Source organism: Ursus americanus, chromosome 13 (assembly GCF_024610735.1).
Source record: "Ursus americanus isolate L20-20 chromosome 13, mUrsAme1.1.p, whole genome shotgun sequence".
NCBI classification, from domain to species: Eukaryota; Metazoa; Chordata; class Mammalia; order Carnivora; family Ursidae; genus Ursus; species Ursus americanus.
Window position 1 is genome coordinate 43766515 of NC_142139.1, and position 129164 is coordinate 43895678.

General features: G+C 38.4%; 2 protein-coding genes across 3 annotated transcripts; one reads left to right on the forward strand and one right to left on the reverse strand.

Annotated features, from left to right (window-relative positions):
- Nucleotides 1-9573: 9573 nt before the first annotated feature.
- On the forward strand, nucleotides 9574-55239 carry GUCY1B1 (guanylate cyclase 1 soluble subunit beta 1). Of its 2 annotated transcripts, XM_045798764.2 has the most exons (14): nucleotides 9574-9731; nucleotides 10389-10462; nucleotides 26256-26356; nucleotides 27908-28026; nucleotides 38778-38975; nucleotides 42286-42516; nucleotides 43750-43866; nucleotides 44839-44972; nucleotides 47312-47509; nucleotides 50215-50452; nucleotides 51479-51619; nucleotides 52164-52318; nucleotides 52660-52786; nucleotides 54032-55239. In XM_045798764.2, the coding sequence occupies exons 1-14, from the start codon at nucleotides 9729-9731 to the stop codon at nucleotides 54053-54055; spliced, it is 1860 nt and encodes a 619-aa protein (XP_045654720.1). In that variant the 5' UTR covers nucleotides 9574-9728; the 3' UTR covers nucleotides 54056-55239. The 2 variants fall into 2 exon arrangements, with proteins under 2 accessions (XP_045654720.1, XP_045654721.1); XM_045798765.2 differs by lacking the exons at nucleotides 9574-9731; nucleotides 10389-10462 and adding an exon at nucleotides 24615-24850.
- A 21359-nt stretch (nucleotides 55240-76598) lies between these two features.
- Nucleotides 76599-106872, reverse strand: ASIC5 (acid sensing ion channel subunit family member 5). Its single transcript, XM_045798610.2, has 10 exons — nucleotides 106833-106872; nucleotides 103911-104217; nucleotides 94996-95233; nucleotides 92982-93107; nucleotides 90488-90637; nucleotides 89173-89320; nucleotides 86607-86663; nucleotides 84247-84415; nucleotides 78340-78431; nucleotides 76599-76814 (listed from the first exon to the last, which is right to left on the reverse strand). The coding sequence occupies exons 1-10, from the start codon at nucleotides 106870-106872 to the stop codon at nucleotides 76624-76626; spliced, it is 1518 nt and encodes a 505-aa protein (XP_045654566.2). The 3' UTR covers nucleotides 76599-76623.
- Between the last annotated feature and the right edge of the window lie 22292 nt (nucleotides 106873-129164).

A 129164-nucleotide genomic window follows, 5' to 3' on the forward strand; every position in this document is an offset into this window, starting at 1 on the left:
TGGCCTGATTATTTCCATAAGTCTTGAAAGAACCATATAGATCCTTTAAAAACTACTTTACCAGAACGTTTCATTAGGAATCTCTAGATTGAACTTTTAACAGCCTCTGAAGCCCAGAACCCAAGCCAAATGCTTGCCATCAGACTAGGCCTGCAGTACCTATAGATTTGGGAGAATTCCTTTCTTCTCGAGGTCCTCGAAGTATTGTTTCCTGCACCTGCACCTTCTTTACCCACCTGGCAAGGCTCTGGGAATTCTGTAAGCCAGGTACCAAGCTCTTATTTCCAAGGGGCGTTATTGGCTCCATAAAGCCAACCTGAGTTGCTCAAAGCTGGTCATAGCTGAGCGTATGCATGCCTCTCTCAAATATCACATTCCAGTCAAAGCTTTGGTAATATAACCAATGTGATCAGTGGTGTCCTAAGAAATACAGATTCTTATTGAACTTTTGCAAAAAAATATTTAGCCATAAAAATTTAAGAATACTACCTGAGAGTTTTTGAGTTCTGGAGGGTTCAGGTAGGGAGCAACATAAATATTTCAATTTATTCACAAAGGTATATTTTATCAAATCACTTCAGTTTGCTTAAAAGAAAAAGTTTTCTTAAATCAAGAAAAACAAGGCATTTTAAAAAGTCAGCAATGCTACAAACACAAAGTTATAAAATTTATAATTATCCTCCTTAGTTTATTCAAGTCCCATGATATTAATTCTTGTTCTGCTTGAATTCAGTTTTTCTAGTCAACCCAGAAATGTTCCCCTAGTTCAGTTTTATGATCTTAAGGCTATCAGAAACCTGTACTCAGAGTTCTTTCCATGAGTCTCCCTGAAGTTAAAACACATCTGAAGAAAGGTTTTACGAGCATCTGAGTAACAGTGTCACTGTCTGTAAATGAGAAAAGAATGAAAAATAGCCGTGCTAATAGAGCTGATTTGAGTTCATTACAATGCAATTGATAAGAAGATCTGGTTATTTTGACATACACACCACTTCAAGATAAATAACATACATGGTAGGTATCATCAGCTTTCTAGGACTTTTGGACCATTTTTGGAAAACTTCTTTTAATAACGTATCTCTAGAGATAGAATCTAAGAGGGTTTAATATCACTTATTCTTCCCATGTAAATTAACATATGAAGTAAGACTAATTAGTTTAATTTCTCACAACGTTATTGTTTGGAAATGTTTCAGGGGCCCACTGGAAAATTTCAGTTAGATTGTGGTCCAAAGTCCTCATTTTAGAATTTGATTTTGGGGAGTATGTCAAAAAATATCAAAAGGTTTGAATATTTCACTTAATATGAACAGAAATCATCATGAAACAATACTGAGTCATACATTTAATCAAAGTGACAAAGATATCAAGGGCAAATGCAGAAGTTTACATAATTGTGAGCAAAATTTAGCTCTTTTAATATTAACACTCAGTTTTCCTATGTAATCAAGGGCATTCATAAAACAATAAACTATATATAATGAACATAGCAAATTATTTTGGCAAAACACGGAATCCTTTTTTTTTGAGGTAGATAACTTAAAAGGTAAATAAAAACTTCTGTTTATATTTTCTTATTAAGAGCAAACCAATATTCAATAAATCTTTATCCTTTTAACAAAAAGAACACCAATATTTTGCACTAGTGTACTTTAAAAAAAAAAAAGATTTGTTTGTTTATTTTAGAGAAGGGGGAGCAGAGGGACAGGGAGAGAGAAACCCAAGCCGACTTGGGGCTGAGCACACAGCCCCATGTGGGGCTTGATCGCAGGACCCTGAGATCATAACCTGAGCCAAAACCACGAGTCGGATGCTTAACTGACTGCGCCACCCGGGCACCCCTGCACTAGTGTACTTTTGATATTAAAACTCATTTGCTTACTTAAATTTATCTTAATCTTAGCAATAATTGACCACACATGTAACTGGTCTCTAAAGATTCCCTCTCCACAAACCTGCAACCTGTCTACATTCAGACTTTGTCCTCAGTCTTCCCTCCCCAAATAACCAGCCTCGCTTTAGGACAAAACAGCTTTCTTTTCCCCCAAACAAAACTATATTCTTATTCTTCATACTTTTTTCACGAAAATCACAAATCTCACTTTCCTTGCATGGAAAAGTTGTTTCCCTTATCATTTCCAGGGTCTTCATTACATTGATTAGATTTTGTAATGCTTAGAAGCCTTAATTTCTTGTGAAAGCTAAGTAGCGAGCAATTGTGAACTGTCACACAAGAGTTTTGTTGTTGTTGTTTTTTAAGATCTTATTCATTCATTTGAGAGATAGAGATAGAGAATGGGTATGAGCCAGGGAAGGGGCAGAGAAGCAGACACTTAACCAACTGAGCCACCCAGGGATCCCACAAGAGTTCTTTAGACTGGCAGATCTGTTCCTGTATTTCATAATTTTTAGAGACTTTTTCTTTTTTTTTTTTTTTTAAGATTTTATTTATTTATTCGACAGAGATAGAGACAGCCAGCGAGAGAGGGAACACAAGCAGGGGGAGTGGGAGAGGAAGAAGCAGGCTCATAGTCGAAGAGCCTGATGTGGGGCTTGATCCCATAACGCCGGGATCACGCCCTGAGCCGAAGGCAGACGCTTAACCGCTGTGCCACCCAGGCGCCCCCCTGTAGTTTGTATTTTAAAAAGGCCTCTTCCTCTTGTTTTTTTTTTCTTTTTCTTTCTCTTTTTTCAGTCTCAGGCAACTGTGGGCTGTGCTTACATTTCAAAGATATAGTAAGATTTATAATTTGAAGGGACAGAGAAAGAATGTAATAAAAAATTTTTTTCCTTAGAGTTTCAGGGTAATTGCTACTTTAAATTTACCTTTTTTTAAAAGTACAGAACAATTTTGCTCCAATATCCTGATCTTTTATAACATCCACGAACTTTTTGGTAGGGGTAGGTAAGCTTTAGTGATTGGTAGAGATAGATGGGTTTGGACTTGCTTCTGGAGCGGCAGTCCTGGTTTTGCAGAAATTTGTAAGACAAAAACAGTTGTTTCTAATTCCCCAAAGAACCAGGTTACAGCTTAAATATCAAGGGACAAAATTTGCTTCTTTATATCAGGGAGAATTTTTAAATAAAATAAGAGCGAAAAGATCTATGCCTTTGCAAAGTCTGTGTAATGCATTTTAACAGAAGGCTTTTTTTTGTCTAGGTACATAATTCAATCTTGGCTTCTATCAGCTCCTGAATATTGGCCTTCCACTGATCATTCGTAGAAGGGCCTATGAAAAAATTTGGTCATGTTGTTCCCTCTCTGAAGGGAAGGTTGTGAATATAGCCAAATAATCTTTCTAAATTTGGTAGACTCTTTTGAAAGTAAGGTAAATGGCCTTTATAATTTAAAAGATCTGCTGCTGTCCAGGGGACACAAATTCTTTTGCAGCGGCGGGGGGGGGGGGGAGTCTAGGATACACCTATAAAGTGATGAGGGAACAGAGGGCAAGCTGAGGACAAAGCAGAAACTGATGCCCTGCAAACCACCCCCCCCCCCACCATGGGATGTATGTGACATTCCTCAGGCACTCCTGCCCTAAGGGACAAAAGAAATAGTTAACCTATAGATACCACAATCCTGCAAGACTTAAGTCTCCCTCAGTTTACAAATGTTTTAGCAGTTTACAAGAACGAAGGGTTTCTATCAATAACCTAGCTTCCGGAAGGGAATGTAGATACAATTAAATGTCCTTGTAATCTTCAGGCTCCAGAAGTTCCCAACCATCTTAATGTTAATGCCTTGCTAGAGGGAAAAACAACCTTAACTTGACAATGGCAAGGCCTCCAGTATCTTGTGAGTCTTCTTTAACATATGAAAGTATTTCCTCAACCTCCCTTTCTCCTCACCTCCCCCAACCCCATGGTATATAACAGCCACCCCTCACAACCCCAGGGCAGCAGCTCTTTCTGCCCACGGGTCCTGTCCCCGTGCTTTAATAAACCACCAATTTTGCACCAAAGACGCCTCAAGAATTCTTTCTTGGTCGTCGGCTCCGGACTCCACCCCACTGAACCTCACTTGTATTCCGTGACCTCATCATAAAGGATATTGCATAGTAATAATGTCTGAAATTGGCAGAGCCTGATTACGAGAGCCCTGGAAGGTAGACACAAAGCAAGCCCTATGGCCAGTTTGGGTGCTTTTGTTAAACTCATTTCTGGCTTTCAACATTTACATGAATAACCTGTATACTTTATACCTAGAGATTAGGCCTGAGTGATCTCTGTAAATCTTCTAGGGAAATGAGGCTGGATTTTAAGAAGGGGATTTTACATTGGATGAAGACATTTATTTTTGACCTAAGTCTGATTTCTGTTCTTTTATCTTGTCAAGGAAGTCCCTAAGGCTAGTCATTACATTAATAAGATAACAAGGATGGTGTCTCTCTGGTCTCCCATGAAAACATGAGGCATCTCCACTCACAGGCCCTCTAATCTGGGATACCGGGCTGGTGCTAGTGAGATGAAACTTTCCAGCACCAACAAACAGTGAGACGACAAAAGTTCCCATGGGCTCCTACCTCTCATGAGAAAGTCCCCTAAGAGCTGGCACAGCAGGACACAGAGACCCAAAACCCCAGTCTATGGGACTCACCACCAAACTGCACCTTAATAAGTGCACCCCCGGAACGAGGAGCCCAAAGAGAATAGTCTCACACTGGTCACAAAACCAAGGTTTTAGGACACAGAACAAGATGAAAGAAAAATTCCTATGCGGACTATGTCCATTAACAGCTTTATCTAAGCCTTTTGTCTCTTGGAGCTACATTCATACCTCGGAGAGCTGTGCCATGGGGTCGGGACCGTGTTCTACAGCGCACCTGATGGCATGGAAGTTTTCCTGAAGATAGTGGATGGCCCAGTGTCCATCCGACCCATCTGTGACCGACTCACCCTATTATGGGAGGCTTCGAGTTCGGTGGCTGAACGCTCTAACAGCTTTTACATGCTCGAGTCCTGCATGGTGTCCATGGGCAACAACCTTGACCTCATGCACACACATTCCAAGTCTGTTTGACAAGCAATATGAAAGACAGAGACAAAAGAAAACAAAGATGATCTCTGGAAGGGAAGGGATCAGTAACCAAAGAGTTGCTAAGCCCGAGAAACTACTTCCACAAATATTTTCTCCTGATAATCTAAATTTAGGAAGAGAGAAAAACGACTGCCACCCCTCTTGATCCATCGGACTTCGCAGATGGATTCCGGGGGGGTGGGGTTGAGATGGTTAAGAAATCCTACCTTGCGCCGGCAGTCTGTCAGATTTCCCAGGACCTCTCAGCGGCAGCTCTGTCCAGGGCAAGCTGTGTCCCACCAGTGAAACTATCCTGCCCACTATGCCAACTGTCTCAGAGCAGGAATTCTTGGTCCCTTCAAGTGTTCTTCTACCTAGATTAACAGAGATTCACCGGAGATAATAAAATGTAATTGTGTACGACAGGGCAATCCACGCAGATGCAGAACTCACAAAGACAGTCAGGCGAAATGAAGTATATATGTCATCCTGAACTAAGGAAAAGGGGGTAGGAGTCAGGGACTTTAAAGTAAAGTAGTAAAAAACAAACACAGGCGCCAAATGGTCTCGCTTCGACAGTTCCCAAACGAGTGCTCAATATGTAATTTTATTGCAGTTTCAATGTCCCCCCCAGAAGTGTAGAATTTTTCTGTGCCACGGAGTCCGCCACCTGGGTCCTCTCCATCCCCCAGGGAAAGATGAGGTAAGACATCTTCTCCCCTACTCCAAACCACCCTTACCTAGAACAATCCTTTTCTTTTGCTAATAACCTTCTTGCCCCCAAACATTCTTGTGTAAAAACCTTCCACTTTGAACAACTCTTTGGAGTCCGTCTCTACTTGCTAGAGAGGGTGCTGCCTGATTCATGAATTATTTAATAACGGTGATTAGATCTTCACATTTACTTGGTTTAATTTTGTGGGTTTTTTTTTTAAAGATTTTATTTATTTATTTGACAGAGAGAGAGACAGCCAACGAGCGAGGGAACACAAGCAGGGGGAGTGGGAGAGGAAGAAGCAGGCTCCCAGCAGAGGAGCCTGATGTGAGGCTCGATCCCAGGACTCTGGGATCACACCCTGGGCTGAAGGCAGACGGCTCAACCACTGAGCCACCCAGGCGCCCCTAATTTTGTGTTTTAACAGAAGAAATGCAATTCACAGGGCGATAAGAAGAGCAGACGTTTCATAACTAGATGTTTGTCCTGCCATACAGATGAGTTGCTCAGATAAAATTTATCTCTACTGGTCACCCTTATTCTGAACACACACACACACACACACAAACCCTCAATCTGGATTCTCTTACGTAGTTAAGGGAGGGGTAAAATTTCTTTTCAGCTTGCAGGGTCTCAAACTCCTTGGCTCAAAATAGCCTGCATACCGAGGGCACCCCGCTGGCTCAGTGCGAATTCGAGGTCCACTTTGGAGGTAGAGTTTACTTAAAAAATAAATAAAATAATAATTATTAAAAAAACCAAACAACCTTTAAAAAAATAGTCTGCATACCCAAGTGGCCCATCTTAGGATGGCCTAGCCTTTGGTCCCTGATGAGGTCGTGGAATATACATGAGGTTCAGTGGGGTGTAGCCCAGAGCAAACGACCAAGAAAGAATTCTTGAGGCGTCTTTGGTGCAAAATTGGTGGTTTATTAAAGCACAGGGACAGGACCCGTGGGCAGAAAGACCTGCTGCACCGGGTTGTGAGTGCTGGCTGATTATATACTATGGGGTTGGGGGAGATAACAAAAAAGGGAGGTTGAGGGAGTACTTTCATATGTTAAAGAAGAGTCACAAGATACCAGAGGCCTTGCCATTGTCAAGCTAAGGTAGTTTTTCCCTCTAGCAAGGCATTAACATTAAGATGGTTGGGAACTTCTGGAGCCTGCAGATTACAAGGACATTTAATTGTATCTACATTCCCTTCCGGAAGCTAGGTTATTGGTAGAAATGCTTCGTTCTTGTAAACTGCTAAAACATTTGTAAACTGAGGGAGACTTAAGTCTTGCAGGATTGTGGTATCCATATGTTAACTATTTCTTTGTCCTTTAGGGCAGCCAGGGGTGCCTGAGGAATGTCAGGTACATCCCATGGGGGGGGGGTCAGGGTGTCAGTTTCTGCTTTGTCCTCAGCTTGCCTTCTGTTCCCTCATCAGTCCCTACAAAGGTAATATGCTCCTTTGTCATAGGAATGCTGGGGGTGACAAGGGGGTAGGGTGTTGCAGAAGCAGAGTGACCTCCTTTGGGGATCCTCCATGGCTGGTGGGCACCCCCTTCTCCTGGAACACCATGCCCTTTGTAGTGTCTTCTGGGCCAAACAAAAGCTGGCAAAGGTTTAGTGAACATAACTTCTTTTGGATTCAGAGTGAATATAAAACAATTAGACAACAAAATGGCAAAATATATTTGTAAGTACAAATAGGTGTTGGACGGAAGGACAATCAATGCAAAAAATTACCAGACAGAAGAGCAATGATGGGGGAATGTTTGACCTTCAGAGAGAGAAAGAACAAAAGTTGACAGGGACGCTCATTCTTCCTTTCTCTCATATCTCTCTCCAGGTGGACTTTTCTTTTTTCATAATTAGAGAGCAGTTCCTCTCTTTATCTTCTGCCTATGAAAAGTCTAAGGTAGAGGACATCAAGCACTCTCCATACTGAGACGCAACAGTGATCTACTGCTGGTCAAAAGAAGACAGGTCAAGATATGATAAAAATTCTTATTTTTTTAAAGATTTTTATTCATTTATTTGACAGAGAAAGAGCGCGCACGCAAGTAGGCAGAGTGGCAGGCAGACAGAGAGGGAGAAGCAGGCTCCCACTGAGCAGAGAGCCTGATGGGGAGCTCGATCCCAGGACCCCGGGATCATGACCTGAGCAGAAGGCAGATGTTTAACTGACTGAGCCGCCCAGGTGTCCCTGATAAAAATTCTTTTTAACAAGTTAAAAATTATTACATCTTCATAGAAAAATATCAAAAGCTACAGCGGGTCATAATTCAAAATGCAAAAGTCTTGGTCTCTCCAGCCACGGGTTCAAATTATAGACAATAGACATATCAAAACTTTCCTATGCCTCTCCCCAAAGGTTATACTTACAGCAATGTGTGAGTGTGGCCTTATTACCCAAATAGCATGTTATCCTATACAACCCTCCAAAAATTACATTCATGTGTCATTTGTTTATTTAATAACATATTTTTCTGTATTGTTATGTATCTATCTTTTTCAGAGTTTGTGTAGAGTAATAGGCTATTTGAATAGTTAAAATTAATAATTAATAAATAATGGTTCAGTATTTAATTTATTGTGTAAAGTGTTCTATTGTATGAATCTAATTTGATCATTTCATCATTGATAAAATCAGTGTTTTTATAAGTTATTTGTTGTTTTGTTTATTTTCTATATAATTATTTCTTTATCAATTACACTCCAACATAGATCTCCAGGTACGAATGCCAGTACAGTGTCTTGCTTTGACATTTTCTCTACCATATTGAAATTGTTCTCACAGTAAACTGTTCACATTACATAATAGTATCCTGGCTTCTCAGGTCCACTTGAGACTGGTGACCTAGAAGCAATGCTTGCTTTCCCTTCCTCACTTCGGACCTAACACTAGTTAAGCCTATTCACGTGCCTCAGGCAGAGTTTTCATCAACAGAAAGTTCCTGTTCCTCTCATCTTTTCCTTGCGTTGGGGCTCAGAGCACTAACGAACCTAAGTGACTGGTAGAATGCAGACTGGGAGATGGATAATTTAAAGGTTGCTCATTTTGTACGTTTTTTTCCCCCCCAGTTTATCTGTTACCTCTGAGGCAGAGGACCAGAAGTCAGTTCTGGACAGTTAAAAACTCCCCGGACTCATGGCTCTTGTCTATGGCGTAGGGTCAGGCGTCCCACCAGGATCAAGCACAGAACACTGGATTTTGCAGGGAAGTTTAGTAATGGGCAAAGCTGGGTTTGGCAGGATGCTCACCAAACTGTATTACTATGCTCACCAAACTGAATGCTTCAGCTGGCTCACTCAACTAGTCTCATTAACTACAAGTAATATGTGTTCCACTCAGTATTATTAGCTTTCAGTTTGCCAAAAGCTGTTGAGGAATCAAGCCACAAAGGAAATGTTTATCTGCAAAGAGGACGATGAACATGAGGATGCTGACCATGAGGGCATATTCCTTTTTAGGGCTTGTCTGTTGCCACACACGCGCGCGCGCGCGCGCTCACGCGCTCTCACACACACACACACACTCTCTCTCTCTCTCTCTCTCTCCTTAGTTTTGCTACCCCTGAAGGCAGACCTTTGGGTGAGAATACATTGGGTGGGACCACAACAGCCGCATTCTTCCTCCCCCCGAATTCATGCAAGAAGCAAGACCGGGGCTTCTCCGCCGTCATGTAATGGCCTCAAATGAAAGCCTCGTCACCGGGGCGGGGGCTGGAAAGCACTGGAGCGCAGCAGCGCGGAGAGCATCCGAATTCCCTCCTCTGTCGCTGACTGGTTGAAAACTGGGAGGCAACGACCAGCCTCCAGCGGCTCGACTCTCCATTGGCTGCGAGAAGGTGGCAATCAGGGGGAGCCGAGGCTGCAGCGCCGCTTCCAGCTCTATGCTGCCGCCGCGGTCCTGTTGCGCTGTAGCTGCTGCAGCCGCCACCCGGGTCCCTTCGGCTGTGCCTCTGCGTGGGGGCTGCCTCCTCGGCTCCGGTCGCAGACACCATGGTGAGTGCCTCCAGCCGGATCCGGCTACGAACCTCACGCCTTGCCCCGCCTGGCCTGGCTGCTCAAGGGAACCAACCGGCCGCGTCCCCCGAGCTTGGCGCGGGGGCGGGGGCAGAGCACCGCCGGTTGCGGGAGCAGTCTCGCTGTTTTGCCTGTGACCTGGGCAGCGGTGGTGGGAATGCTGGGGTCGGTGACTTTGCTTCTTAGGGGAGGGTCTGCCACTCCGCGTCGCGCCGCGACTTACCGGGCTCGGGCAGGGGACTTGCGGCTAAGGCGCGGGGGCTTTTCGGCTCAGGCGGACCCCACTGGTGTGGGTGGCTGAGGGCCGGGGGCGGGGGAGGTGCCGGGTTCGCGTCCCCTTCGCCACACTTTCCCGGATGCCCAGCCTGCCTCGGAGCGGTGACAGGTGAGCGGAGGGGTAAGAAGGTGGCATGGCGATGGGGCGGACGGTGGCGGAGAGGATCTGCCTTTTATTGGGGTGGACGTGGCGCGCCTCTGATGCCTCTCTTTAGCGCCGAGTACCCCGAACAGAGCGGAGCCAGGGGGCAGAGGACAAGGTTAAACCAGAGCTGTGGCAGCTGATGCTGCAGCCTTGCCCTCGAGCTCCTTCCCACCTACCGCTGGTCCCTGACGCTCAGGTTTCCCCCGTCCCTGCAGTACGGATTTGTGAATCACGCGCTGGAGCTGCTGGTGATCCGCAATTACGGGCCGGAGGTGTGGGAAGACATCAAGTAAGTGACTGGCCCCTCTAGCTTGGGCCCCGCTCTGGCAACGCGCGCGCGCGTGTACGTGTGTGTGTGTGTGTGTGTGTGTGCGCGCGCGCGCGCGGGGAGGGGGTAGGGGGCGTCCCGGGGCGGCCCCCCGCGCTGTCCCCCGCGCCTCACTGCATCCTCCGCTTCCTGCCTGGGTCGCGGGCGCGCATCCTAGGAGATGCCTCCGCCCGGCGCTCCCGGCTGCAGCTGCGCTCCCACGCTCCCGAGCAGGGACCCGGAGAGGAGGGGCGGCCGGGGCGGAGCTGCGAGGGCGAAAGCCAGGGGAAGGAGCCCCTGGGGTCACCGTGGCCTCCCGACCCGGCCTGAGCGTGGGAACGCTCTGCCAGCGCCCGGGCGGCTCCGAGCCTCCGCAAGCCGGGCGACTCCCACGCGGAGAGGGGCCTCGGGGACCACTAAGGCCTCCGCGACGTTCAAAGAGCCTGAGGCCTTAGAAACAAACAGGAAACCTTGGCTCGTTTAGAATTTACACACCTCGCAGATCCATAAAATAGTTAAGCCTTCTTAGTGTGCTGAAACTCACTTCTCTTGAGATGATTTTTTGAGCAACTGAATCAAGTGCATTTACTCGTTTGAAATAAAGTAAAATTGGAATTGTTTTTTCTTTCATTTTCTCAAAATCTACCCCTCCCCTCTTTTTGGCTTCCGCTGTGGTGAAGGCTGCCTTGTAGGAGGGCATCCTAGTTTCAGTCTAGCTCTGGCAGTACTCTGGGTGTGGACGGAAATACCACAGCCACCTGAGATTTTAAGCCTGTTGTAACGATGGGTCATCTCCGGCACGTTGAACATTTCGATCGAACAAAATTCTCTTTTTCTTCTCCTTTGCTCTGGTGAAATTTGCATTTAGCAAATGAGCACAACCAATTAGCTACACCGAAACCATATATATAGGGGTTTTCATACTGGAACAGCACTCTGGCACATTGAAATGGAGGTAGAGGGAGTGATTACCTGGGTGGGCAGAGGAGAACACATTGTTATTCTTTACTTTCATTTCCTGACCTCTTTGATGTCATTTTGTTATAGCAAGTAGGTAGTGTGTTCATGCTATTTTTTTTTCTAAATACATTGCAATTGTTAGCAATCAATTCTAACAAGTCTTATTATGCAGTTACATGAAAATATCTGTTTCCATGGGAATGGCGGGGGTTAAATCTTAGGCACTAGAATGCGACTTTTCCCTTCCTTGGGTCTGTACCTTTGAGCCTGGTTTCATGTTCCACGAGCCATTTATGTCACCCACGGGGCATATCCACATACTATAAAGAGAAGTGGAGATTTGGAAATTATGGATGAATCAAATGAGTATTTAGGCACTAAAGCTTACTTTGGGATTTGAATCTGTCTACTTTATTAATACCTTCATAATTTTTATTTTGCTTGTTAGAGTTACAGAGAAGGCAGACGTCAAAAGTAAGATTTTAGACAGCCTAATTTAAGTATAGGATTATCTTTAAGCCACTTTGCGAATGTATGAAAGTATCATGCATATCACCCACATGTTTTCTCATCCATAATATAGAAATCTCCAAATTTCTGGGTGAATATGCTATGACAATGTATTTGCAATTTTGAGAGCACAGTAAAAGATAGCTATTATGGCTAAATAGTTATTATGTATTTTAACCAGATTTAGAGTGTATGGCCTACCCATTATCAACTTAAATCACTGTTAAATACAAAGATGAAAAATTATACTTTATAGAGAAATGTATCAGAAATTTTCAAAAATTAAATTATCAAGTGATTTGTTTGTATTGGCCGCATTTTCCCCAGAGAAGGTCAGAATATCGAAAAATACTCAAGTTCCACTGGTGTGAGAACTTAACTCTGTCAAAGTAGGCTAAGAATATTGTTACATTCTACTTTAAAAAACAGTGTATTTTTAATTAAACATCAATATCTTTTTACTCACTAATGTATCTCCAAGTATTTCTGAACAGTATTCTTAATCTGTTCAATTGTTAATAACTTAAATCATTCAAAATCTTTTTTTCTGGTAAAATGAAACAAATTGTGTGGGTCTTTTTATATGTACCCCTGCAACAATTATGTACCCCTGCAAGGGGAATACTACTAGTTAAACTAGTGTTGTAATGCAGGTGTACACTTTGATCCTTTTTTGTCTGAGCCTCCCACAATTGTGTTGGAGCCCTTATTGTCTTGTGTACCGTTTAGGATCTGGAATAGAGAGCATTGTTCAGTTTTCTGTGTTGAGAGGGATTAAAGCAGCTCATTGGTTTCCAACCCAGTCGGTACCCCTGAGGGGTTGACTTTACACTCCTTGGAAGAGCATTTGCTTAACACAGCAAAGAGAGTCTCACTGCCTAGGGGCAGGAGAGGAGAATTTGGAGGAGCTTAATTTGGACGTGCTCTTTGGAAGATTCTGATGCCTCCTCTCAATTTTGTCCTCTATTCCAGGAAGGAAGGATCACTGCAACCAGTGGTTCAATATACAATATACATTCTGTTTTAACTTTTTATGAAAAACTAAATGTGTGATTTGTTGTTGTTGTTGTCTCAGTAAGTACCAAATATCTCTATTTTCCTTTTTGGTCTGTGAGAAACTATATAAATTGATATTTATAAAACTTCATATAACACTTTTTTTTTGGTTTAGTAGGAAATGGCCATCCGTTCTTCATGAGAAAGCATGCCAAACATTTAATGACAAATAAAACCCTAAGTAACAGATTCCAGACAGCAAATTCTAAGTGGTAGGAGCCAAAAATGCTTCATTGTAAACTCTGTATCCACTTACACTCCTACTAATCGTATAACCATTTCACAGAGGCTTTAAATTCTTCCTTTTAAGAAAAAAAATCGTCTAGACTAAGGGTCAGCAAACATTCTCTTAAAGGGCCAGATAGTAAATAATCCAGGTGCTGCAGGCCAAAAGTCAAAATTGAGGATATTATCTAGGTACGGATGTAACTGTTAAAATGTGACTATCTAAAATGTAAAGATGATTCTTTGCTCTCAGACCAGACAATCTGGGCAGCGGACTGGATTTAACCCGTGGGCTGCAGTTTGCTGACCTCTAATCTAGACCATCAGTACATATGAAAAAGAAAAAGAGACCTCTGAATCTACTTTAAATCTTGTTTTGTTGGTTTCTTTTCAACTTCCAGATGGTCCTTTCTAGAAGCCGTGGTTGCAAGGTGATGAGAAAAAAAAATCAATCATCATTTCAGAGAAAACACGAAGTCAGGATATAGATATTAGAAAAGCACCTAATCACTTGATTTAATTATATCTGTTATTCTTCCATCATCCTGGAGAAACTAATCATTGCATCAAATTAATGGGTTCAATTTTAGATTGGTTTAACTTCACTGAAACATAAAAATGGATTTAAAAAACTGAAAAAATCTGAGATGATTAAAGGTTTATCAAAAACAAACAAAATATCTTCCTAAAAACTAATTATTTTGCCTCGAGTGGAGCAGGCCAAGGAACAAATTAAAAATAGATTTGAAACTCCATAGTGCTATACAGTACATGGCTTAGCCCTTCTCTGTCTTACTAAAAAGTGTGAGATAAATATTTGGATTAAAATTTTATTTTATCTTATTTTATTTTTTTTTAAAGATTTTATTTATTTATTTGACAGAGAGACAGCCAGCGAGAGAGGGAACGCAAGCAGGGGGAATGGGAGAGGAAGAAGCAGGCTCATAGCGGAGGAGCCTGATGTGGGGCTCGATCCTATAACGCCGGGATCACGCCCCGAGCCGAAGGCAGACGCTTAACCGCTGTGCCACCCAGGTGCCCCATGGATTAAAATTTTAGTAAGAGATTTGAAAATGATGTGATCACACTGTTAGTTGGTACATGTTGGAGCAAATTCCTCTAGGAGGCTGTCAATCATCTTCTTTGAATAAAGAATTCATGTATGTTTAGTATGATTTTTATCTGAGTTACCCACAGCAGGACAGCATACTTTTTCATTCATTGATTTATTCCTTTTTTCATTCTCTTGTTAAGCTTATTTTTAATGAGCATAGTGTAGTGTTTAAGGCACTGAGGGTAGAAAAGTAAGATATACTCCTTGCTTCTAAATAAAATTTTATCATACTACTAAAGCTTTTCAGAGTTATCAGGATATTTTTGTCTTATTTTTTCTTGATTTTTCTGCCTGTAACTCAAGCATAGAAACATGCTGATCTTCCAGTTTTGAAATTAGTGTATCTAGTTGAATTTGCTAATCCCAAATTAATCGTTACTGTTCATATAGGCAAGTGCTTTGCTATAAGCTAGTTATATGACTTTCCCAAGTTGCCTAAACTTTCTAAGCCTTTCCAAGTAAGGAAAACATACTACCTATTGTATAGAGATGTTGTAATATGTTGAAAAATGTCTGAAAATGCTTAACATGGTTTTTGAAAACTAACTGCTTAATAAATGGTAGCTATTATTAATTTCACTCTAGAACCAAAATTTTTGGACTTTTCTCTGCTCCAGCTCACCTGAAAGATATGAAGTTCTCCTTTAAGCAAAAGTAGCTCATTGAGGTCTACATAGACTAAATGTTCCCTCATCACTCTAGGATAAGTAGTAACTTCCTTGTCATTTTCACTTGTTTTTCTCTTTTGTCCATTCTGTGCAACTGGTACCAGTTCTTTGAATTTGAAGTGCCGTTTAGACTCTCCTCTTCTTTCATTCTGGCTCCTAGCACTTTCCGTTGTGCTGCTCTAACAGCACCATGACTGGGTTCTCTGTGTCTGACTTGTCCCACCACCCTCTCCATTCTGCAGATTATGGGAAGATTGTTCCTTTCATGATGCTGGTTCCATTTTGGAATCAATCTTACATTTTTCTAGTCCCCCCTCCCCTAATCCCTATTTATTGTTTGACTATGTAGCATATACTCCTCATATATATTTTATTAAAAAAAATTAAAACAAGCAAAATAAAGCACTGTGTTTGCCACATTTTATTTTATTTTTTAAAAGATTTCATTTATTTATTTGACAGGGAGAGAGAGATAGAACACAACCAGGGGGAGCAGCAGGCAGAAGGTGAGGGAGAAGCAGGATCCCCACTGAGCATGGACCCTGATGGGGGCTCCATCCCAGGACTCTGGGATCATGACCTGAGCCAAAGGTAGACGCTTAACTGACTGAGCCACCCAGGTGCCCCTATGTTTTGCCATATTTTAATCAGGTTTTCATATTCATGAGGCCATACAATTAAATTTCTATACCTTTCTGTACCCTTATTCAAGTAGGTTTCTGTATATTACTGGTACTCTATATTATAAAAACTGTTTAAAATTTCCAAAGTCCTTTCCTCTATGCAATTTCAGTTGAGTGCAACAATACCCATTTGAAGTTGGAAAGACTTTTCCAGCTTAATTTTTTTCTGCTTTATTGAGTTGTAATTGACACTTAACATTGTGCAAGTTTAAGACATCTGATGTGTTGATTAGATACATTTATTAAGTGTGAAATGATTGCCACCATAGTATTAGCTACCACTTCCATCACACAGTTACCATTTCTTTTTTGTGGTAAGAGCATTTAAGATCTACTCTCTAAGCAACATTTAAGTATATGATAAAATGTTATTAGTTATAGTCAACTTGTTAATCTTCTAACTGGCTGTCTTACCCTTTGCACAACAGCTCGCCATTATCCATACCCCCACCCCCTGGTAACCGCCACTTTACTGCTCTTCTCTGAGTTTGTCCTTTGTAGATTCCACATATAAGTGAGTGCAATATTGTTTGTTGTTTGGTTGTTTTTAGTGATAAAGCTGAGTTTCCAAGAGGTTAAAGGACTGTCCTAGGGGATTATATACAGGAAGCTAAAAGGTCGGGACTCCAACCCTGCTCTTCTGGTGCCAGAAGAGAGAATGCTCCTCTTAAGATAGAAATAGGAGGGGCGCCTGGGTGGCTCAGTCGTTAAGCATCTGCCTTCAGCTCAGGGCGTGATCCCAGAGTCCTGGGATCGAGCCCCACATCGGGCTCCCTGCTCCGCTGGGAGGGAGCCTGCTTCTTCCTCTCCCACTCCCCCTGCTTGTGCTCCCTCTCTCGCTGGCTGTCTCTCTCTCTCTCTGTCAAATAAATAAATAAAATCTTAAAAAAAAAAAGAAAGAAAGAGGAGCTAATATCATATACATATAAAAATGGGACCATATTAATTGTCATACCCAGAAACTTCCTCAGTCCAAATAAAAAAACAATAACATATAGATAAAAATAGGTAAATTAGATCATTGTTAGGATTGAGATCTTTTTCTGTAGGAAGACCTGCAAGTTAGCCTGAAAGATAGAGGTAGGCACAGGACATTGGTTGATAAGCTCACTAGCATTTGAAGTCATTCTTACAGGCAGAAGTAGATGTCCATGTGTAAACCCCTTCACATACCTGCGGGTAAGCTCTTCACATAGGACTCTTCCGGAACCTGGACCATGTCTGGTGAGCAACATGATGTGTAGGCAATAGGACAGGTCATAGCCTTATCTCAGGGTTTTTCTTTGATGATTTGAAGTATTCCCCTGAAATCAGGCTAGGTGTTTGACGTGCAATACTTGCAAATACTTTCTTCAATTTTTGAGAATTGAAAAAAAGAATCATAGAAACATTATTTAATTAGGTATTTCACAGGAGCTTTGCACATTAACATCAGAGCCAGAGGAAAAATTAGAAAATCTGTACTCTCCCTTTTGACCTACCTACCCAGACATAGCTAGACATTTCTACCGTTCACAAGGAACAGCATCCTTTCCACTCTCTCGCTCTCTGCAGGAGAAGGGACTTGAGCACATGTTTCTCTTCAGTGTGCTGGAAAGCAATAGTCATGAGTCGATAGTGTGTAGACGTTAACAGGAAAACACACTTTAAGAAATCTGTGTAACTGGCCCAGTTCAGAGGGTGACAACTCAGAAGACATGAGTACTTACAGCTTTTCCATCTGCTGCTTTGCTTCATTGTTCATTAAAGAGGAAACAGTTGGAAAATGGTGTTTTCGTGTCCAGTAAAATGGAGCACCTTTTTTCTGTCAAAAGATATTGAGGTTAAGAAGTCTCTATTCCAGGTAAAAGGCAAATATTCTGAAGTATTTTTTGTACCTCTTTGTTCCTGTGGTTTGAGATCCATTGCATATTCTATCTACTTGCCATTCAGTGTCGAATGAGGAAGTACTGAACTGTTGCTTTATTAAAATTCTTTGTGATCAATTTTCAAATCACTCAAACGTGGGAACCTTTCAGTCGACATACCGGCTTTCTCTCAGCACCCCCAGCCTCATAGGCCAGTTTTCAGTTCCCGAAGATTGAATTTTATGTGTGAGGACAACACCTGTGCTTAGGAGATTCTCCTCTTCACTCTCCCCATGCCCTACCCAGAACAGAAATGTGTCTCAGCTTGGAGATGGCAAAACAAATGTGACTTCTTCAGGGAAGTCTTCTGTCACCTCCCAAACTGCTTTTTCTTCATGGTACATATCAGGGTTTATACTTATGTATTTCTATTATGGATTCATGTTTGTTTTGTCTTAGTAGATTTTTTTCTTCTTCTCTCTCTCTCTTTCCCCCGTGTGTGTGCGTGTGTGTGTGTGTGTGTGTATGTAAAATCCTTTACGTTTTTAATTTCCAGAGAGTAGAACACAGGCATATTCACAGATTTCTTTTTCTGTAACCAGAATTTATTATGTCAGAATGATGACATTTATAACCGCTATTTAATACAATATAAGCTCTGTTGAAATGGGCTTTTTGTTTTGTTTTGTTTTAATATCAGCAAAGGCAGAAGATAGAGCAGTATATTATAGTGTCTCCTTTTGGAAGAGTCAGAGTTCTTCTGCGTCATCTCCCTGTGTGGATGGATATAATAAAAGATTGAAAACACTACTGTTGATTTACCAGTTTCATATACCAAAAACCAGCTACTGGATTGGGTTCAGGACAAGACCAAATCCCTTGGCAAGTGTCTAAAAGCTGCATAGATACGGTGCTGTTTAGAGTCAGTGCAATAAACTGTAGATAAATGTTTGTTATACTGAAATTAAATGTACAAACCAGATGAGAATGCTCAGCCTGTCATTCAGTTCTGCCCGTACCAGCTCGTGTGTACCGCACACTTATCATAGGGTTCCGCAGTCCCAGTCTCCACTATTGAAAAAGGCTTTATACTCATTGTCTCACCTAATCCTCACAACCACCAGAGAAAATAAGAGTGGTTCATTGTCCTCCTTTTATACGTAAGGGAACTGAGGCTTCAAGACTTTAAAACCCTGTCTCAGATCACTCAGCTGTTACACATCACAGGAGGGATTTGAACAGAGGTAGGCGTGCAACGATCATATTATGTGCTTTCCTCCAGAGAGAAGGACCTATGCATGACCTTCTTTGCAAAGGCAGCCAGTTTAGCATGGGCCTGGGCAACATGTATGCGGATCAGTATGACTCATTTTTGTTTCTGTTTCCCTGGGCTTTTCAAGCACTTATTCGGGTGATTTTGGCTCTGACGTTTTTGGAGGCGGTTTTATTCACCAGCTAGCACATCTACTAAAGAAAACCAGAACCTCAGAAATTTTAAGCAACCTATTTATTTTTAGAAGAGCTGTGACTCAGTGTGCTCACAAGGTGAGTTCATGATGGCGTGCACACGCCAAGATCTAAGTGAATTCATTTGTCTGATGAAGCTACTGAAAATGGCCCGTAGGAGAGGTTTATGGATGTGTCTTCAGAATTCGGGCCGTTACTAATGAGACTCTTGTGGCAGCCTGTACAAAGAAAAAAAATGCCGTTATGTATCAAGAGTGATGTCACTTTGCCTCAATCTGTGTCACTCTTGACAGCATTTACTGTTACTGTTTACAGTAGTTGGGTGAGTGAACACTTTGACTTACGGAGGGACCTTTATTAACTGAAAGAGGCTGCAAGCAGGAAGCCGTCGCTGCATTTAAAGGGCCCGTCTCTCCCCTTGTCTCTCTCCGGGGCAGCTGCCTCAAAGCAGAGTTTCTTCTTTGCAGATTCAGACTTAGTGGGAATCCACAACTGAAAATCGAGGGGTCAGTAATACTTCACGACCACTCAAAAAAAAAAAAAACAACCCAATGTGAATTTTTAACTTTGTAGATATTATATATAGTTATCTGTGTTTTATAAGTGGGGGATTTTAATTTTAGTACTGGTTGGACACAACTCAACATTGATGATGTCCTTACAGGGCACTGAAATAGACCATCTTGGGGCTTATTGTCAAGAAGACATCTACATTCTGTGTTTTAATTAACCATGTTCTGCGATAATGGTTTTTAAAGATAATTGGTCAGGTTGATTGTTTGATGTGTGCTGACCTTTTCCTTCTGAGATCAAACCCTATATTGAGACTTTATTTTTAAGATGCCTGTTTTCAGGGGTTTACATCACAGAACACCTGCTTTCACACCTCTATGAGAAACCTCTTTACTTAAAAGTCAGGTCCTTCTAGTATACCAAACTTATCTGAAAAGTGTAGAACAGCAGGAACTCAGTGTCAGAGTATGAATTCAGTTTTTGTACATTCACATTTCACAGTTAAGGATTATGTCCTTAGTATGGAATTATGAAAAATGCTGCCTGGATATTTATGACAAATTGAGTACCTAGTCTTTAAAAATTAAATAGTAGTTGGAAAACTAACTGCTCACTTTTGCCAATAATATTTGATTGTTTGATTTTTTAGTAGGGAGTTTAGAAACATGTGAGGGAAATGGGTTTAATTAATACATTTGCTTCTTTTAAAACATTCATACATTTATGGAGCACGTGTTCTGTTCGAGCACTTGGGTTAGATGCCAATGATTAAAAAAGCAAAGGCAAAAGCCAAAACCACAGAACACCACAGTAAAAATACGTAGTACTCTTGGGGAAAAGTAATGAGTGTAAATAAATGATCAATTTAAATTTCAGCAAATAGCCATCATTAAAAGTTAAGTAGGAAATTGCTACTTGGAAAATTTTTCATGTACACCTACTTAATTTTTAAACACTTACTGTGGCTACAAATACAAGGAATATGATGATTTCTTATTCCATCTCCAAGTGAGAGCTTGGTCTTTATTTTTAAGTCCTTAGGGGAGATAGCATTTATGAATTCTTGGCTGTGTGAATTAAGAGAAATTACCATCAAATCAAAAAAATAAGAGCATCTGTAGTTGGACTCTTTGGATGCTGAATAAAAACTCCCAATATTTGATTGTCATTCTTTTCCTTCTCTTCCTCCACTTGCCATTTTGTCTTCTTCCTCTTGCCCCTCCTCCTTCCCCTTCTTCAACAACTAGAATATTGACAGTTGGCTGTATTGGGCAGTAAGTGGGTGGGAAACACTATTCTAAGCCCTTTATGTAGACTTATTCTGCCAACCAACAGGACTCCAGGTAAGCACTGCTGTTCCTCTATTTTACAGATGAAGAAACTGAAACACTGAGAGGTGAACCTGCCCGAGGTTAGTGCAAGCCCGTAGGAAAGTAGCTTAGCTGCTGCTTCTGCATTCTGTGTGAGAAAACACTATGACTTATGATACAGATGAAACCAGATGGGTTTCACTCTATCTAGGTTTACTTGTTAACCAAAGAAAGTGCCTTTTTCCCTCCACTTCATCCAACCTCATTTAAGCCACTTTAAAAATAAATCTTTCAATATGTCTTACCATCTGCTGACTTCTTTTATTGAATAATGCACCAAGTAGAAAAATGTAATGCTTAGCCCAAATACAGTTATTGAGTATATAGATAAAGATAACACAAACTACTGGAAGTGATACTGTTTGGAAAGAGGGGAAGACTGTATTCTTTTGGGGTTATCCAAGAGATATTTAAAATACTAAGAAACAGCAGGATATAATAACGCGAACTCGGATATAGGATGATAATAGCTCTGGTTGCCATTTTGATAGATGAACACTATTGAATATATTTTAATCCAGTTTACTTCTGGTTTCATATGATATTTGCTGTATCTGAAAGTTACTGGAAAAAAAAAGTATGTCCAAAATCTTTCATTTTTGAGAAAATTTAAAACTGTTTCCCATAGCAACCTGTGGCTTTTCTCACACATAAACTAAATATAATTTAAATAATAGGGAATTACATACTTGCTTGGCGTATGCAACAATTTAAACAAAGTTAATGCTCAGAAAATATATCCTGAAAGATGTGTGAGTCTAGAAAATTTGGTTAGTGTCGTTGGCTGAATTTGGATAATTTAAGCACAAAAGAAACTGCCAAGAAGATAAACCTTAAATATTGTTAGAAATGTTCCGTCTGTATATTTGACACATCCTTTATGTTTGCTTTTAAGAAAAGAGCTGGAAACTTATGGAGCATTATGAGGTGAGCTAATATTAGCTGAATTATAAAAATCATTTATGTAATCTGAATATTAGCTTACTCCCCAGCTTTTCTTTGCTGGTCACCCTTTGTGGTTTTAAGTAGCTAGTGAGAAAAAAACATCTCCAAGAGGAGCAAGGGAAGAGTGTAATGTCAGAAGGGGGCCCATTGACGCTTCCCTCAAAAAATAGTGACAGGTATATCTTTAAGATGTATCTGAGAGATGGTTATTATCATAGCTCTGTACCTTCTGGAGGCTAAACCATTTGACAGCATAAAGCCTGAACAAATATAAATTTGTCCAGAAGTTAGAACAGTAGTATTGAGAATTGAGACACATTGAGAAAGTATTTCTAGGACCTTCCTTGACCATATTGCCTGAAATTAATTCTTTTGCATACTACTCCTTTCGCACTCTAAATTCTCCTTTCCCCTGAAGAGGGAAAAAGATGAAGAATGACTTACGGGAGAAAGGAAAATGACTCCAGAAAGATCAGGTCGTGGAGATCAATTGTACCTCCAAAAATCTTGCTGGGAAATTAATTTTTCCAAGGAAGCCTCTTATAATCACTATATTTGATATTGCATCCTTCCCCTTCTTCCTATGTCCCTATTCTTATCCCTTTATCTTCATCTACTTTATTTTGTAACATTCATCACCTCATGATAGGTTATAAAATTTGAGTATATATTTATTGTTCATTGTTTCTACCAGTTAAAATGTAAGCTCTTTGAGAGCAGGGATCTTTATTTCCTTCCCTGATATATTAAAAGTACTTAGAAAAGTGCCTGGGGCATAACAGGTGCTCAAATATTTGTGGCAAAATACCCCTTGCTGGGGTGAGGTCGGGGGAGAGTAATTAAAGGGTCAGTCAAAATTCCAAAAGATTTCCAAGATAAATGTAAATAAGGAATCCTAAGTATTTTAAATAATTCATTAGAATTTAGTGTGACATTTTTCAAAGAAGATGAAATCCTTCCATGTACTACTGTTTAATTTATATTTCAGCCTCCCTCCAGGGAGCATGTTGGGCTGATCATTTCAGGAAGTAAAGCTTAAAAGATAAGGGAGCTTATTTTATTAAAACAAGAGAAGGGAAAAAAGGAATGCATTGACTCATGGTTAGGGGATTTCTAGGGAAATGGCCATTCTTCTAGTTTATGGAGAGGGATTGAATATTCGGTTTGTACCTCATTCATTTAACTATTGTTACGGATTGGTGAGTGTTTCTGAGGAACTGAGTTTATTATAGAAATTTATGTCATCTGACTTATCCCAGTGGGAAGAAAGAGAATAGGGCACAGTGAGAACATAAAGTAATTTATACTTTTTTATATAGTTAATTAAAATGTATCTATTTTATTGGAATACCCTAAATTAGAGGCTTCAAAATCCTAATATGTTGACCAATGCTATTTTGTAATAAAATGTTAGTTGGCAAAATGAGAAAAATTAGGTTATCCATATCCTTCAAATCAGCAATCCCATTTCTAAAAATGTATTCCATTTTTACATAGAAGTACAATTATTAGCTACTAAGATACTCATCACAACATTGCTTATATTTGAAAAAAATCAAAGCAATCTAAATGTTTATTAAAACTTCAATATGTCTATACAATGCAATTTTAGGCAAAGTACAGAAATGTATTTATTCACATGAAGAGATATCCACCAAGTACTAAGTTAAAAAAGGAGATTTTAAGGCAGTATCTATCTGGAGTGAGTCATGCATACAAGTATATTCAAGCATGCACAACTCAAATATATTAGCACTGGTTTTTGGGATAGTGGAGGATTCTTCGAAAGGTTTCCCTGCCTATATTTTATGTTTTTACACAATTAGAAATTAGAATGTGTAAGACACATAATAGCATTTATCAAGAGGTAAGTCAGTGTTTGTACATTATGTCTTCATAATTTGGGGCTGTTTCACTGACCTCTGGTATTAAAAAGACTTGAGGTTTGGAACGTGTGTTCCCGTCCTTTCATAGCTGTGTATGTACCACAAAAGGAAGACTGCCACATCTTCTCTACAGCTCTTTAATTTTTTGAATACGTAGCCATGGGAAGCACTATGGTCATTAGTAATATATATATATAGACACACATACACTCTCAACAGCTTAGAACATACTTTCGCACACTGAGTCTCTTAACAATGTGGTAACTGGGTTATATTATTGCTCTTGTTTTTAAAAAGTGGGGATTTAGGGGCAGCTGGGTGGCTCAGTCGTTAAGTGTCTGCCTTCGGCTCAGGGCGTGATCCCAGCGTTCTGACATCGAGCCCCACATCAGGCCCCTCCACTGGGAGCCTGCTTCTTCCTCTCCCACTCCCCCTGATTGTGTTCCCTCTTTCGCTGGCTGTCTCTGTCAAATAAATAAAATAAAATCTTTAAAAAAAAAAGTGGGGATTAAATGCTCACGTGCTTTGTGTGAGTTGTCCAAGTTCATTCAGCTGGTACATTCTGGGCTCTGAAATTCAGAGCTCGGGGCCTACCATAATCACCCTCTTTTTTTTCCCCATGCAATGTTATACACAACTGCAGGCAAATAAACGGTATGTTCTTAAGAACACAGGGTACTTTTTAAGAATATCTCCATCCCCCCGGACCTAACACATGCCACCATTTGGAGTTTATCCCTTGAGCAGATGCTGGTATTCTAGCCACAGACAGCAGCTGCGAAACACAGCTTCTGAGAGAGAGAGGGACCTGGCCTGCCCCGGCAGCATTTCATAAGTTCTATTCAAGCTACCGTGTTGCAAGTTCACCTGATGATAGTGGCTGCTTGGTCTTGCATTCTCCTGGCAGCCTGCGGGGATTTAGATGAATCGGATTGAGAGATTTCCAAGCTCCACCTATTTTTGTGAATTTAACACTGGAAAAGATATCTGCAAACTTGTCAGTTCTCTTCTACAGCTGGCAATATTTTGAATAATAGATTTCTCCTTCGGACACTTGTTTGAGAAAAATAATCCAAATCTTACCAAGATAAATATATTTATATGATCATGACAGCTACGAAAAATGGTAAGTATAACTTCCTTTCATGAATACTGTATATATATTTTGAGCTACTGTATTTAGTTAACTAAGGATATGTTAGGAGATTTTATCAGTCCACTTGGCACCTCAAACCTAGTATATTTAAAACATAACTCTTTTATTTTTAAGTAGGCTCCATGCCAAGCATGGAGCTTGAACGTGGGGCTTGAACTCATGACCCTGAGATCAAGACCTGAGTTGAAATCAAGAGTTGAACGCTTACCCAACTGAGTCACCCAGGCACCCTTGGTCTAACCCACTCCTGCTCCACTCCACTTCCAACAGCCTTTCCCAGTTCAGCCATTGGTGACAACATCCTTCCAGTTGCTCACGCCAAACCCTCAGTGTCATCTGTGTGTGTGCTGTCCTTCTCTCACACCCTGTATCCAACCCATCAGCAAATCATGTTGAATTTGCCTTCAGAAGATATTCGGTTTGGACAACTTCTCCCTCTTTGCACTGCTTCCACTCTGAATCAAGTTATCAGCCTTTCTCACCTGAGTGTTGGTAGTAGTCTCCCCACTGGTCTCCTTGCTCTGTCCTACACCCTTCTGGTCCAGTCTCAATGCAACAACAGGATGGATTCCTTTAACCTAAGTCAGTTCCTCTTGCTGCTCATGTCACAAAGGCGAAAACCATCCATCTCTTTGAAGTAAACGCCACAGTCACCCCAATGTCCACCCAGGCCCCTTGTTACCACTCTGACCCATTCCCTTACAGCTACTCTGCCCCCACCGCTATTTGAGCTGGCCTCTGCTGGTCCTCCAATGCCCAGGCCCTCTTCCCCACATTGCTCATGGCTCACTCGCAGCGCTTCCTTCAGACTCTACTCAATGGCCAGTATCTCAGGGAGGCTTCTTGGCTTTTGTACTCAAGCTTCCTACCCCACTACCTGTCTTTATTTGTCTTCAAACTACTTACCATTATATGTTACTTATTAGTTTTATGCCTGGTCTGTCTCCCCTCCTAGAACGCATATGTCGCAAGAGGTCAGGTTTTTTTTGTTTATCTTGCTAAAGGCTCAATACCTAATGCCTGGAACCATGCCTGGCACATATAGGGACTCAACCAATATTTGCTGACTATTTGTTAAACCAAAAGTTATTTCTTGATTATAGGTAATATCAGGCATTGTATCGGGCATTAGAGTACTATATAAATGCTAGTCTTGCTAAACTGTGCTTAAATATGTCATTTTAATTTGGGGAGGGGAATGTGAAATGATTTCTTCTTAATCATTAGACTTTTAGGCACATGGCATCAATTTAAACAAATTTGCCGAAAACATCTCATTTCAGGTGTAAAACCACTGTTTATACAATAGTTTTAGCTATAGTAGCTATTCTTTTATTTCAACATTTGCCCCCTGTCTCTTGTTTTTGTTTTCCAGAAAAGAAGCACAGTTAGATGAAGAAGGACAATTTCTTGTCAGAATAATATACGATGATTCTAAAACTTACGACTTGGTTGCTGCTGCAAGCAAAGTCCTCAGTAAGTTGAATGTGACTTTCCTTCTTTGGCTAAGTTACACATAGAAGCCCAAAGGAATACATGAACCAAGATCCTGTTGTAGAGTTACGTGGGTTGTACACTGCACAATGGTGGAGGGAAGGCTCAGGCTTTCCAGAGTCCTAGTTTTCATTTACAAGCTCTTTAGAGAGTGGAGGAGCTCTCTGCATCCCCTCACAGAAAACCATGTGTTGGGGTGGAAAACAATTATTGGAATGTAATAATAACTTCAGTTATGTTGTCAGCAACACAGTAATTACAGAAGTGTAGTATGCAGAAAATATTGTCCCCTAATCTCTCTTGCAATCTCGTATTCCATTAACTATTGGTAAAAGAAACAAGAAACTGAGATCTACATCAGGGAAAGCTCAAGCAAAGGAGGCAAAGTTCTAAAACTGCTTCATGGAATAATGAGCTGTTCTCAAAGTTATTCTCATGTGCTTAATTTACATCAAGGCTATTGTTTGGATAGAATAGGAAGATGCTTTTTAGCTTTGCCACTGATAACTAGAAGAGCAAATATTTATTGCAGAATACAATGGATTACAAAAATGAAAACAATGAATAACAAGGAATTACAAAGAAAGTATGATAGATTGTTAATAATAAAAATATTCGACCTCATTAGTAATCAAAACTGAAACATATGAAATTTGAAAGCACGGTGGCTTTCAGGTGTGTTCGCCACCAAAACATACATTGGTAATTTTTAAAAATTAAGCATCTAGTGTAGTCAGAACTAGAGTCAAAGAGGAAATTGCACACATTGTTAATCTGATGGTAAATTAAGACAACATTGTAGAGAATAATTTTGCATCATTAGTCAAAGCCTTTAAAAATATGTACAAACATTTTTCCTTAGGAATTTTTCCTAAGGAATTATTAGATCTATTTGCATTAAGATTCATGTATATTTTCATTTTGGAATAACTTGTATTATCAAAATTGAAAAAGTCTACATTTTTGATAAGAGTGGATTGATTAAATAAATTGTTGTGTCCCTAAATTAAAGAGATGGCAATTAAAATTGATATACAGGAAAAAAATATTTCCTAAAGATTTTAGGAAATATTAATTATTGAACATTAAGAAAAAAAGTAGGATATTGGGGTACAGATTATATGTAACCAACTTACTAAGTATGCATATTTACATGACAAAAACCATTTTTCACCAGAATACTGTCATGTGCATTCTTGATAATTTTTTTTCTGTGTTTTTCAGAAAAAAAATCAGCTAATACATTAAATATAGGTTTAAAAAAGTTCAAAATTAAGTAGTTTGTTGTGCTAGCTGAGAAACTGATTGTTTTGCACGTAGGTACATATCTACGCTACTGACATGTCAATGTTTTGTCTTCATAGATTTCATTGTATTGTTCAGGCCAGAATTTTTTCTTGTGATCGATGACTACTTGCACAAAAATTGAGGATATTTTAGTTTTTAATTATGCACCTCTTTTCATTCTTCCCATTTACAATATTCTAGCTGTAATATGTTTTATTGTTGTTGTTCTCCCAAACCTATAAATAGATCTCAATGCTGGGGAAATCCTCCAAATGTTCGGAAAGATGTTTTTTGTCTTTTGTCAAGAGTCTGGTTATGATACAATCTTGCGTGTCCTGGGATCTAATGTCAGAGAATTTCTACAGGTAAGCAATTTGAAGTCCATAGTTAAAGGTTCTGAGTTCGTGATTCTTAAACCGAGGCTCCAGAAGACTTTTGCTCAGCCAGCTCGTGTCTTGCTGCTGAAATGAAATCACAGTGACTTCTTCTAACTCAAATAAAATAATGGTTATTGGGTGGTCTTGAATACATTTTAGCATTTGTATGTTATATTTTTTTCTTTAACTTTTGGTTGCCGACCTGCAATATTCAAGGTGTAAATTCACGTTCTCTGAAAATCTCAACATGGCCCTATTGTGATCTGTTCAACTGCCCCATTTTTAATGGTTTATATGTGCTAGGAGTTGTGGTTTTATTTTAGATATATGATGTGGTCTTATTTTCTCTTTTAAGGTATTCTTCGTTTGTATAGTGTAATTCAATAGTACATCAGTATCGGTGACGTTCTCCATGGGCTCCAAGTTTAGGAGAAAGCACGGTGGCTTTCAGGTGTGTTCGCCACCAAAACAAATTTGAGAAGCATTGCTCCCAGTTACATATTAATTAAGCTACTGTAGAAAAGAAAATAGGAGAGCACTCTCAAAGTCAGTTTCAGGTGAACGAAAGAAAGAATGTCCCCAAAGACCTTTGTCTTCTATGCTTGTTTAAATTAGCTTTAAGTTTTTACTAGTAAATTACACATTAGATGGTAGACTATTTTTGGATTGACTGACCTATTTTAAGCACAGGCCTTTGTAAGACCCTCTTCTTGAAATGTGTTAAGGTTGAAAATTATGTGGTTGTTTGTAAAGGATTATTTCTAAACCAGCTGCTGAAGGCGGCCAGATCTTGCTGGAAAATGATGTCAGCGCAATACTAGCTGAACCGAAGCCCAGTTTTGAGGGAATGTAAACTACGTTCAATCCAGCTGCATTATTGATTTAACAGCCAAAATAAGAACTGTAGTGTTTAATCAAAATGTCTGTTGTTTACATAGTGACATTTTTCTTATAAACTTAAAACAGCATTAAATCAAAATGGAAACTGGTTTGCAGTGCCCTGCCATGGGTTTATGGAACTACTGGTGTCAAAAAAAAAAAAAAAAAAGTTGCCAATTCCAAATGAAGTAGCTGCCAGGAGATTTTTAAATTAAGCTTTACAGGCTGTATTTAAATGAGTTATTTCAAAGGGATTAAAGTTTGATATTTAAAGTTTATTGGGATTTTGGATTTTTGAATACATATTCTGTTTTTTAATACTCTTGTTGACTCCTGTCACCTTATCGGCAAACTTGCAATTTGCAGTTCCTCTGTCTTTAACTTTTGTTCTCAATGGCCACATCTACATAACAAAACAACTATCCACACGATTTTACAAAAAAATTTTTTACTTTCCTCGCTGTGACCATCTGCTAAATTTGTAAAGGCACAGTAAGAGAGCAAGCAGCCTCTTGGTGGGTCTCCCTAGGGTCTAGAGCTGCACCATCCACCAGGATAGCCACTAGCCACGTGTGGCTACTAAGTATTTGAAATGTGATGTACTATGGGTAAAATACAGAACAGATTTCAAAGGCAGCACAAAAAGAACACAAAATTGCTGATAAATATTTTAAGCAAATTACATGTTGAGATAATATTTTGGATACATTGAGTTCTATAAAAATAAATCATGAACATTAATTTCACCTGTTTCTTTTTTTAACCACAGCTACTAGAAACTTAAACATTTCTTACGTGCCTAGTATTTGCGCCTTGCTCTAGTGGCTTTTATTGCCTTCTGTTTCCATTGGACAACATTACTTTAAGTAGCCCTAAGTCCTTTTTCCTCAAAGTCAATATGCAACTTTAGTTAATACATCTTTAAATTACATATGATTTTACTTTTCTTTCAGTATGAGTGTGAATAACGAAGAAACTAGAAAGTTAGAATACTGTGGCATTTTCATCAATATTGGTTTTTTTTAATCTAATTCTTTTTTCCTCGTTTTTCAAATTGTATATTTTACCAGCAAATTGAATGGATAAAATACTCTAGGTATTTGTCTTATGATTAGCCTATTTATATAGAAATTAAATGAATATTTTTTCCTGTATAAGTGATTACAAAATAAACCAACTGATTTTCATAAATTATCTTAAGATCTTCATTCCCATATAAAAATTTATATTTTTCATTATATAAATTAATAAAACATTATTTTTCGTAGACTTTAATCCTTCACTAAAGAGTAAGATAAACTGGGTCTCATTTTAAAGAGAGTTTAAAAACTTTCCTTTTTCACCCCCTGATTTTAATTAATTGTCAAAGCTGTAGAGTCTATTTCCTAATTACTGTATTTTGAGGATTCTACCACTTTTCTTCATTTCCTCTACACTTTTGTGGGAGCTATCATTCTTTAGAGATTGGATGGTTTTCCAGCCTCCCTTTAAGCCTCTTCCAATCTCTTCTCCATTCCATAACTCTACTGTTTTTTTCTGAAATGCAAATATATCTCGTTATATTATTTTCTTGCTTAAACCCTTCGATAATTCCCAGTTACTCACTGGAAAAGGTAGAAAGTAGTCAAAATGATTGAAACTACTTACATCCCCTATCCATCTTACCTCTTCCTCTCCCACAGCCCGGCCAAACAGAACTTCTTTCAGGACCTTTGTTTTTATCTTGTTCTCTCTATCCTCTGAGCTTTGCACCTGCTCTTCCCTTTGTCTTTAACACTGTTACTGCTACTTTCACCTAAATAATTCCTGTTCATCCCGTTGGTCAAATTATTTCTTCCAGTAGGACACCACTCCTCTCTCCAGTCTCTGCCCTTTCTGAGTCAGGGTTATTGGCATTTCCCATGTTTTCACAGTACACTCTACTTCCCCAGCCCTCGGATTTCTCACACTCTATTATCACTTCCTGTTTGCTGGGCTGGAATGTAAACTTCATGGAGCCAGAAACCATGTATAATCTCTTAATGATGATATCTCTACAGATGCAATCTGTATCTGGGAATGAATAAATATAGTTTTTGAAGATTGAAGAATGAAGATTTGTTGTTTGTACAAAAAGAGGAAGCAAATACACCAACAGCTCAAGATCAATTCTTTTATTAAAGATAACAAAACTTATTTTATTATTCTTTTGATGAGACTATGTAAATTTATTTAGAGATGAATTAGTGTCTGAGACCTATATAATAATAGACACACTAGACCAATTTCCACCTCGTGTAGACGTGGCAAATTACTATCTATTAATTAATTTACAAGTTACATTATTTGTATCTAGAAACTTTTAAAATGATCATTCTAATATCTCCATTTGGAGTTCCCAGGCAACAATAAAACAGCTGCTGGAATTATAACCTGGGAAACCATTTGACTATGCCTTAGGCTGGGCAGCTGTGACCACTCATCATGGTTCCGAGGAGGACTTCCTTAGAAGTTGTCTTTTCTCAGCTTCTCAGTTGGATACATTATTAAGAATGGTTCTTGGGGCACCAGGATGGCCCATTCAGTTGAGCATCTGACTCCTGATTTTGGCTCAGGTCATGATCTCACCATCATGAGATGAAGCCCCTCATCGGGCTCTGCACTAGCTGTCGAGCCTGCTTAAGATTCTCGCTTTCCTCTCCCTTATCCTCCCCACTCTGCTCTCTCTCTCTCGCTCTCTAAGGAAAAAACAAAACAAAACAAAAAAAAACCTAGATAAACCTTGGAATTTATTATTATCGTTTAGCTGGTTTAGTAAATGGAAACATGATTTATCGAAAGCGATAAAAACAGGAAGACATTTTGATTTTCATTTTTGCATTTTATACATTTTACTTGGATACATTGTTTTACAGATAAGACCATGTTTCAGCAAGAATTTTTCTTCTATTCTGCCATTTTCTTAATTGTAAATTAGGAATAAAATGTGCAGTTTCATGCTGCTACTATAGTAAATTTCTATTTGAAGCTTCTGTGTACTGATTAAAATAGTGCAGAAAATATGTAGGATTTGAAACCTTCATTTAAAAAAAAATAGTAAGGAAAAACTAGTAAGGAAAGTCCAATTTGACAGTATTTCCGCCATGATCCATGCTCATCTTACTTCCACTGTCCTATTTGCATTATTGCTGATTGTGTTTTCCAAAAGTCACTGCATTAATATCTCCCATATTACATACTCCCCTGAAATATGATTTTGGGGCTCCCATCCGGAGGTATAATTTGCCTTCCCTTGAATCTGGGTTGGCTTTAGTGATTATTTGACCAATAGAACATGGCAGAAGTAACATTTTGATCCTGCCTAGGCTTGTTCACAAGAAGTCTTGAAGCTTCCACCCGAGTGTCTTGGAGTAGTTGCTCCTGGGATGCTCACTCCAGGAACCCAGCGTCATGAAGTAAGAAGCCCAGCCGCGTGGGGAGGTCATGTGTAGGCTCTCAGCAGTGCTTGCTGAACTCCCAGCAAAGGGCCAGCAACTACTACCAGACTTTGGGTGATCTGTCCTAGAAAAACAGCCTGGTAGAGCATTATGATGACACCACCCCCAGCTTCATCTGCTCCAACTGAAGGATTTCCCGAGTCCAAAAAATTCACAGAACCACTAGGGATAATAATATCTTATTGTTTTAAGCCGATAAGTTTGGGGTGCTTTGACAGGCAGTAATGCATAATTGGAACAGCACTCGGTGTATTGTTTTCTTCATTTTTTATGTCTGTGTTAGTACGTACGCGTCACTTACACACATGATTACGGAGGAGTCAAGAGTTTTGAGCCGGCCATGTTTAATAAGATAAGAATGATATACAGCCTCAGGGAATGAAACCCAAGTCAATGTACAGGGGGGCTACCAATTCATTCTCAGTGGTGTTATGTTACTATTACACCATATATTCTTTACCTCCCAATACTTTTACAGAGGTAAAAATGAAATTTAAATGAGCATGAAAAGCTGCCAGGTTGACTAATGAAAACTAAATGATCAATGTGCAATCTTAGACATTAGTCAGGATTTAAATTATGAGCCTGCTTAAATATGCATCGGAATCTCAGTTGAATATTCAGCAAATATTCTGTTACCGTTTGCTGGAAACACTGGTTCCTTCCACTAATTTGGGTATGGTGGCAGTTTCATTCATTCTGTTCACATCTGTGAATGTTGCTTTACCAGCTCCTCTGTGTGGTCTGCAATGGGATTTTCTTCAAATTCAGGTTGACTCGAGGTTTTGGCTTTTAAAGCACCACAGTGATTTGGCCAGCCCAGCAGGAGCAGTTTGGGATTAATGACGGATCTAAACTTCTTAAATGTTTGTGTGAAGTGTTATTTTGGGAAATAGGAGGGTTTTCCTGAACAGCTGTGAAATTCTAATACTTCCCTAAATTATTTATAATATTTCTTAGACAAAAATGCACCATTCATTTTATTTTTAACTTTTGAAGTTCAAAAGGACCTGTTCCTCTCAACATCCAGAATGCCAATTTCTATAACCTGCAATTTTAAAATGGACAAGTAAGGACTTAATAATGGAAGATGAGTATTTTAGAATTGTAAGACTGTTTTCTCTTTGAATAACTGACATCAGTTTTTACAATTTTACAAAATATTGTCAATTGCAGTGTATAAATGGGATGTTTTCTTAAACATGAATTTAAAAGCTGTGTAACAAGTGAAATGTTTTACGCAGGAAATTCTGTGACTATTTGCCTTTTTTTCTTTAATTCGCATATTTTTCTTGAGAGGATGGTAATGATAATTATATGCAGTTTTAACACTATTACCAGTGAAACAATTTTAGTGACGCCGATAAAATTTCTTTTTAAATAGGGCCTTACATTATTTCTTCTTAAAAAGATTCTCTGTATCTTTTCAGTCGGGAGGCTATTTCCCACAAAGTAGCTCCAAGAGGAAAAGGCAGGAGGAGTATCATGAAAGCATTAACTTCTTACTTGTTCTGATCTCATGCTAGTCACACCCCAACCTTGGTGTTTCCTGTTCTATGGGTTGGGTTTTCCCCCTTTATTTAGGTCCTGCTTGTTTCATTTTTTGATGTTCAAATACTCAAACGACTTATTTCTTAAGAAACTTGACAAAATATGTTTCAAATTACATGCCGTTTATACGCAAATGCTGGCGTTGGTCATGTTCTCCAGAAGGATAAGAAGTAAAAAGAAAGGAAATGTTTTATCTCATCTTCCTTAAAAAAGAGAGGTTTGAAATGACTGATTTTTAAACTTTCTTCCCTGTCTAAACTTCAGTCCTGTTCTCCAATAACACAGGCAACTCCCTTCTCCCTATTCACTAGGATAAGGCTACTTGGAGACGGAAAAATCTCTCTTAAAACTTTCACGGCGAGGGCTTACTCCACCCACCTAACAAGTGGATCGTTTGGAGATTTTTCAGTAGATGCCGAGGAAGCAGGGAAATGAGGTAGTTAATTCCTGGAAACTCGGCCTCTATAATTATGTATGAACTTGTTTTTACTGTGCATAGTACAGAGACAACTTGCATTTATTTTGAACCATTCCAAGATCTTTGAAAATACGAAACTTCAAAGTAGTTCTCAAAGGAATAATAAATTCTCATTTGTTTCCGAAATCTGTGGATTGCACGAAACCCAGAACGCCGGCACAGTTTCCTAGGACGCCGGCACTCACTTTTCTTCTATAAATAATAAATGCTAGGTGACAGGATGAATTGGATTTATGGATTAGCAGAACTCCTGAGTAGAAAAAGTACATTCATTCTGCTTGTAGCAAAAGCAGTACAATGATATCAGAACATAAGTGAAATGAAAACCCGACTACGCTTTTTGGCATCTTGAGAGAAAATAGATAAGTGGACCTGCTCTCTATCCCTTTCTTGTTTTCTGACTTTATAAAGCGAAGAAGAATGAAGTCAGAGCATACGTAAGCTTTGCTTTATTGTTTGCTGGGAATCTAGTGTGCTGAAATATATGTGTTTACATTTTTTTATGTCTTTTATGTATGGATACTTCTTTGTAACTGGCCATTCAGGTCCTTTTTTGTATACCTATTCCCATGGTATATTTAGAAATAAAACAGAATACCAGTTTTTTTTTAAAGATTTTATTTATTTATTCAACAGAGAGAGACAGCCAGTGAGAGAGGGAACACAAGCAGGGGGAGTGGGAGAGGAAGAAGCAGGCTTATAGCGGAGGAGCCTGATGTGGGGCTCGATCCTATAACGCTGGGATCACGCCCTGAGCCGAAGGCAGACGCTTAACCGCTGTGCCACCCAGGCACCCCAGAATACCAGTTTTAATATGAAACTCTTGTTCTCCAGAATACATTGCTACCGTCATGTGGATGAATAATTGGCTTTATATAGATCCTGTTATAAAAGGTGGACAGAGTTTTCCCTTAGCTTTTTTGAGAACCTTTTTTGTGGTGTTTCAAGTTGCAGCAAACAAGTACAGTCTATGGAGAAGGCTCATTTTTAGCAATAGAAATGTACTCAAATGAAATCAATTTAGTTTTTAATCACGAAGTCCATTTTTCATAATAGGCAGCTGTGGTCATCACTTGAATTTTGAGAGACTAAAACCAAATAAGGAAAGCTGTAACTAGAGAAATCCCAAGAGTATTTTGTATGTTAGATACTATCTAAAGAAAATCAATCTTAGATTAAGTGGTGTTAAATCTTTTATGCTCCAGGAAAGTGCTTTACTTGTCATTTAATTAATAGCAGATTCATTTAAAACAGTAAACCTCCGGAGAGTGGGTTACCACAAAAACTTCAAAATGAACACTCTGACTTGGTGTGTTTCGGTATTCCACTTGCTTTGCAGTGATCACTTTAAGCAATATTTTTTTTTTTTTTTTTTTTTTTAAAGATTTAATTTATTTATTCGACAGACATAGAGACAGCCAGCGAGAGAGGGAACACAAGCAGGGGGATTGGGAGAGGAAGAAGCAGGCTCACAGCAGAGGAGCCTGATGTGGGGCTCGATCCCAGAATCGCCGGGATCACGCCCTGAGCCGAAGGCAGACGCTCAACCGCTGTGCCACCCAGGCGCCCCTAAGCAATATTTTATTAACAATTTTAATACCTTAGTATTATCAGTATTTTTATATAAATTAAAATGGGTCCACATGTAAGGTGCAGTGTCTGCCTTTGTGTGACTCGTGGCAACGTGGGCGTGGTCTATCCCGGCCCATCTCTGGCCTTCGTCGGCGTCGATGGTACTGCTAATGTAAATGGTGCCAGTTGGTACTGTCTCAGGCCATCTGTTTCGTTGCATATAGAAATGTGCTAATGGTACAGTATGACACGAGATGAAAGTAGGTGAGTATGAAGTGATGTTGGCATATTGACTTGTGATATATTTGAACATTTTGTAGAGGAAAAATGTAAAGAAATCAAGAGACATATTTCAAATTATCGTGCGACTCAATTTCTTTTTTCTTTGGAATCAGCCACAGCATAGTCCCCGGGCCTGATTACATTAGGACATTTCCCAGATGCAGTGACAAGCTCAGTTTTACTTTGTGAGAAGTGGAAATAAGTATCAAACTTTTTTCGTGATTTTTCTTCTCACCAGATTTTCTCTCACATTTTTTTTGCAACACCGGTGGTAGTAGAAGGGATCTGGAAGAGTTATGAAAGAACAGTCTTCACGTCTTCTCTTTCCAGGGAAGAATTTTCATGAGGAAAACTTAGAGGAAAAACTTCCTACAACTCAACGAAGTAAAATAGTTTTAAGCCCTTCAGTGGCTTGCAGTTTCTAGAAACTGTCCAATACTTAGTGTCTGCCATATTGGATTCCTTTGATATGGCAATAGCAACCTCTAGAGGCAATCAGGACAAACTGAAATTTTTGTTAAGAGCTGGCCTGATTGGATTATAACAGGTGTAATTTTCAGGAAGAAAACAAAAATCACTAGGCATGAAGGCAATTGAAAAAGAAACCAGATTCACCCAGTTGAGAAGACTGTTGAAACTATTATCTGAATCAGAATGTCCACCTTTCATAACCTCGCTGAGGGCTTCTCTTCACTTTGAAATCTTTGAACCCCATTCTTTCAGTCTGAGCTACTGGCCCCAATATTTATCAAAAGCCACTCTGCATATTTGTTTGTGAAATGAACCATGAGCTGCTTAAAGTCAAGGTCCATGTCATGCAGATTTGTATCTGACTCTCTACCTTGCCCCGGCCTGTACCTCATACAGTTCATAATACGTAGCGCATATGGAGTGACTATAGAATGAATGAGTCTTTGAATGGAGGGGACGGAAAACTAAACCACAGTGCCATCGGTGCCCTGGTGGAGTACTTCTCGAATTTGGGCACCCATGGAGCCACCTTGTACGTGCTTCTTAATATCTTACTGGATACTTCTGTTTCCCTAAATTGGCTTCTTTGAGATATCTGGAACTAGAACCGTAGCTTAGTTTTGGCCTCTCTCCAGCACCTTATTTTTTGATGCATTCTGTTATGTTCATGGATTCTGAAACTATTTTATTTTACCCATTTGTTTTCAGTAATAATGACCAGTTACTGATAGATAACTATTTGTTTATTTATTAGTTTTTATTGCTACCGCAACAAATTACCACAAATGTAAGTGCCTAAAACAACACAAATTTACTCTGTATTTTTTAGGTCAAAGTCCATTAAGGTTTCACTAGACTATAGTGAAGGTGCCAGCAGGACTATGTCTACGGGATAATTGTTTCCTTGCTCATTCGGGTGTTGACAGTTCTGTTCCCTGCTATTCTAGGGCTGAGGACAATGTCATGTTTTAAATCAAAGTCTGCTTAATTCTAAAGCTACCTCACTCTAAATTCTCATACCGTGCTGTGCTGTGTGTATCCTACCACATATGTGTACCACACACACGCTAACACATTGTGAACTGTTATTTGAAAGACCATGTTGGACCAAATAAAACATATAGTTCGCACCATTTCTCCTGGTGATCTTTATATAAATAAGTTTTGTGTATCAGTGAGTAATACAGGATTCTGGGGAGTTTGGTATGTTCTATGTTTATAGCAGATCTACAAGTACAGAAAATATTTCTTGGTTACAGTATTAGTTTTCCAAGATTCCGTTCCAAAAGATAATTATTTCACAGGTCAGCTGTGACGCTGTGTCTTGATTGGGGGCTACTAATGAATATGAAACAATCCTGCTACTTTATGTTTTTAATTCTAAAATATTACCTCTTAAAATAATATGCTTATGTTTCATATGCTTATCACGGATACAATTTTTTGCATTAATACTTTTTAGGATTGTAGTGTAAAGAGACGGTAATATGTGATCACTTTGGGCATCCATAGTGTGTATCATAACATGCATACACAACTTCAAAATAATATGCTTATGTTTCATATGCTTATCATGGATACAATTTTTTGCGTTAATACTTTTTAGGATTGTAGTGTAAAGAGACGGTAGTATGTGATCACTTTGGGCATCCATAGTGTGTATCATAACATGCATACACAACTTCCCCAAACTCCTGTAAATATGCGTATCTTTGCTTTAGCCCATAACTATGTTTTTCTTGCTTCGGTCGTTCTTCTTACATACCACTTACTTATCCTTCTTTAAAGTGTATTAACTGTTAATAGCCTCAGACGGTTGTTTTCATCATACTACTTTAGCTTTAAGCTCTCGATGGCTCCTACCTTACAGTTGTCTCGGGGCACAGGGGAAGGTTGTGCTGTGTGAACGTTGCCTTACTCATTCTGCCAACTAACCTCAGATCCGAGCCCTGTTTCCTTATCTTGCTTTCTCAGTGTCAGCTGCCGCTGTGGAGACATCATTTATTCATCCCATCTCCTCTTTGTTGCAGAACCTTGATGCCCTGCACGACCACCTCGCTACTATCTACCCAGGTATGCGCGCGCCTTCCTTCAGGTGCACCGATGCAGAGAAGGGCAAAGGACTCATCCTGCACTACTACTCAGAGAGAGAAGGACTTCAGGATATTGTCATCGGAATCATCAAAACAGTAGCTCAACAGATACATGGCACCGAAATAGACATGAAGGTAATGGTCAGTGACGGAGGCTCTTCTGACTGCATCTGACTTAGAGAATATTAAACGTGATGCTCCGTGAATTTACCTTTAGTTATCACTGCCAGTGGACCTCATCGGAGGCGCACTTGAGCCGTAACAGTGCTGCACCAGCAATAGTCTATATTTGGCCTTGAGAGTCATTCTACAGGATATTTTTTCCTTGTGGCAGCAGATATCTCTTTCCAATTATACATTGCTTAAGGCCACACGAAACTTAGTTTGCATCTCCTGTGAGCACACACCAGCTGGGCAGCAGAAGGACCTGTGACTGGCTAAGCTGTAGCCTTCAGCATACAGAAAACCCATCATGTGGATAGTCTAATTCTAAGAGAACATAAAATTAGATATTGTTTTGCTGTTCACTATTTCTTTGTAGATTTTTTTTTGTCTGTCCCTGAAATATAGTTGGAATCTCTCATTTTGTGATCTAAAACTTTTGTTCTTTTTTTAAAAAAAAGAATTAGATTACGAGGTGAAAGAAGCCGGGTCTTATACTTTAAAAGGTGTGTTGCTGTTGATATTACACGCTCTTGGCGCTGTGCAGTAAAGAGACCGGCGTTTGACTCTTTCTGACCCGCACGGTCTCTCGTAGTCAACTACTTTTTGTGGGCCCAGCACGTTCAGCCTCTAGAGCCCCTTTTCAGTTGCCCTAAGTTTGAGAAAGTTAGGGAGAGGAATATACTATTTCAGCTTTTTTCCTTTATGGGTATTTCCTAGATGTCGGTGTTATGTTCTAGCGCATACGTGAAGCCCAAACATTAAGTACAGTATCCTACCAAATCAAAATTGTAGCATTTAAATTGATGATATTGAGAAAGTGTCCCATATAGTGCAGCTAGTGGTGTCACGTTAGGCTTTGTGGTTTTCTTTCTTTCAGGAGTTGGTGTCGACACTTCATGGGGCCCCTTGTTGGTGATTCCCAGGTGCAGCCTTGGTTTTTCTACAACCAGAGAGTGGGACTCTATGTAACTTGACATTATCAAATCCAGAGACATATAAAAGTGAAATTAAAACCTTGGGCAAAGAACCAAAACTGATCCATGATCAGGAATCCCACTGGAATTTAGTCAAAATATTAGAAGCCTTTCATTTCTTATCTTTGATCCCGACACCAAACTAGCACTTCATCTATACTAAGTGAGCCTTCATCAGGGGCTTTACGCACACTACGTCGTCTACTCTTGGTTTTGTCTTTTGTTTAGGCAAGATGAGCAAGAGACAAGCACACACTTCAGGAAAGAGACACAAATTAGGGCACACTTGGATCCTGCAGTTGTTATGGTTATTAGAGTATTTATTATGGAAGGTTGACAGCCATTAGCGCACTCTATAAAATTCAAGCTTTTACTTAATTACATGGCTTACTTTATACAGTATTTAGGTTGCCTTGTGGCCTTTATTAATTCAAGTACTCCAGCACAGAATTCTGAAATATTTTCATTTTTAGTTCTGTATGTTTAATTTTTGTCAAAGGCACTGTTTTAATTTCCCGAAGTATTCTTACATGGAATCTGTAAGCTTAACAGGTCCGGAGCTACTCGACAATTTAACTACTTAAGGAATGTTATACCATGTCAAGAAGTAATATACCAAGGAAAGGTTAAAAATATGATCAATGAGCAGTTCGTTTCAACAATTTAATCAAAGCAAAAGAGCAGAATTGAGGAATTAATTATTAAATTTAGGGTTGCATATAATTCAGTTCCAGCAGCTAAAATGGAATCAGAGCAGAACATCAAAATTAGGCTTGAATTTTAAGATAGAATTTTATTTTGTTTATGAAACTTTAGAGAAATCAACCTTAATGGGGCAGAATGTTGAAATCATAAATAAGAATACTAATATTTAGCCAGTGTAGTAGACAAGTATGACACTGAGAGTAGTCAGGAAACTGTGTTTGAAAGAATGTATACAACAGCATCCATGTTCGCTGTGATTCGTTCTGCAGTCTCAGAGTGTGCTGCAACGAAATCCTGAAGAGAAAAAGCGAAAAAGAGCAACATTCTGCCTTCATTTAGCTGTAACTGAAGAACTGTTGCCCCAACTACTTCCCATTTGGATCTGGCTGCAGTTGAGATATAGTATTTCCCTTTCGAAGGGGATGTGTCGTTTGTAGTTTCTTAAACTCAAAAGAAAAAGAAAATCTTCTCTATTCCTTAATCATGTATTTGCCTATGAATTATATTTTATTTTTTTATTATTTATTTATTTATTTGTAAAGACTTTATCCATTTGTCAGAGAGAGCGAGAGAGCACACAAGCAGGGGGAGTGGCAGGCAGAGGGAGAAGCAGGCTCCCCACTGAGCAGGGAGCCTGATGCGGGGCTCCATCCCAGGACCCTGGGATCATGACCTGAGCTGAAGGCAGATGCTTAACCGACTGAGACCCAGGCATCCCAAATATTTTAGAAATTTAATTTCTTTCAATTGTAGAGGTTTACTCGCTATTACGATTGCTTCCTTAGAATGAGTTCCTAGATTTGTAATTAAATCAGAGAATATAGAACTTTTTTGGGATTACTTGTATATTATCGATCCACCCTTCAGAAAGTTTAATTAAGATCCCCTCCCACTAGTGATATTTGAGGTGACTCTTTTTCTGTGTCTTACCCAATTTGGTATTTTGTATAATTGCCAGCTGATGGATAAAAATGACGTTGGATGTATTTTTTTAAAGATTTTATTTATTTATTTAGTGGGTGCAGGGGGAGGGGCAGAGGGCGAGAGAGAATCTCAAGCAGACTCCTCGATGCGTTCAGAGCCCAACATGGGCTTGATTTCATGACCCGGAGATCATGACTTGAGCCAAAATTAAGAGTCGGGTGCTTAACTTAACTGAGCCACATGACATTGCATGTATTTTAAAATATGTATCGCTATTATTTCATTTCCTTCTGTGAATATCATTTTTTATCGTATTAAATAGAGCCACTTTGTATGGTTTGTAGGTCGTTCACTGAACAGGTGTACCTGGCTGAGTGGTCTGAGCCTACAGGACAAGGGAGTGCTTTTCTCCTAATTCTACCCAAGAGGCTGTCTGGGCTACTAAAGGACCAATACCAGATTTGCAATTTTATTGTAAATAATGATTCAGTCTTCTCATTGCACAAGACAATGTCCAGAAATAGTTTCCTATTTAAGACATGCATAGTATTTGCATAGATTCCTATTTTCTAATTAACCCTCTAAACGCAATTCTCCTAACCAGCTTCTTGGTATTTAGGTATTTTAACCAAACTGAAATGCAGACAATCAACCCCATCTCCCCCTTTGAAATCCAGGTTATTCAACAAAGAAATGAAGAATGTGATCATACTCAATTTTTAATTGAAGAAAAAGAATCAAAAGAAGAAGACTTTTATGAAGATCTTGATAGATTTGAAGAAAATGGTACCCAGGAATCACGCATCAGCCCATATACCTTCTGCAAAGCTTTTCCTTTTCACATAATATTTGACCGGGACCTAGTGGTTACTCAGTGTGGCAATGCCATATACAGAGTGCTTCCCCAGGTAAAATGACCTCATGCTTCCTTGAGGCCTGAGACAAAAGGCCATGAAGACGCCATTGTTACACATGGCCATTTATTCATTTAACACATTGACTGTATATCGTGTAATGTACAACACATCATATATCGTATACATTTTTGAAATGTGAGTGAAGTATATTTGAGCATACTGCAACTTTCTCTAGGAGAGCTACTTATTTACTTAGTTTTCTGTTTTAGTCACTTACAGGGACAGTGGAAAAATCATATGGAATTTTTTTTCTTTTAATGAGAAAATGGGTGATTTTCTGGTAACAAGCATCTTTCATTTAATCATTCATTGAGTAAATATATGCTGACCGAGAATAGCTTTCAAAGTCAATCATTGACATTTTCAGGCAAAAGGAGGGAATTTTACAAACACTAAAAAGAAAAATGGTAGATTCTCATGGGGTTGAGCAGACAAAGCATCAAAGGACAACAGTTGCAACGATAACGAAAGTCTACATTTGTCTTGTATTATTCAGACCCATTTGAAAAATCCTTTCTACTTTTTTCTCTCACCTAACTTTTGAAGTTGTACCTAACACGTTTAGAGATACTTCCCACTTATATTAAAGAGGCTTATAAGTTGAGGATGAGCCCAGATGGGGTCTGTTGTCAACCCGTACATCGAGAAGCAGGGTAATGTATAGAGCAGGCTCTCTTGCTGGCCCAGCCTCTCTCACTGTATGAGTGTGAGCACATTACCTCACCGTTCTCTGCCTATTTTCCCTTCATTACAATGAGTTGACAGAGTGCATAAAGAACATTTGGTCCAATGTCTAAACAATTATTAACTGTTACCTATTATTATTATTAACCATCTCTTAATAAACTATGAGTGTTTGCTGGTGGTTTTGCTATTTAAATTTTGTGTTAAGCCACAGGCATTTAATACCTCATACTACATTTTTTAAAGATAGATTTCTATTCTTTCTTCTTTGAAAATGCTTCCCTTACTTACATTAGCTTATATTTGAATAGGAGTACTCTGAAGCCATATTAGGTTTCACGTTCATGCAACAATATGGTGCCCATTTGATTGCTGAGTGACATAGGTCAAGAGAGGAGTCCGTAGTTGAGGCAATTCCCCTACCAAATGATTATGGTTTTTTTATTTTTAAGTCTTACTGAACTGGCTTAATCTAATCTCAAATCAAAAGAATTATTTCAGCTTGAATCACATGTTCTTTTCTTTTCATCTACGTCATAGCTCCAGCCTGGGAGCTGCAGCCTGCTGTCTGTCTTCTCTCTCGTTCGTCCTCATATTGACATTAGTTTCCATGGGATCCTTTCACACATCAATACAGTTTTCGTATTGAGAAGCAAGGTAATCAAGATATTATTTCTTTCAATGTGAGTGAGTAAGGGATGCTACAAATTAGAGATGGCCCTGAGAGAAAGTTAGCTACTCTACCATCCTATGATATGAAGAAAGCATAGACAGATCCCAACCAAAACCTCAGAGGGAGTCCTATTTCAAAGGCAATGTTACTGATTTTTGGTTTGCCTGAGGGCCAGTGGAACTTTTATCAACTAATCAGAATTAACAAAAATAAATTTTGAGACTCTCTCATCGGGACAGCTCAGTCTCATGTAATAAAACAAACATCTTTTACCCCCTAAAGCTACCATGTGCTATTTTAGAATTCAACACTGATAAAGAAAATGTTTTTAAACTTCAACCAAAGCCCTGATTTAATTTTCCCTTTATTTGTCTATTATTCTTCATGGCATTTTTGTGGGAAAATAAGAGTGGTAACATATTCATGCAGTTGATTATTTAGGTAGCACCCAGATCTCATAGTTTCCGTTCTTCAGATTGGTACAGCAAAAGGGTCGTAGAGTACCCATCTTGTCCTTCCTGCAGCCCTCGCAAAGGCCTCACCCACACATACTTTATGTATTTGGAACCACTCCCAGTTGTTCTGTGTATGCAGGCATGGGGAGTGGAGATGCTTGGTTTATTCTTTGCTAGAACTTAGTATTATGTGTTGTAGCCATACTAGAAAATCAGAAATACGATTCATGGAAGCTTTAAACAAATATGCCAACAGTAGTACCGCTGTTGTCTTTCTGGGTTCAAAGGAGCTAGTCAATTTGCTTTTCTGCAGTGTCGGTTTGCCAGGTAGACACTTGGCTTAGTACCTGGTACCATTTTGTGAAATGCCCATTTTCATCGACTTGGTGCATTTATTCTCCCTTGTGGTTTGGTGGGAAATGAAGCATGCGTGTCCTTTTTTGCTGAATTGTTCGGTAGGGAGAAAAGTACTAGTTAATGGTTATGTCTTGCCTTTTCAAGGAAGGATTGTTGGATGTAGAGAAATTAGAATGTGAGGATGAACTGACTGGGACTGAGATCAGCTGCTTACGTCTCAAGGGTCAAATGATCTACTTACCTGAAGCAGATAGCATACTTTTTCTGTGTTCACCAAGGTAATCATTTTTTAGATTAATTATAATGGATATAAGTACCCGTCTTTAGCTAAAAGAAATTCAATAACATTTTATTTAATCATGTCTACATGTTCTAATTGTAATTAGATATTACAACCCTTATACCTGTCTATAACAAGGATAATTTCATTTAACATTTGGAATAAGCTCAGAAGACAGCATATATTCTTTTTTATTTGTCCTGTCTTAATCAGTCTGCTGTTTATGCCGTTAGATATGGAAAAATCTAATCTGCAGGTAGCTAATTCTATAGTTTTATACGTTCCAAAGAGGTGTCACATAGAAAAGCAGTTCTGTAAGCACCTAATATCATGACATGAATACATGGGTATGTTTGGCACTGAGAAATAACTTTTTAAAATTTTTTCTGGATTTGAACTATTTTATATCAAAAATATATAGCGACTTTAATCAGGATTCACTATTCAAAATATATTATTACACTGAAATTTGTGTAAATTGTGCTATTTATAATAAACATCAGAGGGAAGTAAAACTGTGGGATGCTGTTTTTCCAATTTGACAAACCGTTCTACTAAAAGATGCATGGGCACTCAGAATAAGAAAATATATCTAAATTTACTTGGAAAAATAGCAAAAGGTAACTGGAACTTGTTAGGTGATATTTTGTGATTTTATAACTTCATATAACTGAAAGCTACACACATTATTTAGTAACACACTGAATAAAGCATGTTTTGGTGAGCTATTGGCTAAAAATTTTAAGTCCACCATGACCACCTTTCATTTAAAGATAATGCCTTAAAATTTCTGAAATAAGTGTTTCTTCTGCCTCTTTTCAAGTTGCACTTTAGTAGAATGACAGCTTTTCAGTAGGGACAATTTCTATTCATGGAAATAAAGTTCTCTTTGGAAACAGAAGCAGACAGTTTGGAGTCTTTTTGGTAATTACCTTATGTAGAAATTGGTCACATAGTGACACATTCACAGTTTGTCCTATGGTACCTGTTCATGTGTATAGAAAGGTTTGTACTCACATTAAATGAGATCACCTAAAAGCAGTTTTACTTGTAAAGTAAATAATTTCAAGATGATTAGTTTAACTTTAGAAAAAAACAGTTAATAGTTCATTAAAATAATAAGTAAATTTTTAGAAAAATGAGGCATAATTTGATTGTTTTCTAAGGAGCATTTTCAGCCGTTTTCATTTTAAACTTATAATCTTTTGTTTCTCTGCTCATGGGCAGGTCTTGTATACCATTTGGAAGATGATCTGGCCTCTTTTCAGATGGGTCTGCTCGGAGAGTGACCCTTAACATACACATGCATTTTAGCAAAATCTAAAGAGACCGTGTGGTTCATTAGTAAACTCTTTGATCATTTTATTTTTCTATATCAACATGCTAATTTTTGCTTTGATTTGTGGACATTTCTGCTAAGAATGTATAACAAGGAGACATTTTATCAATCTAAAATTCTTCAGTAAAGTCAAAGCTTTTGTCATTTTAAAGAAATTCTTATTGCGAATGCCCAGAAGTAATTACTTTGTATTTAAAGAATTCAAGCCAAAAACATTTAAGACACTTTAGCCAAAAAAAATAAAGCTTTAAAAAGCAGTCAAGAGATCATTGCTGAATCAATAAATATTAGTATGGTATTCTAAAAATAACTTAGGTAAAATAACTTAGGTTACGGAGATGCATAAAATCTAACAAGTTTAAATAATGTTTCAAAAATGAGAAAAATTTTCAAAGAAAACAAGAGTAGTAGAAGAAACTAGAACCGGAAGGAAGAGTAGCACAGAAAATACAGATCAAAAAGTCATAAATACATAAAATACATCAGGTCCTGAATCTGATTATAAACTTTTAATCATTGCGTCTAAAAGGGAAAAGTAACCAGTTACAAGAGTCAGAATCCGTAAGGCAAAAATGAACTGGTTTCCCCAAAGACTATTATCCCTGTTTCAGAGCATAAAAAGAACTTTTTCTTCCTCTTTTTATCATGAGGGGAAAAATGTGATAGCTGTAAATAACAGCCTTGTGTTAAATAACTGATCAGGTCACACAGGACAGGTTTCTACCTTATCTTTCAATTTAGGCCAATGGCATCAAAAAGTGTGATTTGGCAAAACGTATGTCAGGTTCCCTGCTCTTTGACAGATTTTTAAATCTATAAAAGAATGAAGTTATAGTCTTCATGTGACTCGCCACATTTTTCTTGTCTTTAGCTGGACCTGTTGAATGGGTAGGAGAAATTGAATGGTAGGACATGACAGCAGTATACCCGACAGTCATCGGGCTGGGGATTATGTAGACATGTTGGCACTGATTTCGCCTCATTTGCCTGTATCACAGTGTGATGAATCTGGACGATCTGACAAGGAGAGGTCTGTATCTGAGTGACATCCCTCTGCACGATGCCACACGCGATCTCGTTCTTTTGGGAGAACAATTCAGAGAAGAATACAAACTGACCCAAGAACTGGAAATCCTCACAGACAGGCTGCAGCTCACGTTAAGAGCCTTGGAAGATGAAAAGAAGAAGACAGACACGTAAGAACGTAACCTGGTGGTGAAGGAAGGGCATTGTAAGTTGTGACCCGCTACAGTTAAGTCTGATCACCACACCAAAGAGGCAGGCAACCGGCTGTGGCTCCGGGGTAGTAAATACAATCTTCCACGTCACTTAAAAAGAAATTATGAGTACAGAAATAAATCAGTCTTAATGGTAGTGGAAATATGTCTTCTATTTTTACAAACCACGTTGAAAGAACAGTTGCCAAAATCTCTCTCTCGGAAAATCAGTACAGTAATTCAAATGCGTTATTTAGAGTGGAACTCTCCATTCATTCATTCCTTCCTGGGAGAGCTCTGTACTGAGCATCTTCCGTGTGCCAGGGGCTGCCTGGGTGCGGAGGGTTACTTTCAACACTGTACTTAGAATTGGCCATTGTCTGTTAAAAAAGATTTCTTGGAGTCTGGGTTATTTTAGGGCTTGGCAGCTATGAATTTGACAGATTGTGATGTCATCTGTAATCACGACAATTACATCTGTAATCACGACAATTACATCTGTAATGACATGTTAATAAAAATAAGAAAATCTGGGGTGCCTGGGTGGCTCAGTCAGTTCAGCATTGGCCTCTTGGTTTTGGCTGAGGTTGTGATCTCAGGGTTGTGAGATGGAGCCCCGCTTCAGGCTCTGTGCTCATCGGGGAGTCTGCTTGAGAGACTCTCTCTCTTTCCTTTTGCCCCTCACCCCCCGCGTGTTCTCTCTCTCTGTCTCGCTCTCTCTCAAATAAATAAATCTTTAAAAAAATAACAAAATCTAAAACTATCATTTTTCTTTGAATGGTGGATTAAATTGTGAAATATTGTACAAGTAGCATTAAAGATAATACTTCCTTAAGCTTCAATAACTTCAAAAATGTATATGATATAATTGAAACTTAAGGAATAAAATTGTCTTTTGTGCATGCTTCTGAATAAAACAGTTAGAATTTTAATAAATTAAAATGCTATATTAGTATCTTTATATGAACTTTTAGAGTTAAAATGGATATATAAAAACCCACAAATTTGATGATCTGATCATTTCATACCAATAGTTTTCCCTGTCATGGGAGAAAAGAAAATCTAAAAAAAAAAAAAGATAATACTTCATTTTCAAGTAATTTATTTGAATATGCGGTGTGCATACTACTTGGCCTTGTTTGCGTATCTTAGTTAAAGGCACTAACTCACTGGATGGTTCATAAGAGATTTTCCCCAGGGTCTTGTGTGTTCTACGTTCTATAACTGGCAACTATCTTGTTGGAAAATTGAACTGATCTCTCTTACTTCTCATAAGAATTATTTCATTCTTATTAACACCCAGGTATTGATAGCAGTATCACTTTTCTTTGCATTGATACGCATGTAGCTGCCCTTGGATGAATGCTGTGCCCACACATAAACACATCAATTAACTATTTATTAATAACACGGATGACATAGAGAACGCCATTTAATGTCCGTTTTTATCCTTAGCTTCTTAATTCACTTGTCCCGACCTTTGCATAAAGAAGCTGAAAGCCATGCGAAGTTTCTTTGAGACCTCTTCACTTTCCTTGTGGCCCTAACTGGACTAATCTCTCCAGGTATTTTGCAAATTTCAGAAAATACACAGGGCAGGCAGCTTACATTCCTCCCACTGCTTGGAAAGCAATTCAGACTGTATGTTTTATTGAGGAGTGGCACAGCTTCAGCCCTGAAAACAACATATTTTATGAAGCCTGTAAGATTAAACTTACATGAAATGCCCTCTGGCTACAGGGAAGAAAAAGACACAGAGGCATCACTTGTCCCATTGGGTCCTCATGCCAAGAGACATCGGTCACCCTAGTTTCTGCTTCTCTCCTGTCCTCCCTCGGCTCTCATCCCCTTCCTGTTGTGCTTACCACACTTGTCCCTTGGCATAATCCCTGAAGCCATCAGAGTAATCTTTGTATTGCCTGTAGAAATACAATCTTTTCTTGCCTAGTCCAGTCTTCCTCTGTTTTATCCGTTTCTTCCATGGAGGAGTAAGGCATGAATGAGACTGGGGGAGAAATCTGCTTTTTTTTCCTTTTTTTAAAAAAGATTTTTATTTATTTCTTTGACAGAGAGAGAGCAAGATAGAGCACGAGCAGGGCAGAGGGGCAGAGGGAGAGGGAGAAGCAGACTCCCCACTGAGCAGGGAGCCCGATGCTGGGCTCGATCCCAGGACCTTGAGATCATGACCTGAGCTGAAGGCAGACATTTAACCGACTGAGCCACCCAGGTGCCCAGAAATCTATTTCTAATATTTACACAAATTTAGGTCGATTTCTTATTCCTAAGAGATAAGCGTGGTCCTGGTTTTAATGCTACTCAGACAGCATTTTAAGTGCTAGTGATGACAGTTTTCATACTGTGAACCATAATGGCAGGTCAGAATTCAGTACCACAGAGGAAAACTTTGACTTCCTATTGCCAGTCTTTGCTTATTTGTTCGTTTGGCTTATTTTCATTTGGTGTGAACTGGTTTGAATTTGGAGACATGTGATTAAAACAAATAAATTACGGTATCTTCGATACCTCCCTTACATAGACGGCCAGTAATGGGTGTCCTGTACGACTCCAGGACTTCACAGTACACACGACATCAAGGCTCTATGAAGTGGACAGGAGAAGCAATAAAGCTCTTCCCAGCATCATTTGTTACTGTGGCTTTTTCCCCACCCCGCTGAACTGAACAGGTTGCTGTATTCTGTCCTCCCTCCATCTGTTGCCAATGAACTGAGACACAAGCGTCCGGTGCCTGCCAAAAGATACGACAACGTGACCATCCTCTTCAGTGGCATCGTGGGCTTCAATGCTTTCTGCAGCAAGCATGCGTCTGGAGAAGGGGCCATGAAGATTGTAAACCTCCTCAATGACCTCTACACCAGATTTGACACATTGACGGACTCCCGGAAAAATCCATTTGTTTACAAGGCAAGTCCAGATCATATCCTAATGCGGGGCTCTTCCGAGTCTGAATTGAGACCCTACGCTCAGAGGCACCGCAGGTCCTGACGCTAGTCCTACAGCCGTGCGGCACCCATACTCCGTGTATTCACTGTTGACCATTTTCTTAAATAATCCCCTCTTGCTACAAAACTTCCTCTTCCTGGTAACCAAGAGGAATAGCGCTGCTGATCCCCTACTGAAAATGAGACGTTCAGCAGCTCATTTGCACTGACGTTAATGAGTCTGTGCACGTTGTTTATTATACGTAATATAAACGTAGCATTCGTTGTAGTGCTCTGCAGGGGACAATTTTACTGAAAGATATAAATGCTTTGCAGTAGGAAAGAAGTCGGAGAGCATGAAAAGGGTACTGGGGACTCAGATTTGCTTTCAGATAACACCGGCTTGAAGATAAACATTTATAAGGCAGTTCTACTCTTTGTTTCAATTAAAAACAAATATAGTATTGGAAAAATGAAGACAGGGGATTATTCCTTCATAAAAGCAAGAACATTAACTAAGCCGTCTCCAGGCTTCTGGAGTAATAGGAGTGCCACAAAGACTATTTATTTTATAGTGGTTTTCTGAGGTACAATGTAACATTTTGTGAGCACGTCAAAATATAAATGGATAATGAGCATGATAATTACTTGGCTTTGGGCAGTGGCTCTTGTGCCCTACATCATTATTTTAGGGAGATATTGGTAATTATTTGTTCCATTGAATTATGAGAGTGTCTGGGGTGGGAAACCAGGAATTACTAGGGAGAAAATAATGCTGTGCCTATACCTGCCTGTAATTAAAGACCTCAAGTACCATGTGTGTAAATTTCAAATAATTACAAGGTCTCATCTTGGAATTGGGTGTATTAGAATTTTAAAAGAATTCAGAGAAGGAAAGTTTAAAGTTTCTGGTAGCCTTGAAAAAACATTGTTTATATATAAGGGTAGCAAATGAAGCGATAATGTTTATTCTAACCAATGAGCATGTAAATTATATGTGCTGTGTTAGGTGGAGACAGTTGGTGATAAGTATATGACAGTGAGTGGTTTACCAGAGCCATGCATCCACCATGCACGATCCATTTGCCACCTGGCCTTGGACATGATGGAAATTGCTGGTCAGGTTCAAGTGGACGGTGAATCTGTTCAGGTTAGTAAATAAAATATATATTATGATAGTAGTAGACCTTTCTGGACAACTGACTCACATTCTTTACCAGGCAATCAATAATTATCTATAAGGAAAGACACCTTGAGAACAAAGACTATAATCTTTTTCGAACCCATTGTATTCCATTTTTTCATAGAGATGGGAAATCTGTCCACCCATCTGAAATTACCTAGTCTGTTCCATGTACCGAAATCATGAGGATGAGATAAAACTTCCTGTCCTTTCTGGTTTATTTTTTAAAATCTCTTTCCTGCGTCTTGTATAAGTTGCCAGATTCATATCTTTGAAATCTTCAGACTTTAGAAAGAGAATGTTTCTCTTGGAAGACAGATTTTGTGAGGGTTTTTTATTTTTATAAATATTCTTGGAGTTCTTTTATTTTATAAATATGCTGTAATATGCTTGGAGTTCTAGAAAATTCTTAGAATTTTTATATGATGACTCTACATTCTGTAATATAAAGTAATTAAAAATTGGTGTTTTGGTGATTGAACTTATTGAAACAAAGTTGTGATTTCTGCAGATAACAATAGGGATACATACTGGAGAGGTAGTTACTGGTGTCATAGGGCAGAGGATGCCTCGATACTGCCTTTTTGGAAATACCGTTAACCTCACAAGCAGAACAGAAACCACTGGGGAAAAGGGAAAAATAAATGTGTCTGAATACACATACAGGTAAGAAAACATGTCTTAGTATTTACTGATTTGCAAGAAAAATGTCTCTTCACGTGTGGCTTAACTCTCAGTGATTTTATTATTTTTAAACAGTCGTCATTATGCTCTTAGGATGGCTGATTTCTTATTTGAGAAGATTGGATCATTACTCCCATTTTTGATGATTCCATACCCCCTCAGGAATTCCCTGTATGATCACTGTTACTAAACCTTGTGTTTCCTTTAAATACAACTCTCGCGTGTGTCATTCCGGTCTCGGTTTCTAATTTCGGTTCATGTCACTTTCTCCATACACCCATACCCCCCACGTCTGTCCCTCCCCCCTGTCCCCTGTCTTCTAGATGTCTTATGACACCGGAGAACTCAGACCCACAGTTCCACTTGGAGCACAGAGGCCCCGTGTCCATGAAGGGCAAAAAGGAGCCAATGCAAGTTTGGTTTCTTTCCAGAAAAAATACAGGAACAGAGGTATGACTAATCAGCATGCAATTCCTTTTTTTAAAGACAGAATATAAATATAGAGAGCTATAAATAAATAAATAAATAAATAAATAAATAAATAAATAATAGAGCTCTAAATTATAATCACTGAGAATATGTTTCATTTGAAAAGAACTCTTGTTTACAGAAATGAACTCTTCTCAAGTAAAGCAGAGGAAATACTGAAATATTAATGAGCCAGTTAGAACAATAAAAACTTCTTAGGGTATACTTTATGGTTGCCGGCTCTTGTCCTCTAATGAAATTAAAACCAAAAGCACCAGATGGGAAAGAACTGTGTTTTTGGTTGTTGTGTTTTTCTTTTTGTGTTGTTCTTCCGCCATAATCTGGCTCCAACTCCGCTGAGATGAGAGGGCTGTGAGGGCCTCCCCGGCCTCTTTCCTTAGCTCCCTAAGCCGTTCTGAGATCACCATCAGGACAGAGTGCAAACTGCATCAGACTGCAGTTTATGGGAGGTTTCTTAATCACGAAGCTTCGATGCTTCCGAGGGCCAGGCTATCTCCCCGTGGAATGTTTGGCGATCTTCAGACGTGCTAGTCCCTTGTGCGCTTTTCCTAGAACGAAGAGCAATTTCTAATCTTCCCGAACCTGAATGCGTAGGGGCGCCTCCGGTTCGTGCTAGTACTACGGTCCTACTGCAGCCGGAAGCCACGTGCTAGAGCAGTCCTCCGACACTGGCCCTCTGCCCCGGAATCCCGACTCCCACCGGGCTTGCACGCACCCAGGTCATGCCCACCCTGTTCCCAAGCACAGGGCGCTGCATCAGAAGTGAGGCTGATACTCTGTTCCTGTTGATGGACTGGTTCTTTAGAGGTGGGGGGGCTGAGACTCACTGCTTATGTCTCTGTTTTCCATATGCATACATCCCCTAAAAATGCTGGTAGAGCAGAAGTCCTAAAAGGAATGGAATGCCAAATTTTAAAATATTTATCTTTATCTTCTTTCTGCTTTTACTTTAAATAGTTTACTTGTGGTGTTGGCATGCTTACGGATGTTATTCTGATAAATTAAACTCCACCTCAAGTGTTGCTCATTTTAGGTGGATGGCCCTGTTTCACGCAGAGTTAGGGTGGGAGGACAGAAAAACAGATCTGAATGCAGATCACACTTTCGTCCGAAGAAAAAAAAAAAGAAAGAAAGAAAATATTTTGGGGGATACTACCAGCTTTATTACCCCTGAAAATGAATCCCTGTTTATTCCACTCTTTAAAGGAGACAACCCAGGATGACGACTGAATGTTAGACGGTGGGATGAAGAGGACCGCAGAATGGGCTCCCGTTGTCCCCTGTCACACGCCAAGCCTAGGAGCCATTATTCCCTGTGGATACAGATTTCGCTTTGTCCTTTGCAGTTATCCCAAGCCTTTCTCCTCAGTATAGCTTTCATGATTCATTACTCAATCTTAGCTCTGCTTTTGATTATTTTCAAGGTTTAGTATATTACCCGAAGTTTGGCTTTAGATGTGAATGACGTGAGCTTTCTGTGTCTTAAGATCTACCACAAGCATTGCCGAGCATGGTAATTTGCAAGTGGTAGGCACCCAATAAATACTTGTTGAATTTAATGAAGTGACACTGAACAGTATTTGGTCATGTGTATATATCATATCATGGCTTACCAAATCTGTTTAGTGTTCCATGTATATGTCTTTGTATATTTTAATGACTATATTAACATAACAAAGTTTATATCGTGTTGGTATCCATCATTAAATCATTTTCTAAAGGAGTGAATTCTAAGTTTTAAGGGAAAAAATGCCATTTATTTTCAGAGCCCCAAAATAAGAATTAATATACCATGCTAAGAAAATAGTGACTATTTTGAATTATGCTCATTTTCCTTCAAAAATAGAGGATGCACATTTCTGTTACCAAAATATTTGGTTGTTCACTCAAATCATGTGGCATTATAATTCCTCTAAAATTCTATCATTTATACTATATCCCTTGTATTAAATCTCATTAACCACATACAGCTGTTATAAAAAGCTGTACTGTTTCACACTGAGCTATTGTATTAGCTTGGGTTAAATGTTAGGCTCTCTAACCACATCCAAGAATAAAATTGAAGACACTGCTGGGATACTCCTGAAAGAGCCATTCTGGCCTTTCATTTCCAGAAATGAGCTTCTTTGTCTTAGCTTGGAAGAATGTGATTATATCCAGGCCATCATGTTCAGAAAAGTTACTTTAATTTTGACATAGAATGCATTCCTGATTGGAATAATTGGCCTATTGTTTTTAAATATCTCTGATAATTTATTAATACCTACCTTTATAAAATATAGTGCAACTACTTTTGTGTAAAAATGTTTGTCTTTAAATTTAGCATTTCATATCAGCACATCTATATATGTATAAATGTTCCATGTTCATGTGTAAGAGAATGTGCAATAAATTATTTTTTCCACTTGTCTCTAGACAGTGTGTATTTCAACAAAAATGATATTATGTTATTATTGGCCATATTATTACTGCCATGTTTATTAGTACATTTTATAATTTTCCCAATTCTTCACTTTAAATGAATTTCGGTTCACTGTTGTTATACAGTTGAATGGCTCCTCTTAGATAGCCTTATCCTCAAACGCTGTTTTTCTTTAGAACCAACAAAGTGGCAGAAGCAAGACTAGACCTGGAATAACAGCAACCCTTGAGGATCTCAGGCTCTTAGGAGTCAAAGACACATATACAAATAATTAAAATATGTGACATCGGCAGTGATAAGATACTGAACGAATATTCAGAGAATGAGAAAGGAGAGGATAAGGGTAGTTTGGGAACAGGAGGCGGCAGGGAGACGGGGGAGGGTTTTATGAGGGTCTCATTTCAAGGTGAATTAATGCCATGGAAGCAAGGCTCCAGGCCAAGTCCAGCAGCCTACGCTCAGTGTCGCCACCTTCTCCCCTGCCTAATCCTCATGGGCAGCACAGATTCTGCGCATTCAGCTTGCTTTGCATAAAGTTCTCTTCCTAATTTCTAAATTCCTTGAAGTCTCTCTGTACGCTGACCCTGATGAGGACCACCTCGTATTTATTTGTTTTCACTTTTTTTTATTGTTTCTGGTGAATTACTTCGCAAACATTTTTTGGTAAGAATTTTAAACATAAAGAAAAGGCCAAAGGACTTGTATAGGGTACAACCGTTCACCTGCCACCTGGATTCTAGAGTTATTAAAATTTTACTAAAATTTTTTTTTTAAAGATTTTATTTATTTATTCGACAGAGAGAGACAGCCAGCGAGAGAGGGAACACAAGCAGGGGGAGTGGGAGAGGAAGAAGCAGGCTCCCAGCAGAGGAGCCTGATGTGGGGCTTAATCCCATAACACCGGGATCATGCCCTGAGCCGAAGGCGGATGCTCAACCGCTGTGCCACCCAGGCGCCCCAAAATTTTACTAAATTTTTGACAATTCCCTTTTAATCCATCTTCTAGCTTTTTGTAGTCTGCTAGATTTTATTTTGTTGAGCTATAACTCACGTTCTATAAAATTCACTTTTTAAAAGCATACAATGCAGTGGTTTTGGTATGTTCACAAAGTTGCACGACCATCAAATGCCAGAATACTTTCATTACCCCCAATGTCCTGTAACCTTTAGCAGTGGATCCCAGTTAACCGCTTCCCCTAACCCTTAGGCAACGCTAATCTACTTTCTGTCTCTAAGGATTGACCCATTCTGAGCACTTCACGTAAGCGGAATCATACATATGTAGCCTTTTGTATCTGGCTTCTCTCACTTACTGTAATGTTTTGAAGGTCTATGTCGTACCATAATCAGTATTTCCTTACTTGTTATGGTTGAATAATATTCCATTGTATGGATATACCACGTTTTGTTTACCCATTCATAAACTGATGAACATTTGAGTTGTTTCCACCTTTGGTTAATATGAATAATACTCTTGTGACCATCTGTGTACTAGCTTTTGTGTGCATATGTGTTTTCAGTTCTTTTGTGTGTCTAAGAGTTCAATTTCTGGGTCATTTGGAACTTTGGGTTTAAATTTGTGAGGAACTGTTAGATGGTTTTTCAAGGTGCCTGCACCAGTTTTCTTTCCCACCAGCAGTGAATGAAGCTTGCAATTTCTCTCCATCTTCCACAGCACTAGCTATATTGTCTGTCTTCTTGCTCTAAGCCATTCTGGTGGGTGTTCAGGGCCATCCATTGTGGTTTGATTGGTATTTCCCTAATGACTAATCATGCTGAACATCTTTTCATATGCCAAGTAGTCATTTGTATATCTTATTTGGAGAAATTCCTATTCAAATTATTGTCCCCTTGGGTGCGTGGGTGGAGCTGCCAGGCCACCCATGGGGTGCCCATTGACTGCCTGACCGCCGCCCTCTGCCTTGAAGGCATTGAGTGGAGGTGCTGATCCAGGGCTGGAGGGGCAGTGTCTGCTGGGGTGCCAAGGATCCGCACCCCACCTCACTCCATCCTGGGGCTCCACATGGGCAAGGAACTTGGCAGTGCTCAAAGTCAGAAGACTTGTGAACCTCTCTGAACCACAATATCATCATCTGCAATACAGGAATGATCATTTTCTCCCGTGGATTTTTCCAGAGGGAACGAATGGGTGAGAAGGTCCTGGCATTTTGTTTTCTCTCACCGTTTTGTGGACATTTTTCCTCTTCTTGTGTCTGTTCTGCAAAATATAAGCTTAATAACATCAATAAAAGATAACTTGGCTATTGAAAAGTTGAAAAAAAAAACCCACATTATTTGCCCCTTTATAAATTGAGTTGTTTGTTTTTTAATTGTGGAATTGTAGGAGTTTTTAGATTCTGTACACTAGACTTATCAGGTCATGATTTGCATGTATTTTCACCTAATACGTGGTGATTTTTCACTTTCTTGATCGTGCACTTTAAGCTCACATTTTTAAATTTTGATGTAGTTCGGTTTCTCTGTTTTTCTTTGGTTGCTTTTGCTTTAGACATCTCTAAGAAACCTTTGCCTGAGCCAAGGTCACAAAATTTACAACTGTGTTTTCTACCAAGAGCTTTACAGTTTTAGCGCTTACACTTACGTCTGTGGTACATCTTGAGTGAGTTTTTATATATGGTGGCCCTAGGGGTCCCACTTCATTCATTCTTCTGCTTGTGGAAGTCCACTTGTCCCAGCATCATTTGTTGAAAAGACCATTCTCTCCTCATTGAATTGTTTTGGCACCCTTCTGGAAAATAAATTGACCGAAAATGTAAGGGTTTATTTTCAGACTCTCAACTCTCTCCCATTGATTTATGTCTCTCCTTATGCCAGTACCACACAGTCGTGTTTACTGAAGCTCTGCAGTGAGTTTTGAGATTGGGAAATACAAATTTTCTAGCTTTGTTCTCTAACAGTTAAGGATTGATGTTCCTTGATCTCTTCCTCGTGTCCTTTAATAATCTCACTTGTCCGATCTGTGAGGACTAATAATCATGACGAACAGTAGTTGCACCTTTACTCTGACAGGTTTTATTCGTGCCACTTTATATGGCTTGTTTCATCAACATCTCCACAACCTAAACGAATGTGTTTTATTTTTAACAGGCCACCGTATTTGGTTTGCTAACATTTCACTTCGATTGTTACGGCCATTTTTAGAAGGAAGAATCATCTGCGGTTTTGTCCGTTTTGACGCCTTCTTCGTCAGGTTTGGAGAACTGAGCATGTATTTCCTCACATAACAAATGTGAAAGTTGGCCCAGGTTTTTTCGGGGACGGTTTGACTAACATTTTCATTACCTGATCCTTTAAAGGTTGGAAACGATTTCCTATGAAGACCTCCAGATTTAGTGCCTTTATTTTCTTTTGTTTTTGTTGGTGGAGTAGCTCTCTCGTTTCCTCTGTCGCTTCTCTGGGAACCGATCTCTAGCTTTTTAACTTATTAGACTTAATATTAGTTTCTTATTAAAAATTTTTTTTAAAAAAATCCATTTCATTCAAATTTGTACTTTAATAGGTATACAAAGTACCTTAATAGGCATACAAAGTAAACCTTTATGATATTTTACTTTTTTCTCACTTTTGAGGATTTTTTTGCCTTAAATAGGGCTTGTTTTCTTCATTTGTCCCTTAGTCCTGTTAATTAGTGACTTTCTGTTTTCATAGCACTGGGTTTTGGATTGGTTAATTTTACTATTTTCCAACTTTTAAATTTCTGTTTTAATCATTAATTTCTTCTTTCTGTTTTATTTAATTCAGGTTTTCTTTGTCCCACTTTTTTGAGTTACATGTTTGTCTTAAAAATTGAATGCTATAAAATGTCCTCTGATTAAAGCATTTGGACCAAATATTCTGATATATCATGTTTTAGCTATCATGATTTTTCATTATTTATTAATTATTCATTATTATTCTTAATATGTATTTATTTAATAATTATTTATTTATAACTTCATTATTTGTAATGAATTTATTATACTAGGTATGTGGTACATGCCAATAATTTATTTATTTTATAGTTATTTATTTAATAATAATAATTAGTTTTTAATTCTCCAATTTTACTTGGAATTTTCCTTTTGTTCCAGGACTTGTGTAATCATATGTTTTTAATTTTCACTCTTTTTCTGTACCTTCTCTTTTCTTTGTCCCGACTGTTCTGTCCTGATCAGTATGGATTCTATTCCTATCGCCCTCTTTTCTGTGCTGTATTTGTCCTGCGAAGGAGAATTTGTGGGCTATTTTCAGTTATCATGGATCCCATCCCATCATCATCAGACCTCCCCCAACGACAATCTCCTTATACTCACTCAATAACTGGTTTCTGTAGATTGCTGTTCCACTGTTGGTTGCTGTAGTCTCAGATTGGTCGACTGAGCTTTCTAGCAAGTATGCATTTGTGATATCGGGTTCTGATTTGGAGCACCAGGTCCTTCCTCCTATTTCCTCCCTCATAGGTAATAACACCATCTGATGATTTTAGCTATCACTGGTTCCCAATCCATAAGTTTGGGGTACATTTTGTTCTGCTTTAGTAATCTGTGGGTTTTTGACTTTGCAATTTCAATTGTTATGCCTGTTTTTAAGGGACATTCAAAGGAGTCAAAAACTACAGTGAACTGCCACCTTCCCAGAATCCAACATACATTTATCGAGTGTTTACTTGTGGCAGGCACCGTTCTAGGTGTTGGGAATGCATCGGTGAACAAACATCCCTGCGTTTGAAGCATTTAAATTCCAGTTTTTGCATCTTGAGTATTTTTTAAGGTCTACTTTATTCTGCCTACCTTCTTACTTCAAGCATTCATCATCTCTAGCCTAAACAATTACGAGATCTTTCTAAGTTTTTCCACTTCCTGTCTTTCCCCTTTCCATTCCCCACTCCCAAAGTGCTGCCAGAGTGGTCTTTCTCAAATCAAAATTCCTCTTTGCCTAAGATGACTTAATTGCTATTCATTGTCTAGACACCCTAGGAGAGCATATGCAAATGCCACCTTCACCAGCCTTATCTGTTAATCGCTCGCTCTCTTTGTAATTTTCCACTTTGCTCTTCCTGGAATGCCCTATACCCGTATTCTGCTGGCAAATTCCCAATTCTCTTTGGCACTCAGTTCAGTGTTCTTTCATTGGAGATTGCCTAGGCAAATTTAGTTCTTCCTTACCTCATTGTTTCACAGTACTTAACCACGGTTAGCGCATTTGTTTATTTGTCTGTTTCTATATTCAGCTTTAAGCTTTTTAAGGCTAAAATAGTTCCTCCTTTCCTAGCTTTATCCCTTGAGCCCACCACAAAATAAGCACTTAAAATTTGTTGAGTGAAGGAAGGGAGAGAGCAGTCTCTTCGAGTGGTGGGGCCGAAAATCAGAGTCGAAGGGAATGAGGAATGGGGACTGGACAAAAAAGGAAGCCAAAAAAGACTTCAAAAAATGGCATTATTCAGTTTGTACTTGGAGGAAACCATACTGTCATTGGTGTAGGGGCCGATTTAGAGAGAGAAGAATCAGGATTGAGGGTGCTGGGGAGCCTCTCGTACTTTGTTTTTGGGCCTGTTTTAACGTGGTGACAGGACGGAACATTTATTGAAGACAGATCAAAGTTCAGTGAAACAAACATAGTGAAAACCACCAAAAAAATTAGAGCCAGACGTTATGAAAATGTTATGATGGTTTGAATTGAAGTTATAAGTACATGTTTTATAAAACTTTCACAGTAGAATACCAATTTATATACACATACAAAAATATCTTTCAGAACTAATTCATTATTTTATTTGGTTTAAATACATGAATGATTCACTAAATGACATGTTCTGTTTTCTTTGTCATTGAACTGTGTGATATTGTAATCGATAATAAGAATATATACTTCGTCTCTGAATTTCCTAAGTGATGAGAGTGAGGAAGGTGTCTTTTTTACATCAGTGAGGTGACTTTTATGTCACACCTACAGATGGAGGCCGGTTGCCAGTGGAGCCAACCACTCATTAAAGCTTTCTGCTTTCAGTACCACCCCTGAGCTCTGAACTCCAGGGAGGACAGAAGGGCTGAAGGTTGAATCCAATTGTCAAACGGCCAATGATTTAATCAATCATGCCTATGTAATGAAGCCTCCATAAAAACCCAAAAGGACAGGGTTCAGAGAGCCCCTGGATTGGTGAACACGTGGAAATAAAGGGGGAGTGGCACCCTGGGAGAGGGCATGGAAGCTCTCCACACACACACCCCCCCCCCTTGCCCTGTTCATCTCTTCCATTTGACTGTTCCCGAGTTACAGCCTTTTATAGTAAACTGATGATCTAGGAAGTAAATATTTCTCTGAGTTTGCATGCCACTCTAGTAAATTAATAAACCTAAATAGGGGATTGTGAGACTCTTGGATCAGAAACACAGGTGACAACCTAGACTTGCAATTGTCCTCTGAAGTGGGAACAGCCTTGTAGGACTGAGCCCTTGTCCTGTGGATTCTGATGCTGTCTCTGAGCAGATAGTTTCAGAGCGGAGTTGAATTGTAAGACACCCATTTGACTTCCTGAGAATTCCCAAGCATGGTGGTATGGCAAAGAAACAAAACAAAACCCAAAACCCACATTGTAAGTGAGGGCAGAATTCTTAAAGGGGAAAAGGTCATCTGCTTACCCCTAAGTAGGTTTGCTCTCCTTTTGCTGTCCTCACTAATGACGCTTAGAAACTCTAGAGGGCAGCAGAGCATGCTATTTAGAATGTAAGTTGGGAAAACCTGGAAGGGACACAGGGTATCTCTTGGAAGGGCAGTTCACCACCTTGGCTTCCGCCTGTCACTTCCTGTGTGCAGCCTTGAATCCACGCCTTCTGCCCATACGCCCTCCCCTGGGTTTAAAGGAATGTCATAAAAATCATGATTTCTATCTCGTTTTAACCATTTGTGTAGCATGAAACCTATTCACACATATCTTGTTCCAAAATTTCACCCAAATACTTCCTGCTAATTCTGCAGGAAGCTGTCCAAATTTATTAAAACGAGAAATTGTGACAGAAGCTATAATTTTGTGTGGAATTATTATAGACAAACTAAGTTGTATTTGTCTCATGTTAAAAGCTATCAAATGCAAATAAGAAAGTACTATTTATTTCCAGGGAGAAAATTAGAAAACTTCTTTTGTATTAATTAAAAGTGTATTTAAATGATTCCTCCTTGCTACTTCTACCATATGGAGAAAGGAAATAGCGTAGGGTGGATTTTAAAAAACCAAACCAAAACAAAAAACATTGGACAGAAAGTGGAGAATCTGAGTCTAGTTCTTGCAAGTTTAGCCCTGTGGTCTTGACAAATCATTTAACTTCTTAGGATTCAGTTTCCTAATCTCTAAAAAAGGAGTTGGACAAGATGATATCTAAAAGTTAATTCTTACTCTAAAACTACACTATTTCTTCAGTAAAAATTCCAGTGCAGTGATGCTGTGACTTTGGCCTGGCCCTTTTGGAAATACTTAGACAATCTGTACTTAATTGTACTCACTTTAATGGTTAAGGAACATTGAGTAGATCAATTGAGGGATTTTAAAAGTAACTTCTAAGAAATAAAAAGGCCCAAGGCAAAGACCTGGTGTGGACTTTTGGTTGCAAAATCAGAATGACTAGATCCTGATTAGTGTATGAAAGTATTAATGTATGTGTTTCTGTTAAAGATTGGTCTTATATTATTTACCTACTTATGTTACATTAGTTCAAATTCTTTAATAAAGAGTTGTGCTTTTGATTCTCTAAAAATAAGCGAAAAATGTACCTCTATTTCAAGCAGTCATCCTTTGAATAGAAAATTACATCTTAAAGACAGGAAATATCAGTGTCACATGTATGATTTTTAAAATTACTACTAGTAAAATTTATTGACCATTTTTCTATTAACTTATGAAACATTTCCCTTTAAAAAAAAAGAACTTTACAACTGAAACATGGAAACAATCTGTGTCCATCAATGGATGAATGGAAAAAGAAAATGTGATATATACACATAAATGGAATACTGTTCAGCCTTTAAAAAAGAGAAATCCTACCATTGTGATAACATGGATAGACTTTGAAGGCAAGGTCATTACAAGAAATAAGCCAGACACAGAAAGGCAAATAATGCATGATCCAACTTATGTATAGAATCTAAGGAAGGTGAACTCCTAGCAACGGGGAGTAGAAAGATGGTTACCAAGGAATAGGGATTGGAGAAAATGGGGAGGTGTTTATAGGTACAAACTTGGGGCAACTGGGTGGCTTAGTCGGTTAAGCATCCCACTCAATTTCGGCTCCGGTCATGATCTCAGGATCTTGAGATCCAGCCTGTGTCGGGCCCTGCGCTCAGCAGGAGTCTGCCTGAGACTCTCTCTCACTCTCTCTGCTTCTCCCCCTCCCAGCTCACTCTCTTTCTCTCTCTAAAATAAAAACAAAACAAAAAACAAAGGTACAAACTTAGGATGAATAAGTTCTGGAGACCTAATGCACAGCATAATGACTACAGTTAGTAATAATGATGTATTGTATACTTGAAATTTGCCAAGATTAAAGGGTTGTGCACATGCATGCACACACGTGTGCACACACACACGAGGTAAATATTAGAAGTGATAAGTATGTTAATTGGCTTGATTGTGCTAATCACTTCATAAGATATACATACATGCATCAAAACATCATATTGCACACCTTAAATGTATGCAATTTTAATTTATCATTTATACCTCAATAAAGCTGGGGAAAAATGGTTTCTTCAACTTAAAAAATTAAATTAAAAAACTCATAAATATGCATGTGGTTTCCTGCATCCATGAATAAACTTCAATATAATTTCTATATTACAATACAGCGCCAAAATCTGGCATGGTAGTTCAAATGCACTAGTCCCAAATAACATAACCAAAGAGATTTGGGTTATTTTAGTGTAAAAATCATTACAGTAAGAGGCACAGGCTAAGCCAGCTCCGGGCAATTGGTACTCTGGAGAGTAGCTCTGGGGCTGCTCGAGGAGTCAAGAGTTTGTAACCTGGAATCTGGGACAAGATGAAGGCAGGGCCTGAAGCAAATATCAGTCTCTGGAAGCATGTAGAAATCAAATTTAGTATCTGACAAGAAAGCCTAGTGTCATAGAGATAGAAGCCAGTAACCAAGAGAGTTCAAAGCAATAAAGATTTGGTAGTTAAGTGTCTGGAGTCGAAGCCTTTTAAAAGTTCCGTGCCCAACACGGTGTTACCCGTCCCCCCATCCCCTCCCCTCTGAAACCCTGTTTGTTTCCTGGAGTCAATAGTCTCTCATGGTTTGTCTACATCTCTGATGTCTCTCGCTTCAGTTTTCCCTTCCTCCTCCTAATGTTCTCCATGCTATTCCTTCTGTTACACATAGGAGTGAAACTATATGATAATTGTCTTTCTCTGCTTGACTTATTTCACTTAGCATAATCCCCTCCAGTCCCGTCCATGTCGATGCAAATGTTGGGTAATCGTTCTTTCTGATGGCTGAGTAATATTCCATTGTATATACGGACCACATCTTCTTTATCCATTCGCCTCTTGAGGGGCATCTCAGCTCCTTCCACAGTTTGGTAGAGTGATGGGTAGTAAGGAGGGCACATGTGGTGATGAGGACTGGGTGTTATACGTAACTAATGAATCATTGAACACTACATCAAAAACTAATGATGTACTCTACAGTGGCTAACTGAACATAATAAAAATTTTTTTCAAGAATCTCCTTCTGTGTTATCTCATTTTCACCTGAGAATTCCAAGTTTCAATGAACCAGAGAAAGTAACTCTGAAAATCTGTTTGATGAATGTAAAAGTTTAATAAGAGAAATGATTATACCTCCCAAATTTGAAAATAAATGAAAATGTATGAAAAATAAATAAATAAAAGTATGGTGCGAGGGTGTATGTGCCATGAGGTTTATGGAACACATATGTTTAATGATTTTATATCCTCAATTTTAAATATACAGCAGGATATAAAATAATAAGGTGGCTATAATTCCTTGATGCATTAGTATAACTATTTTTTCCTTCATATTTTTAAGTTTGCTTAGAAATTGCCAGGGTGGTCTCTATCAGCAGAGTCAAAAAGAAATACAATATCAGATATAAATTTGAGTCACATCAGATATGTGAAATTTTAAACTAGAAAATGTCTGGTAGCCACACGTTAAAAAGTAAAAAGAAACAGGTACAACTGATTTTAATAATATGTTTTATTTAACCCAATATGTACAAAATATTATCATTTCAACATGTAATCCATGTACTATATTCTTAACAAAGCATTTTACATTCCTTATTTCATCCTAAAACTTTGAAATCCAGTGTGTCTTTTATACTTGCAATACATCTCAACACAGACTCGTGTTAAAAGATAAACTGAGGTATATTAAATATTTTAAGAGTTTATTTGAACAAAAATCCATTCCTAGTGGGAAACACCATACTGGGAGTGGTTAGGAGCACTCCCCTGACAGGAGACTTTTCTAGAGAAAAGGTGGAGGCAAAGTAAGGAAATTATCGATTGTCTGTAGTTTAAAGCCTACGTAGCTGTTTGTGATTGGTTGTCTTTGGGTTTCAATTTCATAAGCTTGAGGCATTTACAGGCTTAGATCTTGGGTTGCTCATGTTAGCTTCCATGGCATTCCAGCCACATCAGTCTAATGGCCTCATTTAATTAATTTAACACCAGCCACTTCTCAAGTGCTCGGTGGTACTGGAAGCAGACGGTGATTGTCAGACAGTTCAGGTCTAACCACACAGGATGCTGACTGGATCTTCTCTAAAAGGTGAATAGTCATCTGAAATATTTGATTGTTTTGTTTCTTCCTTGCCAGCACATTGAATCATACCTTGTTATTTATAAAAACAAAACAAGAAAAATAGCTGAATAGTTGAAAGTGAAAGTGGTCATGGGATAAAGAAAAAAGTATATATATATGCTCATACTTTTTAATTTAATTTATAATAGGCAGTTTTGAACAGAGCCTTATTTTTTAAAAAGATTTAATTTATTTATTTGAGAGAAATCGAGCGAGAGAGAGAAAAATCACGAGCAGGGGGGAGGGACAGTGGGAAAAGCAGACTCTCTGCTGAGCAGGAAGCCTGATGCAGGACTCGATCCCAGGACCCTGGGATCATGACCTGAGCCGAAGGCAGACATGTAACCAACTGAGCCACCCAGGCGCCCCAAGTAGAGCCTTTCTTTTGAGCTTAAACACTCTATGTATTACAACATAATCTAAAGGGCGATAAGAAGAGTAATAAAGGAAAATGAGTTCTAGCTGAGAGATTCTTAGACAAATATTTAAGGAAAGAGAAATTGGACCTTTTTATAAGTTGCTAAGAGTAGCAACTTAATGTTTTAATATTATAAAGATTATAAAGAACCTTACATTTCACTTGACAATTCTCTTGCAAGTTTTGCAAGAAGCAGTTATAAAGCACTAAGCAGCACCTATTGTTTTCTGACAAAGCTAAGACCCTAAAGATCTAGTTTCTCATTCAGTTCCCGCCCACATTCCGTTTCTCCTTTTCATTTGTATTCCTGCTAAATGTTGCTCTTTCCCTGTCAACGGAGCCTATTTTTACACTTGACAAGAATATTACCAAAGTACTGACTGAAAATGAATTATGCAAAAGCTGACTACTAGCCGTTTTGCACACTTGTGGACACATGAGCAATTTTTACTTCCCTTGTAATCAAGAAAATGTCCCTAAAATGTAGGGGCTCTTCAGACGTTAGTGGGAGAAAAGGTGCTTATCATACTGACCACATGCTCTTCTCACTCATGCTAAAACATTGTTTCTGATTGATACATTTTTTGAGATTCAAAACTTTATATAGAGCCCATTGCATTGTTAACATGTAAATCCCCTTTAAAAGTCCTTTTAAAAATAGTGTTAAAACTATAATGTTACAAACCTCTTTCAGTATACATTTCTTTATTTTTAAATTTTTTTAATTTAAAAGATTTTTTTAAAAATTTATTTGAGAGAGGGCGAGTTGGGGGGGAGGGGCAGAGGGAGAGGGAGAAGCAGACTCCCGGCTGAGCAGGGAGCCAGGCATCAGGCTCCATGCTGGGCTCGATCCCAGGACCCCGGGATCATGGCCTGAGCAGAAGGCAGCCACTTAACCAACTGAGCTTCCCAGGCTCCCCTACATTTCTTTACATTTGTTTAACAGTTATTTGAACTTGGCCGGAAAAAGATGCGATAAGAGGTAATCGGAATCCCTGCTGCCCTTCAAGCTCACAATAAAACCTCCCGTACCGATGACAGGGAGGGAGCAATATTACCGTCCCTGGGTACCCCCATGAGCCCAACACAGTTTGGAACATTTTGCATTTGCATTAAACATTTGTTCAATCCTAACAGCAATCCATTGGTCAATCATCTCCAACGTATTTTATTTTCTTCAAACTGTATCCAGCTTTATTAAAGACACTTTTCGTAAACAATCATGGTATTTCAGGCAGGACATGGGGAGTATCCAACAGCTTCCCAACTCCCTTCATCGATGGACTACCGAAGCCAGCAGGCCGCTATAACCCCAGTGAAGTCTTCCTGTGATGAATGTCAGAGTGAGTGTTCACAGTTCACAGTTAGCATGCTGTTTAACAACTTTCCGCAAGCCGGCCCTGACTTTTAGGAAATGAGATGAAAAGGGGAGAATCGCCAATCTGAAGATCCACAAACTAAAAAAAAGGAACTCTTTGGAGGGACGCCGTCTCCGTGGTGACAGCGCAAAGTGCAGATTGCCGGACATCCTGGGAACCATGTCTTGGGGTCAGGTTCCAGCAGGTCTCTGGGGTTAAGGGAGTCAAGTTTGCAGTGAAGGCAGAGAAGGAGAAGAGATCATAGATAATGAGTTTTGGTTTTTTTCACACTACAAAGCATTTATGCCAATGTGGCTAATGTGTGTTAACATCAAGGCATCCCTTCTGCCGGGAACCAAGGGGAAGTTTCTCAAAACTCGAAGGGAAAGGTGTTTCCCTCCTGTATCAGTCTAGCTTCAGGGATGTCCTATTAGTGACATATGCCTTTCCCCCAAAACAACAATGAAATGCTCTTTGTGCTAACATAGCTCAAAAAAAAAAAAAAAAAAAAGTAAAACAGAATTCTACATTTTTATAAAACTTGATAAAAAAGAAACAGTATTTCAAACCGTACAGTCCCCAGAAGTACACAGTTATCACAAGTGTGCACCCCTCCCATAGCATGGCCAGCACGCTCGGATTAGCACAGCCAGGCGTCAGCACTCAGAAGCTGGAGACGGATGGAGCAGTGAGATCCAGCCCATCTTTCTGGGGCGTTTGGTTCCCTTCCCAGGACAGCCCTAGTGCAGTGAAGTGGGACCTTCTCCTGCATTCAGCACATATTCACTGAGCTCCCACAATGAGCCAGACTCTAGTCTAAGAGCAAGGGATAGATCAATTGAAAATGGCTGACGTTCCTTGTCCCCAGGAAGACTACATTCTGGGAGAGGGACACAGACAAGAGTAGAGCATTTACTACTATAAAAGTATACTAACGGGTAGAAGGTGATGTGTTCTATGGGGAAGAAATAAATAACAGACTAAAGCGGATCAGGAGTACGGGAATGGGGCTGGGGCTGCTTGCAATCTGAAAATGGCAGTTGAGGTTGGCCTCAATGAGAGGCAAGTGAGGAAATACTTGATGATATGAGGTAATGATTGCAGATTTTTGAAAGAACAGCCCAGGGCTTGACCTGTGGCAGGTTCAAGTGACATGCATTCTAGAAACCAGAGGGATAGTATACCCGGTGCAACCAGACCTTAGGTCTGTCTAGTTTAAGTATGAAAAAGAAAATGTCTATAATGGCATCTGAGACAGTTCATAATTATCCCTTGACCCAGTGTAACAGATATTAAAATATCCAGCATGCATTGCTACCCTCAAGCATGAAAACTTTGTATGCTTTTGGCAACTGCCTGTTCCCCAGCTCCTGGTCATGGTTTTTAATGACTAGTTATCATTTCATTGTATAGCTGATCCACAGTTTATTCCTAGGTCTTCGCTTGCTGGATATTCGAATTCCAACCTCTACGTTATCATGAACAATGCAACAACGATGTCCTTGCTTATCGATCATTGGCTTCTCTGTCGTATTTGTGGTAAGTATTTTTCTCAGTTGCTTGGTTGTTATTGAATACACTTTATCATATTTTTCACCTACAGGATTTTTATGTTGCTAAATATACCATTTTGACCTCTATGATATTTCTTTGCCTCTACATGTAGGAAGCTTTTAACCATCGGAAGACTATACAGATATTTCCTTATATTGTATTGTATTATATTTTGTAGTTCTTCCTCTTGTATTCATCTTAATTGATATTGAGTTTACGACGGTATATGATAAGAAATAAGAATTGAACTTGTAAAATCCAAATGGCTGACTGCAAATTCAAATACACTTCTTTTCCCTAATGCTTTGTAATGTTGATTTATTAGGTACTGAACTTTTATATACTGGGGTCTGTTTTAGGGTCATCTGGTTGTGTCATGTGCCTATCGGTCATCTCTCCAACCTGTACTATAGTGTTCTTACTGTAAATTCTTGATAATACTTTTAAACATTTGGTAAGAAAGATTCCCTGCCTCTTACCTCAAAAATTACTGATTTTTTCTCCAAAATATAACTAAATGCATATTATTAAATGATGGTAAATCTTAGTATTATTAATTTCTAAACAAAACAAAACAACCTTGAGGGGCGCCTGGGTGGCGCAGTCGTTAAGCGTCTGCCTTCGGCTCAGGACGTCATCCCAGCATTCTGGGATCGAGCCCCACATCAGGCTCCTCCTCTAGGAGTCTGCTTCTCCCTCTCCCACTCCCCCTGCTTGTGTTCCCTATCTCGCTGGCTGTCTCTGTCAAATAAATAAATAAAATCTTAAAAAAAAAAAAAACAACCTTGAGCCCAATAGGATATTCATTAGAATAATAAGCCTATTTAATAGTTTAGGAAACTAACAATTTAGCAAAAGACAATTTTCAAATCCTTTGTTTCATTCAACGTGTATTTATTTTACATCTTTCAATACAGTTTTATAGCTTTCATCCTAAAAATCCTGAATATTTCTTAAGTTAGTTTCTATACGTTCTGTATTCTTAATGTTCATAATTTTCACTAGATTCTTTTGATTTTTCTAGGTGGATAATCATTGTCTTTACCAGTAATATTGTTTCTTTCCTGTTTTCAATTGCTGTATCTAGTAATTATTCTTTCAATGACTCATTGAGTTAGGACTTCCCACACTTGGTGAAACATTAATGTGTTTCTCTGTTATGTACCAAATTTAAGGATAAAATTTCTGGACTTTACTAAATTTAAGGATAAAACTTCTGGTCTTTCAGCACTAAGTGTAATATTGACCAGCAGCTCAAGTTTGGCTTTTCTCTACCATGTTAAGAAAGTTTCCTTTTTAGTTTTTTTAAGCCTTTCTTATTTCCAGGCATAGACGTTGAAATTTATCAAATAACTTGTTTACCATTGATTAGGATAATCAGGTGTTATATATGCTTTAAAATCTATATCATATCAATGAATTACCAAATATTAAACTATGTTTGCCTTCCTGAGATAAAAATCTACTTTGCCATAGTTGATTAATCTTTTAATTAAATAATTAATGTGATAATACTTTTGATATGCTGATTAATTTGAAAATCATTTTTCTTATATTTAATCAATATATAGCATACTGTACATTTGTTCTGGAGTTTTCTCTAGCTTGTATGCCTAAATTATCATTCAGTCCCTGTTTTCTATTCTCCATATTCTATATGCTTTGACAAATACTTAAATTTGTCTTCTAATTAAGCCTCAAATATAATCGAATTTCATATATTCTTTTGTAAGATTTGAATAATACTACATATACCATTTATAACTCATGAGAATTTTCCTATATCAATCAAAATATCTCTGGATAATCATTAATTTAATTTAACACATTTTTAAAATTACATTTGTTTCCATTTTTTAACCATTACAAATAATGCTACCATGAACCTCATTAATCATAAATTTGTGTGCCCATTTCTTCTTAGCTTCAGAGAATAAATTTTAAGTAGAGAAATTTCTTGATAATGTTTAATGCCTTTCAATGTATTTCCAAATTACCTTCAGAATGAGACAAATTAGTAGTTTAAGAATAGGTCCATTTTCCTGTACTGTTGGCAACGGTAGGTAGTGTTGTTAGTGTTTTTATATTTATTGAATCTCTGAGGCCCTTCTTAATTGTCTGTGTTTCTGTGATGATTAGTGAGGTTGAGTACATTTGCATGTATTTCTGGATCATTCTTATTCCTTCCTGGGGATATGACATATTTGTATTCTTCAGCCTCTTCATGGGTGGGATGTTGGTTTTTGCAAACTCTTTAGAACATACTATGTAATAGAGATAGTAATACTCTGATAATATACACATTTTCCCCCTAATTTTTATTTCTATTTCTTTCAAAATGTTTATTTGTGGTTGAGCATTTACTATTAGCCTAGTATCCTGTGTCGGATATCTCTTCCTTGTCTTCTATTTATTTATTTTTCTAATCTTTTTTTCTTCCTCGTCATGTAGATCGTCTGACAGCCTCTAAGCATGTGGAGAGTCCTGTTCTGTGTAGCACTATTTTCTGTTCAGTTCTTTGTCTCCAGCGCGCGCAGACCACAGAGATGGATGTCTTCTACAGTTGTCTGCATCACGTTTAAGGGACCATGTGTCCCACTGCACAACATCAACTGGGTGTCCTTTCCTTCTCATGTGAAAAAAATGAGTGCCCTAGACAACTTTCTTCTTTCTTTTTTTTAAAGATTTTACTTACTTATTTGTCAGAGAGAGAGCTGAGCTGGAGCCCGATGCAGGACTCGATCCCAGGACCCTGGGATCATGACCTGAGCCACAGGTAGACACTTAACCAACTGAGCCACCCAGGTGTCCCTGCTGTAGACAGCTTGTAAAGAATCCTGCATGAGAGACCAGTTATGCAGTTCCCACGTAGTAGAAATAGCTACCTATTTTTCCCTCCTTCCTTCCCTCCTTCCTCCCTTCCTTTGTGTCTTTCTTTCTTTCTCTTACTTCTCCCTTGTGTTCTGATAATTCATATATATCTACATTAATTTAATCCTCTTTATTTAAACTTTAAGGCTTAAAACAACATATTCATCCTTGTGCTTCTTCTGCTCCTTGTGGCTTTAGCTAGGATCACTCACTCAGTTCTGTTTGGCTGGCCACGGTCTAAGAAGAGTTTATCCACTTGTTAGGTACCTCAGTACTCCTCTAAGACTTTTTTCTCTCCATGTGGCCTATACATGGCAGCTGGACTCTCAGTGTTCCAAAGGGACAAGACCCAACATAGAGCTTTTGAAAGACCTATATATATTTTATTTATGGTATTTACGATATATATATATGCATAAAATAAATGCATAATATACTACTTAGTATCAAATATATATTATATGTAATATGTATTTATGCCTCCAAGAGTAAAATTGCTGGATCCTAATTATGTGTATATTTAATCTGCCTAAGTACTTGCATATTAATCTCCAGAGTTGTTTCTGTCAACATTACTATTGGCTGTGCATGGAGATTCCCACATTCTGTGCTCATAGTTGTATCATACAGCCTATTTTTCCTTTCTGTCTCCAACCACAATCTAACCACTCCATTCGAGAAATTAGAGTGGCTCTTTCTCAATTTGCTACAGAATGAAGATCAATGACCTTAGATAAGAATTCAAGGATTCCTATAATCTGCCCACTCTTTTTATTCAAAAGGATGCCCAGTTCAACATGCTTCCCTTTGCACGCTCTCTAAACTAATCTCCTTGATGTTTAACAAATGCACTGTACAAATCTGTAGCTGTAAGATTTTGTTCCAAGCTTTTGTGCCAAAGGTCTAGACTTCTCTCTGTTTATCGAGCTTCTACCAATCTGATCTACAGGATTCAACTCTGTTTTGGTATCTCCAACAATGCAAATAGTTATTTGTCTTCACCTTCTCTGAAAGTTTTTTTCAGTAAGCATTCTGAAGCTTAACCATGTATTAGTATATATGTGTATATAATCATATTATTAGTATATATGTGTGTGTGTGTATATATACAGATATATATATATACACACACAATCGTGTATTAGCTTTTGTTTCTCTTTCTCTCTCAAAACAAGAATGATTTAGTGCATTTTGTTGTAGGAAAGCTCCCTTTGTTTTCAGGAGGACAAAAGGAATAGCCTGAAGATGATTTTAATTTACTTCTAATAGAGACAGAAACTTTGCCAGTGCCTTAGAAAAGTGTGCAAATTATTCAGGACATCCAGATGGTCACTGGCAGAATTCATATTTAATTGAATGGTGTACCTTGATTTGTTAACATAAGAAAATTTTAAACATCATTTAATGCTCAATCCCCATGAGTATGACATCGATGGGGAATTTTCGGTTAACTTCTGAAAATACAGCCTCATCCTGGAATCATTGATCTCTTGTGTATCACCTACTTATCCCTCTCTCCTTCCCCTGAGCCCCTGTCAATCACTGATTCCTCTTTTTACTGTTTTCAGAGTTTTGCCTTTTTCAGAATGTCGTATGGTTGGATTCATACAGTATGTTGTTTTTTCAGAATGGCTTCTTTCACTTAACAACATGCGTTTGAGGTTCTGCCATGTTTGTTCATGGCTTGATAGCTCATTTCTTTTTATGCCACTGAATCTTTAATACACCAGTTCTCATTATAGGCAGGATATTAGCAAATCCTTCCTGATTAAGGATACAAGCCCTTTCTCAGAACGGTTAGCAAGTATTATGCTCCGTCAGTTTAGAAATATCTGTAGTCTATCATATGTATACATTGCCTTTCCAGGCCAGGCAGCCTCTAGTAATGCCTAAACCCCTTGGCTCAACACACCACATCGTGTTTCTCAGGCACCTAGTCCCCCTTAGGATGGTGAGACAATATTGGCTAAGCCCCATAAGTGCTGTTGCCACTTTCTACTTGTACTTTCTGCACCTCTGTGAACAGTGCCCCCTGGAAAATGGGAACTCAAAATATTCGGCTTCTGGGTATAGTCCTTCCTGAAGAGTCTATGGGTGAATCTTTAGTGATTTATGGTTTTACAAAAATATGAATAGGATAAACATAACTTGAAAAACAAAACCCAAGAGATGATTCCAACCTGCTCATTTTTCAGGCAGGTCACCAAGGGATGGCAATTGATATCTTTTCTTCAAATACCTCAAATGGTATTCTTGGGTAAACTTTATAGTTTGGCCTTTTCTGTCTCAGAGGAAAAGCAAATGAGCCTGGATCATGACCTACCACCATGTCGGAGCGAATGAAGAGCATCGGGACTCTTGTTCTGAGGTGCCTTCTCAGGAACAGAATGACAGTATTCTTTCCCAATGCCATTTGTCATTTCTGTGCTGCCTTTCCGTCTTCTATGGTTTCTGCCTATCCATTTATTTACCTGTCTTAATCCAGACTTGGCATCTCTAGGTGAGAGTTTCAGATTCAGCCCTACCATCCCCTCACAGGTGAATAGCAGAAATAGCCTTGCTAGAATGTTCCCATTTGTCCATTTCCAAGAAAATGTGCCATTAGAAAGGTAGATATCATGAGACTATATTGCTACTACAGGCAGTGGACCAGCACCTCTAGTCCCAGGTGAGCCCATAATGTGGAATCAGTCCATTTGTCCCCTTAGGAATATTTATACTTTCGGGGGTGCCTGGGTGGCTCAGTCAGTTAAGCATCTGTCTTCAGCTTGGGTCATGATCGCGGGGTCCTGGGATCGAGTCCCACATAGGGCTCCCTGCTCAGTGGGGAGTCTGCTTCTCCCTCCCAGGAAATATTTGCAGCCAAATATTTTATTCCTTTTTTTGGTCCATGGGACAGAGAAATGAGTGGATTTTTCACATTGCACTGTCATCATTCTTGTATTTCCTGTTTATTTATTCACCTTGTTTATTTCATTTTGTTCTGTTTCCCCACTTCTCGTTCCCCTTTCCACTACAGGCAATCTTTCTAATGTGTTTTTTATGTAAATATTTAATATTATATTTTTGTTTACTTTTTAAATACGTGGTTCTCTTAAGACATATATACTTGTTCTGTGTGCATGCCTATTCAATTTACATAAACTCATGCATGATAGCCTTTGGGAATGTTTTGTGTTTTTAATAAAGATTTTTTTCTTTTTTTTTAAGGGATTTTATTCTTTCTTTTTGTAAGATTTTTTATTTATTCATTTGAGAGAGTGCATGGGCGAGAACACAGGCAACAGGAAGGCGCAGAAGGCAGAGGGAGAAGCAGAGTCCCCGCTGAGCAGGGAGCCCAACATGGGGCTCGATCAGGACCCCGAGATCATGACCTGAGCTGAAGGCAGACATTTAACTGACTGAGCCACCCAGGAGTCCTTGAAGCTTTTTTCTACCTAACACTTTATTTTTAAGATTTAGCACTATATCAGTATTTGGGGGTGATCACATTTAATCCACAGTCTCGCTCTGCTCCTTTGTCTCTCAGAGCGTGTCCCCACACCACTGACATAGGTCTCTCCGCTAACAGCTATGTAGATGAGGAAACTCCTAGCCTGTCACATGCCTGCGGGAGAATTCCTCTGAAGTATTTATCATGATTGGGATTTCCAGGTCATGAGATATACATATTTCTCATTTGCTTGAGTCCTTCTGATTGCACTGGCCTCTTTTCCAGGGCACTTACATATAAGTACATGGAGCTACTTGGAGAAACTAACAAAACACTCCGTACTCCCCGTAGACCATAACTTTAACGTTATTTTTAAATAGATTTATTTTAGGTATTCACCTGAATAGGAAATAGAGATTGTTGCCCCTCAAAAAGTTATACAGTAGAACTCTCCAGACAAAATAAAATTATGTTGAATTTTAGTGAAAATAAAAAATCTCTGAAATTTTGTAAAGCACAAATTACACATACTATTTTCTCAATAAAAAAGTATCTTGTCTCCTCATCTACAGTTCATTTACCAGGTTCACTTTGCATATCCATTCATAAAGAACGTCTTTGCATTCCACAAACACTCATTCATTAAAAAAATATATTTATGACCCTATACACAATCTCTACTGTTGTAGGTGCTGGGAATTCTATGGTGAAAAAAATAAAACAGCACTTGTTTTTTATATATATACAAATTAACATTTATACATAAATACGGAAAAAGATAAAGATATGTATCAAGAGATAGATACCTACAATGACTTTTATTGAATCCCCAAACTATAAGATAAAGTTACATAACAATGAATTAGCCATGAATAAATTTGAATGTATTATGAAGAGAAGAGCAAAAGCTTGTCCTGCATGAACATTAGCATTCTTCTATGCGATTTCTCTTCCCCAGATGATGCTGAGGTGGAGGAACCCCCTGTGTCATTTCGGGTATCTTCAGCAAGAACAAAATGCATATCCAGTAGAAACTGGTGAATACATATTCAATAATTTCTATAATTGTAATCATACTGGCCCCACAAAATAGGCCCAGTTGACCGCCAACATCTGCTGTAATAAAACCAATAACGAAATTGAATAAATCATGTTTTTCTAATAAAAAGAAAACTAAGCATTAGTAGAATTTAAATTATTGGAACCTAAGAAGTTAATCATAACCGATATTATATGAAGATAAGTGAATTGTATCATTTTAAGTTTGGTATAAATTAAGTAATGGCAATAAATATCATAAAATAATATTTATGTAAATCATCTCAAAAAGGAGAAAGTTACAGAGGAAGAACCAACTGATGCCTTGGTGGGGGGGGGAGAGAGAAAACAATTATAAAATCTTTTTCCAAAAGTATAACTCAAAAATTTAGGAAGATATTAAATCTAGGCAAATTAATTGAATATCCTAGACAATTATAAACTCATTTCCCTGTATTGAATGAAGAACAGAAATGTAACATTTAGATGGCTTTATTGAGTGATAATGTTTTCCAGAAACAAATTTCCAAGCAATTTGGAAAACTATCTTTTTTTTTTTTTTTTGGAAAACTACCTTTTTAAGCATTTGTAATATTTCATCCAACAAAAATATGTTCACACAATATTGCCCTGTGTATAAGAAATTTTTAAAATCTGTATTTGTCTTTATTGTTTGTGCTTCTTCTGTGGTAAAAGTAATATAAAATTTACCATTTTAATAGATTTTAAACGTATGGCTCTGTGGCATTAAGTCCATTCACACTGTTGTGCAACCCTCACCACCATCCATCTCCAGAAAATTTTCATTTTCCCAAACTGAAACTCCGCACCCATTAAAAAAATCTCCCCAATCCCTCATTCTCCCTAGCCCCTTGCAACCACCATCCAAGTTTTTGTCTCTATGAAGATGACTGACTACTCAAGCACTAACTTCTTAAATCATTAATCTTTTTCTCATTGCCCTTGGCCATTCATAGGATCATGCTACTTTTGTAAAGTGGAGTAGTGAAGTAAAGGTTGCCCCTAGAGCTTTGAGGAATTTGTATATTTCCTCCCCATTCAGGGTGCAGCTGTCAGTGTGTGACCACTGTCATTTTGCCTTAATCTAACACTCTCTACTGTCTCCAACATGACTTCCTCCAAGTACTCAATGAGATCTAGGAAATCAGCAATTTAATTTGTTAAGGACGTGAACAGACAATGGTTGTAACTTAAAGGCTGTATTTTGCTTGCTCGGTCTCTTCTTTTCAATCCAGTCTGGGTGGAGTTCTGCGTGGAGGTCTGAGATACTTGACAGACTACTCAGAGGTAGGATTGCTGGAACACTCTACAGTAGTCATTTGCTGGGGAAGGGAGTAGTGTCTAAAGGAAAAGTAAAATACTGTGTGTAAATATAAATGTCAGCCTTTTCTTTGTGAAAGCTGGTGTGAAATTTGCTGGAGCTGTGTCTAGGGAGTGGGAAAGTGTCAGATTTAAATGACAGATGAAAAACAACCACTATCTCTTCCCCTCCATTGATAAGCTAAAACCTTAAGTACAAAAGGAAAAAAAAAAACTGATAGAAAACGTCTTAAAAATTGAGGAACATCTAAAGAGCACTTACCAAGTAATTCGGACACACTCACTGCTTTTTGCTGCTGAGTTATCTTATAGTTTAAGTCACTATAATTTATTTCAATGTTCACGAGATTCTCCCTGGGGATAAAAACAAAGTTACTCTAGCTCAAGATTGTCAGCACTACTTTTAACTCTTCTTTGATGAAAGTAATATTCATTTTAAATTCAGATCTCATTTAATGTTGACACAATAAAGCTAATGTGGTCACAATAAATGGCAGTCATTTACTTTATATCATTTATAATATTAAGGCAGAAACTCTGCTTTCTTAGTGTCTTCTAGGAAGCTTTATATGAGACCGGAGTGAATAAAAACTATTTTAAAATAACTCTTCATATAGTCTTGGATACCCTCACACTCTCCAGCTCAGATCTTACTTTGAACTTTAATAAAAATCCAACTGTCTTGGGGCGCCTGGGTGGCTCAGTCATTGAGCGTCTGCCTTCGGCTCAGGGCGTGATCCAGGCGTTATGGGATCGAGCCCCACATCAGGCTTCTCCGCTGGAAGCCTGCTTCTTCCTCTCCCACTCCCCCTGCTTGTGTTCCCTCTCTCCCTGGCTGTCTCTCTCACTGTCAAATAAATAAGTAAAATCTTAAAAAAAAATCCAACTGTCTTATGGTATTTTTATTTGAATATTCAATAGGTATTTCAAATTGAACATATTCCAAGACAAGCTCTTGATATTTCTTCATTTATATTGTAATAATACAATATACTGCCCAGCCAAATCCATGAGTAAATATTTGTTTTACCTTCAGAATATATACAGAATCCAACCACCTCTCACCACATTCACTACCACCACCTTTGCCAAAGCTCTCATTTCACCTGGATTTTTCCAGTAGCTTTCTGATTGGTCTTTGCACTTTCGGTTTTAATGTATTTCACTGCAATATACACATAACCTCTTTTCATCACACAATAACCAAAATAATATTTCTGCGACTCGCAAATCATATCACTCTTTTGCTCAAAACTCCACAGATACATCCTAGTATACTCTGAGTAAAATTCCATGACCCTAGCTCTGCCACCTGCCTCCTCACTTTGAACTTTCTCAACTCATTCCCTACCATCCTTAGCCATTGGTTACACAGCTTCCTGCCACAGCAACTTCTATTCTATTCTACCCATACATGACACATGCTGTTGCCTTAGGGTCTCCCTCTGCATTCGAGTTCCCCTCCTTCTGGAATGTTCTTCCACCATTTATTATTGAGGCTAGTTCTTATACCTCTTTCAGATCAGCAGTTTTCAAAGTGCGGTTACAGATGCTTAGGGGTCCCCAATATCTTTTTGGAAGGTTCACAAAGTCAAAATTATTTTCATAATATATGAACATATTATTTGACATTTTCACTATGGTTGTTATTTCAAGAAAGCTACAGTAGCCACATTTACATGGAACATCATTTTTACTTGAAAGGATGATTGGCAAACTATGGTTATTCAGACTATGATATTTAGCAGACATTGTCACAAAAATGAAGAAAATGACATCACTTCAAGAGAAATAACTGATAAGATTTGCAGTTAATAATAAATTTAAAGCTTAGCTTTTATGCTATAGTTATAATTTTGGAAAATTTGTGTCTGTTATGATAAGCTTGATAGCTCCCTAATTTTTAAAGACTTTTCTGATAAATAATGATATTAAAATGAAATGTATATTATATAATTAAATGGATCAATATCTGGAAGATCTGCACAACTCAGAGAATTTTTCTTTTTTTTTTTTTAAAGATTTATTTATTTATTTATTCGACAGAGATAGAGACAGCCAGCGAGAGAGGGAACACAAGCAGGGGGAATGGGAGAGGAAGAAGCAGGCTCATAGCGGAAGAGCCTGACGTGGGGCTCGATCCCAGAACGCCGGGATCACGCCCTGAACCGAAGGCAGACGCTTAACCGCTGTGCCACCCAGGCGCCCCAGAGAATTTTTCTAATGACAACAAATTATGTTCAAAATCATTCATGGATGAAAGATCCATTGAAAGTATAAGATCAATAGATATTAATATATATAAATATGAAAACTTCATTGATATGTTTTGATATTTCACTACTTTCAAATGGCAGCTTTCAAATGACACCCTTCCCTCTTCTTGTCCTGTAAGAGATTAAGCTGATAAGAAAGCTCATGTACTTTTTTTCTTTGGCACCTGGGAAAGCTCAAACCCTTGAGATCTCTCATCTAAGTCCTCCTTTACGTCCACAATGAAAGGCAAAGCCAGTTGCCTCTCCTTGTTCTTCCAAGCTAACAGAGGATCTGCTTGGGAGAGCTCAGAAACTTCCCAGAAAGTCTCATTACATGACCAATGAATTTTTTTCATGCCCTCTTGATGCATCTGTGGCATCATAGGTCCCAACATCCAAATCAAATTTTGAACGGAGAGACAATCCCACTCCCTGTGGGGCAACCACAAGATACAACTTGCAATTAACATTGAAGAAACTACATTTGTTGAGTTTTGATGTGTTATCAAAGAAAAGTGTCACATATCTACAAAGGCTATTAAAATATGTCTCTCTTTCCCAACCACATATATCTGTTTGACCCGAGATTTTCTTTACATTCTTCAACCAAAATTACATAAATCAACAGATTAATTACTAAGGTGCGAATCCATCTGTCTTCTATTAAGCCAGATACTGAAGAAATTTATAATATTCTCGCTCCTCTTCCTAAATTATTTTTTGTTTCAGGAAATAGTTTGTAAGAAGCTTTTATCTATATTGCCATATAGTACATTTATTATTGTCATCGTAAATGAATTAATATATAACATTTTCATAGTTTAAATTTTCAATGTGACAAATATTGATACAACGCACACAAAGAAAAGCTTGTTAGACTCTTCAGTAACTTTTAAGAATGCAAAGGGACCTTGAGATCAAAAGTTTGGGGACAACTGCTTTAGGTCTTTACTCAACTGTCAGCTTCCAGGGTAGATCACAGTCCCCAACACTGAGAAGACCCTCCCTGACTTTGGCTTCCTCAGACCCCTTTTCTGCTTCCTTTCTCTCCACAGCACTTAGCACCATCTGACATGACTATATATATATATTTATTGTTCATCTTCACCCCAATGAAAATAAGTGTAACAAGTCAGGGTTTTTGTCTTTTGTTCACTGAGGAAAGCTTAAAGCCTAGAACACCCTAAATCCTGACATATAATAGGTGCTCATGGCATATTTGTAAAATGAACAAATAAGGGAACAAATTGAAGATGAAACCAATGAACAAAGGGGTAAATATTAACGTGTTTTATAAGCTGAGGTGGAAACCAACCACCCGATGATTTTCAGATGGCAACAATAATTGTCATTAAGAATGAATCCTATTAACAATGTTTCCTAGAATTATATGGTATCTTCTAATATATCTTAGGAACATGGCTGTAAATCACTCTCCTAATTGTTCAGAGTTTTAGAAATCAATATTCCCAAATACACTTAATTCAAAATATATCATTAATATGTTTACTTAATTTCCATTGGTTTAACCAGGGGTAACAGGAGAATGTACTATGTTTAAGTAGATAATCAGGGGGTACTGTCATATTTACAAATAATAAAACAGTTGCCAAGATGAAGGAAATAATAAAGTTGTCTTGGAAGTCCAGTAATTTTAGTAATATTGTAATCTTTTTGTCTCCCATCATGCTCCTAATTTGCATGTGCACTGATAATACTGTTTAATTTCCCAAGCACAAACCACACAACCATTTCCAATAATTACCCATCTGTGTTTTTGAGAGAAGATAAATTCATCCCTTACAAAAATATTGTGATATTTACTCAACTTCTCTCAGTCAGGTGACTTGCCCAGTAATTTGGGTCTCATTGAATCTGTGCCTCATGATGTAGTGAAATTGTTCAGGATTTAAGTCCGAGAATATCTGTTTGGGGCAGGAGAGGCACAATTATAAAATATCTGGATTTTAATAATGGTAAGGCCATCAAGGAAAAATTGAGTGTTTATTGCATTTACAAAACACTACATAAATACTCCCAGTTACTTGGTATGAGTGTTATATTAAGGGGAATGAATTTGTTTTGCATAAAACAATTTCATACAATTTTTGCTTGAAAATTTGTTAAATTCAAACAGAACAATTTAAAAAGTTCGTTTGTTCTACTAATGAAATTGGCCAAGATGCAGCCAGAAGTTATCCTTATATTCATCCCCGTACTGCCCGCCTTAGTTAAGCGAAGCTTCCCATCATCTTTATAATGAGGTTCAGCAATGGCCATGTGAGGCCCCGAATGGTCAGAGTCTGAGGTTGGTTTGCGCTCCAGGAAGAAACACATGCAGTCTTCCTGATTAAGTTAGGGGTTGCTTTGCTTCATATCTTACCACTGCTGAGACTTCACATGTGTTCTCCTGACAAACTGCATTTGTGTTTTCTGATTTACTATTCTTTGATTTCTGGTGCTTGTCCCCAAACCAGTTTATTAATTATACGTGTGACTTCTAACCACCGGCTCCAGCTACAATTGTGACACCCCTGCTTCCCGCCGCGTCAAATCAGCTACTTGCCTGGTTCCTCGTAGTTACAGCCTCTACAATTCACAACTACATACAGTCCCCACATGCCAATGACGTGATAGGATTAACTGGAGAAACGTTTATAATAATCTAAGTTGCAGGGGAAGAAAAACCTCAATGTTCTCTAGGATCGTCTTCGTTATACATGGGTTCTTTTCTGAGTCACCAGTAGGTCTCCAAAATCATGCCTACATCCTCTGCATATTAAATCATGATGAAACTCAGGAGATCTCCATCAGCCAAAAGGCACACAAACTACACTTCTCGGGCATATTTAAGTATAACAGAAATAATACCATAAGTAAATCACTTTTCCATATGAAAATGGAATATAAAGGGACATCTGTTCTGGACACGAGAGTGTCAACAAAGAGATAATTGCAAATTTTCTTGCCTTTCATCTCTGTATCTTCTAAGTGTTTGAGATCATACCTATCAACCCTGTCCTGATGAAAGTACTTTTTCTCTCTGACTTGTAAAGATCACTTTATTGTCCGGGCATTTCCATGGGAAGAGTATTTTATTTATTTTGTGAAAATGAACACCAGGCTAAAAGTGGAATCCAACTGTGCTTTCAACGTTAGATATTTGGCTGTGCAGCAGGAAATCAGCTTTTAATGGGTTAATATCTATTCATTATATTAAAGTACAAACACTCATGTTCTATATTGTTGTTTCAGGTGCTCGGCTTACAAATATAAACAAAACCAAAGATAAATGTTAAGGTTGCTCCCTCATTTGAAAACAAAGAGTTCTCTATGAAGTTTGACTTGTAATTTTGAAGAGGCAGCATGGTGTAGCAGAAAGAGACCTAAATTAATCTTCACTTAATCAAACTTGGAAGGATATATCTTTGTGGAAAAATATAGGGAGACTGGAGTCATAGGTCTTGGGCCTAAGTTCTTTCTGGGCCACTGACTACCTTCCTAGGACAGTTACTCGAGACAGTGTGTGTCAGTGTCCTCACCTGTAAAATGAGAATAATAATTTGTGCCCCATCAACCTTATAGTTATTAAAACACTCAAACTATGTGACATGCAATGAAGGAGTTTTCCTATTTTAAAGCATCAACTCGTATTAGTCAGCAGTATTATTCTCCCCTGTCAGTCTACAAAGGTAAGATCTTGAGCAAATCACTCAGGCAGGCCTCATGTTACTTTTCACACAATTAAAACTGAAGGACTGAAAGACATGACCTTATCCACTTTTAAAATTCTCGATTTTCATGGTTAGTTTAGTGATGTAAGCCATTGCCTCCTCTGATTGATCAAAATTTTGTTTTGAGTAAATAAAATATTCCTGTTAATTACAAATCGTTTACAAGACTAAAAAGATTACCTGATATATTCCTGACTTTGATTTAATTTCTTCGAAAGGTATTTCAAAGCTTTTTGACTTGGAAAAGTAGAATAAGAAATAGTAGCAGGGTACTCTGTTTCTTCACAAGGAACAGGGCAGCTAGAATTATGTGTTCCCATTGTACATAGTCCCTTAACTTCAATGAGGTCTGAAATGAAAATCAGGACAGGATAGTCAGAGAAGAGGACTATTTTACAGTTGGGAGGACAGAGCTTTTAAAAATTTTATCATTTCATTTTCAATGCAAAAAAGTGGCTACCAAATTCTATCATTACTTTCTTAACAAATGGTGTTTACATTTAATTTATATTTTAGTACAAATATAGCAAAGGAGAGAGAATATAAGCATAGGAGCTGTTATCTTTAAAATTCATGGAGTCCTTGGATTTTGATCTTTGTTAGAGATCAGAAATTCTTTCCAGAAAATTCTCTGGGTTTATTTCCATAAAGTAGTATCCATTTGGACAGGAGAAAGATGGAAAGTTGTTTGTGTGACATTGGGTTGCTCTGAGAAGCATACTCAGACATACTCCTTAAAGCCAAAGACTCAGGTTTAAAGTAAACTTACCCTTGGGTTTATCGCAAGTTCTAACTGTGAAATATGTGGCTGGGTGATGAGATTGTGGACCCAGTGACTTCTAAATTGGCCAGAGGTTCTCCGCCCTATGTTTTCTCTAGACTTCTATTGAACAATCAGGCTATCTATGCAAATGCATCCTGAAAAAAAACCCCTACAGGAGGTGATATTTGTCTCCTGCGTTCCTTTGGACCACATCCCAGTGTCCAGTCTCACTGCTCCTCTCTCTCTCTCTTTTTTTTTTTAAGATTTTATTTATTTATTTGACAGAGATAGAGACAGCCAGTGAGAGAGGGAACACAAGCAGGGGGGTGGGAGAGGAAGAAGTAGGCTCATAGCAGAGGAGCCTGATGTGGGGCTCGATCCCATAACACCGGGATCACGCCCTGAGTCGAAGGCAGACGCTTAACCGCTGTGCCACCCAGGCGCCCCTCACTGCTCCCCTGTCTTGGTAGATATTCCAGTTCTTGTTTCCCTGTGGCTTTGTTACTGAAATTCTTTGTTCTTGTGAACCCTTTGTTCACCAAGACCCCCTGATTAATGATAAACTTTGGACTTTTTTTTCCCCCAGAATCTAACTTTGATACTCGTTCAGGGCATGCCTTTTGCAACATCCTCTAGTTCTTTACACTGGTTAAAACCATCACTCTTTCCCTCTAGTCACACAGACACATCCACTCACACACATATACTCTCACAAACACACACTTGTCTGTGCGCCCCATTTTCCTACAACACCCTCTGAAGAACTGCATGCATGATTTGTTTCCCCAAACTTCCTCTCCAGCCCCCATCAAGGATAAGAAATTATAAGACATTTGCCAACGTACCTCTTAACTCTCTGATCACTAGTCTGACTTTTGCGTATTTGGCTTGGAAGCTATTAAAAAATATATGAGATTCCTTCTACCCATATCCATTCCATGCAATATTTTACAACAATGGAAAAGAAACTGAATTCTATTTCTGGTTTCCTGGAGATAGTTGCACAAGGGGATAGAATAGCAAGTTTTTTAAGAGGGCATATAATATTATTCTATTTTAATTAGAAAACCCTAATGATTTAACATCATAAATATGAAGCTACATATGGGGAAAAAATAAAGGTAGAATATACTAGAGTGTTAACATTGGTTAGGGGTTAAGATAAACAATATGAAAGCAAAAAAAAAATGTTGCTTAAGAAGAAATTGTCCCCAGTAAAGGCGGCATGTATGATTTTGATCTCATTTGCATAAAAATTTTATATATGCATTTATATATAACATATGTATTTATTTATAATATATGTATAATGAAATGAATAAATGAAAGATGGTCACCTAAATAATGACAGTAATTCTCAGAGTGTTGCAACTTCTATTTCCACAAGATTCTTCTCTGTTCTGCAATGTTTGAACTAGTCATAACTTGCATGCTTTACGTAATAAGAAAAAAACAACAAAGCTGTTTTGATTATACAAAAGTATCAAATTAAAAAAAACATAAAACAGAAATAAAAATCAAACCTCTCTTGCTGTTACTTTGTCACTGAAAATCTTTAATTCAGATTTATCTTGAAATCAGAGGGGTTTGTTTTGTTTTACTGTTTAGGTCTGTAAAAGCTACTGTGCTTAATTTTAAGAACATTGAAAAACTCCTTTTTTACAGTCTCTATTCTGTTTCATTTCTGGATTAGCCATAGGATGATTTAATGTCTTGTATAACTCTGAGTTACTTTCATGTAAGTCCTGAGAATGAAGAAGTAAATTAAACCACTTACCAAGTGTAGGAGAAACACAGTCGTAAAACTTCTGTATGTCACATTCTATCCCATTTCCTTAAAAATAATAAGTGTAAACGTAGAGACTTTACATTTTATGAAATTAGTGATATAATGACAAAAATACCTTTCATCCATCCATCCATCCATCCATCCATCCATCCATCCATCCATCCATCCACACATCCATCCATTCTTTTGCAAAACAAAACAAAACAAAACAAAAACTATGAAAACATGCTAATATCTAAAGAAAATATACATTGGGAGGAAAAATAGTAATGTGGGTTTGTTTATTTCCATGTTTCTTTTCCTCTGTCTATATCATGCTAAAATCCTTTAAGTGGAGATACTAATTGAAAAATGTAGCTTTGAAATTTAAAAATGTTCTCACATGTATCATCTCATTTGTTCCTACACCAATCCTGCGATGTGGGAGTCATCATTTTCCAAATAAAGAAACTAAGTTTCAAAAAGTGGCTTGTCCAAGCAGCTGCGGGGAGTAGGGCTTGGTTCACCTTCTGTCCTGCTCCCTCTATCTATGGATTGATTGATCTTTATTTTTTATGGTATTAGTTGAAGGACGTACAACATACCATGTACTTTTTTTTAAATTTGTTTTTAAATTTCAGTTAGTTACCATGCAGTGTTAATATTAGTGTCAGGTGCACAATTTAGTGATTCAACACCTAAATCCATTGATTTAAATACATACATACACAAACTCACACACCTGGTGGGCTGCCTTTCTAGCGGTCAGATGGGGCAGGTAAGTACCAATATTATTAATCACTGGCTGTGGACCTTGAGAGAAATTGTAAAATCAATATGTAGCAGAGCTGAGTTTAATCCCAGGCTGATTCTAAAGCTTTAGTCGTTGCACCTTAACACAGATACTTGTCTACTGCTATAACGCTTGTGGTCCCCTGGGTTAGCCTCAGTGTTTACTCAATGCTCTTGCAAATAACCAAAGAGATTGTCTATTGACAAGTTGTAGATAAATTTGGCTAACTATGAGGAAGTGTTCTTTGTAAGAGAAATGAAAGAAGAAAAAAAAAAAAGAAAAAAGAAAGAGAAAAAAGAAAAAGAAAAAAGAGAAAAAAACCTACTTTCAGCATTAAATTAATTAAAAAACCCTCTCTTTTCCAAAGTATGCCTGGCTTCTTCCAATGATATTTGTCCCATTGCAAAGAACAAAGACATTTTGGAAACAATCCGTATCTGAAAAGCTGATTTTCGGGATCGCGTCTGCAAATTTTCAGTAGAGGTACTTTCGCTGCTTCAATTAATGTCTATAGATCTCAATTTCCTCATCTATAAGTAGACTTAGAGGGATATGTGAGGATCGAACCGAGTAAGACATCATTCTGAAAGCCCTTGGTATATGCTAAAGTTTATAAAAATGCCCTACTTTGTAATTTATAGTTCATCTTGTCTACTTTCTGGTCCATATTCGTTATCCAGTTCGATTTGTAAGAAGTAATACATTTTTAATATTATAAACATTAGAGTCCACCCACCAATTCAGATTTTCTCCCCCAGAAACCTTGGAAAGATAATTAGGCATGACAAATCAGATCCAGCAAGAGCAGTTTTATAGAATGCCAGTTTGGGATTATTGGCCGGAAACCAGTAATCAGAATTCTGGAAAGAAGGAAGTGGTGATTCTCCAAATTCCTCAGAAGCAGTTTGTCAACTAGAAACCATTGTTCGTAAGAGCAGAGGTGGCATTGGTCTACCTGTGTGTGAGAGGCAGTGTGTGTATATGTGTGTGAGATGGGCCACAGCAGCCAATTTAAGGAGCCAAACTGGTGTTGTCTTTAATACACTCTACATTTTTTTTTTTTTTATAAATTTTCTGGCCAAGGGGGATGAGGCAAATCTGACCAAAATTAACCAAGACTTATGTAGAATGTATTCTGTGTCAGGCGTGTTTCAAACCACTTAACATGCTTCTTTCATCTGAGGACCATCCTCTCAGGTAGCACTGTTCGTACTCTCCCCACCTTACCAGAAGTACCGAGAGGTTTGGTCTAAGGTCACGGAGAGGAGAAATGGTGTAACTGAGATGAGCCTCCGGGATCAGAGTCCAGCTCTGATCCACCCACCCAGCTCTACTGCCTCTTTCAGTGTTCGCTGCTAACCTCCCTGGCTCCAGAAATGCTCCAAATTGGAGGCAAAGGGAGTCTGGAGCTGTTTTTCTGATCACAAAGACAAGAATGTACCAATAATGACATCTTCAGGGTGCATTCAGATGGATAGAGATGGTCTCATTTTTCTTTCAAATTGAGAAAATGCTGACGATCCGTCTTAAATACCTAAGAGCACCCAATTTTACATCCTGAAAATAAGAATTGGAGACTGGCTCCATTTTCTTTCTTTTTCCAGAAATCTCTGCTCTGATTGCACGATTTAAAATCTGTTGGGTGAGGTTGTATTTGTCAAGTAGATAACTTTCTGGCATAGATTTCATAAGAATGGAAAACAATTTTATGATCTATTATTTCCCATGATTCAAGTTAAATAAAAATAATTATGTAAGAGGAAATTTGTCATTCTTATTTACCAGGAAGCAGAAAAGGTAAACAGCCACATTGTTCTTGTATGTGCTGAGCTTTACATTCCTTCAAGCAACCAGAAGTGCTGTAGGTACTAAAATTCTGTAGCTTGATGTTTGGATTGCATTCTCCCCATGGGTACTCTTGATGAACTGTCTTAAGAGAAAATAGACACCTGGCTCACGAGGTGTATCTGAGTCAATCCACATATTTCCATTCCAACAAGAGAAGCTAATATATATTTTTTACTTTTCTATCAGAGCTCTTTGATTCCTTTTTTTTTTTTAACTGACTACATTTGCCTATGTTGCTTACTCAATTTACCTGAAAATCCTGAAGGGAAATGCAACAGTGGGCCTTTAACGCATATCCCAAATGCTCTGTACCTAAAGTGAATGAATAAAGTCACAGACTGCTCTAAAAATTAACTCATGTAAGAAAAAATAGTATCCTTTATGGAAAGAATATGTTAGCAGATTCATAAGTCTACCCACCTAAAACAGCAACCAAAATTACACACAAAAATCTATTATTGAGCACTTACTATATGCCAGGCAATATGGTAAGTGCTTTTTAAAAAAAATTTTTTTAAAGATTTTATTTATCCATTTGAGAAAAAGAGAGCACAGGGGAAAGAGCAGAGGGAGAGGGGGAGAGAGAACGTCAAGCAGACTCCCCACTGAGCGCAGAGCCCAACACAGGGCTTGATCTCACGACCCTGAGATCACGACCTGAGCCGAAATCAAAAGTCAGATGCTTAATCGACTGAACCACTTAGGCACCCTGGTAAACGCTTTCTTTGTGTTATTTCATTTAAACTTCATAGTTACTATAACTATGAAAAAGAGATATAATCTTTATCAGAGAGAAGAGATGGAATTTCAGGAAGGTAATTAAGGAAATTGCAGAGCAAGCAACTAGCAAATGGACATCTGCCAGACATGCTTGACTCCGAGATTCCCACTCTTCCCACTTACTTTTCTTCTTCCCAGAATACCCCATTGAGAAAACGCACAGTTCAATCACTTGGGGGTCTCTTCAAATTTACTGATCCTTTCCATTTCTAATGAAATTTGAAGTTACCTTGTATTTGCCAGGCTTCCCAGCTTTCACTTATATTGTACATGTGAATTCACTGATTTTACTACATATGTACCTCCTAGTAATGGGAAAGAACCTGAAATGAAACTAACTATGGAATTTCCAGAGGTCTTCTGAAGGCACGGTAGAGAGAGGTTTCTAGTGGAAGTATGATTTATGTGTATATCCGTTTACTACCCTACCTGACTCCCTCAGATTTTACACCTTGTATGTGTGATTTACCTTGACTTGGCGGATTGTTACCCGGGCATGCATTCCCACAGGTGACGACAAGCCTAAACCATCAATCTGTGGCACCTTCTTTGGCGAATGGATAACAAAGATGATTCCAGCATCAACAAAACCGAGGGCTGGGTCGTCAGTGAATTCCTCCTGAAACAAACCACCAAAAATTTTCCCCAATTACAAATTGGTGTCAATTCTACACAAGTTCAAGATTTCATTTTATCCTCTTGTGAGAGGATCTGACTTGCTTAAAATCAAGTGTTTCCTCTCACTATCCAATTCCATATTATATACAAACTGAAAAGTAAAGCCCTAAGATGCACTTTTCATGGTTGAATCACATGTCAAGGTGTCAACAGTTTCCACAGCTTACTTTCGCCTTAGATGAATACCATAGTACATATCATGACTGTCGATCGTCTGATTTCCTAGGGGCCCTCTCTTCACCTAGTGACCTTTTAGTTGCTTCTCTCTCATCTACTCTCTTTGCTTCGTTTGTTTTAGAATATCATTTGGCTCCTTTCTTCTCCTTGCAATTAAAATCTCTGGCCTTATTTAAAATTGAAATTCATTTCCCCCTGAGCGTGAAGACTTACACTATGTCTTTAACACCACTGCTCTTCTATAAGTCCCATGCCAGATGAAAAAAATGAGCCCTAAACTTCTGGTGATTCTGTTCTTAAAGATCTTCCTTGACTTACAATGAGGTTACAGGCTGATAAACCCATTGTAAGGTGAAAATATCATAAATCAAAAATGCATTTAATACACCTATCATCATAGCTTAGCCTAACCTACTTTAAACATGCTTAGACCACTCACTTCAGCCCACAGCTGGGCAAAATCATCTATCACAAAGCCTATTTTGTAATAGAATGTGGAATATCTCATGTAATTTATCACATATGGAACCGAAAGTGAGAACCAGAATGGTTATGTGGGTGCAGGATGATTGCAAGTGTGTCAGTGATTTATGCTGGTGATGGCGTGGCTAGCTGGGAGCTGCCGCTGCCGAATATCACGAGAGAGTGTCGTACCACATATCACTAGCCCATGAAAAGATCCAAATTCAAAATTCGAAGTATGACTTTGACTGCATGGGTATCACTTTTGCACCATTATAAAGTTGAAAAATTGTAAGTGGGGACATTGTTAAGTCAGGGACCGTCTGCAGTTGTAATTTCAGATTATAAGGAGAAAGAAAGAGCTTGGGAATATGATGATTTTTTTCCTGCGAATGGGTCAACTGCATATGTAATTACATTTAATAAACATGCTTAATATTCTATTTGTAAGAGGTCTATTTCTCCTGGGTCTGCTATGACTCTAAGAAACACTCAACTGGCTAGTCTAGACAAGTATTTAAGAGCCATTTACTTACGGAATTTTACTTTGCATTTGCAGATTTTAATTGCAGTCTAAAAATACTTGGGAAATTCAAGCTTGTAAAATTCATAATATAATATTTGAACAGACTATATGGCTAGTATTTAAGTGACCTAGAAATAGATATCAAATACATGTACAAGTAACTATATATGTATATTTATATATAAAATCAAATATATGTACATGCATTATACTGTGCAGTCCTGTGTTGGAACAAAAATATCTTGAGCAGGATACAAGAGGAAGTTATGAAACATACCTTAAAGAAAAATTCTTTGAAAGTAGCCACTGGTCCCATTGACTTGGATTGGGAGATAGGACAGTTCAATGGGGTTTATTTCTCAACTTTGCATTAATCGTATGATTTTGGATGTTTAGTTTACCAGCATCTCAGAATCTTCATTTATAAAACCACAATAATGAAGCAGAGTATCTCTAAATGTGTAATACTGGAAACAGTTGGGTAAGATAAAACGTAGAATTAACCTTCAGGAGGAAGCTATAGCAAGTGCCCTTGAAGCGGACACCTACTGTATTCCTTAGGTGTTTGGACATCTGCCTCTCAGGCCTAAACGCTTAGACTTCTTGTACCAATTACAAATTCGCAGAAGCTAGGCTTAGGCAAAGTTAATTTATACAACATTCTTTATATAACGAGTATTTTTTGAGTCATCCTTCAAACTATAGATTCCATGGTTTGTCAAATGTGCATGCATGACTTCTTTCAAAACATACTGCCTTTTTTACATAAAAGTCTCTCTAAAAATATTCTTAAAATACATAAAATCATTTAAAATTAACTATATACATTGTGATTTAGAAACTTCTGGCTTCCTTATTTTGTGGCATGAACATTTCCGGGGTCACAAAAATGACAGTAGTATAGTTAAATATGTCCAGGTTATGCCTCTAAATTTGGATTTTTTTAATCTCAAAGTCAATAATTGCATCCATGGGACTCCACACTAGGTTAACAAAAACTGAAATAATACCAATTGTGGGAACAGTATGACAGGGTAAAATATTTTGATCAAAATCTTTCGAAAACCCCTCACATTCTTGTTTGTCTTGACCCCTGGTGAGGTTTAAGAAAATTCAGTACCTGATTGACATTGAAGAGCAAGCTTAAGCCTCTTCCGGAGACACTCACTTTTTCCTTTGCTTGAATATTTTCACCATGATTAAAAGTAAAACAATTTCCATATTCAGTGAAGACATGTGCAAAGTCCTCAATATGAAAATGAACCAAATGAAATATAATTAGTTAGGTATTTTGGCCACTTTTGAGGTTGAAGTTACTCTAACTTAAAAAAAAAATCAGATGTCTAAATGAGAATGCAGAAATATCAGAAAGAATAGGTAATGTGGTAATTCTGGTTTGTGTTCATTAATAGTTACAATTTTTAAAAAAATATGCACTTGTCAATCTGTATGTGATTATCTAATTGAGATTTTTTTTTAGTGTAAATAAACATGTTTTAAAAATTTATTTGTTGGGGCGCCTGGGTGGCACAGCGGTTAAGCGTCTGCCTTTGGCTCAGGGCGTGATCCCAGTGCTATGGGATCGAGCCCCACATCAGGCTCCTCCACTAGGAGCCTGCTTCTTCCTCTTCCACTCCCCCTGCTTGTGTTCCCTCTCTCGCTGGCTGTCTCTATCTCTGTCAAATAAATAAATAAAATCTAAAAAAAAAAAATATTAAAAAAAATTTATTTGTTGTATGTTTAGTAAGGATTCATGGAAACATGTATTCTTACCTATGGAGAAGGCTTTCACATCCTGTCTTTGAGGAGCTCCCCCCTCCCCCATGTTGGGGCAGCCAATCACATTGCTCTGTTCCTCTTCCTCCAAAAGCTGATACCGCAGAAGCGCCCATATGATAAACACTGGACCGACATGAATACCCCACTGCCTCACTTCAGTGATTGGTTTAGGAGTTGACATGTGTCCTATGTAAAGCTAATCAGTCTTGCATGGAATTATTAAGAGGATACTGGAATGTTAAAGTATGATAATGAGAGGCAAGGGTTGTCAGCAGTCATCATGGCTCTATGAGGAGAATTCACACAGGAAAAAACCAACGTGAGTCATGAGATAAAAAGAGAGAGAGAAGGTTAATGATGTTGTCAAAGTGTCTTGGTTGAGCCTTTTCTGAAGCCAGTCCTACTTGTAAGAGTTCCTGTTAATTAAACCAATACATTCTTTCTACTCGTTAGCTCCCAGAGGTGGGTGTCTGTAAGTTGCAACTGAAAAATTCCTGTCTGATACATGTCTAACACAAAATTTCTTGGTGACAAGTTTAAACATGTTGGTTGGCAAATAACAAGCAACATAGAAGAACTTCTCTAAATTAAGAGTTTAGAACAGGACTTCATCTCAGTCACATGTCTGTCAGGCCTTTTTTTTTCTTTCCGTTTTCTGTGTGCTAAGGAAGGCTACCAGAAGGATGAGGAATTGTGTCCCAGAATCATGAATTTGGGAAGTTTACTTGGAATCACCTAACTAACTGGAAACACCTGCTACAGAATTGCTGATACTAGAAACAGGGTGTCAAAGTGCCTACAGATCCCTTTGCTAGTAGTTTCCAGGGATATCCAACACTTTATCTTAAATGCAGATTAATTATATAAAGGATAAAAACAGGATGTTTTGAGTGATTAGAGAAATATATGTAATCTTTGTAGTCAAATCCTGGTGCCTGCCCATTTTCTACAGCCTCCAAGCAAAAAAAAAAAAAAAAAAAAAAAAAAAAAAAAAAAAAAAAAAAATCTGCATGTTGGCTCCTTAATGATAATAAAAATGCTACCTTAGAATATGTTATTGAAGAATGGGAAAATTAAAATATTCCCTTGAGTTAAATTTTTTTTTGAGATTATCCTGCAATTAAGGTAATTCAAGATCTCTGTTCTCTATCTTCTCTTACCTAACCACTTGGAAAAAGAAATACGTCTCATGTGTATTTCACACCCCTTGATGTCATAAGGCGGAGCTAATGAAATATACTCTTTGAGCAAATTTAGATCGATTCCCTGTGAAAGTAAACCTTATCTCAGTGTGAAACAGTGTAGTGCAGTAATTTATCGTGTTGATGATATTTGAAGAAATGTCAGATTGTTACCTGTGGACCACACGGCTTTCCAAAAAAGTCACATTCCAACAGAGTGCTATTGTTGAGATAAAAACCGTTATTTTTTACAAACTCTGTAATGCTGAAGTTTTGGTGACTTGCAAGAAAATCAACAGCTTCTTTAAAGCCAGTGTAATTGGACCTGATTTCCTGAAGATGGAGGACTTTGTATACAATATTCCATAAGAAAAAAATAATACCAAATTTGGCCGCAGCTTCTGTTTGGAACCTATTGATAGAAATAAAGGCAATATTTAGAATTGCAAAAACTTTCTATGACCTAGAGGACAGACATCAAACATCTGGACCCCATCAGCTTCTCCAGCTTATCTGCTACATTCTCCTTCATTCCTAAGAGATACAAGCAAAACTGAATTCCTAAGAGGTCTTTGCCACATCCTGCAATTCACCTTGTATTTACTGTCCTTTCATTGACCTAGAACACTTTGCAGACCTTGATCTGGATAACATCTTAATGGAGCTTCAAGACCCAACATGAAGAGAGAGGTGGGAATGTGAAGTTGCTAAGAATATAGACTCAGGGGCCAGATTTCCTGGGTTCAAATCCCAGCTCTGTCATTGTGGCTTTGTACTGTGCCTGTGTGGTTACGTTGGAACTATTTTCCAACATCTTCCTTGTATGTATCTGGCTACAATCGCAGAGTAGGAACTTCAGTCTCAGACGCACTTTGTGGTACATCTTGTGACTCAACTCGTTGGTATGGGGCGACAGCCGGGACTGGAGCTCCTCCTGCCTCCTTCAGCTTCTTCAAATCCCAGGTCAAATGAGAGTGCAACCTGGAGAAGGTCCGAGCTCATCCTGCAGGTGGCCTGCCCTCCCGAGATCAGGGGTGGTGAAAAAGACAGACACACCTTTCTAGTTCATATATCTTCCCTTTGCTTCAGATCTGTCTTCCTTTCTGACTGCTGATCTTGTAACATCAAGCCCAGCACCAGAAACTGAGGCAAGAGACTTAGAAAGACTGCTCAACCAGTCCCGACGTGTAGCGGACTTAATCCTTAAAATAAATCCCTTGTTCTGTGTCATTCACAGGGCTCTTTTTCTCTGAACAAGCCCTGATCGGTACAGCCACTCAGTGTTATGACTTGGCAAATTTCATCTCATTGTGACTTGGTTTCCTCACTTGTAAAATCAAGGTATGTTAAAAACCTACTTCAAAATATTATTTTGACGATTAGGTTATTTTTCCTAAAACATTTAGAAGCGTGCCTGGAATATAGTGATAGTTAGGTAAATATTCATGAAATTAACACCCTCTTTATTGTCCAAATATTTTCCTGGCAATTAAAGCAGAAGGAATCTATTTGCCCTAACAAAATAAATATGCTGTAATTCCCTTCCTCTGTTGAGCAATTTCCTCTTTGCCTTGTGTATGGTTGTTTATTTGTGTACCTTATATCCTTTTCTGAATTTGATTGATATTATCATATTTTGTATATATATAAATCTTGAAACTGAACAAAGACTCTCCATTCAAATTTACTAGTAGAAAGCATGGAACGAAGAGTGTATCCACTCTTGCTAAGTACACAGAGCCATGCGGTGCTTGGTTTGTGTGTATGTGACCTCACTCCTGGACTTCCTTTCTGTACCAGATTTTATATTTTATCTTCACTTTCTATTATCTTTCATATAATTTTTGCTTTCTTCTACAAGCCACATGAAACTCTTTCTCAGTCATGGTAGAACATACATAAAACAAAACACGGAAAATAAAAAAACACACCCAAACCAGCATCATACATCCTTTTAGAGGTCAGAAACTGTTTTCATGGTCAGGTCCGAAGAGAATATCTTACTTAACCAGCGTTGAACCTTGAAGGCCTGTCTTAAATCCACCAGCCGGGGTCTCTAGAATCCTATACATATCCTTCTTTGACTTCCCCTTTCCTTAGAGACACTACTAATTCATGGTGACATTCTACCTAACATAAGTATATCCAACAATCTTGCTTTTCTTTTCTTTTCTTTTCTTTTCTTTTCTTTTCTTTTCTTTTCTTTTCTTTTCTTTTTTTTTTCCTTTTTTAAAGATTTTATTTATTTATTTGACAGAGAGAGGGACAGCCAGAGAGAGAGGGAAAACAAGCAGGGGGAGTGGGAAAGGAAGAAGCAGGCTCCCAGCAGGGAGCCGGATACAGGCTGATCCCAGGACCCTGGGGGACCTTGAACTTCCTTCAGCTTTCTGTCTCTCTGAATGATGACACCATACCAGGGATCTGCTCCAAAGCCCTGCAGCTTTGGGGTTTCTCCCCAGACTGAGAGTCAATACTACTTTTCCCAACGTTCATTGGATTCTTTTCAAAATGATTATGCAGAGAAATGAAGGAACTCTCACATGTGTAGGAGGTATAAATACCATAGATAAAAAGGGTAAAAGGGAGGGCATTTTAAAATATTCTTCTAAAATTTTTTTTATTACATCATAATAGTTGAGACCAGGAAGGTGATTTAGGCAGATGAACTAGACTTAATGAAAAAAGTTAACAACATTTGGAACAAAGGAAGAAAAAAAAATGTATGAGACATATTGTTCAGCGTAACACCAAAGTGTGTTGCTCTGAGTGTATTTTTGACTTTCAGTCAGATTTCTAAACTTGCCCAAGTCTGTTCTTTCAGAACTCTTGCTTAGTTAGAGTTTTCCTTACTCTTTTACTTAACATACACTGGTAAGAGGCTGGCAAAAGAAAAACAGTAATAAAAATGCGTTGCTTTATTTCGACAAGTGAGTAAGTGACAGCCAGGTAATGAGTGCACGTGCAAATGCCTCTACGCACCAATGCCCAGATTTCGTGACCCAAATGCGCATGTTTCATCCTATGTCCAAGTTGATGCCTTACGCAGCCCTTCATCGAATCCCACCAAAACCAATCTAAGTCTACCACGTATTAACAAGAATGTATATTTTGCAGATCATTTTAGGGCGAGGAAAAATAGAGAAGAAGGTCTGCTGTTTGGATTCTCCTATGAGCCAATTTTAGTATCTTACAGTTCTCTGTGAAAATAAAATCTTTGACACGTGTTCATTGTATATTTGTATTAAGAGTCATGCTTTTGTCTTATTTAAAATCCCTTACCTCATATTTAAGCAGTGTATTTGGAACAAACAAAGAAGCATAGGGACTACTGTGAAGATAAACTGAACTCGAGTTACTCATTCTAATACAATAGCCCAAATCACATCCGTGTTCATTATATGCAGTCGTTATTGGCGTTTTTATTCTTTATTTATTTTATTTCTGTGTTTAGTAGAAGAAAACAAACTTCAGAGGTTTTTACCAAATACGATATAATGGAAATCTGTGATTAATTTTGTGCTGAAGATAGGTTAGCATGTAAACATGTTTGACACAGGAACATCTGAGAGTCCTAATATTTCTGATTAGGGTGAAGCTTGGCATTAGACGCAAGGTATTTGAACCCTTTACTGGGATCTTCTGAATTGAGAAGAGCTATGGTAGTACAGAGTAGTACAATTTGTTATTTTAAATGTAACTGGGTTATTCTGTGTGACTTTTTGATTATTGAGGAAATCAAATAAAGTCCACAGTTAATTTATGGGATTTATATCACTCTGCTTTATGCAATAAAATCATTAAAGCTTCATGGAATCACATAAAATATTTATTAGTATGACCACTGATCCTTATCCTACTCCATCTCATAAAATTTATAATACTTTCGATCTTCTAAAATAAGAAATAAACTTATTTAAAGTTATGGTCTAAAATTTATATATCAATTTAAAATATGCAAGCAGAATAAATAGTTTTTCAGGGTTCCATTACATGGCCTAAGAACTAAAACGTTTGAAGACCACTGGCTTTGAGAACCAGACAATAGACAGCTTGAGTTCTTTCCCTCATCTGCCAGTAATTTGTTGAACTGTAATGGGTAAGATGCTCGTGTACTGAGATTCAAAGTATCTACCTATAAAATTAGACTCTAGGAGATGAAAATGTCTCTAACCCCTATAGTATGGATGCCACCTAAGTTCTTTGTCACCTAAGAAAGAATAATTCCTTTATAATTAAGAATTTCCCTATCTGTAATTATAGTTTCTAAAATATTAAATTTTTTTTTGTCTGGGTATTTACTGTATCCAACTGAGCTAGAATACACTACCAGTTTTTTTTTTTTTTAAGATATACCATCTAACACAAGAGCCTAAATTGTTGATTTGTGATTTGAGCTGTGCAAAACGAATTAAATTTTTTTTTAAAGATTTTATTTATTTATTCAACAGAGATAGAGACAGCCAGCGAGAGAGGGAACACAAGCAGGGGGAGTGGGAGAGGAAGAAGCAGGCTCCTAGCGGAGGAGCCTGATGTGGGGCTCGATCCCATAACGCCAGGATCACGCCCTGAGCCGAAGGCAGACGCTTAACCACTGTGCCACCCAGGCGCCCCCGAATTAAATTTTTATACTAAAAAATTATGAAAATACTTATAGTATAGAGTATTAAATATTTTCTTTGAGATCTTTCTTTATTTCTAAAATGGGTGCTTGCAGCTGTAAATTTCCCTGGTAGCATGGCTTCAGTGGTATCCCATAATTTTTTTTTAAAGATTTTATTTGTTTGTTTGAGAGAGAGTGCACAAGCGGTGGGGGGGAGGGGAGAGGAGTAGAGGGAGAGGGACAAGCAGACTCTGCCCTGAGCTTGGAGCCCGACGTGGGACTTGATCCCATGACCCCAAGATCCTGACCCAAGCCGAAATCAAGAGTCCGATCCTCAACTGACTAAGCCATCCAAGCACCCTGGTGTCCCATAAGTTTTGCTATGCTGTATCCTCATTTTTCATTCACCTCGGAGTATTGTCTCATATCCTATTATTTCTTCTTTGACTTGTTGGCTATTTAAGTGTTTAATATCCACATATTTGTGACTATCCTGAATTTCTTTCTATTAATGATTTCTAATATCATTCTATTGCTGTTGATGGACATACTCTGAATGATTTCAAATCTTTTGAATTTATTGAAGCTTATTTTATGGCCTTGCATATGACCTATCCTAGAAAATGCTTCACGTGTACTTGAGAGGAGTGTGTATTCTGCTGCTTTGGCAGAGAATGGTCCATAGATGTCTTTTAGGTCTAGTTAGCTTCTGGTTTATATGGATGTTCAAATCTGCTCAGTCTTCTGTTTCCTTGTTGACCCTCTGCTCTGCTGTTCTACCGATTACTGAAAGTGGTACTGAAGTATGCAACTGGATATGCTGAATTTTATCTTCCTGATAGATCACCCTTTTATCATTATCAACTGACCCTCTTTATCTCCAGTAACACACTTTGTTTTAAATTCAATAATGAGAACAACGAATGGGAGTCCCCGTTGCTCCACATTCTCATCCAGATGTGAGGTCTCTCTTAGATTTTTGCCGTCCTAATACGTGTGTAGTCATATCTCATTGTTATTAATTTGCATTTCCCTGATGACATATGATGCGGAGCATCTTTCTATGTACTTAATTGTCACCTACATTTTCTTTGGTGAGGTACTTGTTAATGTCTTGGACTTATTTTTTAATCAAGTTGTTTTCTTATTTTTAATAGTTCTTTGTATGTTTTGGATAACAGTCTTTCATCAGATGTCTTTGGCAAATATCTCTCTCATTTTGTGGCTTGTCTTTTCATTATCTTAATCTCTCCGGGGCATAGATTGCCCTACAGTCTAATCTAATTAAGTATGGGCCCCTTAAAGGAGTAGATTTTGAGGCCAGTCTTTGAGAGTTCTTCTAACCCCCGGAGAAGTCTTCTTGTGTGTCTCTTCTCTGTACTCTTACTAAAAAACTAGCCGGCGTATGGTTTAGCTTGTTGTTCTCATAAACCTACTAACCTCCTCTTAATTGTTTACCACCAAAACCTATGTTGTTTTGAGGGCATCCTTCGCTTGAACCATATACTCTGTTATAAGCAAAGTTGAATGTCACCACACTCTGTCACAAGAAGAGTTACATCAGGGAGAGCATCAGAGTTCTTTGTTCTTATGGCCTGCTTCTCCCACTGGGCAAAATATTTACAAGCAGCATTCTGGACAGGGCAGTGGTTTATAGTCTTCTGACCATGCCTCTCTTGCTGCGGAACCTCCCCCCTTGAGCAGGCTGAGGTAAAAGTGGTTTAGTGTTCCAGTCCACCATGCCTGGGGTAGAGCTTCTACCCTGTAAGTGGGGATCCCAAGGAAGGGAACTCCCAATCTCTTACTTATACTTATCTGGAATTTAGCCTTTGCATTATGGAGTTGAACTGGATGAGAAGTGTTGGCAGCCTGCATTTCCTGCAGCATAGTGCAGCCCTTGGTGGAAAGGAGGAGGAGACAGAGCCCTGTCTTTTCGGTCGAACCCAGCTAGAATGTAGCTTCATGTCACGTCAAGAGAGAAGGGAGTGGTTTGTGGCACAAGTTCTATAGACTTTCACTGTTCTTACTGAGATTTAGTGGGTTTTTTTAAAATAAGTGTTTCTTCATTTGCTATATTCCCTGAGGACAATTTCCAGACGTGTTAATGGCTGCTTTTAAAAAATATATTTAAATACATTTTATTATATTCTAAATATTGTAGTAGATACAATGATTTTCTCTTTTTTTTCTAGTATTTTTTTTAACTTTAAGTGATGGGAACACTGAACATGAGATCTACTCTCTTAACAAATCTAAGTGTACAATACAGTATTGTTGATTATAGCTACAATGCCACCCAGCATGTCTCTAAAGCTTCTTCACCTTGTATAACTGAAACTATATGTACATTGATTACTAACTCCCCATTTCTGTTCCCTTCCCCTCAGTCCTTGGCAACCACCATTCTACTCTCAGATTCTATGAATTTGATTATTTCAGATACATCACATAAATGAGATCGTGCAGTATTTGCCTTTCTGTGACTGGCTGATTTCATTAGCATAGTGTCCTCAAGGTTGATCCATGCTGTTTCATACAGCAGAAGCTCCTTCTTTTTTAAGGCTGAATAACATATCAGTGTATGCACATAACACGCTTTGTTTATCCATTTATCTGCCAATGGGCATTTAGATTACTTCCACGGTTTAGGTATTATGAATACTGTTGCAATCAACATGGGAGGGTTAGTATCTCTTTGAGATCTTGTTTTAAATTCTTTTGCACATATAATTAGAAGTGAAATTGCTGGATTATATGGCAAATCTATTTTCATTTTTTTGAGATGCCTCTGCGCTGTTTTCCATGGTGGTTGCTCCCCTGTGCATTCCCACCAACAGTGTACAAAGATTACAATTTCTTCACATCCTCATTAACACTTGCTGTCTTTGTTTTTGTTGTTGTTGTTGTTGTTTGGTTGTTTGTGTTTTTTTTAAATAATAGCCATCCCGACAGGTGTGAGGTGATATCTGATCGTGGTGTTTATTTGCATTTCTCTATGTTTAGGGACATTGAGCATTGTTTTCATATACCTGCTAGCCATTTGTACGTCTTCTTTGAAGAAATGTCTATTCAAATCCTTAGTACATTTTTAAATTGGGTCATTGAGTTTTATGGGGGGTTTTGTTTATTTGTTATTGAGGTGTAGGGGTTCTTTATATTCTGAAGATTTCCCCTTTAGTGATTGCTTTTTTTAAAAAAATAATTTTTTACCAGTTATGGTTGTTTCTCTGAAGAGAAGGTCTGTGAAGTTCCTCATACTGCCATTCTCAAAAGAGTATATACATTTTATTTTAATAATAGATCTCTTCAACCAGCCTTTGCTTGTATTGGAACACAGACCATTTAACACAGGCAATATATTGAAAATCTCTGGGGGGTGGGGTTAATTTGCATTTACTCTTTGGGACCTTGCTACACACCTTGACACATATCTAGCAGTCACACAAACATGCTGTACTATCTGATACATAAGGAATACCTGTCCAAGGAAGACCCCAGGAATGAGACAAAATGGTGTATATGTTATCTCATCTAATGTAACAGCAAACATGTGTAGATAATATTATATCGTTATAATTTATACATACAAAAATTGAAGCTCAGAAGATTAAGTGACTTGTTCGTGATCGAGTAGTGGATCAGAGGTGGTTCTTAAGGAAATTACCCCCCCCCCACCTTCCAGATAAATCCTACAAGTGACATTTCAGGCTCATTCATAGGCAAATACAGGGCTTTCTCTGGAAGGCCTCACGGGGGACAGACAGCTGCCCTCCTACAGGAGACTTAGCGTAGTTGTTGAATTGCTGTTTTCTGGAGGGAGGTCTAGCTAAGGACTTAAGAACTGCAGAGCATTACACCAAGTGCGAGGCTCTTCCGAGCTCAGGGCTTGGGTGACTGCACAGGTCACACGTCCATGAAGCTGGCCCGCCTCTGTTACGTTAGAGGTCTCATCGTGAATGCATCGGAACATTCCCTGTCTCTAAACTCCTTTTGCTCAGTGGTTCCCTCTTCAGGTTCTCTTCGGCTCCACCTAGAAACTGCTGTTTAGCAGATGTCTGGGGCATCCTTGATAATCAGACTTCCGTGACCCTCTAGACATGCCAGTCACCCGTCTGCTGTGCTTTCAAAGCCCTTGCCCATACTTTATTGTACTGTGCAATGGCCATACATGTTGCACTGGGATTGTTTATGTTTCTTTTTGCCAATTAACAAGCTCTTTAAGCGCAAGGATCCAGACTTTTACATTGTTCTAACCACAGGATTTGGTGTGATGCCTTGTAAATAATTGTAGAGAGAAAGAAGAAAAGAAAGAAAAGAAAGAAGAAATCAAATAAGCTTCTTCGCCTTCCTAAATTTGGGCTTTTAAGTATAATTTAAGAACCTGATGGGTTTAGATACATTAAATACCACATAATGATAAAACTCTATTTCAGTGATATAAGAAAGCAAAATTATAGAGACTTATTACTACTAGAAGAGGAATTTTTACCTGTTTAAATTACAAAACGTCACAGCCGGGAAGTCGATCTTTTCCACGTACTGAACCTCTATAGACGTCGTGGTGGGCCACGTGAAGTAGTTGACCAAGCGACTGTAGATCTGCCACACGACGAGCGACACTGAGCCCAAGACCACCGCCAACCAGATCAGCTTGCGAATTCTGCTCTGGTTGCGAACAATATTGTGCACGCCATGAAAGGAAGTGGACATGGCAAAGTCATGGTCAAACTTCTTCCAATCCGTGGGAGATGGCAGCGGTTTCTTTGAAAGGCATAGCTTTAGCTTTTCCAAGAGTCCTTACGTTTAACCAAACAATGAAACAAACAAAAGTAATGCGTCAGAAATCCTTAATGCCATCTGTTGGAAACACAACTCAAAGAAGTTCAAACAGGTTACCCTTTTTATGTGTTATACACAGATATTCAAAATCCATCTTGGGTTACATGGTTTCTTTAGGAATCAAGAAGTAGAAGTGTTGATGGCCTGGGTCCGATCGAATGGATGGCTTGCAACTCCTAATCTTCAAAAAATTAACTCTCATTTTTGAAATGCGATTCTAGAGGTGCCTGGGTGGCTCAGTCGGTTAAGTGCCTGCCTTCAGCTCAGGTCAAGATCCCAGGGTCCTGGGATCTGGTTGGACTCCCTGCTCAGCGGGGAGTCTGCTTCTCCCTCTCTATCTGCCCCTCCCCCACTTGTGCCCATGAGCATGCACTCTCTCTCAAATAAATAAATAAAACCTTAAAAATAAATATTTAGATAAAATACAAGTTCTTGCTGAAGCATCACGAGGTCCCTTAGAAGTCATGAGCAAAACCAGGCTGATTCTTCTGAAGGTAGGATGTGGGGCTAAAAAGCAATCTGATCTTCAATTAATTTTGGTCGGAGAGTAATGTATTGTGTGGCTGAACTTCTGTAGTTCCAGAGGCTTCGAAACACAAATATTTTACTTCGGTTGGCTAATTTAGTCTGGACTATTTAAAGCTGCAGTATCAGTTAAGTAGTCTATCTTCAGCCTCTCAAGAAAGTGAATTAATTCTTTCAATAGTCTCAGTAATCAATTAAGTCATGGTTATTTCTATTGATTGATAAGGACCGGTAAAGTCGGTCCTAAATTTTTTTCTGGCAATATGTACCATATTCCAAATTTTCTGTTGGTTTAATTTGTTTTTATTTTTCTGTAGAAGACATGGAAAATTTCTTTGTTGACGGTAGGCTACAAACAGCTCAGAGGATGAGATGGTCTTTGAAACAGAAATATCAGGTTCCTGGTCTAGGCTTTGCCTCTTATAACCTGTACTACTGTTCAGAGACTGTGCCAAGTTCCTTAATCTTTCTAATACTTGGTTCCTTTTCCATCCGACGGGAGAACAGCCTTTGCCTCGTGAGTTTGTTGTGAGTCTTAAACAGGATAATATTGGGATGGCTTGGCACGTCATCTGAACCATGGTAAGTACTCAATTCATCTTGGCTATTTTTGTTATTCTACTAATTTAGTAGTGACATGGCCAGTGGTAAAATATTCAGGGATTTTTAAACATTGTCTATAATTCTCATTTAAGAAATGAGTTCTTAATGGTCTCACAAATGTTCATAATTAAATGAATTGACTTCTATATTTTTTGCTTCAAGAAGCATTAATTTATTTCACAAATGTTTCAAGTGTGACTTACCATTAAATCGTGATTTAATATTTCAGAGGTCCCAGTCAATTAGCTGAGCTTATGTCATGATATATAAAAGGTACCTATAAACATTTTCTAAGGGACTCTTTTTCACTTGCAATGTTAGGACAGAAGTACAAATTATAATTATTTTACAGACTATACACTAAGCAGGAAATTTTGTATTCATCTGATTATCTCAAGTTTAAACAAAAATAATAGTCCCACATACTATTGTTTTTAATATTGAATTAGGTAATACGTATATATAAAGTAACTAGTACTGTCCCAGGGCAAAAGCAGAAATATAAGAAAAGCTATTATTATTATTCCCTAGCAAAATAAATTTAACAATGTTTTTTCATGTATTACTTAGCCATGAGTTACAAACACGAAGAATTGATTCTTACAGAAGGACAGCTAAGTCTCTGGGCATCTGGCACCCTTCCTAGTATAGAGCCCAGTGCTGTTAGAAGGGGAAGAGTATTCTAGTAATCGGTAATTGACCACCCAAAGTATTGCTGTTTGCAAGCATTACCCTGAAAAATATGTTTCAGGCTTATCTGTTGAAAATCAGCTTGTTTAATATAGATCTACTCCTTGACAATCGCTTTGGTTTTACTGGAGCATTCTTAATCATATGCTAAGGTTTTAAAAAAGTTTTGTAAATAATTATTATTGTACAAGGATAGTGAAGAAACAAGGTGAAATATTACCATGAAGAAGGTTAAAATTGGATTAATAAATGGCACACCAGCCTGCCTGCAAAGCCAAGGAAACGTCTTACTTTCCTGGCTGAGGTAAACACTACATAATTATGGCAAGTGGCCCTTGCATTGAACACTGATCTTTATAGAAACGTTTTGAGGAACATCAAACACGTTTTGCTGTATTTTAAAAATAAAACTTGTAGGCACATGATAAATAAGAACCAAAACCAAAACCAACCAAACAAAACAAAACCCAAAAGCACAAAAAAGCAAAAAAACCCCCAAAAAACAAAAAAACCCAAACAAAATAAAACCAAAAAATAGATTCTAGCATATAGTAATATTTTAAAACTACTTTTGTTTGACTCCCTCATACAGATTGCTTCTTTCCTATGTAACAAAAACTTCATTACTCATATCCAAGTAATATTGGAAATCAGACTTCCCAAATGAAAAAAATAATCCCCCTTTCCCTTGGCTAATGTCTAGCTTGTAGGAATGAACACCATAACTGCTCTGAGGAGTTGACTCCTTTCCTACCTTTCTCAGGGGATGCTTTTGGTTTCTCAATCTGTTCCATTCTCAAGTTCAGCATGCAGAGTCCTTGGGGTATGTTCAATTTTCATCAATAACCATAGTCATTTTGTGGACTTTATATAAAATACAGCAGTTGAGGTTGTAAAACATGGGGGCAATTTAAATGTTTGTGTTGCTATGTTTTGCCTCATAAAACCCATAATCTGCAAACCAAAAATGCTGGCAGAACCAGCTATGGGTATTTATGGGCTGTTGAGAAGCCATTTTAGAGTGAAACCAAAAAATATAATTAGGAAATCTTCTTCTCAGAATTAAAGAGAGAGTCCCGACACAAATCTGTGGTTTTAGAATTACCCCGGAGCAGCCTAGTGATGCACATGGACGAGAGTCACCTTCACTTTTATGCCTATCTCTCTCTTTTTACTGCTGTGAATCAAAATGAAGTTGCAATGAAATTTGGGGGCTAATGATGTCTTTTTCTGGTTGAAGTGACTTTTTTAGTAACAAATGAAGCTGTTTTAAATAGTAATCAACGAAATAGTAATCAACGAAAATGACAAAATAAAACATTAGAAAATCTCTCCTCGAGAAGTAATGATTGCCAGAAGCATACAAATTCAATATAAACACAAAGGCCAATTATTTGTTCATATTAACATTTTTGAGAAATTATTCGCATTTAGTATATTAAACTGGAAAATACGCGTGATTCTGTATAAATGGCACCACCTGTTGACACAACTGAGGAACTGCATGTGTCTCTCCTTGAAGCCTTTCGGAGTTGCCATTGCAGTGTTTTAGGACACTAACCATTCGCAAGGTTAGATATATTTTACATATATTTCCTTGGAAACTCAGTACTGTAAGTTAAAACTACGGTTATACAGAAGCAAACTAAGAAATTTCAAGGGATGTAAATGAAAGTCCTGGGATGACTTCCCCCCCAAATTAAAGATTTCAGGAAGAGGGTCAATCTCATGATGTATAGATGGATTTCTCCATGGAAGAGCTCTTCTTTGGGGTTACATTACCACCTCAGCTAGAGTATTTTAGGAATAACAGCTGACTTACCTATTTACTGTTTCTTCCCTTTCCGTTCTGCCTCGTTTCTTCATCTTACCATCTTTCCAGAGTAGCTGGGGAACCCTCGGATGAACCAGGTAACAGATTAGACTGCTAAGTAGCCCTAATTATCAGTTGCCCACTGTTTGAATTTCTAAGGGCAGAGTCATTAACTGGTTCAAGGAGGGAGCAGACTGGTAGGAAGGCTGGCCAGTCCAGAAAGAAGAGGCCAGGTGGAGAACAATAATAAAGACGGAAGGGAGAGGGCTTCCCGGGGGAGGGTATGGGGGGGTGGTGAGGGAAGAAAAATCAAGAGAAGACAGTCTTTCAAAGCTATATTTCATCTGCTTCATGATTTAACCAAGGCTCGGAAATAACTAGCAATTTTCTTCAGGTTTCTTCACGTTCTCACTTCCACTTCATTTCCTCTTTCTTGGTGCCCACACCTTTAGTTAACTTCCCCCACAATGCCTTTGTGCGTTAGAGAGAGAGAAACAGAAAAGAAGGTGAGCAGGCAAGATCCCTCCTTTTTTCTTTTTTTGGCCAATCTTTTACTTAATAAAGAAGAAAAGAAAATAAAGCATCTTCTTTTGTATTTGCTCAAACTCGTCCCTCTCTTCCGGGACATTTAAAAATGATGAAAGTATTTGCTCCTTGCACGCATCATCAGTGCGCTGACCCTCATCTCTCCTCCAGTTTAAGATGAACTTTTCACTGCTGCTTTCTTTTCTCCTTGTCACTTCAGCTTATAATAATGTCACTGTCTCCGCACCTCTATTAGCAACTTTCAGTAAACAAATTCCATCGTCTCTGTCTAGTGAGAAAATCTCCCACTCATTTGCCCTGTTCTTCCCTGTTTGATTGAAATCAAAGCCGAGGATCCTTTCCACAGTTATTCCTTATTTCTTCTTCCTCACCTGAACTTCCTTAACTCTCTGAGGGATCTCATTAAAAATACAGAAGCTCCCACTTTCCTTCCTCCTACTTTCTGGGCTTCCTGCAGTTGATTTTCATAACAAGTGCATTTGGTAAAAGATAGGTTTCAGATCCCTTCCAACACCACTCCCCCCCACCACAGCAGGCACACATACACAAAGGTGGGTCATTAAATGGCAAACCAAATGCAGTGAGGATCTAGAGAGTTCTGAACTGTCACAGCAGAAGTAGCGTCAACTGCAGAAAAGTCACTCATCGTTACTGATAAATGCAAAAGGTGAAATAAAAGAGAATGGAGAGGAGGGGGAAAAACTTCTCATCTGGCTCCAAATCTGAACCCAGAACATAAACCACACTGAGAATTTTATGCAGTGTCTAGAGAAGTATATTCTGGCCCAGTAATATTTATTATAGACACACAAATGTGTCTTTTTCAAATATTTCCTATTTTTTCTGTTTTTCAAATATTTTCATGTGTTTTTCATAAAAATGTTGATCCTAATGAACTGGCATATATCTAAAGGTATTTTAAAAGGTCATCTTTGGCCACTACTTTAAAATTTAGCTTTGAATTAAAACTCTGTATCTTACATTTTGTTTACGACAGGGCATAACCATTAATAGTGATGCATTTTTTTCTTTTTATATTTAGACAAATTTGAAAAAGAGTACGGGATCTGCAAAAGAAGAGAAGGTAAAAAATATTTTTTCTTTTATTGAAAATTGATATTTTTTTCTTAATTATTTTGGAAAGAAAAGCCAAAGCTAACCCACAACTTAGCATGTTTTCAATAAATACTTTGATGGTGCCTTGCTTTGGTTTGTAATAATACAAAGAGCAGAAGTGATACTGCTATTTTCTGTTATACCTTGTGTGTAAGCATTGTCGGTTACTGTTTTTATACTCAACGCACTATAATCTTTTTCTAAAACACTAAGTGGAAAAAATTAGCCACCGTATCACATTTACTAAACACAAATAAATTCATGCATCTAAAATGACAGCATTTAGTGTAGAAAGGGACCTTATGGTAGACATCACCAAATCTAATCCTATTGTCATCTCCATCCTCACCCATATAACAGGAGGAAGCTCAGACATGAGGTAGGAGATTAGGAGTTCCACGATAGCAGGGCTCTTTGCCTGTTTGGTTTGCGATCTAACCAACTCTGGAAAAATGTCTGGCAGGTAGGATGCAGTCAGTAAATATTCGTGAATACAAACTGAGGGCTTTGGAGGGGAGGGGGTGGGGGAATGGGATAGGCTGGTGATGGGTGTTAAGGAGGGCACATATTGCATGGAGCACTGGGTGTTATATGCAAGTAATGAATCATGGAACTTTACATCAAAAACTAAGGATGTACTGTATGGTGACTAACATAACATAATAAAAATTATTATTAATAAATAAATAAATAAATAAATAAATAATTGTGAATGAATAGAAAGTTTGTCCCAACCTTGTATTTTTCTTGTGACACACATTAACCTGAGAAAATTAGTGTAATTTTTTCCGACATTTTATTTTTAAACATGCAAACTGGGGTGCCTGGGTAGGTCAGTTGGTTAAGTGTCCCACTCTTAGTTTCGGCTCAGGTCGTGATCCCATGCTCGAGAGATCGAGCCCCATGTCAGGTCGCCGGTTGGACTCCTCGCTCAGCATAGTCTCCTTGGATTCTTTCTCGCTCTTCCTCTGTCCCTCCTCCTCCTCTCTCTCTCTTAAATAAGTAAATAAATCTTTAAAAGAATAAAAAATAGAAGCACAAACTTACAGTAAAGTTGCAAGAATTGTGTGATGAATACCTAAATACTCTTTACTATAATTCACTAATTATTAATATTTTCCCACATTTGCTTTATCTTCACTTCTAAATGGATCATCCTCTTATCTCTTAAAAAAAAAAAAAAGGACACCCTCCTGCAGAAATACAATATAAAAATCTCGCTCAGGGAGCTTTACTCCAACACAGCATCATTACTCATTATACATTCCATTCTCAGAATTTCCAACTTCTTCCCCAAACAGAAGCTATTTAATTTATAATGTTTTAGTTCCCCAATCCAGAATCCTCTCAAGGATCATGGGTTGCCTTCAGTTGTCATGTCTATTTAGTCGCCTGTAATCCAGAACAGTTTCCTAGCCATCAATTTATTTTGTCTTCTTGTTACATTGCTGTTTTTGAAGAGTCGATGTCAGATGTTTTGCAGAACGCCTCTCAATTCTTGGTTGTATAGTTTCTTCTTCATGATCAGGTTCAAGTCAAATATTTAAGGTTACTAGAGAACCACAAAGTTGATGTATGTTTTTCATAAAGCATCGCAAAAAGCAGCACACAATCTCAGTTTCTCCTATTATTGGTGGCAGCACGGTTGATTTCTTGGTTAAGGTACTGTCAGATTTGTCCTTTGTAAATGTACTTGTTCCCTTTTGTAATTAATACGTAATCCCGGGAGCGATTCTCTGAGATTACAATGTCTTGTTCCCAGCTTTTCGTGCAGTGAGATTTAACATAAATCAACAAATCTCATCTGAATTAATTATTGCTATGATGTTTCCAAAATGATGATATTCTTCTTCTATCATTATTTCTGTATTTTTGTTGGTATTCTTCTGGAAACAAGAACATTAATTTCTGATTTCTCTGCTTCTTTTTTAACCAATGAATTATTTTATTGTTCTATATATGAAAACATAGTCCTGTGGTTACTCATTGAAGGGATTCTTTAAATTGGCACTTTTTCTGGAAGGACTAACTAAAATAGCTTTACTGTGCGTACTGCTGTCTCATTTTCTATAACTTTCAATTAAAAGCTAGTAACTCAAATATGTTTTAGAAGAAAAACACTGTTAATTTGAGAAGACAACTTTGTGATGCATTAGGCTCAGATAAATCAATTTAAAGCACTAAAATAAATAGTTTTAGAAGAAGAGATAGGGTTCATGGTCGTCTCAGCTCTCAATTTTTTGGGTGGTTATGAAAAGTGTGGGTAAGGCAACATATAGACATGCTCACTTCTGGATGTTCCTTTTAAATAACTCAACAATTTGCTTATGCTATATTTATTTTATACTTTTCTAGCAGATGTACTGGAAACCAAACTTCTTGGATCCAAACAACAGTGAAGAACATATTATATATCTCTTTATTCTGTTTCCTGTTGTTACCTGAGTGTATCTAATAAGATGTTGAACTTGTTATCCAAACAGAATTCTTCTGATGTATGTTTTCACGTATTGATTGAATGAAATGTTCATTCCCAGATCTTTAACTATAGGAAGCAACTGCTTTATAGATAGGAGTAGTATACACAAGAAAATGTTACATGTCTGTGACATCATCACTAACAAACATATATTAATTGTACCACGGATCTAGTCTCATTATTTGTGTATTTAAAAAGCCCATCCCCAGCTGGTGTGCTCAACTTCCTGAAAATGAAAGGCTTTTGAGAATCTGCTAATGAGTTTCTGACTCCACTCCTCTGCCATGGGCTGCTATTGGCTCAGTCTGTGGGAGGTTTCTGTTTGTCACTCCGTGGCAGCCACGCCATCAGTGAAACAGCCTCTGTTTATACATGTCTGTGGTTTTCTTCACAGTATTGAAAATGTTCCTGTTATTGGTCGAGGTAGGGGGAAGGATTTCACTAATGCTTAACTTGTGGGGCCAGGAAGTTGCAAAATTATGTGTCCCTGTTGTACTTGACACTTTGGGTCAAGGTAACCTGGAGAGGGTCCAATGATACAAACATTCTAGCTGCAATTTTATGTTTTCTTCTATTTTCTTGACTCTAATCTCTGATCTTTTTGTGCAGTAGAATGTTTGAGAGAAATTATTTGCCTTCCAACTACTTCGAACAAAAATATTTATTTGTCATTATTTCCCTACCTTTGAGGACTATTCTAAAAGAAGGGTGTGAGTTGTGTGCTTAGTGTATCTTACAAAAAAGAAAGCAAAGCAAAGCAAAAACACAACTCAAAGATGGCAAAATTTAAAAATTGAACATTCAAGAAGCATGAATCATGATGGATAATATAATAGAAATGATTAAAAAATTTCACCAGGTGGATTTTATACACTATGGTGGGATAGTATCCCCCCAAATTCATGTCCACCTGGAACGTCAATGGAACTTGATTTGGAAATAAAATCTTTGTAGATGTGATCTGTTAAGGATCTCGAGATGAAATCATTCTACCCTTAGGGTGGATTCTAAAGCCGATATTTGTTGTCCTTATAGAGAAAAGTGAAGAAGAGATGGACACAGATACACAGAGGAAGAGCATGTGAAGACAGAGGCAGAGACTGGAGTGGCACGGCCACAAGCCAAGGGACTCCAGGAGCCACCAGAAGCTGGAGGAGGCAAGGAAGGATTCTCCCCTGGAGGCTTCGATGGGAGTATGGTCCTCACAGCACTTTAATTTAAAACTCCTAGAGAAGTGGGAGATAATACATTCCTATTGTTTCAAGCCACCGCATTTGTGGTAATTTGCCATAACTGCCCTAGTACACAGGCTGAAGAGAAATCAGATGAATTTTAAGCGAGGACATATAAAAAGTTGTGAGGCTCCTTGGCAAATACAAGAATTTTAAGGCTGATGACATGGCCCAGTTCAGCTATGTCTTTCAAAGGTGACCGCTGAGTTCGTATGTGGGATGAAACTCTTGTGCAGCTCTATGGCAAAACAAATGTGAAAACCCGAATGAATGCCAGGATAGAGATAGAAGATTTTTCTAAATAAATGTTATTACAATGGCAAAAAAATTCATGAACATCTATGTCACAGCATAAGGCCAAATTCTTTGTAACATTTTCAGTAAGTCAAGAGTAATGAAAAATATTTTTACACTGTACTTGGGTTTAGCATTAAATTCCCAGGGATAGTTGTCTTCATTCAACAAAGATAAAATAGCTAGTAAGGCCCAGATACTGCTTCCTACTGTGGAGGACACACCAATGAGCAGAACAAATACCCCTCTTTTTGTGGATCTTCTGGTTTAGCAGGAGATGACAATAAACCTAATCACTAGTCAGTTACTTAATGAGATGGACGATGAAATGTGCTATGGAAAAAAAGAAATAAAACATGGCAGGAGGGATCAAAAGTTCTCAGTTTGAGGGGATGGTGTCAATTATTGCAATAAGTGGGGTAGACAGGGTAGACATACTTGGAAAGGTCAAATTTGAAGAGACTTGAAAGCAATAAAGGGATTACTCAAGAGAAGAACATTCCAGGCATTCTGCATAGCGAGAGCCAAGGTCCTGGAAGTTACTTGTTTATGAGGAGCAAAGTAGCCAGAGTAGGTGGACTATTGTAAGAGAAAGAGAGGAGAGAAGGTCAGAAGGGTAATGGGAGGACATATAATGCTGGGCTTGTAGACCACTATGAAGGTTTTATCTTTTATTTTAATAAAACAGAATTTTTTGCAGGTTTGTCTAAAGAACGACACGATCCAATTTACATTTATTCTTGCTTAAGGTATTGGGAATAACGTGTGTGTGGTCGGCGGGTGTGGCAAGTAAGTGGGTGCTGGAGAAGTTTGCAGGAAGCTGTTGGATTCTTACATTTTTAAAGGTAGAGCCAAGAGGATTTTGTTGTGGATTACATGTGGGTTGTGAGAAAGATACAGGAGTTAAGGATGACTCCAGAAGTTTTGACCTGAGCAATCAGAAGAATAGAATTACTATCAAATGAGACAAAGAAGACGCTTTGTAGAGCTGATTTTGTAGATGGGTAAAGATTAGCTCAGTTCCAGACCCGTTGAGTTTGTGATGTCTATAAGCCATCCAGGTAGAGATGTTCAATAGGCATTTGGAGATATGAGTCTGGAGTTCAGAAAGGAGGTCTGGACTGGAGATAGACATTTGAGAATCTGTGGCAAATGGATTGTATTTAAGGGCATTAGAATGAGTGAGTCACCAAGCCAGGAAGTATAGCTAGAGAAGAGGTGATGACCAAGGACTGACCCCTGATCTCCAATTTTAAAAGCTATGGGAAAGGGAAGACCATATGAAATGACCAGTGAGAATGAGACAGGAGAAAAACGAAGACAGTGAGATATTCTTGTCTCCAAATGAAGAAGGTGAATCATAGGGGAAGAGTAAACAGTGGTGTTAAATGCTGCTGATTGTTCAAGCAAGATGAGGCCTGCAATTTGACATTGCACTAGGCACTGTGGCCATGTTAGAGAAGTGATGGGTGAATATTCCAGGGGCTGAAAGGAAAATTCAAGAAGAGAAGTTCGAGACAGTGCATATAAACAATTCTCTTGAGGATTTTTACTACTAAATGAGAAAATAAAATAGCGCTGACATGCAAAATGTGGTCAATAAAAATTTTCACAAGTTTCAAATATAATGGCATGTTCACATGCTTATGGATACGATGCACTATTTTTTAAAAAGATTTTATTTATTTATTTGACAGAGAGAGCATAAGCAGGGAGAGCAGCAGGCAAAGGGAGAGGGAGAACCAGACTTCCCGCTGAGCAGGGAGCCCCTGATGCAGGACTCAATTCCAGGACCCTGGGATCATGACCTGAGCTGAAAGCAGTCACTTAACTGACTGAGCCACCCAGGGTCCCAGATACAATGCACTTAAGAGTGAAAGTACAAATATGTGGGAGAAGGTGAGCATAATTGTTGGAGCAAAGCTCTTGCGTCAGGGTGGACCACAATGTAATATAGGAGCAGAGAGTTTTGTATGGAGAGTTCATTTATGGTAAAGAAGCTGGAACACAGAGTATTTGGTGGTTGATGCTAGGAGGTGATGACACAGACAAAATGGAAATTGTCCTCTGATTATTTCAAACGTTTTAATGAAAATGAAATCAGAATCGTCAACTGAGAATAGATATAGGAGTGGGGGTAGAGGAGAAGGTGTGAAAATGAATAGAATGAATGGTCTGGGATTATATCCTATGACTTCCGGCAATGAAGAGAGCCCACTTGAGGTTCATGGTGAGGATTGAAAGCGAACCCAGTAATGTGGTAGTAGTACCAGGCAAATACAAAATTTCCTGTGGCTGTAAAAAAGGTAGAAACAGGTGAAATTAATTTTAATAATAGATCTTATTCAACAAAATAAAGTATTATTTTGACTTGTAATCAACTTAAAAAGTATTAGGCGGGGCACCTGGGTGGCTCAGTTGGTTAAGCATCTGCCTTTGGCTTGGTCATGGTCTCTGGGTCCTGGGATTGAGTCCTGCCTTGGGCTCCCTGCTCAACAGTGAGTCTGCTTCCCTTTCCCTCTGCCCTTGCTTATGCTCTCTGTCTCTCTCTGTCTCTCTCTCTCCCTTCCCCCCCCCCCGCCCCTGTCCCCTGCTCTATCTAAAAAAAAAAAAGAAATTATTCAGGAGACATTTTCCGTTCTTTTAGTGCTCAGTCTTTGCAATCTGATGTACACTTTGCATTCCCATCTCTGTTTGGACCAACCACATTTCAAGGGTTCAGTGGCCACAGGTGTCTGATGGCTCCCGCACTGGCAGTATGGGTCTGAGTGATCAGTGCAGGAGTGACTGGCTGAGAGACACTGGAGTTCAAGGTCCTCAGGGGAGGAAGAGAGTTCAGGGAACTAAATGACCGGGCTGTTGGTAGGATCATCTTTATATATATTGAAAATTCCAAGAACTAACAAAGGAGAACTTCTGAAGAGAATGACAGACAATAAGCAGGTAGGTAAAATCAGTGAGAAACAAGGAGGAGGATGCAAGAATCAGCAGGTAGTAGTGACAGTGAGGAGTAATGGAATTTTTAGGGAGAAAAGTAGAATAGTCTGAAAACAAGTGAGTAGAATTTCTGTCCCTCCTCATGGTACAAGGACTGGAGGGAGAAGAAACAGCCATCACTGGAGAGATCTTCTTTGGGAATCAGTGTCTTCAGGGGTTTTCAGTAGGATGCAAATAACCCATTAAGCAAGGAATACCGGTTTGCTTAGGATAGGAACGTGTCTTGGCTGAGGATGAAGAATTGTGTAATAGACATTTTTGTAGATATACTTTTATTTTTCAACAGAAGTAAAGAAAGCTTTGCCTAAAATTATAATACTAAGAACAATTGGGGTTCAGCCTGGGTGGCTCAAAGTGTCTGCCTTCGGCTCAGGTCATGATCCCAAGGTCCTGGGATCGAGCCCCTCTACTGGCTCCCTGCTCAGTGGAGTCGGCTTCTCCCTCTCCCTCTGCTCTTCCCCTGTGCTCATGCTCACTCTCTCTCTCTCAAATAAATAAATAAAATCTTTAAAAAAAGTAAATAAAAACAATTGTTTTTCTGGACGGGGAAAATTAAGGAAGCGTACAATTCAAGTTAATGATTGGTTATTTCTGGGGGGCGGACCTCCAGTGACTTTCATTTTTGACTTGGTGCATTTTTGTATCAATGTGTTGTTACAATATGTATATTTTTGTTTGAATAAAAAAATTCAAAGACCTATTCTCTCTGTGAGGTCTTTTAATTTGATATAACCTCTCTCCTGAAGAAAAAACAGGGTTTTCAAAAGAATTGCTAAGTGAATAAGATTGGTGTGTGTGTGTGTGTGTGTGAAATACCTAGTTAGATAAAAATACAAAGAACAACCAAAGTGATCAAGCAGTCATTAATGAAGGAAACCAGAATATGTCACCCCAAAATATACTTCTTTGACTAAAAGTTATTTTAAGTTGAAGGCAATTAAGAAGCAGTAAATGCAGGGGCACCTGGGTGGCTTAGTGGTTAAGCATCTGCCTTCAGCTCAGGGCGTGATCTTGGCGTTCTGGGATCGAGCCCCACATCAGGCTCCTCTGCTGGGAGCCTGCTTCTTCCTCTCCCACTCCCCCTGCTTGTGTTCCCTCTCTCGCTGGCTGACTCTATCTCTGTCGAATAAATAAATAAAATCTTAAAAAAAAAAAAAAAAGCAGTAAATGCAGAAAAGGCTCCCCCTTTTCTGCTTAAAGGCAAGAAATAAATTCTCATTTTACTGAAAATAGACTCTTATCACCTTGGAGAAGGCACCAGAGTAATCTGCAAACAAATTGTTAAACTATCTTTCTAGTTATTTCACTATACCCTTTTGTCCAAACTCCTTTGTCTTGTCAAGCTTCACTTATTTACTTATTTTTATGTCTAAAAGGTTTAAAAGCCTGCTGCTTTGCTCAGTTTGGGCCTTCATCCTCTTATGAAGGCTCCTGTTTACAAGCACAAATTCAATAAAATTCATATCCTTTCTTCTCGTTAATCTGCCTGTCAGTTTAATTTTCAGACCCAGCCAGGGACCCTAAGAAGGTTGAGGAAAACTTTTCCCTCCTTTACTATGACAATTCTAAGTGTTGACTGTAGACAAAGCAAACATCAACCTTCCCCAGGACAACATGTTTCTCAAACTAAACACCAAGGCAGGTGGCTAAACGGAACTGGAATCTATTGGCACAAGTGTATTTACAGAGCTGCGGAGAAATTGCTATAGATGTGTGAAATGGATTTAATAATCAACAAAATAGCCCGCCCCCCCCCCCCAAAACAATCAATAAGAGAACAATGGTTCTTTTTCTTCTGTAAAATAACATCTGCCCCTGGGGCACCTGGATGGCTCAGTCGGTTAAGCGTCTGACCTTTGTTTTGCCACAGGTCATGATCTCAGGGTGATGATCTCAGGGTGGTGAGATCGAGCCCTGCATTGAGCCCCACAACGAGCTCCATGCTTAGTATGGAGTCTGCTTAAGATTCTTTCTCTCCCCACCTCCCTTCACTTGCTCTCTCTCTCTCAAATAAATAAATAAATAAATATTATAAAAATAATAACATCTGCCCTTTGGTTGGTAGCAGCAGCTGTGGTTTTCAGAACCCATGGCTCTTTTACGATAGCCTTTTTAGATTGTGGTGACTGAACACTTTTGCTTGAAATAAGCCACAATTCTTTCAAGTCGGAACGATAATTTACTTAAAAAAAAAAAAACAAGTTTAGAGTTGCCGTTATTTTTCCGTTTGTTTTTGAGAATTCCTTCCTCTTATATTTTGTGATTCTCCTACTTGTTATTATTATAGTTCATTAGGCTGGTTATGCTTTGTCAATGAACTTGGATAAATATCAAGATAACAAAGTCATTTAGGTGACAAAGTTACTTTATTATTGGAAGGCAACATAACAGAATAGAAAGAGCCATAGTGTCTGGAATTGACTGTGTCTCCCCCAAATTCATATGTTGAAATCCTAACCTCCAAAGTGATGATATTAGGACTTGGGCCTTCAGGAGGCTATCAGGTCAAAGGGCAGAGCTTCCAGAATGGGATTAGTCCTCTATTAAGGAGATCCAACAAAGCTCCCACGTCCCTTTTGCCATGTGAGGATCAATGAGGAAGCGGGCTCTCACCAGACACTATCTGCCAACTCAATGCTCTCGGAATTCTTAGGCTCCAGACTTACGAGAAATAAATATTTATTGTGTATACGCTACCCATTTATAGTATTTTTGTTATAGCAGCCTGAGTGGACTGAATCGGTTTTTGAAACCAGGCTTGATATTTGAATGCAGACTCTACCATTTTCTGACTGTGTAACCATGAGAGGTCACTCAAATTTTCTAAGGTAACTTTTCAGGGTCTGTATAATCAGTACAGTGATGTCTCATAAAGTTGTCACAAGAATTAAATGATATAATGTGTCTGCTATGTGGTAAACTCAATGCGTGTTAGCAATTATTGTTATGAATTAGCCCATATTGTCAATTAGGAACGACTTGCACAAGTTTTTTGTTGTTGTTCTTAAAAGATTGACAATAATTATAATTACAAGTATATTCCTAATTTTAACACAGAGAGATATTACACCTATTTCAGTCCTCAAAGTCATTTTCAGTCTATAGATTTTTATTTGTCTTTTAGTATCATTAAAAAAACCTTCTATAATCGAATCAATCATGTAATATCATTAAATCAAAAGCACAAAACTTCATAGTGTCTGCCATGAGTAAGAAAAGTTATTGTGCTCTCTGGAAGATATAAAGCCTGTTCTTTTTTTTTTTTTTTTTAAGGTTTTATTTATTCGTTTGAGAGAGAAGGCATGAGGGGGGGTTAGGGGTGGGGGGAGGAAGAGCAGAGGCAGAGGGACAAGTAGACTCTCCCCTGAGCATGCAGGGGTGGGGGGCGGGGCTCCATTCCAGGATCCGGAGATCAGGACCTCAGCTCAAGTCCGACGATCAACCAACCAACTGAGCCGCCTAGGTGCCCCATAACGCCTGCTCTTTAGATGCAGAGACAAAGCACATATTTGTCAGATGAGCTTTATAAATAATAGACTTTCTGAAATCATAGGATTTCCATTTCACTATGGGTAGATGGTGCTATGAGAAGGCATCACAGTAAAGGAAGGATCTTAACTGGATCTTCAAGAATTAAAGAAAGCCTTGGGAGATTATCCACTTTTTTTTTTTTTGCACCCCAAGGGAGCATCTTAAAAAGTTGTGTTTATTACGTGCTGTAGCAAAGGACACGGCACACAATGAACTCGAGTTCCCTCTCCGCTATCATGAGAGACTCCTACTTCTCCAGTGAAAACTCCAGCTCCACTTTTTACTCCTGTCTCCTGGATAACACTTACCACACCAGTCACCAATCACTTGTAAAATCCCAGTGCTTCGCCTGGTATTTCATTTATTTTACCCCTTTTGATACAGAACAAGGTAAGTTCACTAGTTGACATGTCAAGATTTCGATGAGAAGAACAAAATATTTAGGATTTTTCAGTACCGGATTTTCCAAATTTTGTTCCATTAGAATACTAGATCTTTGATAAATTTCTGGGGATTTTTAAAGCGGAATCACCTAAATTTGTGATTTATCATGTATTTTGGCAATTTTAAAGGTTTTAAGAAGAATTGCAGGACATGAACCTGCTTATGCACAACCGCGTTTGATGACAGAAAACTTTGTTTCTATTATTCCTATGAAATCAATGAGAGAAGTTGATGAGCTAACCCTGCAGTGTACTAATAAACCTTCTTAGGCAATTCAGTTACATCACAATCCTCAGCAGACTATCTGTCATTGAGATTAGTGACACCCATCCAATGCTTTCATTCATAGTGCAGGTACTCTCCTTATAATAGAACAAAAGAAATTTCTCTTTGTCTCATTACTAGGACTGTTTCTGGATTCCCTGAATAATTAATTTATCTTTATTTTAATAAGACTGTTAAGTCAAGACTTACATAACTTCCTTCTTATTGGCCGCTAGAAAACTTGAAGCCAAATTTTGGCCCATCTCTGAAATCCGTCTAAATTCTTACAGCTTGCATTATAATAATCTCATTCCTGGCTTAATCATATCTTCTTACCTTTGTTTTCCTTTTGATCTGTTTTCTCTATCTGCCTAGTCTTAGCTGCGTTTTTTTTTCTCTTTTTTTCATGTTCCTCGAATGTATATTATAAATTGCCTTAAATGTTTGTTTTTTTTTTTCCTTTTGGAACAAGAGGGGTACAAACAAATACATAACTACATTTTACCAACTACCAAGTTTTGTTTTCACTTGTTGTTCATTTGTTTGGTGGGAGCAGGGAAGAACAATTGTTTTTAAAAACAGATTCACACGATAATTTACCTCCAATGTCTGGAGTGGAATGGATCATTGGAAAAAAACTTCAACGAATGACATCTTTGCTATTCTTTTATCTTTTAAATTCTTCTGAAAATAGCATATCAAAGGTTGAGGTTTTATATATTGAAAATCAGTCACTCATTCCCATTAAACAGAATAGTTTTGCATTATTTAGTTTCAGAATTTTAGCTGACACTCTTGCCCATGCTCATGGCAAGAATATTCAGGAGCAATAGGTCAGGGCTAATGAGAAGTCTGTCTTCACCCTCCCAGCCTTGAGGATGCTTTCTATGTAGGCAGGGGAAAACTCTGGTTATACTTCCCCTATAAGAAGAGGAGCTGTGCATTTATTTTTATATTCAAGCCATCACCCATTACCCAGTATGTTTGTAACTGTCTGAGCAAATAAGATAAGAATGCAGGTGATTTTAATAGGTATCTGACTTTTTCACACTAAGCAAAACCTGGATGTGATCACCATGTTCTGCTGGAACAGATATTTCACAATTGTATGAATAGACAAAAGTACTGGCAGAATTAAGTGTCACGTGCCCCTGTCATTGTCGGCAAGCAGAACTCAGACCTGCAGCAAAACAAGGGTAAACAGTCACACTGTGGCCAACTCTTGGTTTGGGCTCAGGTCATGAACTCAGGGTCATGGGATCAAGCCCTGTGTCAGGCTCCACGCTCAGAGGGGAGTCTGCTTGAGGATTCTCTCCTTTTCCCTCTGCCTCTCCCCAAGCTCACTCTCTCTCTCTTTAAAATAAATAAATAAATCTTTTTTTAAAAAAGATGTTATCTATTTATTTGACAGAGAGAGAGATAGCCAGCGAGAGAGGGAACACAAGCAGGAGGAGTGGGAGAGGAAGAAGCAGGCTCCCAGAGGAGGAGCCTGATGTGGGGCTCGATCCCAGAACGCCAGGATCACGCCCTGAGCCGAAGGCAGATGCTTAAGGACTGTGCCACCCAGGCGCCAAATAAAAAAATAAAATAAAATACCTAGGACATTATGAAATAAAACAAAATATTACATAGAAAATACTCAGTACTTGTTTCTATATCAGAGATAAAAGTCTCTGGGTATCCTATTGATGTTTTATTTTATTAACTTTGGATATGTTTCTTCCAATTTGGCTGTTTAAATAAACCCAAACCCTGAAGCCATTTCGGAACTAGTGAGACTTATTCTTTTGTAAATGCCTTACTTCCTGGAGAAACTAGTAAACTTGTCACATAGGTCAGATTCTGGATATTGCAATTTTGTTACATCATTACACAAAAGTCTAAATCAAAGTCAAATTAACAAATCATAACCGTAGAAAAATGGTTTCCCTATTGTGTAAGATAATCAAAGGTATTCCTAGATTTTATAGCAATGCAAAACATGGGGCTTGATCCTTGATAAAGAGGAGAATCAGTAAAGTATATAAAAAGGAAAAACTCAGTCTTCTAGCAGTTGTGTATCCTTTACTTTTACACAGAACACTTTACTTTTGGTCACCAAATGTGTGGAGGTTTTTCTCCCTCCAAGCAAATCTCTCTCTCTCTGCCCCTAGATATTACAACCAGTGAAGACTTTAAAATTCCACTTGGCCATCAGGTGAGAGCAGGACAAGAGGTGGGCAGCAAATTAAACTGCAGATCAAGCACACGGGAGGACGGTGAGCCTGTGGCCACTTATGTGTCCACCAGACAACAGCTACAGGAAAGAGAAGTGGCCCTCACAGGCAGCGTCTCTGCCCCACAGTAACAGGGCACAGAGGCCACCCTGAGCTCCCAACTAAAAACATGAGAGAGACAAGAAGAAACAGCATTTAAAAGGAAGGAAAAAGAAAGCTGGACACCAGCTGGCTCTCCTAAAATGTGACTCAATTCAACACTATCTACCTGGAGATAGAGTCAGACCCATTAGTTTAGGGGCTCAGTCCCACAAAACTGCCTTGACCCCACTTCAGTGCCGGTCACAAGTGGTAGGTCCCCAGGTTACCCACAACTTCTGTCCGGTTTGGCTCCAAATAGGAGGTTCCCATGATCCCCTCCTCAGGTTCAATTAATTTACTAGAGTGGCTCAAAGAAGTAAGGGAATTATTTATTAAGGTTGACTAGTTTATTAAAGGACATGATAAAGGACACAGACGAGCACGCAGATGAAAAGGTACATGGGGCAAGATATTTGGGGAAGAGTGCAAAGCTTCTATGCCCTCTCTGAGTGTGTCACTCTCCCCACACCACCACTACGTCACCAACCTGGAACCTCTCTTAACCTCACACTACTAGAATTTTTATGGAGACTTTATCACACAGGCATGATCGATCATTAACTCCATTTTCAGCCCTTTTCCCTTCTCAAGAGAATGGGGGGTGGGGTAAAAAATTCCAGGCTTCTAATCATACCTTGTTCTTTCTGGCAACCATCCCTCGTTCAGGAACCACCGAGAAGCTCACCCGGATTGGCCCCGATAGGACAAAAAACTCTCATCTCACCCAGGAAATTGTAAAGATTTCAGGAGTTGCATCAGAAACTAGGGTCAAAGACCAAATACTAGAACCAAAAATGTTCCTAATGCTCTTATCGTTTAGGGAATTACAAGGGCTTCAGGAAATCTGTGCCAGAACTGGGGACAGAGACCAATATATATTTTCTATTATGTCACGGTATGTTATCAAAGCCTAACAGGTGGGAATTACAAGGCAGGGTATGTGGGAGAAAGAGCAAATCCTTCAGAGTGAGTGTCCTCTGTTTATATTCTGGCTCCAACCATTCAGCATCTGTGGTCTCAGTCCTCACAGCACCAAACCCGCGAATCTATGGAACCACCCTAGCCTAATGCCTGGCATATAGTCGATGTTACAAAACCACAGTTCTTTTCTTTTTCTCTTTATTGAATTTTCTCCATCCATTTGTGCAAATCGTTTCACAAATATTGGCCAATTATTTGAGAATGATCAATTTAATCTCAGACTCATGAGAATTAAAAATGCACAGAAGATCATTAACTGCACCTGAACAACTTTTACTGAGAAGGTGCTTAGCAAATTGTTGACTCGCTGACCTGCCTTGGTACACAGATTAAGTATAACTATACAACACACGAGGCCTGAAGCTTCACAATTTTAAAACAAACTCATTGACTGCCTTCATTGGTTATCCATGGTTTTCCTTCTCATGTTTCCCCGTATTGTCAATAAGCTACTTCTCTGCTTGACATCTGGACTTTTAAATTCATCTTTGACTCTGCTGACAAAGGGGGATGAAGAGATGAGATTTCAGTTTTCTTGAGAAAAAGTGTTGTTGAACCACTGAAGAGAAGGTAATTACATCATCTAGGGTACATTCGAAAGAGGAAGTGATAGTTGAAATGTCTTTTAGGGGCGCCTGGGTAGCGCAGTCGTTAAGTGTCTGCCTTCGGCTCAGGGCGTGATCCCGGCGTTCTGGGATCGAGCCCCACATCGGGCTCCTCTGCTGGGAGCCTGCTTCTTCCTCTCCTGCTCCCCCTGCTTGTGTTCCCTTTCTCACTGGCTGTCTCTCTCTGTCAAATAAATAAATAAAATCTTTAAAAAAAAATGAAATGTCTTTTAAAGAATGAGTAAGAGTTCAGTAGGTGAAGGGACAGGGAGATTACTCTAAGTAAGGAGAATTTAAAAGATTCCAGAGCTTAATATCTATGCTTTGGATTTATTATAAGACGTTTGGGTGGGAAGTGACGGGGAATGAAATCTGAAAATTACACAGTCTAAGAGCGTGAAGTCTTGGGTTCTCTGCTAATAAATTAAGGCCTTATGCATATTTTGTTGAATATTTAAAGATACAAGTTTATTCCAGCAGCATCAGAATTTGCATCCCTCTTCTTTTTCAAAGAACAGACTTGTCTATTTGAGCATTTTGCAAATTTTCCAGACTCAAGACTCCTTTTAATAGTATTTTTATGTGTAATATTAAATATTACTTTAATGACAATAAGATGAACCATATGAAATTGCTGATATCAACCATTTGGACTTATAAAAGCAATAATTTCAGATGATTTATACTGTATTATGACTACAGTACTTAATCTTTTTCAGCATTTCATTGATCTTATTTGGTCGATTGATTATAAAATATGTTCTTAATGCTTTCAAAACTTACTTATGAAGATTATATCATAGTTTGTTTCTGTACAAATCATACGAAACAGATAATGTTAAAATCATTTCTCATTTATAAATAGTACATTCATCTAAAAAAATTCTATTAAATTTGATAATGAAAAACATTAATTTTGTGACAAATTTGAAATGACAATATATCAAATTTGACCTGGGGGCAAGAATAAATGTTAAAGTGTCGATTGGAGTTTTACAACACATTACATCATCAATAGTGGACAAAAGCAGTTTTTATAACCTCGTGTTTGAAACTGCTACAATTTACATTTGAAATATCAATGGAATAATTTTTCTAATGTCCATGGTTTTTAAGAAGTAAAGAAAATAAGGAAATAAAAAACGAGTTTATCTGTAAGCATTTTTCCACAAATATCACATTCCACAGTCCAGGATAACAAAAAGTTCATCTGGTTCCTGGTTCTTTTCTGATACTTTTGCTGTGTGAGATACACAGTTTCCTTACCTACACAATGGCTTAAAGCCACCTTACATAAACACATGTCCCAATGTATTTTTTCCCCCTTGGAAACTAGTCATCTTAAATCCACACAAGGTAAAGAAATAATCTCCTAATTGACCCATAATTAGCATCACAAGTACCCCTTCCCTTGAAATCAGTGCCCTAATAGTTTCTTGTCTGCCTTTTCTTGGGTCTGTCATAATAATAACTAAGCAAATGTTACTACGGATGGCGATACCCCAATTTATCAGATCGACTTTGAAAAACTTGTACTGTATAACTGAATTTAAATTCCAGTGAAGGGATTTAATTCTCTTCAGACTGCCATCTTTGAGAATCAAACAAAACATTAATGACAACAACAAAATGATATCGACAAGTGACTACTTTATACAACAAATGGTAATTCACTATATCAACCAAATGAATGGCTTCTTGAATGGCTGCTATGTTCACAGAACCTTCTTTGCTGAGAAATGAAAAATATTTTGAAAAACACAAAAGTAACTATTCAGTTCCTAACTGTATTAGATCTCATAATGGATAAGAGATGTATGTATTAGTTTGGCGTTCTCCAAAGCAGAACCTGAGACAAGGACTTGAGCAGAGGGAACTTACTTGGGAGACATTCTGGGAGTAATAGTGGGGGTGCAGGGAGTGTGAGACAGGAATAAAAAGAAGAAAAGCCCAAGGATTCATTAGTGAGGTCAATGATATGAATAACTGGGATTCCTCCAGGATATTTGAAGAAGGGTGCAGAGTGCCTTCAAAACTATGTTCTGAAGAATACCATGCTGGAGCATTTATCCATGAGAACTCCCTTCTTGGCTTAGTGTTTCTGTTTCTACCACATCTAACTGTTGACTAAGAAAAATGTGAACAGTTGGGTTACGGGGCAGGGGTGGAAGTTGAAGGAATTCTGAGGTTTGAGGGTTAAAGAAAATGTAACATTCTATAACTGGTTACATGTAGCCTTTTTTTTTTTTTTTAAATCAATGCTGTGATGGTTGAAGGAATAAAGAAAATTTCTATTCACTTTCTAAATTGAGCCCAACACCTGATCCTGCTAATTCTTGTCTTTGTTTCATTTTCCAGGCTCACTTCTCTATATCCTAATCTTAAAAATCACAAGGAGGAACCAGAGATGTCAGTTTTGTTTTTAGTAGTCTTCATTTATTTTTTTAAATTCTTTTATGACATATATAAAAAAGTCTTTTTTTCTTTCTTTCTTTCTTTTTTTTTTTTTAGAGGGGGAGAGACAGGTGCGGGGGAGGGAGGGGAAGAGACAGAGTCTTAAGCAGGCTATATGGAGCCGAATGAAGGGCTCAGTCTCACAACCCTGAGATCACGACCTGAGCGGAAATCAAGAGTTGGATACTTAACCGACTGAGCCACTCAGGGAGCTCCTCAGGTTTTTATTATTTTTACTTCTAAAACAGATTAGATGGTTCCTAGGCTCAGAATTGGTCATGATGTGTGTCTTCCAAGCAGGTTTATCAGTCAATAATATTGACTGATATTCCTTCTATAATTAGCATATTCCTTCTATAATTAGCATATTCCTTCTATAATCAATGTTTACACAGAATTAAATGCATATGGATATACAATGAGTTTAGAACTTACCACAAATCGTTGCCTTGTACCCATATGTTCGCCTCTATTTACCTGCTATGATGCCTGAGGCTCTCATCCTTATATTTGATTCTTTGAATGAAAGTGTATTTGTAGGAGGTTTGTGTAATATATCTGTACATAAAATATCTTGGGGGCAGCAAACACTATATTGGTTACACATGTTTTTCATCTGATCATGAAGGAACAATTTTTCAATCTGAAGTAAACATCACATTGAGAAATTGATTTCCAAGTGGCAAGATCTAAGTGTTGGCAAGATGCCAACCATATATTTATGTATTTATAATCAGTCATAAATCTTATAATACTTTCAATTGCAAAAATTAGTGGAAATATATGTATTGCCATTGCTGTTATAGTTACTGTCTTGGCTGAAGGCAGCAAGCTTTTTTTAGATTAATTTATAATTTCTCTAATGCACTAAATTTAAATCTTTGAATAATCAGTTCCTGTGGTGCTAAGGTTAACCACTGAATTGAAGTGGAATCCAAGTGGAATCCTATTTCAAAGAAGAGGAAGAAGAAGAAGAAGAAGAAGAAGAAGAAGAAGAAGAAGCAGCAGCAGCAGCAGCAGCAGCGGGGGGGGGGGGGGGGGGGGAGGGGGAGGAGGAGGGGAGGGGAGGAAGAGGAAGAAGGAGAAGGAAAGAGAAGAAAATTGTGTTGCTTTGAAAATACCAAATTTTTCTAATTTGTAGTGAAAAGAACATTTCCTCATTTCTTTCACTAGTACGCTCACCAATAAGGGAAGAACACTTCTCAGCCCCAAAGGCTTGAAGACAGTAGAATCAATTATTTAGCTGTATTCCTTGCAAACACATACCTAGCTGAACAACCATGGAGGAGTTATTAAACATTTTCAGCTCCCAAACACCATGGGCCAAGGAGACTCTACCTCTCCCACAAAATGCCCTACCCACAGTGTGAGCAAGGCCAGAGTCACAGGAGAATATGAGGGGTCCAGGGTATGGTTTTGATGATCTCCTAGTCCTCTTGCAGCACGGCACTTTCATGAGGTCTAGCTTTCTGTAAAACTTCAGTAAACATGGTCATTTAATAAAAATCATAAAATCAGAAGTTTAGAATGGATCAGGATCTTCAAAATTATGATCAGTTTTGAACACTTTCATTTCTTTCTGAGAGGTAGTTGATACTTAGAGAAGTTAAATCACTTTTCTCCATAGCACACAGTTCCTTGGTGGCAGAGCCAAGACTAGAAATGAAGTCTCTGACACCTGATTACTTTGATACGTTAGACATTAATTGACCATTAGAGAGGATTAAATACATGGGAAATGCTGGTTGTAGGTAAGGGTAGAGGGTAGGCCTTAGTATGTAGCAGTGCTGTACCAAGGACAGGGTGATGGGGCGCTTGGGTGGCTCAGCCGTTAAAGCGTCTGCTTTGGCTCAGGTCATGATCCCAGGGTCCTGGGATCAAGCCCCACCTGGACTCCCTGCTCAGCAGGAAGCCTGCTTCTCCCTCTCCCACTCCCCCTGCTGGCGTTCCCTCTCTCGTTGTGTCTCTCTCTG

Bases quoted from the DNA above. Each gene is read 5' to 3' on its own strand.
- GUCY1B1 (XM_045798764.2), top strand. The intron at 51,620-52,163 runs GTTAGTAAATAA...TGATTTCTGCAG, and splicing joins TGGACGGTGAATCTGTTCAG to ATAACAATAGGGATACATAC. The intron at 52,319-52,659 runs GTAAGAAAACAT...CCTGTCTTCTAG, and splicing joins GTGTCTGAATACACATACAG to ATGTCTTATGACACCGGAGA.
- ASIC5 (XM_045798610.2), bottom strand. From the start codon at position 106,872: ATGGAACAGATTGAGAAACCAAAAGCATCCCCTGAGAAAG. The intron at 93,108-94,995 runs GTAACAATCTGA...TTTCATATTGAG, and splicing joins GAAAGCCGTGTGGTCCACAG to GACTTTGCACATGTCTTCAC. The intron at 78,432-84,246 runs GTAATCTTTTTA...TTTTATCCCCAG, and splicing joins CAAAGTCAGGAATATATCAG to GGAGAATCTCGTGAACATTG.